Source organism: Quercus lobata, chromosome 4 (genome assembly GCF_001633185.2).
Source record: "Quercus lobata isolate SW786 chromosome 4, ValleyOak3.0 Primary Assembly, whole genome shotgun sequence".
Taxonomy (NCBI): Eukaryota; Viridiplantae; Streptophyta; class Magnoliopsida; order Fagales; family Fagaceae; genus Quercus; species Quercus lobata.
In genome coordinates, this window is record NC_044907.1 from 859,092 (window position 1) to 1,003,270 (window position 144,179).

The window sequence follows — 144,179 nt, forward strand, 5'->3', positions numbered from 1 at the left end:
TCTTCTCTAGCATTCCAGATCTCACAATACAGCCCAATTGCATCTGCCAAGCCTCACCAACTTCTTTTGGCAAATCCCCAAAACTTCCCAAGCTTCAAAACACTCTCGACACTCTGAATAGGTGTGGGTCGTGTTTGGGTTTAAATCTCCTCTCAAGGTATGACAATGGGAGAGAGACGGAGAAGAAGCTACAATGATTTCTCTCTAAAGGATGAGTAGCTCTCTCTCTAAAGGTGTGTGTTGTATTGTAGAAACTTATCTAGGGTTTTCTCTCTAAATAGTCTCTTTTACTTTTGTGGATAACGATGGTATATATGGTATAGGTGATGGGTTAGAAAGTCACATTTAAAATCCTCCAGGTAGAGAGTATCGAGGGTAACTCTTGAGATGGCTTGTCTCGTGAAGTACTCGCGAAATACAGCCTAGCACTTAACTCTTGAGCTTCCAGCATATGCTTCTCATGTGCCCTTTTCGCGGGAACCTTTCTCGTGAACTTCTTGTGAGCTAGTCACAAAATTGCACTAATCTTCATTTCATGCTCGATTCTTCATCAATTTAATACTAAATCCAATACAATAAAATCCCACAAAATACAAGGAAATAATTTAATGCACTTACAACACTTTTTGTTATGGAATAAAGCCAACATAAAACATAGCTATAAATCACAATTTTACATTTAATTTTACTTAATGGATAAAGTCTATAAATCACAATTTTACATTTATTTTATAAGAAAAGTCAAATAAATACACAAGCTATGATTGGTGCACCATAAAGTCGAACACAAAAAGTAGGACAAATAATTTGTATTCTCATATGTGCATATTAAAGAATTTTGAGAAACTCTGTCTCATGGTGAATCACAGAGATATCTTTCATTTACTTAAATAGAAAAATATTACAAGATGTATTTACCCATATAGATGGGATATGTGCAACAAAACTAATGTAAATGTACAGGAATCCATATTAGGAAAGACTAAAGACAATGGGAGAAGATCATGTCTATCTTTGTTGGGCATGTTTGAATTTATTTGAAAGTGTACCAACTTTACTCTAAAGAGGATATTAAGGAGACATGTGGGTGTAAGCGCCCACGATGAGCGATTTCCTCATGGGAAGTACGCTTCTCTTGAATCACTTTTTTGGAGTAGATTTTGTTGATTAGGAAAAGGGACATGGAGCCTTTTTATAGTATTCAATGAGAAGGGGCGGAGCCCTACCTAAGTGATGTGGGATTAGTTTTGCCACATTTTCCATACAAACTTGTCTACATATCTCTTTTAAAACCCTAGTATGTACACATGCTTGTGGCTACGTACACATGCTCAAGGCTACTTACACAACAACTAAAGAGTTTCTTTTCCTATAACAATTTTCCTTCTTCCAAAAACATCCTTTAACTAAAGAGTTTCTTTGGCCAGGCCCTAGACCAGTCCTAGACCTACCTAGTATCATCTTCATTGGGGAACGAGGGTTCAAGTCTTAAGGGGTTTAAAATGAGTTGTCTACAGTTGCCCCTTTTTTATTTATGAGCTTCACTAACGAAATCAAGAAAAAAGAGACAAGCAATTTTTTTTCAACATGCAGCTCAGGCCTAACCCATGCACATGGCAAACAACATGCACACATGGGGTGGGGTGCAACTCCAAAAGTTGCATGGGATTTGTATTTCTGAAGTCTCATGGGTGCTTCTTGGGAAACGAGTAGCGACAGGCTCATTATCCAAGAGCCTGTTTTGCCAATTGTCAAGCAAAAGCCAAGTGACTCATTATCCTAGAGTCACCAAAGAAGAAAAACTAATATGGCCAATGGCCTCAATCATTAATCAAACAAACAAGGTGCTTTTACGATCTAGAAATGGAACATATTTGTAGTGTCAATCTATGGCTCTTGCCTCAAACTTCTCTGAGTGGCTTTGGCCTTTAGGTGGCTCATGCCTTTGTCTCAATCTCTTCTGTTCTAGATGGCCTTCGTCTTTATCTCAATCTCTTCTATTATGGGGTTTCCAAAAGTCTTGATCCAAGGGGGTTGAAGAACAACGATAAACACATTCTAGGTTCATCTATGCATATGCGGTCTCATACATGCATACGCATGTTTGGGGTTGCAGACACAGTTTTAAACCTTCATGAATTCAATGCTTTTCTTTCACTTCGGTTTTCCAAATACGATTTTCCAAATAAGGCCATTCCACCTTTCACGGGTAAGGGTTTTATAACTTCTATCCAAGTTTGGTACGACTATCTGGATACTAGTGGACGCTTTTGTCTAGAGGTGGTAGGACACTACCCACACCTTTCACATTGCTAGTAGGGAGATGTCCATGAATCTCTACGAGTTTGAAGTCACATGGCCCCGCTTTCCATCTTGGGGACGCATTTAGGAGGGCTCTTACAGTGGAGCTACTGGGTTGTGCTTATCCAAATGAGATTGTTTGGTATTACCTCCTTTCTAGGGACTTTGCTTCTCATTCTCAAGTAACTCCTGAGGATGGAGCTCAGATAGCTAAAGCTTTCTTGCTTCACGTGGTAAGGGCCATGCTTTTTGCCAATGCTGGTCAGACAGTCCCTTTCCAATAGCTGGATAGAGATTAACCCATCAAATTTTAAAGCCATATTGGACATGCCTTCACCTAAGAGTGAGAAAGAAATAAGAGGATTTTTAGGTCAGCTACAATACATCAGCCAATTCATAACCAAGCTCACCTCTACTTGTGAGCCCATCTTCAAGCTTTTAAGAAAGAATGAACCCCTGCATGGAATGATGAGTGTAAAAAAGCCTTCAAGCTCATTAAAGAATACCTTCTCCATCCACCTATCCCAATACTCCTGAAGAATGGAAAGCCACTACTCCTTTATCTCTCAATCATAGAAGATGCGGTTGGAAATATGAGAGAGTCGTTTATTACCTAAGCAAGAGATTCCATGATTATGACGCTAGATACACACCTATAGAAAATTCATCCTTTACTCTTGCGTAGGCCTTGTAGAAACTAAGACACATCATTCTACCATTCCAAATATGGATAGTAGCTAGAATGGACCCATTGAAGTATCAGTTTGAGAAGCCTGCCTTAAGTGGAAGGTTATCAAGGTGGTTGATCCTCTTGTCAGAATTCGACTTGAAGTATATGTTTAGAAAAACCATCAAATGAAGCACCGTGTTAGAATTTTGTGTTAAGAACCACATAGAAGGAAAAAATGGTAAAGAGGATTTCCCAGATAAGGATATTTTGGACATTAAACTAGAGGCATGGAAGATGTATTTTGATGGAGCTGTGAACCAATATGGAAATGGGATAGGAGTACTTTTGATCACCCCTGATGGATCCCATATACCTTTGGCCGTCAAGTTGAACATCGAGAAAACCAACAACATGGTAGAATAGAGGCTTGTGTTATCGTAATGGAAGCTCTTCAAGAGTTAGGAGTAAAAGAGGCAAAGGTCTTTGGAGATTCAACTTTGGTCATAGTCTAAGCGCGGAAATTGTGGAAAGTGAAGGGAGAACACTTGAAACCTTATCAGCAATACTTAGAGGATTTGACCAAAACCTTTGATAAGATCAAATACACCATCATTCCTAGAACTCAGAATTAGTTTGCGAATGCTACTTTAGCCTCCTTGATTGAAATACCCAAGGGAGTATGGACACGACCTTTAGAGATCGAACAAAGTTATGAGTTGGTACACAAAGGGAAGGTGAAGTCTTCAGTCTTAACTACACAAGAAGAAAGAGTTCCATGGTATTATGACATCATGAGATTCCTGAAATTGGGAATATACCCTAATGGTGCCGATAAAAGGGAATGTCATTTGATTAGGATGATGGCAATGTAGTAAATCCTATGTGGAGGTCAGCTTTATAGGAGGTCCTATGATGGTGTACACCTTCGTTTCTTGAAGAATGAAGAAACCAAAAGAGTCATGGAAGAAGTCCATCAAGGAGTTTATGGTCCTCACATGAATTGGAGAATATTAACAAAGAAGATCCTAAGGTCTAGATACTATTGGAAAACGATGGAAACCGATTGTGTGAACTTCGTGAAGAGTTGCCACAACTACCAAACACATGCAAATTTGAACCATGTACCACCTAGTGAGCTATACAATGTGACCTCTCCATGGCCTTTCTCAGTATAGGGCATAGATGTGATTGGAAGGATAGCCCCTAAGGCCTCGAATGGACACGAATACATTCTAATGGCAATTGACTATTTCACTAAGTGGGTAAAGGCAACCTCCTACTAAGTATTGAAAGCCAAGCATATGGCTCGATTCATAAAGAACAACATAATCCATCGGTTTGAGATACCACAAAAGATCATCTTAAACAATGGTTCCCACTTTGAGGGGGAGGTTTGAAAGATAATGGAGTTGTATAATATTAAGCATCACAAGTCTTCACCATACCAACCGCAAACTAATGGAGCCATAGAAGCAGCCAACAAGAACGTCAAGAATATCCTAGCCAAAATGGTAGTGAAATACAAGGATTGGGCTAAAAGCTTTCGTTTACCTTATGGGGTTACAGAAATTCTATCCGTGCATCAACTGGGGCAACCCCCTACTTTTCAGTATATGGGAGTGAAGAGGTATTTCCTATTGAGATGGAGATACAATCTTTAAAGGTGCTAGTAGAAAACAAGGTCCTAGAAGAAGACTGGATGAGAGAAAGATGTGTATAGCTGGCTTTGATAGATGAAAAGAAAACTAAAGCACAATACCATGCAAAGGGTTATCAAAAGAGGATTGCTGGAGCATTTAACAAGAAAGTGAAACCTAGGAACCTTAAGGAAGGGGATCTAGTCCTAAAGGTGCTTAAAGACGAGACCTTCGATCCAAGAGAAAAGATGAAGCCAAGATAGTCTGGGCCTTTTTTTATCAAGAAGATTATGTCAGGAAATGCTACAAGGATCACAAATTTGGATGGAGGAGAGATGCTTCGCCCCATCAACCTGAATAGACTCAGAAAGTATAACATTTGGAAAAGAAAAGGAAAAAGCCTACTAGGTTGAAAACCCAAAAGGGCGGCCTGAGCAAAAGTCCCGCTAGGTTGAAAACCCAAAAGGGTAGGCAAAAGATAGAGGAAAAGACCATGGGTATGGAGAAAATTCTCACAAGGACGTCATGGGAAATAAGTTACATGGTAAAGAAAAAAGAAAAAGAAAAGGAAAAATAAAGACAATAAGCGAAGATAAATGGTTGATTCTCTTATTGCTCAAATCAAAAAAATACTAAATTGTTTCCATAAGGGATTTGGAACATTCCAATATTTTATTGAATTCAAAAATAAAAGACATGAGAATCATAAAGTGCAGACAAGTAAAATTTAGGGCATATCAAGGTAGTCAATCAGTCCTTTTTCTTTTGTTGGACTTCTTGTAAGCTTTCTAGTCCCTATGAACCCACCTTATGTCAGCAATTAGCCAAGCCTTGTACCATGAAGTTGGATGAAGAAATCGAGGACAGCGGATGTCCTTAGTATTCTCCACAACCAAGTCTCACAAATTCTATCTAAGATCCTCTCAGTAAATGCCAAGGTATGGAAGGAACAATCATCACTAAAAGCTCCTTGGCGGTCGCCAAACTACCTTGCAATGCAACATGTAGAGTATTAAGAGCAACGACAAAACCCAACCAAAGGAACATAGTTATCCTTAAAGCTACAGTTGACCATGCCCGTGATGCGCCACCATTCCACCACCCATTGGACACCTAAAGGAGAGAGACGATTCAGAAGTTCAATGAACTCAGCAGGATCCATGTCTCCATTTGTGAGCTTGCGATCACAATAATGCATTGGCAGATATTGATTAGGAGAAATAATGGAAGGATGAAGTAACTGGAGCCTCTCATATAGCCATATCAAAGGGAGAGAAAAAGAGAGCATGAGCATTGAGTGGAAAAAGGAGAGATAAAAAGGAAAAAAAAAAAGAGAAATACTAAAGACAATATAAGGAGCTTCAATAAGTTGAAAACCGAAAGGCAATCCATGCGAAAATTAGAGGAATCCTGCTAGGCCAAAAACCTAGGCAAAAATTAAGGATTATACCTGAAGGAGGAGAGGACTCCCTACAAAGAATGTTGCTTCCTCCCTATGGACCACATCTAAATCATTGAGGGTTTCAACAAAGATAAGCATGATTAGTCTTCCCCTCCCTAGATTGTTGACCACCGAAAGAATCCTTGAGTCCACATGAGGTGTCTCATGCACCAAGAAATACCTTGCAAGAATACATAGACAATAGGCATTGAGATAATAAGAGCACTCCACCCCAACCAAAGGGACATTTTGTTGAGAAAAATACTTGAAGAACATTTGAACATTCAACTTATCAAGTGTGCACCATCTTTTGGCCATAGCTAGAGGAACCCCTAAAAGTTGATGAGCCATGTCAGAAAGATCTTCTTAAGGAGTGGAAGTGATAATAGAACCAAGGTTGGGCTCACCCATGATAGCACCAAACTCTTCAAGGGTGGGGTATAATTCCACACCATTGAATTGGAAGACATACCAAATAGGGATCCAAAGCTTAGTAGCAACACGAAGAAAAGGCTCATTCACCTTAATTTGATATAAGAAGAAACGCAAGAGAGACCAAAAGGAATGAGAGATTCAGCCATTAGGGGACTTTACTGAGTGTTTCCTGAGTTTAGAACACATTTTATGAAGGTTTGAAGGCCTTCTTCAACTATTTTATACTAAAGAAAGCTGACTAGGGTTTTTTCTGTTTGGCAGCATGCGCACGCATGGTCAAAGTTGCGTACACATGGTCAACACCAGCGTATGTAAGCTCGCGTATGCTCACCCAAGAAGCCATATAGATTCGAATTCCTTTTCCTATTTTGGGTTATGGTTCCTCCACCAAGGTTTCTCTCGTGATTCCTATGACCTAGAGGATTATTCAAGGCATACCCAAACTCAGATTTTCAAGCATAAATGAAAGGAGAAAAGCAAGACAATTCCTATGAGTTGTAAAATAAGTACATGTACTAGATAAAAGCAGAAATGTAAAAAAATGTTCTTAAATACAACATTATGTCTCAAATAAGAAATAAAGTGCAGAAATATATGCTAATAAAAGAAAAATAAATATGTTAAGTGTCTATCTATCTATATGTCTGAACTGCAAGATCACCAGTAACGCCTCTTCCTCGACTAGTAGCCGGGAGTAGTCTCTGAACCACCATTATCATCATCATCATCATCATCATCATCATCATCCGAGTGGGCAAACCCTCTAGGACCATAGATATGCCTGGAATACTCAGTCAACTCTAGCTTGAGGTTCCCGACAAGTCAAACAAGTTCCTCATGCTCCTCTACAACAAGCTAAATTTGAAAAGAAGACAATGTTAAAACAAGTGTTGAGAGATACCAAAAAAAGAAAAAGAAAAAACAAGGATGAAAGAGAGCTCACCGCTTGTGTACCCTCTGGAAAAGGGTAGCCCATGACATTTTTGTTACATACCACAAGATGCTTCCAAGCAAAGCCATCAGGGCCATAAGTATAAACTGACTAGGGAAGATGAGGGGGGTCAACAAGGCCACCAACAATAGGACTAGCCTAACATGAGCATCACACTTGAGTATTATCGTGTACAAGAAAATACAAAAAGAAAGGAAAGGACAAGAAAAGGATGCATACCTCCAAAATGAGAGAAGGCATGAGACAGGTCTCACTGAACTCATCATAGCCCATCTCATCTGTGAGATGCTCGATGTGGGAAATGCCACTCCTCCACAGCTAGTACTCAGCATCAGTCATGGAAAGTGGGACAAGAATGAACTATGAAGGATCCATCGAAACCCGCAGCGCATCCTCACCCACTAACTGGTAGCATACCCTCTCCGCCAAGTAGAGGACCCTCAAACCAGCACCTTCTAGAGGCTGGGTGATCCCGAAATCGATGATGGCAGCTGCCTCCAAGTTTGGGTCCGCAACAAAAGGAAGACCCGTCCATCGACTCCAAATGACCTGTCATAGTACATAGGGTTAGAAGAATGTTAACACCCCATTTTGCAATCCACATTTAACCTCACATGGAGGGTAAAAGGGTAATTTCACCTTGAAAATATGCCTCTTAATTTTGGTCATTAGATCCTTAATCTCATTTCACCAAAATGATCTTAATGTTATAACGATCAAATCGACTGGTCATAAGCCCTAACCGGACTACCAGATTGAAAGTTATCATCAAATCAAGTTTTAATGGCTAAGATGCACTATCACAAATTGAGTCCGACTATATGTGATTATGAACAATTGATTTCAATTGGTTATAAGTATAATCAATTTGAGATTGATGATGTGCCATAATTTGATTGGTTAGGACTACATTTTATGGTAGGGTTGCACATACCTAATTAACTAGATAGTTAAACATTAATCATTCAATGAGTAATTTGTGCAATTATCTTTTAATTAGGGTAAATTTGGAACTAATTAGATCTGAAATAGGAGTGATTGGAGCCTATTAGTGCTAATTGGAAACTAATTTGGGACCTATTAATGCTAGTTGTACTGAAATTGTTTTCTAACAAATGACCTCTGCTCACAATTTCATTGATATCTCTTAAAATATTTTGAATCTATGAATAAAATTAATTTTCCTAGAAACTAGACATCTGGGGCTTCAATTTGAGCACAAGAATGAGAAAATTCTGATCATAATTAAGCAAGATATGATTTTTTGAAGTTGGCTCTATAGATTGTTATAGTAATTACGGGAAAACCGAATTTTGCTTGCTCCTCACTCCCACCAATCTCTACATTTAATTCACCAGATTTCCCCAAATGCTAAAATGAGGTCTAGGTTCATGATTCTTTTTCAACCCTCATTAAATAGCCTTCCATTCATATTTCCTCAACCACTACTATATAAACCCCCCCTCTCCATTCTAAGACACACAAAAACCTCCTATCTTCTCCTCTCTTGAGTTCTAGGAAGTTGAGTAGTCTTGTCATATCTTGATTTTCCTGAGACTCAAGGTATTGAGTAAGACTCACTCTTCCTCTCCTAACTCTTCTTTTCCTCCACCCTTAGGACCTCCCTCAAGAGTCTCCTCCTCCACCATATGGATCTTGCATGAAGGTATAATCTATTTCCCTAATAGTTTTTTGTATTGCCATGATGAGAGTTTAAGATTAAAGTATGATAATAATTATTTAAATTCCCTTGAATATGTTTGAATGTTCTTAATTGTTCTTATATGTTCTTGGTTGTTCATCACATGTTCATGCATAATACTAGTTTCGATCTTAAATCCACATCAAAAACATGAAAAATATATTTGTTTAATAATTATTTTAAATCCTTGAAACTAGGATATCACCATCCACACACATTCACTAGAATTTATTTTTCAATCCAAATGCAATGCTTAATAAATTGAATTAGGGTTTATCACATACACACACTTTAAATTCAACATGCAAATTAATTGATAACATATTGGATGATGTGATATGAATGTTGGCCACCATAGTCTAGAAGACTGGTTTCACCGGGTAAGGTAGGTGCCTAACACCTTCCCACCTTGTAACATAGCCTCCGAACTTAAATCAAGGGTTGATAGACCAAGTAAATTCAATTGAAAATTAATAAAATGAGGAATTTTTCAATTTTGGTTTCCTTATTTATCCCAATAATTAAATAAGTGGCGAATTCATTGTAAAACCCTTAATCTAAAGGGGAAAATATAACTAGTCGAACCTCCATTTTGAGAGGCAATAACACAACTCCACCCATTCACATGGGTTTGGCCCAACATCATAAAAAACGGGCTGAGGGCGCAGTCTCTCACAAAGAAAAGTCCTAAGAAACATGCAAGGAGAACTAACGAGAAAAAGTGAACTTCAATTTACCTCATCAAAAGAAAGTCCATCGAAATGAGCCCTAACTGAGGAAAAGCTCTTTAGGTCAACATCCGCTCCATGAGCAATGAGTCTATATGTCATAGCCCAGCGTTGAAAAGAGGAAACATAGTGTAAGATGACAATTTGCAAGATGATAGTTTGCAAGAAAAGTAGGTACAATTTGCAAGGTATAGATATGAATGTAGTTTGCAAGATAATAGTTTGCAAGGTACAGATATGAATACAGCTTGCATGAGCATGAGGTATAATTTTGTTAAGCCTAGATGACATATAAATAAACACAACTGCAAGAGTAGGAAATACATGTTTGTTAGAAGCTACAAGAGAAAAGGGAAGAAAGGACTAACCTCAAGGAGCTTTCAAGGCCCCACTAGTTGACGCAAGGTCCCTCAACTGAGTATATCCAAGGAGAAGTAAAGGTAGGCAAGGCAAGCCTAACCCCAGTTGGCCTCCCAAGCCTCCCTAAAGTCGCGAAAAAGGGCCAACCACCTTAAAGACACCATTTGCCCTTCATTGGTGAAGAGATATGCCTCTAGCATGTACAATAGAAATGCCTAATAGAAATGCCCTAGCCATCTAAGCACAATCCTTGGGCGTCACCTATGGGAAAGGTCTGTAATCTGTCTCAATGTCGAAATAGCGGATCGTATTCGTCATGTACCTCCTCCTGAGTAGGTCTATGCCTAACTGTATACCCAACTTGCCCTCCAAAGTAATAAGTGGCCTGTCACATCAAAGGCCAGTCATTCGATGGAAGTCATAGGGGGTCACTGTCATCTCCGTGTCAGTAATGTGGAAGGTGTGGGTAGTGTCCCACCACCTCTCAGCCAAAGACTGCACCAAAATGGCACTAGCATGGCTCTCCAGCAATAGATGGATAACAGGCTCGAAGCCTACTACACGTATGAAGGCCTTTGTGTCATCGGTTAAAACCCTATACCACGAAGCAATGTGGATGGAAAAACAAGTGAAAAAAGAGATAACATAATCAGATAAGGGTTTCTGAGTGCCAACATGCACACGCAAGCCCGCGTATGCATACATTGGGACTCTACATGTGTACGCAGGTTGGATCATACATCCGTGTGAACAAAAGAACACGGACGCATATGCATGAACACAACCCACATACACAGGAGGAAGTATGCGTACGCATGAATACAAGCTACATATGTATGCCCGATACATGCGCACACATGAACACAGACAAAAAGTGTTCTTCGATAGCTTCGGTCATATTTTGATCAAAACTCATTCTAAACATGCTCCTACCCCTCCTAAGGTATCAAGTTTTCATCTAAACCCATCTCACAGCAAAACCCAAGCATTTACATGTCCAAAAAAATAAATTAAAGTAGAAGATTAGAGCAAAACTTGAAAAATAAGAAAAGTTTGAAAAACTTACCAATATGGCCCTTGCACTCTCTGAAAGATGATCATGTGGCCTGTGAGTCAGTGGAGGGGACTCATTTAACCTTATAGCCCCATTCCAGCAAGTGAGGTTGAACACATCACTAGAAATCATGTAGGAGGTTTTCTTGGACTTGGGTGCCATTGAAGAAGATGAGAGAGTTTGAGAGAGAAAGTGAGTTTCAGATTGTGAGAGAGGTGAGGAAATGAGAGCGAGGTAGAGAGTATTTGTAGGGAGGAAATGTGGAAGTTGAGGAGGTAGGTAGAAAATGAAAGGGTGAAGAATATAAAGAAGAATGAGAAGAAAAAGAAATGTTTGGTAACCATTGGGAAAATATGAAGAGGCGGGAAGGCACCTGATGGCTAAACTACATATAGTTTAAGCCTCCCCACTAAACTACGTGTAGTTTAGTTTAAAAAAAAAATATATATATATATATATATATATTCCAAATATTCCCAGTAGGTAACCAGAAGGTAGTAAGTACAAAGAAGAATTCAAAAATGCATCCAAAAATGCATCCAAAAGTGGGTAAGTTGTATAGGGATATGGTAGCTTCCATGTAACTACACCCATCCCCTATCTCCTCTTTTCCTTTGTAATATCATACATTCCATATATGAAATGGTTCTTTTTACTTGTTGTCTCTTTAATATCTTGCTTTAAACTCCTAGTTCTTTATTTGTGTTGTTGTTTGTATTTATCACTCTATTTCCTTATTCATATTTTATTTGTGGGTGATTTTTTATTATTGTGGGTTTTCTAGATGGGTATTGAACCTTCACCTAGACATTATGTGAGAAGTACCCTTGGGGGAAGAAGTCTCATCTCTTCTAGGAATCTAGGAACATTTTTGTCGTTCCGTTTACCTTATAGTTTATTTATTTACATTATTATATATTGCTACTCATTTACATTTATGTTCATCTCCATCCCTTTCATTTATTTGTTACCCATTTACATTTATGTTCATTCACATCCCCTTTATTTATTTGTTATCCCATTTACATTTATGCTCATCCCCATCCCCTTTATTTATTTGTTATCCCATTTACATTTATGCTCATCCCCATCCCCTTTATTTACTTGTTATCCCATTTATATTTATGCTCATCCCCATCCCATTATTTATTTGTTATCCCATTTATATTTATGCTCATCCCCATCCCTTTATTTATTTGTTATCCCATTTACATCTATGTTCATCCCCATTCCCTTTATTTATTGTTCTTTATTTCTATTGTTCTATATATATATATATATATATATATATGTATGTATGTATGTATGTATGTATGTATGTATGTTATGCTATATATTGCTCTCTCATCACTTAAAAAGATTTTCTATCTATTCCTACATAGGCTTTAAACCTTGTTTAAAGCACAATATGGGTATGTTGCCTTAAAAAATGGTTGATGGTTTTGAACTCCCATTTCTTCTTTGGCAAAAGACCTATAATAAGGCTTGAATGAGATTATAGCTTATTTAGGAGAAATCCTTAAAAAAAAACATCTAATTTTTCCAATAAACCTTTACTTTTCTTACCATTAAAATTTCAAGTTGTCATTTAAATTTCAAATTATTTACTTTTCTTGTCATTTAAATTCCTATAAATTTACTTTTCCTTATCATTTAAATTCCAAGCAACTTTATTTCCTTTCCTTTACTTTATTTACTTTCTTGTAATTTCATTTATAGCACTTGTTTATTTTTGTTGCTCTTTATCCTATCTCAAATACACTGTTGCTATAAATTAATAGCTTGGGTAAATAAATCTCTAAAGCATGTCTATCCAAAAGAAAATGATTTTTCATAAACTTTACTCTATTTCAAAGAATTGTTTTCAAAAAAAAAAAAACTCTTTTATTTTTTCTTTTTTCTTTTCTCTTTTTTAACTTTTCCTTCCCTTTTCTTTTAAAAATATTTTTCCTTTTTTTTCAAAAAACCTGAAAATAAATAAATAAATAAATAAAATCTTTCTTCTTTCAAGGAAAAAAAAATGATTTTCTTTTACCACATTGGAAATTCTTTTTTTTTTTTAAGGTAATAAAAAAAATCTTTTGAATAAGCAAAGTTTCTAAAGGGGGAAATTCTTTCTAAAAAATCATGGGATTTTTTGGGACCCAAACCTTTTGAAATAAAAAACCCCTGAAACTTTTATTTACTCAACTTCTTTTTAGTTCAAAAAAATGTTTTCCTTATAAAAGTGTTTTCAATATAAACTTCCTTTTACTAAAAAAGATCATGGGATTTTCTTTCTTTTTTTAATCTTTTCTCCTTCTCAAAGATAAAAATCCATGAAAACGTTTCTTTAATTTAACTTCTTTTCAAACAAAAAAATATTTTCCTCCAACCTTATTTCCGAAATCTCCTCTTTCTTTACAAGCAAAAATAAATTTCGAAACAAAACTTCTTTCTTTAAAATCTTATCATTAAAATAAAAATCATGGGATTCTTTTTAAAAGCTAAATACTCCTTTAAAAACCCCATGAAATTTCTTTTCTATCGACTTTTTTCCCAAAATTCCCTTCCCTTTTTTTTTCTTAGAATAAATATTTTTTACAAAATGGTTTTCAAAATAAATTTTAAAATGAAATTTTCTGGTACCCTTTTTTATTATTAAAAAAACAAAATTGGCATTTCCTTTCACTAAATAAATTCCTCTCATAAACCTTTTTAAATAAATAATAAAAACTTGTTTTCCTATTTTTAAATTTTGCTCATTCAAAGGAGATTCCTCTTTTCAAAAAAAAAAAAAATTATGGAAATAGTTTTTATTTTAAAGCTTTTTCTCTTTTGTCAAAATCTTTCCCCCTCAAAAATATGTTTTTTCCCAAAACTTTCTTTTCTGAAAAAAAAAAAAAATTAATGTCTTCAAAAGTAAAGAAAAACTCTTTTTACAAAATGTGCAAACTTTTCAAAGAAAAATCCTTTTCAAAAAAATTCATGCATTTCCTTTTTAGTATTGCCATTTAAAACTTTTTCTTAGGATTGTATCTTTAGAGATTTGTGCCTATGGTTCAATCTCATTGAGCCCATAGGCACCAATCAAGCTTACATAGTCCCTCTTCTTCTTGGCACTAATGTCTTTCTATTATGTTCTTTTTTTGCATGATAAAATAAGGAAATGTGGTGGATGACAACAAGGTGTTATTCTTTCATATGCTAGCTATATAATAAATAAATATTCACATGCTATTGTATATATTATTCTCGTTACATGGTAAATGTTTCTCACATGCTAAATATATGTACCTCACATGTTTTGCTTGTAAATAAATTCTTGAGATAAATATTCATGTGCTATGTTATAAATGAATACTCACATGTATATTTCTATGTATTGTTTGTACAAAACCCTTTCTCCCTCAAAAAATAAAAAAATAAAAAACAAAATGCCAAGTATTTTATTTCTTCACTAAAAATGATAACGTTAGAAATAAATTAAAATGAGGTACTATCCATTAGATAGACGGTATGGAATGCCTAACACCTTCCCCACATGTAATCAAATTTCCAGGTCCAAAATCTTTGGTTCAAGATTTTTGGTTTACCTTAATTAATAAACCCCTAAAATTGGTTTAGTTAATCAGGTAACTTAAAATGAATTAGGCAAATAAATAACCAATCACACCTAACACAAAACCACCAGTCAGTGGCGGCTCCTAAAATAAAAATAAGAAAAAATGGACTCACATACACAACCTAGAAACACATGCACATAAAAAGTCACGTCACTAAGAACCCAATGTGCGATACACCCAAAAACCAGATTTTTGAGATCGTCCACATATAGAAAAAATTGAAACTTTATATTTAAAAAGTTTTATTTAATAATAAATAAACCGAGAAATAAGAATTTCAAACATACACAGTTACAACTAAAACTAGAACAATATAATGCATTAGGACTTGAGCTTGAACCATATCTATAACATTTATTACTATAAATTTTTTTGGGTAACAAAAATTACATATGATACAATCATAAGTGAGACCAAAAATTAGAAGTATTCGACGAAGTAATTAAATTGAAATATTGCACTACCTTCCAGATAAGGATTCTGAGCATCTGTTGGTCACCACCATAGTCGGAAATAGGGCTGAGGGATCCAACCAACACAAGTTCCTTGTTAGTTTGAAAAAATCCTGAGCAGAGCATATTGTAGCAACAGGTTATTATTTGGAGAAGTCTGCAGGCATTATAAAAGACTCATTTCAAAATCCAGTAAAAAGAAACAATAAATAGGCTGGTGCTAGCGGGGAAGTCAAAAACTAAAACTCGTACATTACTCGAAAAAGTGAAGATTATAATGTTGTAATCTTCATATAGTTCATAGTGGACCTGTTTCTCCACACAGATAATTTTGTAAAAATGAAAATTATTAGTAATTCAATGTTTTACATGCACCTAAAAGAAAAGGTGATGATGAAATTAAATAATATATATACCTTCCATCCAGCTACAATGGTACTTAGATCTGAAGCAAATATAGTACCTTGGAGTAAGACTTGAGACGAGCTGAGCTCGTTAGGTTCCTGGACATGGGGTTCCAAAGGTTCATGGTTGCCTTAGCTCCACGATACTTATTATCTTCTCTCACAAAAATATTTGCATGCTAGAAACTCCACCAAAAAATAAAGGTTGTGAGTGTCGACTTGAGTCCTTAATTAGTAGTATATATCATTGAGCTTAAACCTATTACTGGTTAAAAATTAAGCTGAACCTCATGGGAACTTTTACTGGTGGCATCAGGGTGGTTACTCCTTCCATAAGTTGCTGCAGAGCTTGCCTTTAATGTTACACTGCTATTGGGCATGCTGAGATCATAATAATAGTACATGGGAGTAGTCATGGAGACACCACAACCCACAAAAGTGAATGATTCTAAGACTAATGCTAAAAATACTATATAGAACACAAGCTTTGCTTACCCCCCAAAGACCCCGTAAAAAGTCAAACATTGTAATGAAAAAAGAGAAAGCTAAAAAGAAGACCAAAAAGGTAGGAATATATAAAATTAAGAAGCATGTTAATTAATAACCTTGATGGATTTAACAGCAGGCATGTTTCTGAACTTATAGTTTTTGTTTCTTATTAGTGATTCTAATTCCAGCTGCTGCCATTGGTATGAGAAAGCATAAGCACAAGGTCATCTTTACTACCCTCGACCACCTCCTCCTGCTGACACAAGGCGGAGCCATGAGTGACTAATACTCAAACAGAGTGGTGGGTTTGTGGTGTACAAAGATGTAATGGCTAGCTTTTGTCGTCCCTTTTACAATACTTAAACCTGCATTTGGTCGTCCTCTTTGAACCGTTCCACGTGCTTTTTATCTATCTATCTCTCTCTCTCTCTCTCTCTCTCTCTCTCTCTCTCTCTATATATATATATATATATATATATACACCACCCTATTTTTGGCCTTGCTTGATTTCATATTGACTACTGCCATTCATTTGTTTCTTTGTCATTTTGTAGGATTGGTTAAAATTCGACAGTAATAAACTACTTAAACAACATTGTTCGTCCTCTTTGAACCGTTCAACATTTCAAATTTTTAGGAAATTGGATAGTTCAAGTTTTGCTTATACTAGAGAACTAATTGCTAACCTGTGCGATGCATGGGAATATATAGCTATTAGATGAGTTTCCAAAAAAAAACAAAACTTTATTTTTGAGTTGTAGAAAGTAAAAATGCACAAAATTTAAAAAAAAAATGATATTGAAAGAAATAACACAAAATTTTATTAATTAGGCAGAGGAAAGGTTTTTTACGGCCTCTTTGTTTGAGTTTTATCTTTTAAAGGACAACAACTGCCCTGTAGCAAGTTTGGTCACCAAATAGCATTTTAGCTTCAAGCAACTTGTGTTTTAAGTAACTTTAAATACATTGTTTTCAGCAATGGTCTTATACTGTGTGTGTATTGTTTAACAAATGGTAGTAGAATAAGAGAAGAGAGAGGAATATATTAATCCAAACTCTAAGTTCAGCTTTAAGGGGCAGCGCTATGTCTGATTCAGTGACCACCCTGAACTTGGGAATTTTTTTTTATACCTTAAAAATGAATTTTAAATTAGGCAAAAATGCAAAACTAACCCTCTAACTTTCACTTTTTTTTTTTTTTTTTCATTTCAGTCCTCTAACCTTCAGTTTTGTCAATTCAGTCCTCTAACTTTTAATTTTTGTCAATGTAGGGCTTTGAAACGACGTCGTTTTGCATTTTATTTTTTTATTTTTAATTCAGAATTAAAAGAAAATCTGAAAAATCTGAAAAGAAAAAAAAAATGAAGGGGAACAAAGAAGACCCAAATCCCTAAACCATCACCAATTCAGAAATCATAGCCTTGCAATAGTTGGTACGTGAACTCAGTGTAACTCATTCCTTGCTCTGATTCCAACCGCTTTTTCACGCTCTCCTTCATCATCATAGTCCCAACCCTAGCGTACTTCCCCACATCTTTCAAAAAATCCAATAGCTTGACCTCCTTCCACCAATCATAGTTGTTGAGGATGACAGAGTTCTCGTAGAGGATTTTGGCGATGGTGGACTGAATGCCGAGGGTGTTGCGGCAAGGGACTTACTGGAGGGGTCGCCGACGCAAGCGGTGGCGCCACCGACGAGGGCGACGGGCTGGTGGCCGAAGCGGTGGAACCAGGAGAGGATGATGAGGCCGAGGAGGTTGTCGAGGTGGAGAGATTGAGCGGTGGGGTCGAAACCGCAATAAACTTTGAGAGCTCAGGGGAGTCGTTCCCCTTAATGTGTGTTTTTTTTTTCTTTTTCTTTTTTCTTTTTTTCAGATTTTTCTTATTTTCTTTTAATTTCGAATTAAAAAAAAATGCAAAACGGCATTGTTTCAATGGGTCTAACGACAACCACTAACAGAAATGTAACGGAGCCTTACATTGACAAAAATTGAAAGTTAGATGACTGAATTAACAAAACTGAAAGTTAGAGGACTGAAATGAAAAAATGTGAAAGTTAGAAGGTCAATTTTGCATTTTTGCCTTTAAATTAATATGGGTTGTTGACCACCTAAAAAAAAACTGACCACCCTAAAAAAAACTTGAACATTCTAAATAAAAATTTGAGCCCATTAAAAATAAAATTTGACCTCTCCAAAATTTTGTCCATTAAAAATTGAACTAAAAAATTGCGAAAAATGTAATATTCACAACATTTTCACAACAAATCCTAATTAGTAGGTTGTTATCGGTGAACAAAAAAACAATTTCAGTGATATGTAAATTAGAACCAATAACAATTAATTGCCAACTAGGATTTGTAGTGAAAATTTTGTAGAAATAACATTTCTCAACTATTGTCCAAACAAATAAATTAACCAAAAGTCCAAATCAAATGTTTAATTGAGATATTTTAAATTTTTTTCTCAAAAGACATATTTTTAAATTGCTATATATGTGTGTGTGTGTGTGTATTGAAAAAGATGTAACTGATAGCATTAATAATGAAGCTATCATACAGCAATTTCAAACTTCATGTATTTGAGATTTTTTTTTTTTTTTAATGTCAATATATTCAAGTTTTATTTTTATTAAATTTTGTTTAATTTAAGTTTCTTAATGACCACTCTGAAAAAAATTCTTAGAGCTACCACTATCGACTTTAAATTTATCTTTTAACTTATTTTGGTAAGAAACTATATAAAATAAAAAATAAAATAAATAAAAAGGTCAAATTTAGATATGCCAGATGGGTCCTATGAGATAAATAAGTCATAATCATGTAGCTAAAACAATATCTCATACAAAGCAACTTGATAGGAGGCAAGTTACCGACATACTACCGAAACTCAAAATCCCATTTCAAACCACAATTCTTTAATTTAGGCATGGAACCAAAGACCAAAACAAATTGTGTTTCTTCATTCTTTTCTCAAGAATGAGCGAGGATAGAAAGTGCAGAAAACTAAGAATTAATTTCGAGATGCAAAATATATGATAATGACTTTGTTATATTTAATATGGCATTTTTTTTTTGTCATCATGCTAGTTTTCCATATTGTGAACCTATGCATTTTTAATTTTTTGGGAAGAAATCTATATATCTATATATATAATAATAGGTGAAGCTGAGAGAAACTTAAATTAGAATTCCAAATTAGAGTTCTAATTTTGTGCCACATGTCTTAAATTATTTATTCTAAAGACTTTTATTTCTTAATTTTAAAATCAAATGTGGGACCACATCATAAATATTCATCCAAATGAGTTATTAAGTACAAAAACCAAAAATCTAGAATAAATGAATCATCAAAAATAAAAATAAAAGTTGTAGGGGCACGATTTGGAGCCCAAGCCCAAAATGTATGAAGTCTTGGTCTAATAAGCCCAATACAATGAATTTGTAGAATATGAGCAACGGCTAATGTTGAATTAAAAGACAATCAAACACAAATAAGAGACATTGGTGTCAATGGATTTTTAGTCCGAGGAGGCCAAAGTTAATGTATACTGATCACAGTTGAATATTAAGATAGTTTAGTATGCTACAATGTTCTCTCTCTGTTTTTCACCACTCCCCTCTAATGGGGGTTCTTCCACATTATATAGCTCCTTTCTGATCATCTAGACCCGACACTTGTTGATCATCTGGATCCCCACTTGAGTACCCATCCCATCAGACACACCTTTCAGCCTTTTGTGAGTTGTGGTAGCTAAGGCAGCACTGTTCAGAAGTACTCTCCACATTAATGCGGCTAGAAGAGTAGCTGCAGTGCACTTAATGCGGTGGTAGTAGTTTTTCCTTAGATATTTTGAGTTTCCTTCCCTCTTACATGTTTATGGGGCGCATTTCAATTGCTAGAATACATACTTGGACTGCATTTGTCGTGTCCGAGGAGGAATTCCTCCTTGGATCTCCTTCCCTTCATCTCCCACTGATGAGAGTTTTATTGGGAGTCATTTAATAATTATCTCCTCCTCGGACTTGTTAGTGTCCTCGGACAAGGCCCAAGGCCCAATACATTATTTTGAGCCCTAGTCCCTACAATAGCCCCTCAAAATTCCGATTTTTCCCTCCCATCTGAGGAGAAAAAGTGGGGTTTTGATTTTTAAGAGATAAGATCAACTGATTTTTGATTCACACGTGTGGGAGTACGGTTTTCTATGCTTCATGATTGTTTCTAACGCTTTGTAGTCTACAAGGCGCTATTAATTACTCCAGGCGGTTTTGTGTCCCCCACATCCAATGGCGAAGCACAGATCCAATGACTGACGTTTCTCCTAGTATTTTGAGCGAGAGTACTCCTTTCCATCTTCTCCTTCTATATAAAGCCTTGAAGGAACCCCCTTTGCCTTTCTTTTTTACGAATCTTCAAGAACTTCAGAGAACTCCAGCGCCCAGTCTTCATAAAAAGAACCAAACTCTTGAGTTTCCGTCATCATTTCCTATAAGAATTTTTCTTTTGAAAAAATCTCTGAAAGTTTCAGAGGTTGTCGTATTAGTACCCGTAAGTTCTCATTTCTTTATATTACCTTTTTTTCCTCTCGGCCTTTCTCCTCGGCCTCTCAATTTATCTAGATGGATAGATTCAAGCGTTTAGTAAACACACCAGCCGGTATGGAGGGCTTTCGAGCTAGGTACCGTATTCCACAGGGGGTGGTTTTAGAATATTGCCCCACGGACTGAGTACTGACCGATAGAGATGTGGGCCAAGTCGTCATTCCCATGATCACTTTCATAAAGGGAGGAATGACGCTTCCTATGGGTAGGATAACCCGAGACTACTTGATTAACCATAGGTTGACCCCTTACCAATGCGCTCCCAACCTATTTAAGGTCTTGGACTGCGTAGATGCCCTAAACGAGCAGATGGGCTTAGGGCTCACGTGGCACAATGTGGTTCACATGTATGAGTGCCACGAGCTTACCAACGTGGGTTACTACCTTAAATCCCAGTCCGAGGTCGTTAGGCTAATATCCTGTCTCCCCAAGTCCAATAAGGGTATAAAAGATGACTACCTGATTGCCTCAGGGGAATGGAGCGACAATCTTCATTGTCCAACTTGAGCGGGAGATCCAAGTGTGGTACCTTTAGGATCAGTCCCTTTGGAAGGGGACTTAACCTTTTAGCTTTATTCTTTTTACTTGGCACTTCATCTTCTTTTGGTAGAAAATATCCTTTTGGCGATCTGACCATAATTTCTTTCTTGGCTGTTTTGCAGATAAGGCCCATGTTGCTTCGCAGCTCAGCCATACCAACGTTCAGGCCCTTAATTACCTTCTGAGGTCGGAGATCTTTGTAAGCAAGGATGGATAACTGTGAGCCGCTCATCTGATCTTGGATTACGAGCCTCTGTCGCGTATCTTTCAGGACATAGGCCAATCGATAAGAGCCAGGAGTTCAAGGTTAGCTCAGATCGACGTCTCTAAGCCAGGATTTTTGGCTCGAAGGGAACTTCCCCCTGTTACCTTGCCAGTTCCACAAAACCTTCCACCAGCTACATAGCCACCTCCACAAGACCATCCCGAAGTAGTAGCATTTATTGAAGAGGAGATTGCTTCATCTCACCTTTCATTAGAGGAGGAGATAGACGAGTTCTACTTTGAAGAAAAAAATCCAAAAGCTCCTTTGATTAACCCCTCAGATGCCAAGGGTGAGTTAGATAGAAACTCCGGCATTCGCACTCCTTTTCTTGTGATCGCCTGCCTGGATAACTCCTACGACGAAGAGGAAGGTAATATGGCCTTAAATAAAGGCAATAAGAGCCTAAGGGAGCTCATGGCTGCCAGGGGAAAGGGGTCAACCTTGAAGGCACCCACTAAGTCTCAAGCTCCCTCCAACCTTCCTCCTGCTCCTCCACAAGTCCCTACCGACCTCGACCTAAAGCTAACCCTGACTTGAAGAAGAAAAGGCCAGCCGAGTCACTCGAGGAAGGCGAAGTGGGTCCTTGGCAAGGGACAAAACATTAAAAGGTGGTCCAGGAGCCTCAGGACAAGAGGGCCCAGTTTGTGGACAGCCGTGAGGAGCAGGATAGAGCTGAAGTGCGCATGGCACAGCGTACTTGGAGCCCTCGACTCGAGGTGGATGGGGCACCAATTCCTTGGAATGCCTCTGTCCGAGAATATTAGAGGGGCCGAGCAAGATACATTGCTAAAGCCCTGGAGCAACCCATACTCCTTCCTAGGGACATGGACTCTTATAGGCATTTCTCGCAAAATGAACTCTTCCTGTCCCTGAAGAGGGACCTTGTGATGGTAAGGCAACTTATCCCTTTACACACATAAATGCTAAATCATATTTTGTTCTAACTCATGTTGTTTTGTGATCTTTGGGTAGATTACTCAACAAGTTTTTGTGGTCGAGGAGTGGTATCGTGACGCTCACAAGTGGGCTGATGCTGAAGCCCTCTCTCGTGCTGAGATAAAGAAAACACTAGGGGCTATCAAGTAGGAATAATACGAGCTAACTGAGAAGCTGAAAGAGGCACAATCAGTTCGTCTGAGCGCCGAGGCTGGCTTGAAAACTGTGGAGAAACAAGTTAAGGATCAGCGCCAGAAGTTACACGTGACTGAGATTAATCAAGCCACTGAGAAACAAACTGTCTTAGATCTCAAAGCTGCGTTGCAGAAGGCCAAGGAGGAAACCCAGCTGGCCAAGGAAGCAGCCGAGGCCGAGAAGAGAGCTGCATACCAACTTGGCGTGGAGGAGACGCAAGTAAGGCTTGCCGAGGAGCTATCAAAGGTATGCAAGGACTACTGTAGTGTTACATGGGACAAGGCCCTCAACGTTGCGGGTGTCCCTGCAGACTCTGTTTGGAGGCTGCCTGAAAGCGTCTTCTACCCCCCAGAGATTTGGGAGGTCCCTGCTGATGCCCCAGAATCCTCCAAGCAACCTACGGCTATCCCAGATGCTATCCCGTTAGCTGAAACTACAAAGGGGTCTAGCCAAGCTACCGACCAAGGCCAGGGAGCCAAAGGGGAGAAGGGCAAAGGCAAGGGCAAAGGGAAAAACCTCTGTGCCAAATCAAAGGATGCCACCAAGGAGAAGGTTGCAGAGGCCGAGGACCATGGAGTTGACCCCCAAGCCAAGGATGTTCCTCCTTCTCAGCCAGGCCAAAATGAAGACCCTCCTGCTGAAGCTTAGCCCCTAGGGTTTCTCTAGTAGAAGTGTATTTTTGTTTTTGTTTTAAAGACATCACGTCCGAGCGTAATGTACTATCTTTATTACTTAATAAGAATGCTCTTCCTTTCATCCTTTGTCCTTTTGCCTGATGTTATTTGAATTTTATTGCGTAGCTCTGAATTAATGTAACTGTGTCTTCAATTAAAGTTTACAATAATATTTTGTTTGCCAATATGACTATGTGTCAAGGGTAAAGTTGTGAAGTGAATCTTAGGTAATGAAGACTGACATGCACAGAATTATTTCATGCGTAAAAGAACGAAAAGGGGTAAACAGTCTGTATATCGCACATAAGTATAGGTTTAAATTTGCCTTGGGTTTGTTTTGGCTTCAAGTCCTGTTTAAAAATCTACATATATGCATTTTAAGATTACAGAATGCATAGTTTCATCCTTATATGTGGTTCGAAAGACCTGACCCATTTTAAGATCCATTTAACTTGTTTAACACCTGAATAGATGTCATAAGTTATTAATTTCCCCTAAGCCTGTGGTCCGAGGAACCATGCAAGACTTAGGTTCTGTTTAACATTTGTATAGATGCCACAAGTTATTAATTTCCCCTAAACCTATGGTCCGAGGAGCCATGCACGACTCAGGTCCTGTTTAACACTTGAATGGATGTCCTAAGTTATTAATTTTCCCTAAGCCTGTGGTCCGAGGAGCCATGCAGGACTTAGGTTCTGTTTAGCACTTGAATAGATGCCGTAAGTTATTCATTTCTCCTAAGCCTGTGGTCTGAGGAGCCATGCAGGACTTAGGTTCTGTTTAACACTTAGATGGTAGTGAACCGCATGACACACAATTACAATAAATCAGAGTGCAAACAAAACTGCTTTTATTAATAATAATATCTTCTTAGGTTATTTACATTCCATGGGCGGAGTACAGCTTTCTCATCTAAGTCTTCCAAATGATATGCACCTATTCCTGCTACCAAAGTGATGCGATATGGACCTTCCCAGTTGGGCCCCAGCTTTCCCCAAGACGGGTTCTTGGCATTACCCAAAACTTTTCTCAACACCAAGTCTCCTGGCACTAGTGGTCGTAGTTTTACATTGGCATCATACCCCTGCTTGAGTTTCTGGTGGTCATAGGCTAGTTAAATCATTGCCTTTTCTCTTTTTTCTTCAATTAAATCCAAACTCTTTCCTAGCAGTTCGTCGTTATTGCTTGGAGTGAAGGTGCTTGTTCTTAGCGTTGGGAAGCTAATCTCTAGAGGGAGGACAACCTCGGCCCCATAAGTCATGGAAAAGGGAGTCTCTCCTATTGACTGACGTGGTGTAGTCTGATACGTCCACAGGACGTGTGGCAGCTCTTCAACCCATCTTCCCTTCACATCATCCAATCTCTTTTTCAGCCCATTGACTATGACCTTATTAATAGCCTCGGCCTGCCCATTCCCTTGGGGGTAAGCCGGAGTGGAATATAGGTTTGTAATTCCCAGGTCACAATAGTATCTCCTGAAGGCCTTGCTATCAAATTGAATGCTGTTATCCAAGACGAGGGCATGAGGGACTCCAAATCAAGTAACGATGTTCTTCCAGATAAATTTCTTTGCATCCACATCCCTGATGTTGGCCAGGGGCTCAGTTCGACCCATTTGGTAAAATAATCTGTGCCGACCAATAGGTATCTCTTATTTCCTGCCACTTTAGGGAAAGGGCCTACAATATCCAAGCCCCACCGAGCAAACGGCCAAGGACTGGAGAAGGGATTAAGGACCCCTCCCAGTTGGTGGATATTTGGAGCAAACCTCTGGCATTGATCACACTTCTTGGCGTATTCTTGGGCTTCCTTCTGCATACTCGGCCACCAATATCCTTGAGTGATATCTCTGTGGGACAGTGATCTTCCTCCTATGTGACTCTCGCAAATTCCCTCATGCAACTCCTAGAGTAGTAGCTCTGAAGCTTTGGGATGTATACATAGCAGATACAGCCCAAAATAGGAGCGCCTATATAACTTGTGATCCTTGGATAGCTAGAACCGAGGAGCTTTTCTTCGTATTTTCTCGGCTTCTGATTTCTCTTCTGGTAGTATATCATCTTTAAGAAAGCTCACTATAGGATCCATCCAACTTGGACCCACTCTAACTTGATGGATTCAAACCATGTCCTTCTTGACTACATCTGCCCTGTACAAGTCCTCGACAAGGATGATTCGAGGTAAACCCTACTCTGAGGACGTGGCGAGAGTGGCCAATGAATCTACATGCGTGTTTCCACTCCTAGAGATGTGTGTCAAGTTGAAGAATTCAAAATTTGATTGCAAGCGCCTGACCTGACTCAGGGACTCCTGCATTCTCATATCTTTGGCTTCTAGCTTGCCCTTTACTTGGCCCACAACCAATCTAGAGTCCGAGAACACTTCCATTGCTTTTCCCCCCATTTTCTGCACCATGGCCATTCCTTGCAATAAAGCCTCATATTAGGCTTCATTGTTCGTGGCCAAGAACCCTAGTCTCAATGATTTTTCTATGGTAATCTTCTCAGAGGATATTAGAACTAGCCCCACCCCGGGCCCTCTTTGGTTTGCTGCGCCATCAACGTACACTTTCCAGTGTGAGATTCCTTGTGCGGAGATTGTGCCAACCGATTTTCCATCCATGTTTTCCTTCTTTGCTACTGTTTCTATTAGGGGTTCGGCAAATTCGGCTATTAAATCAGTGAGGACCTGGCCCTTAACGGAGGTCCGAGGCATGTATTTGATATCGAAAGCCCCTAGGACCGTGCTCCACATGGCAATTCTTCCCGTGTAATCAGCACTCTGGAGTACAAACTTGAGTGGAAGCTGAGTTAGAACAACGACCGTGTGCGCTTGGAAGTAATGAGGGAGTTTTTGCGTGGCATGCACTACTGCCAAAATTGCCTTCTCCAATGGTAAATAACGCTCCTCGGCCTCATGTAATGATTTACTCACATAGTAAATTGGCTGTTGTATGCCACCATCAATTCGTATCAACACCAAGCTAATAGCATGAGGGGCCACTACGATATAGGCGAACAAAACCTCGTCGGCCTCAGGGCTAGACATGATGGATGGCCGCAATAGGTATTCTTTAAGTTGCTGTAAGGCTAAAGCGCAGTCCTCAGACCACTCGAATCCTTTCCATTTGTTCATCAAGAGGTAAAAAGGTCAGCACCTATCTGCAAATCGGGAAATAAACCGATTCAAGACTGCGATCATTCCAGTGAGTTTCTGGACCTCTTTGGGGTTTTGAGGAGGTTACAGATTGTAAATTTCTTTGATCTGATCTGGGTTCACCTCAATTCCCCTATGAGTCACCATATAGCCCAAAAATTTGCTAGTCCCAACACCAAATGAGAACTTAGAAGCGCTGAGACGCAGTTTGTGTTTCCTTAAGATGTCAAAAATGACTCTGAGGTCTTCCACATGCTCGGACACCACTTTACTCTTTACTACCATGTCGTCTATGTAGACTTCAATACTCTTACCCAATTGTGGTTCAAACATTCTACTCATTATCCTTTGGTAGGTAGACCCTACATTCTTCAAACCAAAGGACATCACTTTATAGTGGTAATTTCCAATAGGAGTCACGAATTCCGTTTTTTCTTGATCACCCGGGGCGAGTGGTATTTGATGATAGCCCTGAAAGGCATCCAAGAAGCTCATTCGAGGATGGCCTACAGTTGCATCCACAAACCGGTCTATCCGAGGCATTGGGAACGGGTCTTTTGGGCACGCCTTGTTCAAGTCTGTGAAATCCACACAAACTCGCCACTTCCCACTCTTCTTCTTTACCACTATAGTTGTGGCCAACCACTCGGGGTAGAAGACCTCTTTGATAGCCCTTGCTTTTTTGAGCTTTGTCACTTCATCCCTAACAGTGTTGGCATGCTCTTTTGACAGGCACCGAGGTGGTTGCTTTTTGGGAATGACGGATGGGTTAACGTTTAGGTGGTGGCAGATGAAGCTCGAATCAACCCCTGGGGCCTCGTAGGCGTACAAGGCAAACACGTCCACGTTTTCTCTAAAAAATCCAATTAGTTCTTCTTTCTCTTAGGGAGGTAATTCTGAGTCGACTTGAAAGAGCTTCTCCGGATCAACACCAACAGTTACCTTTTCTAGATTCGCATTTTACCTCCTCAGCTGACTCATTACCGGGCAATGCCGAGGTGGCTGATTGCTATAAGCCCTTTCTAGTAAAGGTCGAGGGCTCAACACTGGGTTGGCATGAGATGGCAGCCACCATGCACTGTCTGGCCATGGTTTGATTCCCCACAATCTCTTCGACCCGACCTTCCAACGGGTATTTCACCTTCTGGTGAAGTGTAGAAGAGACAGCCCCTAGGGCATGAAGCGAAGGTCTTGCCACAATAGCTGTGTAAGGTGAATAGGCATCGACCACAATGAAATCCACCTCTACCACGTCTGAACTAGTCTATATGGGCAGTCTGATTTGGCCCCTCGGAGTAACGTTCTTCCCCCTCGAAACTTACTAAAGGGGAATCGTTCGCCGTTAGGTCTTCGGGTTTTAAATTCAGCCCCCTGTATAGGTCAGGGTACATTACTTCCATAACACTGCCCTGATTTACCAATACTCTCTTCACATCAAACCCCCCCAATCCTAAGTGTAACTACCAGAGCATTGTCGTGGGATTGGATGGTTCCGATCTTATCTTCGTCCGAGAATCCCAACACAAGCGAGGCTCCTTTCCTGGCCTTTTTGGATTCCCGATCGTTGTCCTCGATGGAGAGCCGAGCCACAGACATTACTCTGGAAGGATAAAAGCTGATCTTTTCCAGAGTAGCAAGGATGACATTTATTGTGCCCATAGGAGGTCTTAAGGATATGTCTCTCTGAGGTTCTTGGTTTGTCTGGCCTGGATGACCACTAGAAGAATGCAGAAGGTGCCTCAGTTTCCCTTTTCAGACCAACTGATCCAAGTGGTTCCAAAGGTTCTTGCAGTCTTCTATAGTATGTCTGTGGTCCTAGTGGTACTAACAATACAGACTCTAATTGTGCTTTGTGGAGTCTTCAGCCATCTTATTCGGCCACTTGAAGAATGGCTCATTCTTGACTTTCTCTAAAACTTGGTGTACCGGTTCTCTGAATACGGCATTAACTGTCTGCATGTTGGTTGATCCTGATTGCCCTGGGAAATCTCTCCTCGGATGGTTATTGTTGTATCGTTTCGACCTGAAATCATTCCTCTTTTGAGGGATGATCTTCTCCTTTCCTTTCCCTTGCAGCTGGTCCTCTTCCACTCTTTTGTATTTGTCAATTTGGTCCATAAGTTGATGAACGCTAGTGACAGGCTTGCCAGTCAAGGATTTCCTCAAGCCGTGCTCGATTGGGACACCGCTTTTAAAAGTGCTAATGGCGACATCGTCAAAGTTACCGTCCATCTCGTTGTACATTTCCCAATATCTGTCCGAGTATGCTTTTAGAGTTTCTCCCTCACGCATGAATAATGACAACAACGAACTCAGAGGTTGAGGAACCCTGCTGTTCGTAATGAAAAGAGAGCCAAAGGCTTGGGTGAGCTGCTTGTAGGAATCTATGGAGTTCGTTTTCAAACTGTTGAACCACCTCATCACTACGGGTCCTAGGCTGGACGGGAAAATCTTGCAGATCAAACCTTCGTTCTAGGAGTGGATGGCCATTCTTTAATTAAACTGGCTCACATGTTCTACGGGGTCCGTTCGACCATTATAAACGATGAACGTAGGTTGATGGAACCGCCGAGGTAGCCTAGCCCCTTTTATCTTGTGCGTGAAGGGTGACTTAAAGAACTGATCCAGAGCCTTATTCATGGCAGCATTACGCAGGCCCTTACTGGATGGGCTCTTGTGTTTCCGTCTATGATGGTGCTCGTCTTCATAAGAGAAGGTCTCACTTGGGAGAGTTCTTGATCTCTACCTATAATTGTCATCCTCTTCATCATTAGAGGATATGTCGGTCTGGAAGGGGACCGCCTCCGCTGTGCATGGCGTAGTCTTTTTTTCAAGTCCTCTATCTCCTGCTGCATTGCTTGGTGGTTGTTTTGTCTCTAGGATATGCGACTGCCCACTTGGGAGGGGCTTTTGCTTGTCTAGGTGACATGCACACTCCCCTCTAGATTCCTTTCATTCTCCTGATTTTGTTCAAGTTCAGGGCCGGGAAAATTACTCTGTCGCTGGGACCCTATGGGTTCTGCCCATTAGGGACCTGCTTGGCATGGGTTTTCCTAGTGTAGACCTGATCCTTCCATGTCTAACTGTTGCACTCACTAACACACAAGTTCTTCCCACAGACAACACCAATTGTAGGGGCACGATTTGGAGCCCAAGCCCAAAATGTATGGAGTTTTGGTCTAATGAGCCCAATACAATGAATTTGTAGAATATGGGTCAAAGAACTAGGTCTTAATGAGTTGGGCAACGGCTAATGTTGAATTAAAAGACAATCAAACACAAATAAGAGACATTGGTGTCAATGGATTTTTAGTCCGAGGAGGCCAAAGTTAATGTATACTGATCACAGTTGGATATTAAGATAGTTTAGTATGTTACAGTGTTTTCTCTCTGTTTTTCACCACCCCCCTCTCATGAGGGTTCTTCCACATTATATAGCTCATTTCTGATCATCTAGACCCTACACTTTTTGATCATCTAGATCTCTACTTGAGTACCCATCCCATCAGACACCCCTTTCAGCCTTTTGTGAGTTGTGGTAGCCAAGGCAGCACTGTTCAGAGGTCCTCTCCACATTAATGTGGCTAGAAAAATAGCTACAGTGCACTTAATGCGGTGGTAGCAGTTTTTCCTTAGATATTTCGAGTTTCCTTCCCTCTCACATGTTCATAGAGCGCATTTCAATTGCTAGAGTACATACTTGGACTGTATTTGTTGTGTCCGATGAGGAATTCCTCCTCGAACCTCCTTCCCTTCATCTCCCACTGATGAGACTTTTACTAGGAGTCATTTAATAGTTATCTCCTCCCCCTCAGACTTGTTAGTGTCCTCGGACAAGGCCCAAGGCCTAATACATTATTTTGGGCCCTAGTTCCTACAAAAGTTCTTTACAATAATTAAAAAATATATATGGACAATTTACATTTTATACATAATAATATCCTTACAAAAATTTTTAAAGAGTTAACAAAATATAAAAATGACTATCAATAATATTTAAATTATATATATAAGAATTATATTATGCATCTTATTGTATATCTTTAAATATATCTGGGATTACAAATTAGAATTCCAAATTAAAGTTCAAATTTTGCGTCATATATCCTAAATTATTTATTCTTAAAGAGTTTTATTTCTTAATTTAAAATCAAATGTGGGACCACATCATAAGTATTCATTCAAGTGAGTTATTAAGTACAATTTAGAATAAATTAATTGTAAAAATAAAATAAAATAAGAGTGCTTCACAATAATTTTTTTTTTTTAAATGGACAATTTACATTTTATACCTAATAATATCCTTACAAAAAATTTTAAAGAATTAAGAAAATGTAAAAATGACTATCAATGGTATTTGAATTATATATATAATAATTATATTATGCATCTTAATGTATGATTTTAAGTGTATCCCCTTGGTGCATCTTATTATATCATGCATACTCTTGGTGCGATGGTTACACCACAAGTACAAGTACTTGTGGGGTGTGGGGGGTAAGGGCCGAGATTCAAGTCTCCAGGAGAGAGTTTCACACACATATACACTTAGATTGGGCTAGAATAGAATTTCTATCTTGTATTTTTTTTTTTTTTTTTAAGTGTATTCATGCGTATGCATGAGGTTACAAGCTAGTTATTTATAATGCGTCCTTTAATAAAATGCAAGATCATTTGTTAAGGACTCTAATCTCATTAGAATCATTAACTAAATTGAAAGCCCTATTTTTTTAAGGATTCCTTACTCTAATGTTATGATAGACATCTTCTATAATGCTACCATCCACTATTTATCAAAGGAAAAAAAAAATGCTTTGTATATGATGTCTCCTCAAATAGAGATATTATTATTAAAATGAAACAGTGGATTGATATCAAATTCTTCTTCAATATGAAAGGTTACTATTCTTCTTCTTCTTCTTCTTCTTCCTCTTCTCTCTCTCTCTCTCTCTCTCTCTCTCTCTCTCTCTCTCTCTCTCTCTCTCTCTCTCTCTGTGGTGAACCTTTGATTTTAATTTACAATTCCTTTTAGCGTTTTAACGCCATGTTCTTTTCCTATCTCTTATTAAACTCGCTTTTTTTAGATTTGCCAATGAAACTTCCAAATTGGGCAACACCAGGAAACACAGTACACACATTGTCAGTACGTGGAGTCCGTAAATAGAGAGTAACTGAGAAAGTTGTAAACAGAGAGTAACTGAGAAAGTTAAAGCAATTCTATCCCTGTCGATTTAGGTTTATGATGGATATAATTTGGAAATTTCATTTAGGGGAGTTGTTCCTTACTTCAAAAATTAGAATTAATTGATTTTTTTTTTTATTAGACATTTTGTCATGTTCAAGTTCTACTTTAGTTGTAATTATAGGGTTGTATGAGGCTATGTAAAATGAGGAAGACATTTGAGGAAATGTATCTAACCTTGAAACTTGCTTTGGCGCTTTGCTGGCCTGAGTTACTGAAAAGAGAAATCGTATTTCTAAATTTTTTCAACAAATGGGAGAAAACTTTTATGGAGAAATTATTTCAAAATTGTGCACAGGAAATAAATTTCAGAGAGAGGGAGAGAAGAGCATATAAATAAGAAAGCAATATTGTTTTATTTATTAATTTTTTGTGGAAAGGAATAAACGAGAATGTTATGTCTCTAGTTTTGCTTATGTTGTATATATAGGTATATACAAAATAGGTTATAATATATTTACCAAAAAGTACCTATTGAAATGTCATAACCCTTAAAAATGGATATACCAAAAGGTTCCTATTGAAATGTCATAACCTTTCATATTGGATATGCCAAAATGTGTCTATTGAAAAATCATAACCTTTCATATTGGATATGTATTGAAGGTTCCTATTGACTGAATATGTGCATATTGAATGAAAATTTGCCTATTGAAGGGTCATAATCCTTTAAGTATAAATAATCTTCATATTCATTTGGTAACTTCTTTTCAATTTCTTCTTTTTCATCTTTCTTAGAAACACAAGAAACTTGTGAGTCTTCTCCAAAATTGCTATTTGTAAAACCCAATAAACTTGGTTGTATTCTTGGAACAAATTTGTAGTAACCCTTTAGCAACTCTTGTGTGGGGGTAAAAATTGTTTAAGGATAACATTCTATTGTGCCTCCAAGTCAATCAAATTTTATGTTTTTCTATAGGATCATTTTATTATTTCATTATATTACTCCTCTAAATTCCCAACAATTTGGGCAATTGATTTTTTTATAAGTCAAATTTTTTTTTGGGTTAAATAGTAAAAAGGTCCCAGAATCAAGCCACACCAACGGTAGCAACAATAATATTGAATGATTTATTTAAACGCCTTACGGATGATTTTCTTCTCAAATTTCTCATTCTCTCCCCTACTAGTTAATGTTTTTTGTTATGTAACACTGCACTTAGCTCATGCATGGGTAGTGAACCAAGTTTGCTGAGTCAACTCAGTGAGTCAACTCGAGACCATCAACAGGATAAGCTTAAAGTGGCATGACTTGCTTGTGACTCCACTCTATAATTTTCTCTTTTATCATCTATCTCTTAGGATTATCTTATCAAATAAACTACCTCATCTAGTGAGGTTTATCACTTAGGATTGTTGGGTTTATCATTTGGTTGTTTGAACTTTGTGATAAGCCATTTGTTATCGTTGTTATCTTTTAGGAACAGAAGTTATCATGTTTTGATGTAAGCCTTTATATATGGCTGAATGAATAAAGAATGGGCATGTAAATTTTAAGCTAAAACATTGTGGAGGTTGGGTTGTCCTTGAAACAAACCCATTGTGTTAAGTAAGTTTACTGTGTGCGTGTGTTGTTCTATTTTCTCGACCACCATAGCACCTCGAGGCAAATGCGGAAGAGGACGTGGTCATGGTGACCATAGCACTTTCCTTCTCAATGACCGTTTTTTGTTTTAATATATACATCTTATGTGAAACGATGAGTAAATACTGAAACTTAATAAGCAAAATGAAAAAACACAACTGTTTGGTGTTTTTTTTTTTTTTGCTGAAACTGTTTGGTGTTTTTAAATGTATACGTAGTATAAATTTATATTGCTACGTGACGCAATAAATAATGGCCAATAAAAAAGTCAAACGTTTCACTTTTATATTATATTAGTCGCTAGCCAATGCAATGCACAAAAATATAGCTACTGGATGAGTTTCAGGAAAAAAAAAAAAAAAAAAAAAAAAAAAAAAAACTATTATTTTTGAGTTGGAGTAGTAAAGCAAAAATGCATGAAATTAAAAATAAATAAATAAAAGATATTGAAAGAAATAACACAAAGTTTTATTAGTTATGCAGAAATCAATGTTGTTTTATTTATTAGTTTTTTTTTAGGAAAGAATAAAAGACAGAATGTTGCATCTCTAGTTTAATTTGTGTTGTATATATAGGTATATACAAGATAGGTTGTAATATATATACCAATATGTGTCTATTGAAAGGTTATAACTCTTCATATTGGATATACAAAATGTGCCTATTGAAAGGTCATAACCCTTTGTATTGGATATATATTAAATGTGCATATTGAACAGAAAGGTCTCTAATGACCAAAAATGTTTCTATTAAATGAAAATGTGCCTATTAAATGAATATGCGTCTATCGACCTAAAATGTGCATATTAAATGAAAATGTGCATATTGAATGATCATAAGCATTTGGGTATAAATAGTGGTTCATATTCATTTGGTAACCTTTTCTCAACTTCTTCTTTTTCATCTTTCTTAAAAACACAAAAAACATATGGGTCTTCTCCAAAATTGCTATTTGTAGAACCTAATAAATTTAATTGTATCATATGAAAAAATTTGTAGTAACCCTTTAGCAACTCTTGTGTGAGTGGAAAATATTGTCTAAGAATAACATTCAATTGTGCCTCCAAGTCAATCAAATTTTCAGTTTGTCTACTGGATCATTTTGTTATTTCATTATATTACTCTTCTAAATTCCCAACAATTTGGACAGTTGATTTTTATGTGAGTCGTTTTTTTTTTTTCTTTTTTTTAAATAGTGAGAAGGTCTAGGAACCATGCCACACCAACAGTAGCAACAATATTACTGAATGATTTCTTTAAACGTCTTACGAATGTTTTTCTTCTCAAATTTCTCATTCTCTTTCCTACGCCTTGCTGATGCTTTTTGTAGGGGTGAAATTTCCAAAATCAGCAAATGGGCCTGGGGACCCACACGAAGCCTAACCCTGACCCAACGGGGAATAGGAGCCCAAGTGACTCCTGGCCCAACCTTGTTGAGCCCGATTTGATCTAAAAGACGTCCGAGGAGGAATGCCTCCTCGGACACACTAATACGGGCCCAATGTGCGTCCCCTCCACAGTGAAGAACCCATCCAGGAGAACATGAGCAGGAGGGTGAGCCTCACACAGCATAGAAGAGGAAAATGTAAGACATCGGGGAACAACCACAACTGCCGCATTAAATGCAAGAAGCTACTTTTTCAGCCGCATTAATGTAGAGAAGACAGGCAAACAGTGTTACATTGGCCAGTGCAACTCACAGAAAGATAGGGAAGATGTCCGATGGGACAGGCACTCAAGTGAAGGTCCAGATGATTAACAAGTGTAAGGTCCTTATCAATTCAAGGAGGCTATATAAGAGAAGGAGATCCCCACGAAGAGAGGATCGGAGAATCAAGAAAAAAGAGAGAGAGAAAGGTGAAGGAACTCTATAGTCTGTAAACAGAGTAAGAGGTGCACTTATATGTCTCCTCGGACCGATATCCTATTAAACGTAAATGGAGTATTTTCACGTTCAACATGTTGCATGGCGCACATCTAACTGACGTTCACTTCGTCTAGTCCTAGCTCTGTAGCCCACTCTATACAAATTCATTTTCTGGGGACTTTTGGGCCAGAACCATTTACTTGCTGGGCCTGAGCCCCAAAAAACCGCCCCTACAATTGGCGCCGTCTGTGGGAAGAACTTGTGTCTCGACAAGTGAAACAGTAAGAGATGGAAGGATTAGGTCCGCGCCAAACCGGATGTGCAGAATCTCAACGGCAGGACAACTTTTTAAATCTCGAGCGAGGGAAGGGCCAAGATAATCAACGAGAGGGCAATGTGAACACCTCTCACACGAGTAGAAGCCGCTCAAAAGGGAAAGATCATGCATCCCATAAGCAGAACGAGCGAAAGGCCCTACAGCAAGAGATTGATGATTTGAAGAGGAAGCTGCGTCGAGCGCAGCGAAAACGCCCTTCGCCCGCCTCGGACACTAGTAGTGATGGGGACGGCGAATACAGGCAAATGTCAAGAACCCGTCCGAGCGAGACTTTTTCCTATGAGGAAGAGCAGCCTCGCAAACGCAGCCACAAAAGCCCGTCTTACCAAGGCCTGGCCAATGATGCCATGAGCAAAGCCTTGGATCGCATCTCCCAGTCGCCGTTCACACGTAGAATAGAGAGGGCAGTGCTTCCTCGGCGGTTCAATCAGCCAACGTTTGCCATATACAATGGTCGGACTGACCCAGTGGAGCATGTAAGCCAATTTAACCAGAGGATGGCCGTCCACTCCAGGGACGAGGCGTTAATGTGTAAGGTGTTTCCATCCAGCTTGGGACCCCTGGCGATGAGATGGTTTGATGCCCTCCCGCCGAATTCCATAGATTCCTTTAAACAGCTGATGCAGACTTTTGGTTCCCGCTTCATCACCAGCACTAGAGTCCCTCGGCCCCTTGACTCCCTCTTATCATTGTCCATGCGGGAAGGAGAAACGCTGAAGGCCTACTCGGACAGATACTGGAAAATGTACAACGAGATAGAAGGAAACTACGATGACATTGCCATTAGTACGTTCAAAAGGGGCCTGCTGACAGAGCATGGCTTAAGAAAGTCCCTCATTGGGAAGCTAGTCACCAGCGTGCGCCAGCTCATGGGCAGAATAGACAAGTACAAAAGGGTCGAGGAGGACCAGCAGATGGGGAAGGGTAAAGCGAAGGTTGTCCCTCAAGAGAGGAGGGGCTTCAGGTTGGACCGCTTTAACAGCAGTAACAGGCCGAGAAGGGACTACGTAGAACAGTCCGGACCTATTGGGGCTCAAGCATTCCATGCTGTGTTCCGAGAGCCGTTGCACAAGATCCTGGAGAAGGTGAAGTGTGAACCCTTTTTTCAGTGGCCGAACAGGATGGCGGGTGACCCCTTAAAACGCAATCAGAATCTGTACTGCGCGTACCACCAGGAGCCGGGTCACACCACCGATGATTGCAGGAATCTGAAAAACTATTTAGATCGTCTTGTCCGAGAAGGGTAGTTGAGGCATCTGTTGCACCGCCCTGAAGGATGGCAGGAACAGTCAAATGTTGAAACCAAACAAGGCACATTGAGGCCACCTATTGGCACAATAAATGTCATTCTTGCTGCACCTGGGAGAACCGATTCCAGCCCTTTCAGAGTAATGTCAGTGGGCAGGTTCCCGACGAAGCCAGACGAAAGGGAATCCAAGAGAGCCAGAGTGAGTGCCACGCCATTAATTGGGTTCACGGAGGAGAACAAACAAGGAACTATTCAACCCCATGAAGATGCCCTAGTCGTGACGCTCAGAATAGGAGGTTATGATGTGAAAAGGGTGTTAGTTGACCAAGGCAGCGCCGTGGAAGTAATGTACCCGGATTTGTATAAGGGGCTGAACTTGAAGCAGGAAGACCTATCGCCATACGATTCACCCCTAGTCAGCTTTGAAGGAAAAATCGTCATCCCGAAAGGCATGATTAGGCTGCCTGTGCAAACAGACTCAGACGTAGTAGAAGTAAACTTCATTGTCGTGGATGCATACTCCCCCTACACAGCTATTGTGGCCCGGCCATGGCTTCATACACTAGGGGCTGTGTCGTCAACCTTGCACCAAAAGGTGAAGTATCCGTCAGGAGGTCAAGTCAAAGAAATAATAGGGAACCAAGGAATGGCCAGACAATGCATGGTGTCGGCAATATCACAACAACCAAATAGCGAACCTTCCACTTCTGTTGAGAACGGCTTATAGCAATCAATGACCTCGATCCCAACTGCGCGTAGTGGAGGACCGGCCATGGAGGTGAGCTGTGAGGAGCTGGAGAAAGTACTCATCGGATCAGACCCTGAGAGGTTTTTTCAGATCGGCTCGGAATTACCAGCACAGGAGAAGTCAGCGCTAATTGATTTTCTTCGGCGGAATGAGGACGTATTCACCTGGGATCCCTATGAAGCCCCCGGGGTTGACTCAGATCTTATATGCCATCACCTTAATGTTAATCTGGCCATAACACCAAAGAAGCAACCTCCTCGGGGCCCGTCAAAAGAACATGCAGACGCTGTGAGAGAAGAGGTCGCAAAATTGAAGAAAGCTGGGGCTATCAAGGAAGTTTTCTACCCCGAATGGTTGGCAAACACAGTCGTGGTAAAGAAGAAGAGCGGGAAATGGCGGGTCTGCGTAGACTTCACGGACTTAAACAAGGCCTACCCGAAGGACCCTTCCCCAATGCCGCGGATAGACCGATTGGTAGATGCGATTGTCGGACACCCCCGAATGAGTTTTTTGGATGCTTTCCAGGGCTACCATCAGATATCCCTGGCTGCCGAAGACCAAGAGAAGACCGCTTTTGTCACCCCAGTTGGCAACTATCATTATAAGGTGATGCCCTTTGGCCTAAAGAATGTCAGGTCGACCTATCAGAGGATGATGACTAGGATGTTTGAACAGTAGATGGGTAAGACTGTTGAAGTGTATATAGATGACATGGTAGTGAAGAGCAAATTGGTGGCCGACCACATCAGAGACCTTGGTGAAGTGTTTCAAATTCTAAGAAAGTACAAGCTACAACTGAACGCATCCAAATGTTCATTTGGGGTGGGATCAGGAAAGTTCTTGGGCTATATGGTGACCCACCGAGGAATAGAAGTTAACCCTGACCAAATAAGAGCCATTCATAGCTTGCAGCCTCCTCGAAATCCCAAAGAGGTCCAGAAGCTTACCGGCATGATAGCTGCTTTAAACCGTTTCATCTCCCGCTCAGCGGACAGATGCAGGCCTTTTTTCCTCCTATTACACAAGTGGAAGGGTTTCGAGTGGACTGAAGAGTGTGCTTTAGCTTTCCAACAGCTCAAGGAATACCTCGCCTAACCACCGATCATGTCCAGTCCTGATGCCGACAAGGTATTATTCGCATACATCGCAGTAGCCTCTCATGCGGTGAGCTTAGTGCTAGTCCGAGAAGACAACGGCACGCAGTGGCCCGTTTATTACGTAAGCAAATCGCTGCAGGAGACAGAGACCCGGTATCTCCCCCTCGAAAAAACTATATTGGCCGTCGTACAAGCCACGCGGAAGCTCCCCCACTATTTTCAGGCACATACAGTAGTTGAGCTAACTCAACTTCCACTGAAATCGGTCCTCCGCAGCGCCGACTACATAGGTAGAATAGCTAAGTGGGGAACAATCCTGGGCGCCTTCGACATTAGATACATGCCTCGCACCGCCATAAAAGGGCAGGTCCTCGCCGATCTAGTAGCTGAATTTGCGGAGCCCACCCTAGAAGGGATGGAAATGTCGGGGTCACCAAGTGCTGATGGGAAACTGGTCAGCACGGTCTCTCAGCATAAGCACAATAGGTGGAGAGCACACATTGATGGTGCAGCAAACCAAAGGGGCTCAAGGGTGGGGCTCGTTCTAGTCTCTCCCGAAGGGATAACCATAGAAAAGTCGTTGAGGCTCGGATTCTCAGCCACGAATAACGAAGCCAAGTATGAGGCATTGTTAGAGGGGATGTAGATGATTCGGAAATTGGGTGGGAAATGCGCAAGCATATTCTCGGATTCGAGACTCATAGTGGGACAAGTAAATGAGGAGTTGGAGGCGAAGGATGAAAGAATGCAAGGGTACCTTGCTCGGGCTAAACACCTGCAGACCCATTTCGGTGACTTCTGTTTATCGCATATACCCAGAAGTGGGAACACCCATGCTGATTCTCTCGCAACACTGGCCACCTCCTCGGCTCAGCCCCTTCCATGGGTTATTTTAGTTGAAGATCTCTGCCGCCTAACAACAGAGGAGGCCAACGATATTCGGATACACAACGTCGGGGCAGGACCTAGCTGGATGGACCCTCTGGTGCTGTTCTTAAAGCACGACACCTTACCGGATGATAAGGTTGAGGCTGACAAAATCAGGAGGAGAGCTTCTCGATTATGGCTGTCCGAGGACTCCAAACTTTACAGACGCTCGTTCTCGGGGTCATACTTGCTGTGTGTGCACCTAGGGGCTACGGAACTCATCCTGGAGGAGTTACATAAAGGGATTTGTGGAAGCCATACGGGGGGCAGGTCCCTCTCCCACAGGGCCATGACGCTGGGTTATTGGTGGCCGAGCATGCATAAAGAGGCTCTGGAATATGTGAAGAAGTGCGACCAATGCCAAAGGTTCGCCCCGAACATACATCAGCCGGGCGGAGAACTTAACCCGTTGTCCAGCCCTTGGCCATTCACACAATGGGGCCTAGACATACTAGGGCCATTCCCCAAAGCGGCTGGGAACAAGAAATTTCTTCTCGTCGGCACTGATTACTTCACAAAGTGGGTCGAAGCTGAGGCGCTGGCAAACTAGGTTCGGGGCCCCGCACACCCTGATCTCGGACAACGGCCTCCAATTTGACAGCAAAGCCTTTAGAGAATACTGCAATAAGCCGGGAATTATCAACCGATACTCCACACTGGCCTACCCGCAGGGTAATGGACAGGCGGAAGCCATCAACAAAACCATAGTGAATGGACTAAAGAAGAGGTTGGACGACACGAAAGGGAGATGGGTTGAAGAGTTAGCCCACGTCTTGTGGACATACCGCACCACGCCTCGCAGGTCCACGGGAGAAACCCCCTTTTCATTGACCTACAAAGCCGAGGCTGTCATCCCACTGGAGATAAACTTCCCAACCCAGAGGACCACTACCTTCAACCCCATTGCTAATAACAACCTTCTAGAAAAAAGCCTGGATCTCCTCGAAGAAAAAAGGGAAAGTGCAATGGTTCACCTAGCTTATTATCAGCAAAAGCTTAAACAGGGCTGCGACGCCAAGGTGAAGTCAAGGCCCTTGACGCCCGGGGATCTAATGCTGAGGAAAGTCCTGGGCACCGCGAAGAACCCTGCATGGGGAAAGCTTGGACCAAACTGGGAGGGCCCATACCGTATCACTTCCGTAGCCGGCATTAGGGCATACTTTTTGGAAGACTTGGACGAACATGTAGTACCACGTCCATGGAATGTAAATAACCTGAAAAGGTACTGTTATTAATGAAAGACACCATACTTGACGCCGTGTTACTGTATAGCAATTCTCACTAAGTGTTAAACAGAACCCAAGTCCTGCATGGCTCCTCGGACCACAGACTTGGGGGAAATTAACCTCGCAACGATTTTCACTAAGTGTTAAACAGAACCCAAGTCCTGCATGGCTCCTCGGACCACAGACTTGGGGGAAATTAACCTCGCAACGATTTTCATTAAGTGTTAAATAGAACCCAAGTCCTGCATGGCTCCTCGGACCACAGACTTGGGGGAAATTAACCTCGCAACGATTTTCATTAAGTGTTAAACAGAACCCAAGTCCTGCATGGCTCCTCGGACCACATACTTGGGGGAAATTAACCTCGCAACGATTTTCATTAAGTGTTAAACAGAACCCAAGTCCTGCATGGCTCCTCGGACCACAGGCTTGGGGGAAATTAACCTCGCAACGATTTTCATTAAGTGTTAAACAGAACCCAAGTCCTGCATGGCTCCTCGGACCAAAGGCTTGGGGGAAATTAACCACGAAGCAATTCTCATTAAGTGTTAAACAGAACCCAAGTCCTGCATGGCTCCTCGAACCACAGACTTGGGGGAAATTAACCTCGCAACGATTTTCATTAAGTGTTAAACAGAACCTAAGTCCTGCATGGCTCCTCGGACCACAGACTTGGGGGAAATTAACCTCGCAACGATTTTCATTAAGCGTTAAACAGAACCCAAGTCCTGCATGGCTCCTCAGACCACAGACTTGGGGGAAATTAACCACGAAGCGATTCTCATTAAGCGTTAAACAGAACTCAAGTCCTGCATGGCTCCTCGGACCACAGACTTGGGGGAAATTAACCTCGCAACGATTTTCATTAAGTGTTAAACAGAACCCAAGTCCTGCATGGCTCCTCGGACCACAGGCTTGGGGGAAATTAACCTCGCAACGATTTTCATTAAGTGTTAAACAGAATCCAAGTCCTGCATGGCTCCTTGGACCAAAGGCTTGGGGGAAATTAACCACGAAGCAATTCTCATTAAGTGTTAAACAGAACTCAAGTCCTGCATGGCTCCTCGAACCACAGACTTGGGGGAAATTAACCTCGCAACGATTTTCATTAAGTGTTAAACAGAACCTAAGTCCTGCATGGCTCCTCGGACCACAGACTTGGGGGAAATTAACCTCGCAACGATTTTCATTAAGCGTTAAACAGAACCCAAGTCCTGCATGGCTCCTCGGACCACAGACTTGGGGGAAATTAACCACGAAGCGATTCTCATTAAGCGTTAAACAGAACCCAAGTCCTGCATGGCTCCTCAGACCACAGACTTGGGGGAAATTAACCACGAAGCAATTCTATCTTAATTATTGACTATCATTCTTTATACATTCATTCATTCACGCTTGGTTTTCAGCAGTTAAGGGCAGAATAAACATCCATTTATGATAAAAACAGAAGCGAAAGTAAAACAACAAGAAGAAAAGGAAACGACACCTTTCATTAAAATCCCCAAAAGCGATCCTTTTACAATCATTAAACAAAACAAAATATGAAAGGTCTAACAAGAAAGATCCTACACTACTTCCCTAAATCTGATCCCTGAGCAGGCCCAGGTTGGTCGTCTGCTGGCTGTGGCCCTGGAACAGTCTCCTTAGCCTGTGCAACAACCTCCCTGATTGAAAGACTGTCCTCGGGCAACTTGCCCTTCACGGCCGGCTGCACATCCTCAACTTTAGGCGTAGTGGAGTTCGAGGCTAAAGCTTTCGTGGGGAGAGGCACTTCAGTCGCGACCTCGTCGGGGATCTCACGAAAGTCCTCAGGGAAAAAGATGTTCTCAGTTTTCCTAAGATCGGAATCCGCTGGGATTGCCACCCGGTCCAAGGCCACACCCCAAGACAGGGTGATGTATTCCCTGCATACAGTAGCCACCTCCTTGGCCAACCTGACCTCAGTGTCCTTGACCCCGCGATCATAAAAGGCTGCCACTACTTTCTCGGCCGCCTCCCTAGCCAGTCAGGCCTCCCCCTTTACCTTTGCAAGCTCGGACTTGAGATTTGAAACCGCCCGCTTCTCCGTCGCGAGATTTTCCTCGGATTAACGGAGCTGTAGGTGCAGATCCTCAGCCTGCTTAGTAGCGTTTTTAAGGTCGGCTTCCGCGCTTGCATGGTTCTTCTTTGCCTCCTTCACCTCATGGCTCAGGCTATCGTTTTCCTTCTTGAGGTCGCCTGTAGTCCTCTCGGCAATACGGCGGGACTGAGCCTCATTATGAAGGTCCTCACGTGCCTTTTTGGCCCACTCCTCAGCAACGAAGATTTACTGAGTGACCTGCACCAGGAAGATAAGAGCTTAATCAAAAGAATGGTGAATAAATGGATGCGTAACAAGAGAACGAGATAGTAAAAGTTTTCGCTTACCATGGCCATGTCCCTCTTCAGCGACATGAAGAGTTCTGGTTGCTGAGTGTCACAGAGCCCCTTCATGTCGCGAGGCAAAAGAAGAGGCTGCTGCAGGGCCTCAGCCAAGAATGACACCTCCCGTCGTTGGGACTCCCACAAGGTTGCAGCCCAAGAAATTGGAGCGCCATCCAGTTCGAGCCACGGCGACCATATCCGTTGTTCTCTCCGAATAGCCGCCTCGTCTCGGTTATCAATAGACTTGGTCCTCTTCTCTTTGGGCTCCTTGGTCTCTTTGTCCTTCTTCTGAGGTTTGGCTTTTTCTCGGCCAACCTCACCCTCCTCCAACTCCCCCACAGGCCTTTTTCGCCTTAAATTGGGCATGGGCTGCAGCGCAAAATCCGATGTGGGAGGAGGAGGAAGAGGAGCCTTGGAGGTCGGCTGCTCTTTTGAGGCATCCTTGGAGGACTGCCCTTTGTTCCTATTGGCAAGGAGGCCCCTGAGGCCAGACCTTTGTCTCAAGTCCATTCCTTCTTCTTCTTCAAGCTCTTGGCTAGTACCAACTTATGTGTTTACTAAACCCAACTCAGGGGCTGCCGAGGCGCAGTCTAGATCTGAATCAGAATCCAAGAGCTCTACTATCCTGGCCGACACCTCTCCCTCCTCGGCAAAGTGGAACTGGTCTATCTGATCCTCCAAAGACGAGTGCGAGGAACCGGCTTTTTCCTCTGGGATAACTACTGTGGGAAAGGCACGCTGAGCAGGCAGCTGAACGGGGGCTAAATCTCTCGAAGCAAGAAAGCCTGGTACGGAGACGTCTATCCGTGCCAATCGCGGACTACCTGCCCTAATTGCTTGGTCGGGCTCCACTAGAGCACGAGTAAGGGGCACGTAGTCCAAAATCAGAGGCGCAGATCGCAACTGCCCGTCGGTACTCACGTAAATCTCAGACCTTAAAAGGAAGTTGAGTGCCTGGACGTTGACCAAACTAAGCCGAGGAGTCGTATGCTGCTTGTCTGCAAGATCCGAAGAGAGGGATATGTTAGTCCGAGGAGGCAAACAAGTAAAGTCAAAATCGAAATAATAAAAGAAAAAGGGGAAAAGATCAAAACTAAGATCCTTTCCAAAGGATCTAACTCTATGGTGCCCCACCTAGTTCTCCTGCCTTGACTGGGCAGTGAAGACCGTCGTGCCACCGTCCGGAGACGATCAAAAGATTGTCCTTTAAGCCTTTGTTGGACTTGGGAAGGCAGGATATCAACCTCACCTCATCGGATCTGGACTTCAAGTAATATGAGTCGCCGAGGCTGTGCAGTTCATATAAATGAACCACGTCACGCCATGTAAGGCTAAGGTTCATCTGATTGTTCAGGACCTCTATGCACCCCAGGATCCATAACATATTTGCGACGCATTGGTGAGGGGCCAACCTATGACCGCGCAAATAATCCCTAGTTATCCTCCCCATAGGGATGGTCATTCCTCCTTCCACAAAGGCTATCACTGGAATGGCGACCTCCCCCATTCTCCTCTTGATTATGACCTCCTCCAGAGGACAATACTCTAGACCTACCTCCGGCGGAATACGGTATTTGGCCCTGAAGCCCTCCATACCGGCCGGGGAATTTACCAATTTGTCAAGTTTACCCATCCCCCTAATCCTAGGTGACGCGAAGATGATTTATTTAAGGAGTAATACCGGAAAAAGGCAAGGGAGAAGGAACGTAAACTTACGGGTGAGGAATTTGCAGGAAATCTTCAAGGGGACGACTGCGAGGGCTTGAATGCTTTAAAAGGGAAAGTGCGAGAGTGCTCTGAGTGCTTGAGTGCTTGTCCAAAAAAGGGAAGAAAATGCTTTTGAAAATCTTATGTATCCAGGAGAAGCCGGACAGACGTCTTCCCGCCTAGGGAAACGGAAATTAGCGTCCAACCGTCGGATCAAAATATATAAAACCGCTAAAAGCAGTAATTAGCGCCGCATGGTTCACCAACCCCCTCCATCATTAATGAGGCACGTGAGGAGCATACCTCCGCACGAGTGAAGGAGGGACCCACAGCAAATAATCCTATGAATGTCAAAATCCCGCCCTTCCTCCTCGGACAAGAAAGAAGGAGCCGGAATTTTGAGGGGCTATTGTAGGGGTGAAATTTCCAAAATCAGCGAATGGGCCTGGGGACCCACACGAAGCCTAACCCTGACCCAACGGGGAATAGGAGCCCAAGTGACTCTTGGCCCAACCCTGTTGAGCCCGGTTTGATCTAAAAGACGTCCGAGGAGGAATGCCTCCTCGGACACACTAATACGGGCCCAATGGCGTCCCCTCCACAGTGAAGAACCCATCCAGGAGAACATGAGCAGGAGGGTGAGCCTCACACAGCATAGAAGAGGAAAATGTAAGACATCGGGGAACAACCACAACTGCCGCATTAAATGCAAGAAGCTACTTTTTCAGCCGCATTAATATGGAGAAGACAGGCAAACAGTGTTACATTGGCCAGTGCAACTCACAGAAAGATAGGGAAGATGTCCGATGGGACAGGCACTCAAGTGAAGGTCCAGATGATTAACAAGTGTAAGGTCCTTATCAATTCAAGGAGGCTATATAAGAGAAGGAGATCCCCACGAAGAGGGGATCGGAGAATCAAGAAAAAAGAGAGAGAGAAAGGTGAAGGAACTCTATAGTCTGTAAACAGAGTAAGAGGTGCACTTATACGTCTCCTCGGACCGATATCCTATTAAATGTAAATGGAGTATTTTCACGTTCAACATGTTGCATGGAGCACATCTAACTGACGTTCACTTCGTCTAGTCCTAGCTTTGTAGCCCACTCTCTACAAATTCATTGTCTAGGGACTTTTGGGCCAGAACCATTTACTTGCTGGGCCTGGGGCCCAAAAAACCGCCCGTACACTTTTCTTTTCAATGACAATTTTTTGTTTTAATATATACATATTATCTAAAATGGTGAGTAGATACTGAAACTTAACGGAAAAAATGAAAAGACACAACTGCTCGGTGTTTTTAAATGAATATGTGGCATAAATTTATATAGACACATGTCACAATAAAGAATGGTCAACAAAAAGTCAAATGTTTCACTTTTTTATTATTATATAGATATAGATATAGATTTGAGATAAATGAGAAATTTGTAATGGTTTAATTTTAGGATAGTAACCCGAAAATTTTGGTAATGTAAAACATATAGGCTAATTTTAAGAGTGAAGAGAACATGAGGGAATATGATTTTTTCAATTTGAAGAATGATAAGATATAAGAATGTAGTGGAAACTGGAAAGTGAGAAGTGATGAGGTTTAAATTTTGTGAAAGAAATTTATCAATTTTTTAAAAGAATTCTTAAATGAAATTTGCTTTTATGGCTTTAAAATTTAATTTAGGAGTAGTTTTAAGGCGTAAATGCACTTTTAGTCCTTATATTTTGACGTTTTTCCATTTTAGTCCCTACATTTTATTTTTTCCACTTTTAGTCCCTAAAACCAATTTACGCTTTCTGTTTTAGTCCTTGAAGCACTATTCTGTCACCAAACTAACGGGAAAACTGACCTGAGCATTAAAATATTATTAAAAAAATTATTTAACATTTTTTAAATGCCAAAATTATAAATAATTAATTAATTACTCAATTTTAATTAAAATAAAAAAAAAAACAAACAAAATTATTTTCTTTCCAACAAAAAAATTTATTTTCTTTTAATTAAAAAGAATTTTTTTTTTCCAAATTTTTTTTTCAGAAGAACATATTCTTTTTTTGATGAACTCAGAAGAACATATTCATGTTCTTTATGTTGTTTCCCGTATATGATTCATATTCTTACCAAACACAAAAAACACAAACTCAAATTTAAACATTACCACAAGATCACAAACACAAACACAAACGCAAAGAACACAATAACAAACATAAACCAATTAAAAAGAGTAATTAAAAATTTTTCTTTTTTTTCTTTTCATTATTTTCGGAAGAACAAAGTTACATGTTCTTCATGTTCTTCGGGAAAGAACATGAAGGTTGCCCAAAAAATTAAACATGCAAAAATTCACATGCAAAAATTCATTCAAAATCCCTTTCCTCCACTGAATCCTCCAACAAATCAAACCCATAAACCCAGAAAAATAATAAATTCCACATGAAAAAAACAAACCCAGAAATTTAAAGTAAACACAGCAGCAACCTGAAACCACCAAACCCAATCAAATCTCATCTGCCCCTCTTTTCATTCTCATCCACTTCTCTTTTTTCTCTCTAGACCATTCCCCTAAATCAAATCTCTCTATCTCTCTCTCTCTCCAAACCCAATCACTCTCTCTCTCTGTGGTGAGACCCAAATTCCCAATTGATCTGCAAATGCCACCTCTGAACAACAAATCGATGATGATGAACACCAGGCCAGGAAGAATCGGCGGCGACTCCGACGAATCGGAGACGCCATCGAACAATCTCTAGGTCAGTAACCTAGCCAGCGACGTTGCGGACTCAGATCTCATGGATCTCTTTGTCCAGTACGGTGCGCTCGATAGTGTCACCTCTTACTCTTCTCACAGCTACGCTTTCGTCTTCTTCAAGCGAATCGAAGTCGCTAAGGCCGCCAAGGATACCTTACAAGATGTCAATCTCCATGGCCACCCTATCAAGAGCGAATCGGACTCCGAGGCAGGGACTAGATCGGGTGGGGCCGAGGTGGAGGAGGAGGAGTCAGGTTTAAAGATCGGGCGCTAGGAGCCAGGGTCAAGCTCGTCCTCGGACTTGTGAGGTGAGTGGGACTCAGAGCCGAACTCGTCCCACTCGGACGAGTCATGGGGAGTGGTGGGATCGGGGGGCGAGTCGTCGGAGGAGGATGAAGTGGCGTCTTTGAGATCGTTTTGAGAGAGAATAAAGACGAAAGGGCGAGCGGTGAGTGAGAGAGGTAGAGAGAGAGTATGAGGTTTTGGTTGCTGGGTTTCTATTCTTTTGCTGGGTTTCATGTTTTGCTGGGTTTCATGTTCTTTGATTCGGTGGGTTTCTATTCTTTCTACAGTAACATTAAATTGAGTAATTAATTATTTTTTTTAATTTTGGTATTTAAAAAATGTCAAATAATTTTTTTAATAATATTTTAATACTCACGTCAGCCACGTCCAGTTTTCCCGTTAGTTTGGTGACGGAATAGTGCTTCAAGGACTAAAACGGAAAGCGTAAATTGGTTTTAGGGACTAAAAGTAGAAAAAATAAAATGTAGGGACTAAAATGGAAAAACGTCAAAATATAAGGGCTAAAAGTACATTTACGCCTAGTTTTAAATATTCTAATCTATTCTATCCAAAAAAAAAAATCTATCAAGATTTAAAAAGACAATTTTGCACAAACAATAGTGTTCCATCATAGTTTAAATCTACTCATAGGCTTTTCTTTTTTTTTTTTAATTGTCAAAATTGTTCAGTTATCCCCATTCAGGTTTGTATGCTTTTCCGTGCAATTTATGAGTTTGCCAACCACCAAAATCGACAAGAGCATGACGAGATCTAGCTAAAAAAAAATGAATATCAATAACCTCTTTTATTTCTATAAAATATATTTTAAAAAAGAAAAAGCAAATCATGGCTTCTAGAGACATAAATAAGTTATAATTTATTAAAAAGTTACCCATACTGATATGGCATGGACAAAGATCGCACAATTAATAGAACTTCAATCATACAAAGGAGTATCAGTTGACTATGGGTCTGTTTGGATTGAACTTATTGTTGCTGAAATTGAAAACTGAAAACACTATAGCAAAATAATTTTTAAATGTGTGAATAGTATCGTGGGACTCATTTTCAATTTTTTTTAACCCGTGAATAGTGCTATACAATGTATGAATAGTGCTCAACAATACTAAACAGTGCGTGAACAGTGACATGTCTCATGAACAGTAACTTTTGTCTCTCCCTTAAACGCGTGAAAGCAAAAAAAAATGGAAAACGCGACGCAAGATTCAACGGAAACGCTGAATCCAAACCCACATTATATCCCCTCTTCCCTATAATATCATATCATATACTGCGCCAATTGGTTGCACCAAATTGCAACAATTCTACCTAAAAAGAACTTTTTCTCTCCTACTTTAATCTTAGAACTCTTTTTATTATCAACCTTTTTTTTCTCCACAATTAAACTCTCATTTTCAATGTTAGAGGATAGTTGATACCACTATATAAGAGGCTTTTCCTGTTTGGGATAGACTTTTCTTTGGTTCAAAAATATACACACACCCTACTTTTAAGCACAAACAAAACTGGAGGACAACCTAGTAAATATACTTTTTGGCAAAAACACTATTTTGAACTTTATATTTTGAGGTTACAATCAATTTGGTCCCTACATTTTAAAAACAGTCAATTTGGTCCCTGTTATTTTCAACTTACAATCAATTTGGTCCTTACCATTAAATCACTAACAACAAATGCCTACGTGGCAAACTATTAACACAGTTGACAAGTCTAATATTAAAAAATTAAATGAAATACTGATGTGTCTTAATTTCAACAACTAACTCAACGCTTAGTTGGCAAACAAAAGCCACGTCAACGTTTAAAAATATTTTTCTTTCATTGTACGAATTTCTTTGCTTTTTTTATTCGGCCTTTAATATTCTTACAATTTTTTTAACCAATCAAATTTTTATTTTTATTTTCTCAATTTTATTTTTCCTTTTACAATTGCTAACCAAACAAAATTTCCTTTCAATTCCCTTCTTGCAATTTCTTGGTAACCGAACACTAATCTAGTCCAAAATCAAACCCAGATTTTCTACAACCAAATCTTCCAACACCACAAATCCACTACAGAGCTCAAATGCCACTATGCCAGCTTGCAAGTGCATGTTAAAAATACCCATTTTACAACTTTGATCACTCAACACAAACAAACCCAAAGTCAAGCCATTGTAGTGTAATGGAGACCCAAAGACATAGACACAATGAGAAAGCTTTGAAAAGCAAACCCACATAGCCATGGAAGTGGAGGGGTCATCAAAGAAGAAGATAGCAATGCGGACTCTGAGCTCAAAAAACATACCCAATCCCTTTAGCTTTTCGAACCTGACCATAGAATGGTTCACCAACCAATCGCCTTCGTATGGCGTGGAGCTCAAAACCCTTATCGAGACCACTGATCTGAGATGTCAGAGAAGTCGTGGTCAATCTGTGTTGAATCTGGGTTTGGAGAAGCTGGGCCTAGTGGATCTGGATTTCGAGTTTTGTGTATATGGGATTTGGCTTCTTCAATCATGAATCAGAGAGAACAAAAGATTAATGAGAGAGAGAGAGATAAGCTTAGAGATGAGATGAAGGAAAATCAAGATAAAAGAAAAATGTATGAAGGAAAAACAGGATAAGCTTAGATGGGATGTGGCCATTGTGGCGTATTCTAATTTCTAAGGAAAGGAATTCATACAATAATGGAAAAAATAAATAAATAAATAAAATAAAATTTAAGCGTTGATGTGGGATTTATTTGCCAACTAAGCGCTGAGTTGGCTGTTGAAATTAAGACACATCAGTATTTCATTTAATTTTTTAATATTAGACATGCCAACTGTGTTAACGGTTTGCCACGTAAGTATTTTCCGTTAGTGATTTAACGGCAGTGACCAAATTAATTGTAAATTGAAAATAACAGGGACCAAATTGAATGTTCTTAAAATATAGGGACCAAATTGATTGTGACCCCAAAATGTAAGGACGAAAATAGTGTTTTTGCCTATACTTTTCACATAAAAAATAAATAAATAAAAAATGGCCAACAAAGCAGTAGCAATCTCATAGTTTCAAACTTAAAATTGGCCAAAAAACCTGATCCTAAAATTCCCACTAACAATCAATTACTTCGTTGGCCAACAACAACTGTATGGCTCTGCACTTCTACCCTTTACTTTTACTGAGAGCGAGAATGACTTTCCAAGGAAGACGAAGAATCAAAACTGAACGCAAAAGACCACTGCTTGAATTAGAACCTCCCCTTTTTTACAGTTTGATTATATTAAGTTTTGGATCATATTCTATTACTAAACTAAATTCAAATAATTTATCTAGCACCCTGGGAGTTTATGAATACAGCAAACAAGCAAATATTTTTGATTTTATGAGTTCATTATATGCTGTACTTATGTCAGCGGAGAATAACATGAGTTTATTGTAAAAAAAAAGTTACTGCAAAATTTCCCCAATGGAAAATAAAATAAATAAAATAATTTAATACCACACGACATTGTGTAGAAACATTAAAGTTTAATTTTTAGTATACAAATTCTAAATCTAATTATTTTACTATTTATAAAAGTAAGGCAAAAACACAAAACTGACCCTCTAACTTTCAGTTTTTTTTATTTCAGTCCTCTAACTTTCGGTTTTGTCATTTCAGTCCTCTAACTTTTAATTTTTGTCAATTTGATACTCCGTTAAACTCTAGTTATGTCTTACCATTAATTGAGCCAAAACGACGGTCGTTTTGGCTTTTTTTTAAATAAATTTTAGAATTTAAAAAAAAATAAAATAAAATAAAAAACTGAGGGTTAATAGTCTCCGAGACAATGAACAATCGGAGCAAGAGGAAGAGAACCAATTCTAAATGAGAAAAAGGAGAGGAAAGCACGGAAGAAAGCGTCGAAGATGAAGAGGACGAAGAATACTCCACCGTCATCATCGACGACAACAACCATTGCTGGCCGGCGAGATCCTCAAGGCACTAGAAAGTTGCCGATGAAATGATTGGCATCTCTATCCCGAGAAAAGCTCGCTCCTGTAAAAATCTAAATCTCCCTAACACCTCATCGTTTTGTGATTGTAGGTACAAAGAAGAGGAAAATGGAGGGTGAGAAAAGTTCGAGTACGGTTGAGAACAGTGAAATCGAAAGTGAACAGCTTGAAAAGACTGAAACTTCTTCTTCACCAAAAGAGTGTGTGTCATTGGAATCACAGCAAGAGGTGGACGTTGCAATAACAATGATAATGGAGGAGGAGGATCTGAAACCGTCGGATAAAGAAGCCGGAATCGAAGATTGTGTGTCACCAAGGAAGGAATCAGCTACTCCTTGTGGTGGTGATGAAATGAATCCTGTTGAGTATGTTCAAGATTCCACAAAAGGGTAAGCCATCGGAATTGACCCTCAGTTTTTTTTTTTTTTTTAATATTTAATTTTCTCTAAATTCCAAAATTTATTATAAAAAAAAAAAGCCAAAACAACGTCGTTTTTGCACAATTAACGACAAGACATAATTGGAGTTTAACGGAGTACCAAGTTGACAACAATTGAAAGTTAGAGGACTGAAATGACAAAACTGAAAATTAGAGGACTGAAATGACAAAACTGAAAGTTAGAGGACTAAAATGAAAAAAACTGAAAGTTAGATGGTCAGCTTTGCATTTTTGCCTAAAATTAATCAACTAACTATCAAATTAGTAGAAAAGAGAAGGTTAAGGTCGATCCAGAGCTTTTATATATATATATATATAGGACTTGGTGCTCAATAAAACACGTATACTGTATTATTAAAATTGCTAGTATAATATACGAGTGTCACAACTCACAAGCTGGTTCTGCCCTGCTCCTCCTGACTCTTATATTATTAAAATAGCTAGTATAAGCAACAGTAATGATGATTAATGATACTAGACATAAGCAAATAATTATTATTAAGAAAAAAAAAAACTGACAAGTAATAGAGAAAGCTTGGTTGGAAAGCCATGTTACCCTAGTGTTAGCTTTTTTTTTTTTAATTGTTTCCATGGTCCCATGACAGGGTACCTTTTTCCCATGTGAACGGCCATTGGCTAAATTCCGGCACCGGCTTCAGCCGTCCAATAAAAGGAAATTCCAATTCTACTTCATAACTTTCTCCCCCACTAGTCCATTCTCCACCGCCCCTCCAGAATAAGGGAATAAAAAAGGCCCACAAGGCCACATCAGGGTTTGGTGGGTGGTGGGAAGAGGTATTCAAAAAGCCGAGGTAGGGAAATGTTGGGTCCCTAATTTAATTATAGACTATAGTATGCATTTGCCATTTCTTCTATTATGTGTCCCTCCCACTGAGTTTTAAGATGAGAATCACTAGAATAGCCTTAGATCTAACTGAAAATGCACCCCCCATATACACACATATCTAAAATTTATTTCCTATTATTGGTGTTGGATTTGGAGCCTCTTACTCCAACTCTCTCTACCTTAGGCCTCTCGGAAACACAAAACCAAAAGTGCTCGACATGGGGCCTTCTAACATTCAATGAGACTTTGTTTTTAGTCGTGTTTGTACAACCAGCTAAAGCTAATAATAATAACTAGCCATCTTTAATCCCACTCCTTGATTTAATACAAAGTAAAGTAATGACCATTCAAAAGAAGATAACTCTTTTTATTTTTATGTGCCAAAATTTTAATCAAAATAATGCTGCTACTTAAAAACTCCTATGCACAACACCGTGATATGGGCAAAATTGGTACAGCCATTTTGGTGTTGATGCATACAATAAGCAAAGCCACAGCAAAGCGATTGATGCATACAATAAGCATTTATTTACTCACTGTACCAGGCCAGCTCCAAAGCCTCTTTCTTCTTCGTATGGCTTAAGCAATGGATTGTAGGTACACAGACCAGTACACAACTGACCCAGCTACTAATAGTATATATTTCAATGATACAGTTTAATGGTTCTGAGGGCTTCTCTAAGTGCCAAGTCAGCATCCTATGTGGAATGAGCAGAAAAGTTGACAGCTTGACAAGGATTGAGTAAGGGAGAGAGGGAGGGAGGTGAGGTGTAGCTGGCTACTCTGCCTTTTGCATTTTTGAGTTACACCACTGGCATTTCCTCTGCTTTTGAATTCCTTTTTAACATTCTTTTCTACTTTCAGGTGTTGTAATATCATTCCTTAAAGAACAACACCATCATCCTCCAAAACGCTCTCTCTCTCTCTCTCTCTCTCTCTCTCTCTCTCTCTCTTACACACACTCATCCTCTTATGTTCACTCTCCTGAATTTTGATGATAATATAGACTTTTAGCAATGGTAAGCTTCCTGATCATGGTTTTCCTTCAGTTTTAATTTACTGACCTTTTTCCCTACAAGATGTTAGTTAACTTTTCTTGTTCTTATATGGACGGTGATCCAGGGAAGCCCAGTGAACATCATTGTTGGCTCACATGTGTGGGCAGAGGATCCTGAGGATGCATGGGTCGATGGTGACGTCCAAGAAATCAATGGCAGAGATGCCACAATTATTGCCACTAACGGCAAAACTGTATGCTTCTGCCACCTCCCATATTTCTGGAATTCGTAAAACCCCTTCATTTATTTATTTCTTTATTCACTTTTATCATCTAGCAGGACAGATTTTTGTCCATCCTTTCATACTCTTCATGTTAATATAACATGCACTTTCAAACCGTATACATAACCTCATAGGGCTCCTCTGTAGGCACTTTGTATAACTTTACTGGAAATGACAACAAAGCTTATTGGATCCTCTATAGACTAGTTAGGATTAGTCATATGTATTTTACTAATAGTGAAAAAGTAAGAAAAAATTAACTCCAGGAGACGAACTTTTAAATAAAAACATAAAAGGTAGAAGATCTATAAAACAACCCATCACCACATAAATTTTTGGTAGTAAGGTTTATTGTAAAGCATGCATGATTTAAGAAAAAATGAAACAGGATTTCAATAAGAACCGATGAGCCTCAAACAAGTATTCCTGTTGCAATGGAGAAAACTCAAAGAAAGGGGTCGTTAGGCACAAATTTGTTTTCTCAACTTAAAACATAATTTATAATTTAGTTGGACTGTCAAGATGACTATTTAACTTAAAAATCCATCTGCCACTAAAATTTTATTTGGGAGAATCAATGAGGATTTCTGTAGATGATGATAGGTCTTATGAAGTTTAAATTATTGACATCTAAACAGCCTTGCATGATTTTCCTTTTTGGGTAAATTATACACGCACCAAGTGGATCTTGAACTCATGATCTCACCCTCCATCAAGCACTTGCAAGGCAAGGAGGTGCCAATTGAGCCAGAGCTCATTGGCCAAACAGGCTTGCATGATATATAAACTAAACATTGGCATTTGCCTCAATTTCAGATAATTGCAGACATTTCTAGTATATATCCAAAAGACACAGAAGCACCACCAGCAGGGGTCGATGACATGACCAAGTTAGCTTACCTCCATGAACCAGGAGTCCTATATAACCTTGCCTGTCGATTTTCCCTCAATGAAATATATGTGAGTAACTACCACCTACCCAACACCACTGCAGTGAAGTTATTTTGTAATGAAAGATATAAGAAATCTGACAAGTAACGATGAAATAAACAGACTTACACTGGGAACATTCTAATTGCGGTGAATCCTTTTCGGAGACTGCCACACTTGTATGACATCCACATGATGGAGCAGTATAAGGGAGCTGCCTTTGGAGAGCTAAGTCCACACCTTTTTGCCGTTGCAGACACTTGTTACAGGTATATAAACAGTGTACAAACTGGCTTTGGCTCAACCAGAGTATTGTTCTTATCTTCAAAGAAGTAGAATTGACTCATTAATTTCAAATATCAGGGCAATGATAAATGAACAGGGAAGCCAATCCATTTTGGTAAGTGGAGAGAGCGGAGCTGGTAAAACAGAGACAACAAAAATGCTCATGAGATACCTTGCGTTCATGGGGGGCAGATCTGTTACAGATGGAAGAACAGTAGAACAACAGGTTTTGGAGGTGAGTTTGAACTTCTGTTTGTAAATTAACTATTTCCAATTGATAATTAAACAGTAATTTTTCCACATCTTCAGTCCAACCCAGTCCTGGAAGCATTTGGCAATGCCAAAACTGTGAAAAACAATAATTCAAGGTGATATACTTTCGCATTCTTTCTTTTATTACAGAGACTTTTTTCAGAACTTTTTTAGAATAATTTTCTTTCTGGTTTAACTTACAATAATCTGTGGTTTTTCCAGTCGTTTTGGTAAATTTGTTGAGATTCAATTTGATAAGCACGGAAAGATATCTGGTGCTGCAATTCGTACATATCTTCTTGAGAGGTCACGTGTGTGCCAAGCCTCTGATCCAGAGAGAAACTATCATTGTTTCTACATGCTCTGTGCAGCACCACCAGAGGTGACCTCCGTACATTTTCCTACTCAGCAACCAAGTCAGGCATAACAAACATTTAGCTGAACTATATTGTCACCTTACAGGATGTTAAGAAATTCAAGCTGGGGGACCCAAGAACATTCCATTATCTTAATCAATCAAATTGTTATGAAGTAGCAAATGTAGATGATGCGAGAGAATATTTGGAGACGAGAAATGCCATGGATATTGTGGGGATCAGCCCAGATGAGCAGGTGTTGAGCCTTTCAATGTTAATAAATAGAAGATTTCCTTTGTCCATTAATAAAATTAACAGAGATGGTGCTATCTGTAGGATGCTATATTCCGTGTGGTGGCTGCAATTCTACATCTTGGAAACATTGACTTCATAAAAGGGAATGAAGTTGATTCTTCGAAACTGAAAGATGAGAAATCAAAATTCCATCTTCAAACTGCCGCAGAGCTCCTCATGTTAGAACTCTGATCTATTTGGACCACCTTAAAAAAAAAAATATATATATATATATATATATATATATCTACATTCTAATGATGCCTCTCCATGGCCTCCTGTATACTTCTTCAGGTCTGACGCGAAGATGCTAGAAGACTCACTCTGTAAGCGTGTCATAGTGACTCCCGATGGTAACATTACAAAACCACTGGACCCAGGCCAAGCTGCCCTAAGTCGTGATGCCTTGGCAAAGACTGTATACTCCAGATTGTTTGATTGGTAAGCAAACTAGACTCAACTCCTTTAATTAATCTGTCAATAGCAATTATCATGACTGTCTCAGAACCAAAACCAATTTGATTTCTAATTTGTTCAGAAAAAAATTTTATTTGACTGGACAAGGACCGAATTAAATTGAGTAAATTCTTGAACTATGGCAGGATTGTGGATAATATAAACAGTTCAATTGGCCAAGATCCCAATGCAGTAAGCTTAATTGGAGTCCTAGATATTTATGGCTTTGAAAGCTTCAAGATCAACAGGTACATAATAAACAGAAAAACATTATTACAATCTACAGAAAGATATATTGAACATTACTTTTGGTAGTTTTGAGCAGCTATGTATCAACCTCACAAATGAGAAGTTGCAACAACATTTTAATCAGGTTAGAATGACATTATAGGTACAGTTTGAGCATCATTATACTGAAGTAATTTTATACTAACAAGCATCTTTCTTAACAGCACGTATTCAAGATGGAGCAAGAAGAGTACACAAAAGAGGAAATAAATTGGAGTTACGTAGAATTCGTAGACAACCAGGATGTTTTGGATCTTATTGAGAAGGTACCAACTCACAAAGAACATTGTATGTCCAACTTACACAATTTATATCTATTATATGGAACATGAAATATTGATTATATATCCTTACAGAAACCCGGGGGTATAATTGCTCTTCTTGATGAAGCCTGGTACGCATTTTTTCTACATGCAAATGAATATCTGTATCTAGAAACAGATGAAAATCACCTACTTATGAGTTATGAAGTAATTAAGCAGGTTCTAAACCTTGCACCAATGGCACATGCTACCTTAGGTAAAAGGAGACATTATCTCCTCCTGACACCAAAAATAGAAGAACTAATAAAACATTGAAAAACAAAGAAAATAAGAGATAGAGATAATGCATCAATATTGAAAACAAGGATACAGACAAGTTCACTTCTGCTGCAGTATGTTTCCCAAGGCAACCCATGAGACATTTGCACAAAAGATGTATCAGACATATAAAGGACACAAGCGCTTCAGCAAGCCAAAACTTGCCCGAACAGACTTCACAATCAACCATTATGCAGGAGATGTAAGAGAATTTTTCATTTCCACAACCATCCAGCTAAAGACAATAAAATTTGGTTTCTCATTTTAAAGCCTCATGCTCTACAGGTCACATACCAAGCAGACCAATTTCTTGATAAAAACAAGGATTATGTTGTAGCAGAACACCAAGCACTACTAGATGCATCCAAGTGCCCATTCGTCGCTAACCTTTTCCCTCCGCTACCTGATGAGACATCAAAGCAATCTAAATTCTCTTCCATTGGTACCCGCTTCAAGGTAAGCCTTTTTCCATAGTAGCATTATCAGATCTTGTAAACCCTGAGACCCTGACTTACTCTTGACTCAAACTTCAACAACCAGCAACAACTACAAGCTTTGATGGAGACACTGAACACAACAGAACCACATTACATCAGATGTGTAAAGCCCAACACAGTTTTGAAGCCTGGAATCTTTGAAAACTTTAATGTCTTAAACCAGTTAAGATGCGGGGTAACTAAAATTCCACTTCTACCCCACAGAATAAATCGCATTTCCCAGAAACTATCATATGTTGCACTGGTTGATAATGTTCCTTCAAATGATATTGTTGCAGGGTGTATTAGAGGCTATTAGGATAAGTTGTGCTGGGTATCCAACAAAAAGATCATTTGATGAGTTCCTTGACCGTTTTGGAATGCTAGCTCCAGATGTTCTTGATGGGTATAAACTTCTAAATTTAGAAAGTAAAATATTTATCTTCTGATTTTGTTTCACATCTTTATTCTATAGAATAGGAAGGAAGCCAGGACCTCAAGGTTGAAGGCTACAGTTTCCCTATTAAGCTGCATGCTCTAATTAACAAATACATACCTTAGCAAATACTCACATGCAATCAGGCAGATATTTTGGATATAAATACCATTGATATAATTTCATTTTAGATGAATTTAGCAAAAATGATTTTGACTTTGTAGTTTCAACTTTGATAATCCACTGCTTTCTTCTATGCAGATCCGACGAAAAATCAGCCTGTATTGCCATCTGTGACAGAATGGGCTTGAAGGGCTATCAGGTCACTCTACACTTGGACCTACCTATATGACATGGCAATAGTTAGGATCATTGTGCACAAATTTCTCAAGAAAATTTTCATTATGTATTCTGATAGTTGCCTCCCTCATCCTGTATTTCAGATTGGGAAAACAAAGGTGTTTCTTAGAGCTGGGCAGATGGCTGAATTAGACGCGCGGAGAACTGAAGTCTTGGCTAATGCGGCCAGACGCATCCAAAGGCAAATTCGAACACATCTGACCAGAAAAGACTTCATCACCCTGCGATGGGCTACTATTAATGTACAGAAACTTTGGAGAGGTTATACTCTTTTTCCTATGTTATTCCATGTTGCATCATAGCACATAAATCAGAAAGTGTCTGTTAGAACTACCAAACCAGATTAATTCACCCTCCTATAATAGACAAAATGTAGGCTGCTTCATTTAGTAGTGTGTAATTAGGTATTTGGGTTAGATTTCTCAACCCCTCAACCCATATCTCTTTTTTCTCTTGTACTCCATCATCAGGTTGGTGGATTGGATTTCAGTTTGAACCTATAGAAAGGTCTTGATTACTTTGTTGTCATGCCTGAACTAGATATACAGTGTTGGCCCTCTTCCAGGAAATTTAAACTTTAGGCTATTTCAATAACCTGACTATCACCATTTCAGAGCCCTTTTCACCTTTGGTTGTTTGAGCTTGATATACATTTCTGGTTTAAGCTTTTGAAAAAATTGATTCCTAATCTATTTTGAGAAACTACCAACTTTGACAGTTATTGCTGGAAATAAATGTAAATGTGACAGTTTCTCTTGCCTCTTCCATATGCAGCACAAATAGCACGTAAGCTGTATGAACAGATGAGAAAGGTAGCTGCTTCAATCCGCATACAAAAACATGTTCGTGCTCACACTGCAAGAAAATTTTACACAAAATTACTAGCATCAGCAATTGTTATTCAAACTGGGTTACGAGCAATGGCAGCTCGAAATGAATACAGATACAAAAGAAGAACAAAGGCTGCAACCATCATCCAGGTAACTCCTCTGGCTGGGATAAATCACTAAAACATAAAATGCAGGGCTGCATAGAGAAAATGTTAAGATTGGAAATTATATTGCATCTAAAAAATTCATAATCAAGGATATTGTTGGAACAAGAAATGAAATTTAATATTTGATGATACTTAGAAATGCACCTTCATTGATTGGATGTCTTCATTTAAGAAAGTTTTTTAGAATTACAGAAATAACAAAGGAAAAAATTTCAAGATTCGAACGAATAAAAGCAATTGTGAAAATAATGATTCATACAAACTAGATTCAGATCCCTCTATTACATGCAACAACAACAACAACAAAGCCTTAATCCCAAAACTTTGGAGTCGACTAAAGATCCTCAAAAGACTAACTGATTGGACACATGTTTTTTTATCTCCCCTTCTATCCTATCCCAAACAATACTCTTTGTTACTCCCTTCCATGTCCTTTTTACTACTTCTATTACATGCATGATAAATTTTGTCATTTGTCACATAATATAGATGGATTATAATTCAAGCCATCTGAGAAAGGTTTATATTCCAACATTGAATCATTCATCAATCAACAACCTTGGAGTAATATTATTGATTATGCTATTACTCATTCTTCTGACAGACTCAATGGAGAAGATTTCAAGCTCTTTCTGCTTATAAACAGCAGAAGAAGGCAAATCTAACACTTCAATGTCTTTGGAGAGCAAGGGTTGCAAGGAAGGAGCTTAGAAAGCTTAGGATGGTGAGCTTTACTTCTCATATAAGCATATCCTGGCACTTCTCTCCAATTCTTGGCTTGATTTATTCTCTAAGACTAGATTTATCTAAATTATGTGCATAGTAAAAATAAGAAACTCTCTGATGCAGGCTGCAAGAGAAACAGGGGCACTTAAGGAGGCTAAGGACAAGTTGGAGAAGCGTGTTGAAGAGCTAACATGGCGACTAGAATTTGAAAAACACTTAAGGGTATATTCTCCATCAACTACAAATATGTGAATAGGTTGGCGCAAGTCCAATTACACAAAGTCGAAAAGTATATCATTAAAGCAATGTGAATAGATTTTGACTTACTACCATCCTTTGTAGCTAGGCAATACCTCTTCCCCATTTTTATAGCTTACTACCACCATTTGATGAAAAAGGAAAAAACAAAAAAAATAAAAAATAAAAAACAAATGACATTTGATTTAAAGCATATGCTAACTAGTTACATATCCTGATGCAGGATCTTTTAGAAATCAGCACTATACTAGGTCTATTAATGAGTTTTGAGTAAGGATTGATTTTTTTTTTTTTTTTTTGATAAGTGAGTAAGGATTAATGTTAAAGAGTATTAGGTTAGAAAAGAATGACAATTGATGGCTGTTTTGGAGCGGAAACAGAGGATAAACAGAAAATAAAATAAATAAAACACTAGGCAATCACACCTAGGCCTTCCTAAGCAATCACAGCTAGTAGGAGAAGGTAATCACACCCTCAAAACTTAAATAAGCTGCTGAGATTTATCAATCAATCACCATTCAAATAACATTGAATACAATAAAGCCTTTATATAGAGGCCATTGTTAATCCCCTCCTAGAAGTATTTGGACTCTAAATAACATATTCTTAGAATGACTAGGAATAATAATAACAAACAAAAGAAGGATGTAATAGCTCCTAAACCAAATAAGAGGAGGACTCAAAACATAAACTAAGACTCATGGGCCTCTAGGACATCCCATTCCATAAAATATGGAAATTACCAAATTGCCCTTATTCTAGTAAACTTAATTGAAACTACTCTAAAGCTTCCCAACCTAAAACACTCAATGCTAAGACTCAATAATAACTAAAATAACCTATTAAAGGTGTCAAGAAAGTCCGACATCAAAACTAGACCACAAATCTTGATTCTTTTGGTATTTAATCTTCTTTTCCCTTGAACTCTTTCTTGTCTGCATCTTATCCACAGTTCTAGCTGGGGAGACTCAGCCATTTTTAACACGTCTTTGAATTGTAGTTTCAATTTAAGTCATCTAGATTTGGTTTAACAAAACCCTGAACCACTTCTCTGAACACATTTAAATTGTATCACATTTTCTAAGTTTCTGTCACCACATTCAGTCTAATCAATTCTACAGCAGTCCAGATCAATTGGAACATGTCAATTTGATGCTGAGTCCATAAATGAATTGGTCCACTATAGGTTCATCAGAAAACAATGTTTTGCAGATTGATCTTGAAGAGGCTAAAGGACAAGAAATTGCAAAGTTACAAAATGCTTTACATGAAATGCAAGGGCAACTGGATGAAGCCCATGCTGCAATCATTCGCGAGAAAGAAGCAGCAAAGCTAGCCATTGAAGAAGCTCCACCAGTCATTAAAGAGGTTCCAGTTGTGGACAACACCAAGCTGGAGTTACTAAGAAATCACAATGAGCAACTGGAGGTAACTTCCAAAAACTCTCTTTTAGCATTATCAGCAACAAATAACTTAAGATCTACATAGTCACGTAAGTATTGGACCATGACAAAGGATAAAATATTCAGGAAAATCTGAATATAAATATATAAGAAGAGAAAATATTAATTTGCTCACTTTATGTACGAAGATATGCCTGAAGTTGGCTTGATATCTCTTTTTTCAAAGTAATACATGAAAACGTAATTAAGTATAGTGAAAGAAAAGTTATCTCTCTAACATAATCTATTAACAGAAATAAAACTCCCTTAATAGTTAAAGAAAAGGAAAAAGAATTTCCAACTGTCAAAAGCCCTTGTGCGTGATATCCCCACAGAAGGTAACATCTGTTTTTACGCAGCTATATGTGGATAGTGCACCATGGATGAGAAAACTAAAAGTGAATGTAAAACCTTTAGATAAAAATCGTCAAACACAAAAGTTTTAGAGAATGGGAGAAGGATGAGTCCCACCACCCATAAAGATACCAATGCATTTGTGAGTGAGCATACATCTGTATAAATTCATGGACAAATTTTGCAGTTAACAAATATGGTGACAGGAGACTTACATAAATGTGTGTAGGGTGAGCTAGGAGAGCTGAAGAAAAAGTTTGAGGAATTTGAGGAGAAGTATTCCAAAGCTGAAAAAGAGAGCAAAACAAGGCTAAAAGAGGCAGAAGAAGCACAGCTAAAAGCAACGTTACTTCAAGAGACTATTGAAAGGTAGTCAACTAAGAATTGGTCATGACATCTCTATCATCAAAATCTAGGGTTTACTAACTTGTATTTATAATTTCAGATTAGAATTGAACTTATCAAACCTTGAATCTGAGAATCAGGTTCTACGCCAACAGGCTTTGGTAGCATCACCAAAGGAGGACATCTCTGAAGAACTGAGAATGTAAGAGCAAGCAATTTTTTTTTTCTTGGGCCCTCCTTCACGGGGGAGGGGCATGAGTGGGGTTCTTAAGAAATTTGATAACCTTTTTACTATTTTGTCATGAGTAAACATCAGAAACTTTAGGAAAATCTGAACAATTGATCTCTCAAGAAGATCAAAACTACAATGTTTGTCAAGTGAGAAAAGGAAAATGCCAGATATGAGCTCATTTTATTTTGTAGAAATCGGTAAACTTAAATTAGAAAATTGTGATTGACATATTTCTCTTTATCACTACGCAAGGTGATGACAACAAGGGGACAAACATATATAAATCTAGTTCAGGGACAGCTAATACCTTTGTTGAATATATATTTATACAATATATAAATAACAACTAGACCATGGACATTTAGACATATCATCAAAACATTTATTTTTAAACCACAGCTTTTCTTGAATGTGGCTCCTTATCAAGTGAATTCACCAAGGGAATGATTTCATTTAAGTGATGTTAGAATATTCATGTATGAGATGTGAGGTTGTTAAGTGGTCAAGTCCCACATCAGACTATAGTGACAAGAGTAAATAGTTAACATAACATTGTTCGTGCCTAACGTACTAACTTAATCATTTGGGTTAAGGCGGTGTTCCAACATGTTGTATTAAGCCCTTAGAAAGAGGCTCCCTAAGGTATTAATGTTCAACTCTCACAAACCCAAGATCTTAACAAGTAATAAATACAGCCAATAGTGCAGTAGAAGTTACTCCATGACATAAACCAACTACAAGATTTTATCTACAGTTCCACTTTGTCAAAATGTGTTGTTTAGGCCACTAGCTCAGCTCACAATGAGCTTTAGGAACATACTCAACATAGCACATTTCTGAAAGTTTTACTTTTGGTCCAGCCTCAAGAGTAAGATTGCAAGTTTGGAGTCAGAGAATGAATTGCTTCAAAACCAGGCAGTTGTGAAGCAGATAGCTACACCTGAGAGGCCACTGCCACAAGTCAAGGTACAATACCTTTTCTTTTCTTTTTTTGTGGGGGGGAGGGCGGGTGTTAAAGAGGGTGCTTCCATTTTTCCTTTTTTGGTAAAGTTACTTCACTGCCAACCCCAAAAAAATTGGCACTAAGGCTTGGTTGTTTTCGTGAAATTACTTCATTATTTGACACTATCCTTCGATAATGGTGCAGTGTTTGGACAATGGACATCAAAAAGACGAAGAACTTCAAACAACAAAGGTATCATGAACTTTCTTGGATAATAGATCATTAATGAATATACATTTCCAATATGATGAGTTTATTCCTTTTTTTCAGGAATCAGAGCCTATTGCCCCCCTCCTAACTAGACAAAGATCACTCACAGACAGGCAGCAGGTATGTCATTGAAAGCTGAAATTATAAGCAGACACTGCAAATGTGGAAGTCTAAAAACTTATTTTAGTTTGGGTGGTCACTAATGAGTAAATTCATATTTATATCATTTGAACAGGAAAATCATGATGTACTACTCAAATATCTCATAGAAGATAAACGATTTGATAAGAATAGACCTATCGCAGCCTGTATTGTCTATAAAGCACTTCTCCAGTGGAGATCCTTTGAAGCTGAGAAGACAAATATATTTGATAGGATTATTCAAACAATTCGTTCATCCATAGAGGTAGCATACTTCTTTTTTTTATAAATAAAAATAATTTAAGTAAAAATATTACAAATTCGCTGGGGCCAGGGATGGAACCTGAGATCTCAAACCTTTTATAAAGCTTATACTGAAATGCATGCTTTCAGCATTTTAATTTATGATAAAGTGATCAACTTAATTTGACAGGTGTAATTAATTTTTCTATGTTATATCCTTGAAGGGTCAGGACAACATTGCTGATTTGGCATATTGGCTTTCAACAACTTCTACCCTTCTGTTTCTTTTACAAAGTACACTCAAGGCAAGCAATACAACCAGTTCAGCTTCTCATCGTAACCGAAACTCCCCAACCACCTTATTTGGCAGAATGGCACAAGTAAGTTTCCACAAGTGAATTCTTTTATACATCAAAGCTCGTGTGAACATTTACAATTCTAAATATGGTAATCTCAGGGTTTTCGTCCATCTTCATTGGGCACGGGAATTTCAAGCGGCTACAGTGGAATGGAGGGAAAACCGAATGAACAATTGAAAGTGGAAGCTAAGTACCCAGCCCTACTATTTAAACAACATCTAACTGCATGTGTTGAGAAAATATATGGGATGATCCGTGACAATTTGAAGAAAGAGATCAGCCAGTTCCTTAACTTGTGCATTCAGGTAAGCATCTTATGTAGGCAAAAAATTTAGATGACAACAAATCAACATGCAAAACTAAACTCTTAATTATCATAAACAGGCACCTAGATCATCACGGGTTAGATCAATAAGAGGGTCATCTAAAAGTATCCATTCAAATATAGTTGCAAAGCAACAAGCATCAAACATACATTGGCAGAGCATTGTTAATAAGCTTGATCATACCTTGGGTTTAATGTCTGGGAACCACGTAAGCATAATCCACTCTTCCACCGGTTCTTTTTCTGGTTTTTCCAATTTAGCAGATTCATCTGATTTTTGAGATCTTCAGGTACCTTCAATGATCACAAAAAAGATCTTTAGTCAGGTCTTTTCATTCATCAATGTACAGCTCCTTAATAGGTGAGTAGAGTTTCAATTCCAATCTATACAAGAGAAGTTTCAGAAAGGGATTGAATTCAGTTTAAAACCACTCATCAAAGTACCAAATTTATGGTCTGGCAGTCTATTGCTTCGTCGTGAGTGCTGCTCATTTAGCAATGGAGAATATCTAAAGGCAGGTTTGCAGGAATTGGAACATTGGTGTCTCAAAACAACGGATCAGGTAATGAAAATTGTTTGCACTTTTTGCCAAGACTGAAGAGCAGAGGAGGAGAACGTTATACAATTTTGTTGTTTTTACAGTTTGCCGGATCGTCCTGGGATGAACTCCAACACATAAGGCAAGCTGTCGGGTTTCTGGTAGATTTTCTTGAACCCGGATGACTTAGCCAATAAAGCTATTTAAAGCTAAAGATTTAGAATTATTTAAATATGCTTAAATTTTGCAGGTGTTACATCAGAAAGCTCAGAAATCATTGGATGAGATCACAAATGAACTCTGCCCGGTAACAGACTTAGTGCTACAATGAAAAGCATCTTGAATTTCTTTTAAATTCCCTTTGATAACCATTTCAGTCAGGATCTATTGATATGAAAATAAATAAAGATAACACTCTAATTGCAGTAATACTACTGCATGGATTAGTAGGATATTTTCATTAAAAACCAAAACAAGAAAAGGCTTAAAAGTGTATATCTAATCCATTATTTTTTAATCAGATTTCTCAGCTATCCAATAGAGGATAAAATTAAATTCTCAACTAGTGACAACACCTAGCTAATGGCTTTTCTTGCCTTTCCTATTCTCCATAGATATTGAGCATTCCACAAATATATCGCATTGGAACTATGTTCTGGGATGACAAATATGGAACCCATGGATTACCTCCAGATGTAAGTACTCTTGCAAATTTTGTTATACTAAGATAAATTTTATAATTCTAACATCATTTGAAATCATATGCTCTCTCTCACGAGTTTCATTGCTACGTACTAAGTATGTGGTTAGGAGACTTCAGATTACTTTGGATTATTTCCTTGCAGTCCTTAACTTAAGAACAAGAGACAAGCATATTAGTATTGATGCCAAATTGGGATCTTGGTTTTTAATTGTGTGCAACAATAATGGAAAATCTCAGGTAATTGGCAAAATGAGAATGATGATGGCAGAAGATTCAATTAATATGCCCAATAATTCTTTCTTGCTCGATGTTGATTCCAGGTAATAATTTACTTTTACAAATTCTCTCCTACCCATTTTAATTCCAAAAAAAAAAAAATGCTGATGGCATTGCTTGCAAAAATTTCAGCATACCGTTCTCAATGGAAGAGATGTTCCGATCCTTGAGTGACATCAGCCTCTCTGACATGGATCCACCACCCATTCTCCGACAAAGATCTGATTTCCATTTCCTGTTACAACAAACGGATTAGAGTTAGCACATGGATGTATTTAAACATGATGGTGTAATTACATGCGCATTCTTGCTTTTGCTTTGCCCATTTGCCTATTTGTAATTAGTTGCTTTTGCTTTTGTGGGGTGGGAGAGGAGAGAGTGATTGAGCGTTCAGGAATGTAATTTTTATTTATTATCTGTGTTTTTTTTTTTTGTTCATATTGTGGCAATTGGAGTGAATTTTTTAACAGAGAATGAAGTGGTGAATTTGTATATTAAAGAGAAATGAGAAGGAAAATCTTATAAAGTATCTGCTTTGTATCAACTGACTTTTTTCAATGTATTTGGAAAATTCTAGGGGTTGATCAAGGATTGCTCACGGCTGTCATCATCCGCTTAATACAGCTGTGTAGAGTGGAACCATGCACCACAAAAGCCCAAACCTTCACGTGACTTTCCTAAACAAGTAGCAAATACATATTGTTGATTTGAACAAAGTACACTAGTACTATTGTTGTTTTAACGTAATCCAATCTCAATTATAGAATTGAGTGGACTGAAAAACAGCACACACCAACACATATACACCATCTCTATTTCATTCATTTCATATGCCCTTTTCCCTGTCACATTTTGAAATCCTAAGTCAAGAGTTTTGATGCTGAGTATCAGAATCTGCGTGTGCTCTTGAAGCTGATCATGAGAGGAATGCAGACAGCAGACCTGAATATGTACAACCTCATAAACAAAAGAGGCACTTATGTACAATCCCACCTGCAAGAACCGTGTTTCACAGTTAGTGTTGGAAAGTTTGCATTTCCGGTTGGTTTTTGAAGCCATATTGGAATATGCAAATGAAATGAGTCCTTGAGCCACATCTTATTCTTTTTTAATAAGTAATAATACTGATTCAAAAAAATAAAATCAACAAGTACACATGAAGTATACTAGCTGAAGGTCACAAGAGTTCTAAAATTAAAATGAATGATAAAATCAAATAAATTTGAAAAAGAAAACTTCCCTGAAGCTACCATCCACTCAAGCAAGGTCTTCAAAAAATTTGATTTTTAATTCTAAAGTTTTCTGCTCAAATCCTTCAAAGCTCCTTGCATTTCTTTCCCTCCAAATGCACCACATTAAACATTGAGGGATGGGTTTCCATATTTCACAGCTCCAATGATGCCAAAATGACCTTGCCAACATGCTAGAAGATCAACCTTTCTAGGCATCACCCACTCCACCCCAAAAAGAGCAAAAGCCAAATCCCATAAATCTATAGCATTAGGGCAATGCAACAATAAGTGGTCTACTATCTCCTTGTCCCTCTTGCACATACAACAGCAGCTCACCAAAATAATGTTTCGCTTCCTCAGGTTCTCCACTGTAAGGATATTCCCCAAAGGAAAAACGCCACCTTATTGGGGACAAGCGGTTTCCAAATGCTCTTCCACGGGAAACTGTCAGAAACTAAATGAGCTAATACTCTATAATAAGATCGAACCTAAGTCCTCAAGCCACATCTTAACAAGTTATGTACTTAATAATCATGGATGCTACTCACTGTTCAGTCGGGAATACATAAATTCTCTCTCTCTCTCTCTCTCTCTCTCTCTCTCTCGTCAGACCTCCCGCCACCTGATATATAAAACATGTACTTCTACTTCACCTGTTTTACTTTCTTGGGACATCATTTGAGCTGCTCAATATAAACTGAGAAACTGCAAATAAATAAAAGAAGTTGCTTATCACAAGCAACATTCTTCAAAGTTATTAAAACAACAATGATTATTCCATAGAATGGCACTCATAATCATTTCCTAATAATCATCCCAGAACTCCCAAAGTCCAGTGCAAAAGGCACATCATTATTTGCTTGAGCTACCCAAGGATTGAACAACATTGTAGTTGACAGTCCAGGTGCAAGCCACAGGCTTTGTCTTCCAATTTTGTTTTAATATCTCCCACCCTCTCCCAAATCAACTTCAATACTTGTATCTTTCATCAGTAGTTCTTTGGGATCTCTATTTCCAGAATGTATTTTGCTTCATCATTACCATTCCTTGTCTTTAGGCCAATCCCACAAAGACCAAAAATGGCAATGACTTAAACAGCTGCTGTTAAACAGTCCAACAAACATTTCAGGAAATTCTTTGAACTTCTTCTTTTATCTCAAAATTCAATGTTATGTCCACAAGAATCTCTTGGCACTAAATAAGCACTGATGGAAGCAATGGCCGCGTGGCAATGAGAGAGAGTTTTCTGCTTCTTATTCTAACTTGCCTACCTCACCTAAGAAAGCAGCATAAAATGAGAAGGATCCTACCAAGATAGAAATAAAGTGAAGAAATGTTGAGATCAAATAGAATACCTGAAAGCCGCTTGGAGCAGAAAATAGGGACTTCTTTTAATTTCAACTCCAACTGTCCAAAATGATGTTTATGAACCCATCTTTGGTCTATTTCTCTGCCTCACACATCAGGTCTTACATGAAAATAACACTAAAATGATGGTTTCATCCATTCAACATGAAGACAAATCAATTCTGAAAAGCCAATTTTATAGTTCTGCAAATTAACAAATCTACTATTTATTGTGATTACAAAGATGTATATTGCATTTCCATAATGGAAAACAAGAAAGCCCAAAAGGATTGTCTCTGTTATTAAACAAAGGAATTCATGATTAATTATGACCAAAAATAAAAATAAAAATGACTAAATCCTCAACCAAAAGAAAAGAATTTCCACTGTTAGAAACAAATTTTATGGTCAAAATGCAATTTATCTACTGCTCAACATGCTTCAGAATAGAAATGCACAAGCCAGATATTTTCCTTCTTAAAATTGCAAAACTTTTACACCTTTGACTTCATAAAACTTTTAGAGAAATTCCTTAAGCTCTCCATTACAGTTTGAATTTGCTCAGAAATCGCAGCATAGAGACATCTCTGTGCTGCCTCATCCATTCCATGAGGGGAAGTCGTGGGCCATCCTACAGGCGGAAGTGACAAATTACGAGACAGAGATATTGCCGTCTGCCTCATTTTCGGTAGGTCAAATTCTATCGGCTCACCAACAAATATGTTAATGTTCTTATTACATAGTGGAAAAGGAGGCCTTCTACCACACAAAAATTTCTCAGGCATCACCTGGATAATAGGAGCAAATGAGAAGTTGGCCAAAACAAATAATTGGGACATTAGCAAATCAAATGAAATCATCTTCGCATAGATTTATCATTTATGACAACAGATTCAAAAAAAAATAAAAATTTCAAATGCCAAAAGTTGTGTGCTACAATTACATAAACCAGTCCAAAAACAAAAACTCACAAACCAAGGGACTGTTTTACCAGCCACCCAATCTAACTAACTGGACCAAATTAAGTAATGGAACTTGAAAAATATACATAAATTGAAGAGCAGTAACTCATGAGAAAAAAGGGGGGGAAATACTATGAAAACTACCTCTTCAAAGCCATGATGGAAAATTGGCAAAACTATTGGGGTTACAGGGGCACGAGCAATGAGACTAGCAGTTCCCCATTTTAATCGTCTTATTGGTGCATCTTCTTGGGACACTTTTCCCTCAGGAAATGTATGCAGCTGACCAACAGGAAAAATAAAATATTCAAATTCGCACCCAGAAGAAAAAAAAATAAAATAAAAGGATTATTTTGAATCAAAGCGCAAGTCAATAAAGTTACCAAAAAAAAATGTCCACCAAAAAATTTGGTATCTATGATAACTTAAGCTCAATGTGTAACACAGCACCAATTTGATAAGGTAAGCCACAAATGATAAGCTATTAATGAGTCTCCTAAGAGGGCCCCATCGAGTCATTGGACAACTCATCAAACCAGGCAACTACTCTTATGATAATATCATAAAAGCAATTGATTCACTTTGGCTAGTGCTCAATGATCTGAACTAAAGCAATCATTAACCATAATCAAAGTTGCATGAACATTGAGCATGGAGATGAAACATAAGAGATTGAATGAAAGGATCTGGACACGCACACACACAGCCAGAGTAAAACTGCAAAAGAACCTGAACATAAAATATAGGTATGCTTTTTTTCCAATTAATATATATGAAGTAAAACTGGCACAATGTGAAGTAAAATGAATACCCATTCTCCATCAGCTAAGCGCTCAAGAGCTTCATTCATGTGTTCTTGATAAATTCCACCACCCCTAATTATAGGTATGCATTTTCCTGCACAAGAATTGATCTAATTTATTTGATTGAGAGGAAAAGTCAGTGAAAATTATAATTGTCCTTCTTAGGAGCTTTTTTTTTTTTTTTTTTTTTGAACTTAAGCTTGAGCAAGTCTAATATATGAGCAAGTGAAGTTGAAATATGCCTATATAAATATGATTGAGTTGCAAGAAGGTACATGTAAATTAGAAAAGGGAGAGAGAGAGAGAGAGATACCAAGTCGGAAGAAGTAGGAATAAAAGGGATTCTTAAAGCAAATGTCGTCAGCAGCAAGAACCCATCGAGCCAAATTAGGGTGGCAGGTGGGGAAGCCCTTGAAACCCCACATAAGAGGATCGTCCAAACTGGGTGTTGTTAGCGTAGTAAAAGTGAGAGTTTGGTTGTTAATTATAAATAAATATATAAATAATGAGGAGAGGAGAGGAGAGGAGAGGAAAAGAAACGAACGTTGACATGTGATTGCTAACAGTGAGGAGAGGAAGAGCAGGAGGTCTGGAGCGAACAAGACGAATGAGAGTATGAGCATTGTGAACGGAGGTAGTGTTGAAAATAGTGGCCACTATCTTTGCGAAACCTCCTACTCCCATCAACACTACCTTTCTTGGTATTCCTCCCAAGTGTTTCGCCCGCCCTGCCCACTCCATTTTCCCACCCAATCCCATCCCCACTCTTCACTCTTCACTCCTTCTACTCCTCAATTGCTGTTTTGCTTTTTTAGGAAACAAACAAGCAAACGCCTTCACTCACTCCGCCTCCACTTCTTTTACTTATTCTGCCACGCCGGCCCCAACACACCAAATCATTATATTATTGCTGTTTCAAATAATCAATTATTAAAATTATTTTTCTTTTTTTGGGATGTAATTAATAAATGTAATTTGGCAACCATTTCAACTAGAATAACTCGTGTCATGATATTAATGAGATTCTCGATTTTCTCCCTTCATACATTTGATATGAAATAATCAAATACTAGAAAAGATTTAAATACTTTTATTTATTTATTAAATAATAATAATAATAAATGTAAAATCATTTATTGTTATACCATAATAAATACATATAATAGGATTCAGTTAGTTCAATTGATAAAGTCTTTAATGGTTGAATAAGAAATCTAAAATTCAATCCCTACACCAAAATCTAATTAGTTTTTTGGTCTTATAATAAAGAACTATCGTAAAAAACAGACATCATTGGTTGAAAATCTCTCAAAAAATAATAATAATAATAAATGCATACATAATAGATCCAAACTTCCATGACACAAATCTTTTTTCTTAAAAAACACACCGCAATTGGGTTAGCTCCATCGCTCATTAATTTTTTTCCAATTAGGGCCAATCCCCTTGGCAATATCATGTTTGAATGGTTTCACTTTACCCAACTTGAGTCTTTTTTCTTCTTAGTCTAGCCCGGGGGCCTTTTTCTTAACCTCTCCAAAAAAAGTATGCAACATGAGCTCGCATGTTTTTATTATATTTCATACAACGATAAACTCATTGCATGTTGAAAGATGATGAGTGTGATGCAAATGAGCTTGTGTAAAAGTTCATTTCTGTATTAAGTAGTATACTTTTATTGGTGCGAAGTAAAACCGAGCTATCACTTGATAGGCTACAAAGAATAGAATAGGATTGCTTAGCAAAACTGTTTAATTATTAACAAATTGAATGAAGCATCTACACAACTTACAAATATGATGACTTATAACTCTTTGGTAAAGAAGCCATAACACTCCATCAGAGATGTAAGTTTTGTACGTACTCAAAGGAGGAGGGCAACAACAGATTTCCTCCACTTAAATCCAATCCTTAACAATGGAAACACCATTGTGCTTTTATGAATAGCCAAGCACATTAAGAGGACCCAACACATTTGCCAGCCTATCTCCTTATAAAACAGACAGAAGATTGCTCAAATTGTGATCCATGCCTAACACATGAATTGGCAAACATATTTATTCAAAAATGAAGAAACCTAAAACATTTCATTAATTCACAACTATATTACGCAATTCCAAAAGAAACCTTGATTCAGTTTAATCTATTTCCTTGGGGAAAATACTATATCATCTCAGCCTTCTCCTTCTAGCCGCACGTGAAACTCCATCGTCCAAACCTGAAACTCTTGGGGCACCTGATCTTGTTCTGGAAGATGAAGGAGACGGTGGTAATACTAAATTAACTTCAATAGCATTATCCATTGTGTGGTTTTCCAAGTGTACGACAGGATCATCAAAACCACTCCCCCTGAAAGATGAAGCAGAAGGGTAAACAGTGTAATTGATTTCAGCAGCAATATCTGGAGTCTGGCTTTCCAGTTGTACAACAGCAGAATCACTTGAGAACATATCTCCATTATCAACACTTGGAGACTGATCATGGCTTGCTCTTGTATGACGACCATGAATATATGTCTCAAGGTCCTCAACTAATCTTTGAGCAGAATCCATTGCAGTATTTAATGCAGTTGAAAGTGAAGAAAATGATGCAGCCCCTTGCAATAATAATCTTGAAACTTGAAGGGAACGATGGTGCTGGTTGCTCTCAGTCTGGGAAGTTTGATTCTGATTAACTGGGGAATTGACTCTTTCATGCACAATGTGTGGACCATCAGAATCTAGTGTCCTAGCTCGCTCTCCCATTACACCAACAATGCTGTGAATTCTTTCCTCAATAGGAGAAGATACTCTTCTACTCCTTAGCTGCTGCCTCACACTGTCAATCCTATTTGCACGGGGCCGAGGAGGAACCTTGAATCCAGTCTCTTTTAACTCTGACTTGCAGGTGCTATCACTACTTCCACTGCCATATATTGGAAGGATGCTTGTATCTGTTACCTCTCCCCTACATACAGGACATTCCTTTACATTTAAATCAACATATGACAGCTTAAAGAAGCATGGCCAACAAAACAAGTGACCACAACAGGTCAAAACAGGATCTCTTGCCATTTCAAAGCAAATATTACAATCGTAAAAACCCCCACTACCACTTGCTGCCTTCTTTTCATCAGAATCAATTCCCAGTGCCTTAGCTATCAAATACGTGCTCCCAGGTCTACTAGTTTTGGCTTTGCCAGCAGTATTACCAAGCTCTGCAGGAGGACGCCTGGTTACAGTTTGAACAATAGCTTCTGTGAAGTTATCTGGTTGAGGGTGAGATTGAGCTTGTCGCCATCTCTGACGCTGCCTAGCTCTAGAGGTGACTGCTTCGAGCTGTCTGATACGCTCTTCAATGCGTATGTGGGCAGTTTCTAGTTCATCGACTATAGAATCGAATCTTACTTCTGAAACGTGAGGCTGGTCAAAAGGTTCTTGGTTCAAATCAAGAATGATTACATCTTCCCTCATGTTGCTCCCCATAAAATAATAATAATAATAAAATTTAGAAGTATAGCAACAACACAAATCAATATGCTCACTCCTTTTGGTTAAAATTCAGAGTATTTAGACATCCAAGATAATTGCAACCGTGATCCTTCCCTGCCAATACAATAGTCTTCATTCATGAGATGAGAATAAGCTTCCTCAAACCAAGAGAAAATTATATGAAGGCTTATTCTTCAATAACTTTACTGAATCTATCAGAAATATAACAGGTAAGGGTTAGCAGAGTGAAAGTTGTGTGGTTTACTGGGGTTTAATTTCTGAAACATCTAATACCCAGATAATAATAAAAAATTGTTCAGGAAACAAACAAACAGGTAATAGGGTTTAGGGGAAGCAGGATAAAGACTAAAGAGTGAATTAAAAATCATTCATGGACAGAAAGATAGAGAGGTACCAGAATCAAAGTTGCAGAAGAAGAATTGATCGGAGGAGGTAGTGATCCACCACGATAGAACACAAGTAACGGGATCGTACCCATCTTCTTCTTCTTCTTCTTCTTCGTTGGTAGGGAAAGGAGAGGAGCCAAAGCCAAACTATCTAGGAGATGATGATGATGATGATGATAAGTGTCCTCCCGCTCCACTCTGCGTGGGTGGACAACCACAATTGATTCTCCTATGTAAATGTAATTTCCCTAAATTAGGATTACAAATACAATCCATCCTTTTTTTTTTCTTTTTCTTTTTTATATTAGTTTCTCTCAATCACTTTGATCTCCCTTAAAAGGTTTTTATTACTTCTCTTAAAACGATGTTGTTTCATATTTTTTTACATTAAAAAACCTTTTTTTTTAAATGGGATTAAAAAAAAATTAGACATTTTTAATTAAATTATTTATACCCAAAAAATGATAATTTTATAACTTAGTGAACTAAATTGTCAATTGATCAAAAAAAAAAAAATGTTAAACTTTTAAATTTAACGGACTTAAATGATAATTGATCAAAGTTATAAGGTATATTCTATGTTGTACTCCTCATTTTATTAAAATAACTAATTCGTTTTATATATTTTTTCCCACACCCCCCTCCCCCTCCCCCTCCCCCTAACCACCACAGGTATTAGCCACCCACAACCATTAGCATTGCCCTCATCCCACAATAGGGGTCCAACGTGGTAAATCGGTGACCCAACAATGCCAATCAACCCACAATAGCAACTTTACAAGGTGATAACAACCCTACATCACCTCATCTCATGTGGGATATTGTAGTGTCACTTGCGTATTTAGTTTGAAATTCCAACTGTAACTTTGAAAGCAAAATTTTCCTTAGCAATAATAAGACACAAAATGTTTCATAACTTATTATGATGATAAGTTGTGATTGGTAAAACGTCATTTTTATTAACCTATTATGACATTACGTCTATCATACACCAATTACAATATGCTACCACAATAGTTGTGTGAACAATATGAAATTGTTAGTGTGACTAAACTTTTTAAAGCTTCATGTGCCATGTCACCAACTTGTAGCAAATCGATTTAAGAACATTTTGAGGGTCTTATAAATAAATAAATAAAAAAGAACTATATAAACAGAAATTTTACTACCTCTTTGCGTTTGAGGCAAAGAGAAATACAAATCCTCATCCATCATCCATCCCATCCCATCTCATAAGATAAATACATGATTGTTTATGCTTACTGGCAAATAATCATCATAAAAAGCAAACATAAATTTTGGACGACATTTTAGATTTATTTTCAAAATTAATCACTTCAGAGGCTAGAGGCTACAACATATATAGTCCTATAATTATTCATTTCTAGCAGCTCATACCCCCCTATGCTATAATAAATCGAGTGGAAAGTACTTAGTCGCAATTGATTCCAAAGCTTCATTTGTTTGCATCTTAACTTCAAGCTTCTATCATCAAGTCTGTCTAATTGCCACATGCTATGATCACGTCAACTTTATTCTCACAATGGTTAACTTACTCATTCACAATGACAAAACAAGAGCAAACAACAAACTGGGTAAAATTCATGTGTGTAAATCTTAAAAGCTAGAATAATCTTGATAACTATCTGTCCCATTTATTCCACCAGAATTGTCTGTGGATCCCCAAAATATACCACCCTCGCTATCACTACCATCGCCTCCAGAAGTATTCATAACACCATTGCTGCCACCGCCGCCACCACTTGGAAGTCCTTGCACCAATGTCTAGCCTAAACTCTCTGAAATTCCTTTAATTGCCTGGTTCAGCATACCATTTCTCTGCCTACTTCCAATAGGCCCAACAGATCCATAGGAACCCTGGTGGGCATAGTTCACATGATTTTGCACAGGAGACCTTGTTTGAAACTGAGGACCAGCTCTTGGAGCCATATAGTTTTGCATGAGAGGTCCTGTTTGAGATTGATTTCCAAGAACCTGATAATGATCACTAGCTGGAACTACGCGGTTTTGGGTTAGAGGAGGTCTTGGATTTTCTGTAGCACAGCCCAAATGAGCATTAAAATCACACAAGCTACATCGGTAGCGCCACTGTTTGAGCCCCAGCTGCTCCATGCATATATCGCATGAGAAGCTTTTGTTATCATCAGGAGATGAGAATGTGAGATTGAGCTGTTGATAGTGGGATTGGTGACTAAGCATTAATGGCATGGAAGCACAAGTAGTATGGAGATCGATGTTGCACAATCCACAATGGTAGGAAAAGCTATTACCTTCATTCCCACATGCAACACAGTTGAATAATCCTTCTGGGTATAAAGGTTTTGGGAGCAGAGAAAGGATATGCTTTTGGTCAAATGGGTGAGTAATTTGCTGAGGCAATTGCGAACATGAGATATGGAGGAAGTAGCTGCAGAATGTGCAACAGTAAATCGATCCAGAGGATCCGAGTTTGCAGCCTGAACACAAGGCTAAGTTTAGGGTCTGTTGTGGCAGATGGTTGGAGAGCTGTAATGGATGTTGGTGGCTGAAATGGTGAATTTCAGGTTCAGGTTGGCCATTCATTATACCCATGTAGCTCACTTATTCCCCTACCACTTTCTCTTTCCGATCTCTCAGAATTGGTTTGTGCAATTGAAGTATTAAACTCATATAGTGCAAACCAAGCTTATAATGTTGAGTCTAGCGAGCCAAGTCAACCAATAATGTGATAGACAGAGTCAATGTCAACTTCTATTATTGGCAATGAGGGTGTTGAATTTGCCAATCAACTTCTGAGCTGGCTGGAATGGAAGTTTGATAGTTAATTGTAGGTGGCTAATTATTAAAGGCATCTATAGTGGCAATTTGGGGGGATATTGTAGTATATAGTAGTACAAAAATATATATTATAAATACAATATATATGCAATTAGATGCAGACTTCATGAGTCACAAGAAATCAAAATGAATTTGTTTAGGCAGCCCAGTATAAGTTACTCTAGATTCACATTGTAGATAGATGATATCCTAACTATATCTTCTTGTAATACCAATATGCCATATAGGCGTTGCCTGTGCTATGCTAAAGCTTAAAAAAATTCCAAGTCAATGTCAGCAACACGCAATACATTTAAGGGCACAAAAGCTTGTACTCAAGTAATCATCTCTTCAAGTTCAATGACATTGTCACTTGTCAGCATCTTCATCTCTTCAACTAGTTAATCATGATAAAAGGTATGATCTTATTGTTACCAAAATGACCTTGTGAATTGTGATTGTGAACGGCCGGCACTCAGTCATATGTGCCATGAAGTGCTATGCTGTAAGATCATTCTTACAACTGAATAGACTTAGCTGTTTTAACAAGGTGCAAAAAGAACATTCATAAAGGACCGGAGAGAAAGGTCAAACAATTCAGAACATCAGGTATATAACCAACCACTTGACTGGAAACACGTTGCATATCAAGGCAATATTAGGATAATTTTGAACTACAAAGGCGTGGTATTGTAGACAAAGTTTAATCATTGGGGAATATAACACATTTATTATCACAAAACTGAGCTTCCACTTGCTTATCAGCTTTTCCACAACCCGTGTAAATAAATGCATGAACTGATATATTAGAATACCATCCATGGAGACCGAGGAAAGAAGATAGTAAAGCAATTCAGCTGTTGTAAAAGTAGGAGTGCTGATACCCAATCTACAAAAGATCTAAAAGTTGAATCCTAACATTTAGGGTGGGTTTGGATACCGCTTATTTTGTTAAAAACTGAAAATTAAAAACAATAAAAAAGTTACTGTTCATGTGTGGGTTACATTTCATTTGCCTTAATGCACTATTCATGTCCCATGAACAGTGCAAGAGGCGCTGGTCAGCCAAAAAAACTAAAAAGAAGAAACGCAAAACATGGACGTGGACGTGGGATCCAAACGTTCACTTACTGTTGTTACTCTTCTATTGAATCACATCAGCTTAACATTTCGGTCCAATTCGGTCCATTCATTCCACTTCAGTCAATTCGGTCAATTTCAGTCCATTTGGTCTATTTGGTCCACTTCTCTCTCTCTCTCTCTCTCTCTCTACTTTATGTTGATGAAGTTTTATATTTTTAATATCTCTACTTTTAATTGATACATTATGATTTTGTGTTTTTTGAGTTCCTCATCACAAGTCTTCTCTCTCTCCCTTTTATAACTTTATTTTGATTTTTATTTGAATTAATCTTATTTTGGAAGTGAAAATTTTAGCTTATATCAAAACAAAATTTATATGCCTATATATTTGAATGGGCTTATCAATTATTTGAGTAATATCAATTGTAATTATGTGATAAGTTTTGATTATCATGATAATCTCCTTAAGAGAATGAAAATTTTGAAACTTAAAAATTTTAGTAGAACCAAAATAAATTAGGAAAATATAATGCACAATTACAATAGTTAGAAGAATATGGACCACTTCACAAAAGAATAACATCAATCAAAAACACCAAAAATAATAAAATTATATATTTGTAAAAATAAAAAAATATAAATAACTTCTAAAATTATTTAATTTTTAGGGAGAACAAATTATCTACAATAAAATTTAAAGAATAAATTATACATTATACCAGATTTCAAAATAATAATTATATATTCTCACACATTGTGTGAGTATGCAACTAGTCTATATATATATATATATATATATATATATACTATAAAACCAAAACTTTTGACTTTTTGTTGACTTCATACTATGTTGCCACGTCAGTTTTGCTAGCTCCACAATTTTCCAAATTAGTATTTTTTTTTCTCAATTAAGTTTTATTTTTAAAAAAGAAACACGATTGGCCTCTTTCACAGAAAGAAAAGGAGAACACGCACATTATTCCTAACACAAAAGCCCTAGAACGCCTAAATTTTTTCATGATGACCATAAAGAGCTTCTATGCTAGAGCCTATCCTACGCCTTGCTTTTTCTTGCATCCTCAACTCCTGCTTAACCAGGTAGAGACTTTTCATTCTACCACACAACTGTTGAGTTTTTTGTGGGTTTGTGCATGGTGGTGGTGGTCTTGTAATTGTGGAATTATATTGTTTTTTATTCTTATTTATTGAGATTTAATCTTCAAGATGATTCATGATTTACTTTGTTGTAGATGGATGTGTTAATGTACATGGTGGTGGTGGTGGTGGTGGTATATAGTAATTGTGGGGTTATATCATTTATTTATTTTTTTTTTTTTTTGGGATTTTTATCTTCAAGATGATTTACGATTTACACTTATTTGATTTCTGGGATTAATTCTTTAATTTTTTAGGATTTTTGAAGTTCATGAACTATATCGTTTTAACAATATTAAACATGTACTTTGGTATTAACTAGGATTTTTACATTCATGTATTAGCTAGCGTGAGATGAAAAGGGAAATACAAAAGAAAACCGTAGGGAGAGAAGGAAGGAAAAATATTAATAAAATATTTGGTATTAGCCTTTAGTTACTTAATTACCATTTAGTATTTGCTTTGTTAGGGTCATATTTTCTATATAATTGGCTAATCATTTGACAAAACGCATTTTACTTGTATTTTATAATAACAAAACTTTATTACCGATTTGTTGTAGGAAATGACCTTTAGAATAGCATTCCCACTCAAGATTAATTGTGGAATGTGGCTTTTAGAAAGATTTCCAAAAAAAATTATATGAAACAAAGAGAAGTAGAAAGAAAAATAGACACAAACACACCAAAGAGAGAACACGAAGGATTTATGTGATTCGGCTTTCAACCTACATCCATGGGTGGTGACAAGAAGAAATTTCACTAAAAGATTTAGAGAATACAACATGGTATAGATGCACTCTTACAAAACCCAAATCTCAATACCCAAAATTATTCTCACACATCGTATACAAAAATCTCTTTCAAATATACAGTATGGGGCTAAATACAAAGTTGGGATTGTACCTAAAACAAAGAAAAGATATCTCTTCTCTGGAATTGTTGCATTGCCTCCTCTACAAAACCCCTTTCGAAGAGGTATTTCAATTTCACATTTTTTCGGCATCACACTTTTGGCCAAAGAGTAAGTAAGTTTGTAAATAAATTGATAAGATATCAAAATATTATATGAAACTAGATGATATCTCACGCGATGTGCAGACTACTTTACAATTTCATTTGAAATAATTTTTATGTATATTAAAATCTACATATAATACTTAATACTTATTTTGTTGTATAATATTTATGTTTGCCCACAATATTGTTAAATACTTTGCACTTGATTTTTTTTTAATTCATAATTTATTTTAAAAAATTGTATAACATTGTAAGATTATAATATATTATAATATTTACCGTTAAAAGTAGATTTTATTTTTCAAACTGATTAAATGATTTTGAAATCTACAAATAAGAATTCAAAATATAAAATATTTTTATATCCTAAAATTACATAAATTTAAGCAATCTACCAAACACTTTGTCAATCACTCTATTCTCACAACCAAATATGGAGACCTTGATCATAAACACCCAATTAATTATCTCAATGGAATTAAGGAAATCATTTGTAAGTATCAACATAAAGAAAACCTGATTAAACAAAGAGAAATTTGCAAAAAATATTTTTAGATATCAAAATTCAATTGACTTTAGTTGGACTTTTGTATCCTTTAAAAAAAAAAGCAAAAATACTTTTAAGTCACCATGGATTTTTTTTTTTTTTTTTTTTTTTTACCACTATGGCTATATACAAAGAAACTTACAAATTATGAATTCTAACACAAAATTTATTATAAAAAAAAATAAATAAATAAAAAAAGCTAACTTCATAAATAATCAATTAAAATGTTTCTTTTTCTTTAGTTCTAAAATAAAATATAATTATAACTTTCCCAAACCAAAATCTCAAACACCCAAAGACTCCAAGTGAATCATAACCTTCACAAAATCTACAATGTCTGACTTCAACATCAAAACTGTAAGCTACCGTCATTAAATAAAAAACGCAAGCCCCCTTCCTTGGTCATAGCCTACTCATACGGGTTACAATCAAATGATACTACAACGTTGGAGTTATGTAGGCGTCATTGAAAGGTTAAAGCTAAATGACATCATTTTTTTTTCTTAAGTGTATTTGAGATAGGATGATATGAAAGGCTATGGACATGTATATATAAAGGAGTAAAAGTGAAAATGATGAATGGAAATGCAAAGAGTTTTTGTGTGTGTGAGAGATGGAAGGTCTTGAAACATTGAACCAAATGAAATAAATAGTAATTTTAAAACATTGAATACAAAATGTAACAAGAATTAGTCTTGAAAATATTTAGTATTCTCAAAAGAAAAAACAGTAGGTAAATCCCACATTGGAAAATAAGTGTGAGTTAAAAAGGTTTAAAGTCTATACTTTATATTCAAGAGTTAAGCCCTTTTGGATATATACTACTGTAAGTTTCTTTAATATCTTCTCCCCTTTTTCCATGTAAGTGTTAAAAATATTTAATATTCTCAAAAAAAAAAAAAAAAACTATTGAACCAAATAAAGAGTCTCCACTTTTAAATTTGTTCTTATCTCTAATATAGCATAAGAGTATCTCAATTCTCTTTATAGAGTGTGCCACATGGCAGAACCTCATGCTCTCTTGAATGAGGTCTCTGCTTTTATATATACTAGTGTTTAACCCGCGCAATGCGCGGGATCATTTGAAATCTCATAAGTAGAAGAGAAATTATTATCACTATACATTCTAAAGACTCTCAGTCATCACAACCCAGGAGAAAAAAAATTAAAAAATGAAAAATGAAAAATTGTAACATTCAATTTCAATTTTGCTAGCAACAAAACTGTGCCTACTCACCAAAAATGACTCTACACAGCATTTTTTACATATACAATAATCTAATGAGCTTATGTAGATAGTCGAACACACATCACTTAAAATAATGGTCAGCTTAGCGAGTAAATCTACTTTGTATTCAAATCTCAAAACATCATACTTCTCACTCTATTTATTTTAATCATTTGATCATGCTGTTAAAAATGACAGCAAATCAAGTGTCAAAGTGAAAATATAATAAAATTGTACAATAGAAATACAACTTCACATTTTGAACTTTGGTGGTATTTACTTAGGAGCCTGACAAATTACATTGAAATAAAACAGACATGCCTTTTCACTATACAAATAACCCAACCCAAAAGCTTAAATCAAAACTAACTTATATTTCTTAGTTCATAACCAAATCAAAGGGAAAAAAAAAAACTGTAACATTCAATTTCAACTGAAGTAAATGCTACTTGTGGAGGTAATAGACTCCCTTGAGATTCTAAAATGGCAGATTTTAATTGAATCAGCGCAGGTGAAACAAACTGGGCACCATCAACTGGTGTTGAAGACCTAGATGGATGCATTTTGTCAGCAGCAAAACGGTACCTATTCACATTTTGTCAGCATCATTTACATACACTTTCATAATGTTTTCCTTTATTTTAACTCAATAAGAAACTTTGGAAGTGTACTACCTTACATATGCCTAAAGCAAATTTGAGAAAAGCCAAGCTGGATGGATATTCTGTAAATCTCTAAAGCTACTATCTTTCAAGTTGAAAACATGAGTTTCATTTTGATCATTGAAGAAAATGCAATTTCTTTTATACGTAGTAAACTTTTCAGCAAAAATCGATAAACAACAATCATTACCCTCCTCCTTTCTTTATTAAGGTATCTATCTACAACATAGGTCAATATAGCTGGTGCTTTTCTTCATTCACCTTTCTTAATCTATGATCAATATATATCAGGAGCTTTAACATAAATATACACTCACATATTAGAAGCTTGTGTTTGAACCAAAAGAAAATACTTAAAAAGCACTAATACAGATTAATATGTAAAAGAAAATTCTCCATCTTTTCATTGTGATCACTAACACCTATCAGCTTTTAAATATGGTTCAATGTTCTTTGATAAGTATCTATTTCGATTTTTCTTTCACCAGTGGAGGCAAAAATGAAGCCAACTTCAATGACAAATTGAATAAATTTTATCATATTAGTATGGAATTGAAAAGAGTAGGAGTCAAAATGATAAGAATGATAAAAGTATCATGCACATTGTGTGGGTTATAAGCTAGTTATATATAAGAGCCGGAGTTAATAATTGGAAATTTTAGATTATACACACATCCAAGTTATGGAATTCATGAAGCTTTTCACCCATTATTATGTAATCTTCTATTCATACAATAAATGAATAAAATTAAAGCATCTATAAGCACTCAATCCAAAACACAAAGACATACACAATAAAAACAAATAAATTAAGAAAATAAACAAATCTAACCACAACAACATTTAAGAAAACCTGCCAATAAATTAAGTTTATCAGCCTGAGAAAATTAAAAGAAACAAAGTCTAATAGAACAATTTTGAAATATATGAGAAATTATTATTAAAGCAAAAGGAAAGCATAAGATGCTCCAAAAAAATAAAACAAAAACAAAATAAGCATTCTAGTAAATCAAAGATATATACCAATAAAAAAATAATAGTTAAAATAAATATCAAGAAGAAAAACAACAAAGGCAAAGCTTTGATTTAGTAATCCTTTAGCATGCAGCCATCAACAGAACATAATCAGTTCAAGAAACTAAACAAAACAGAGCTAAAGAAATTGGGAAAAAAAAGAAGGAAATTAGGGAAAAATGTAGCCTAACCTTAAGGTTGTGTTTGGATGGGTGGAATATAGGGAGGATGGAAAATATAAGAGGGAAAATGGGGTGGAAAACTCAGTTTTCCACTGTTTGGGAATGGGAAGAAAATAGAGGGAGTGGAAAACTAGGGAGAAAATTTTCTCCCTGGGCCCACAAATTTTTTCCTCCCAAATTGGGAGGAAAAGCAAGGGGGGAAAAACTGCACTAAGGTAGTTTTACGGTAATGCCCTCCCTTCCCTTTTTCCTTTTTTTTTTTTTTCTTTTCACGTGACCTGGAAACGTTCTTCTTCTTCCCTCTTTTTTTTTTTTTTTTTTGAGACCTGAAACGTTCTTCCTTTTTTTTTTTTTTTTTTTTGTGACCTGAACGTTCTCCTTTTTTTTTTTTTTTTCTTTTTTCTTTTTTTCACGTGACCTGAACATTTTTTTTTTCATGTGACCTGAATTTTTTTTTTTTTTTTTTTTGTCAAATATGACCTGATCTAATTTTTACATTATAATAAGAAAAATAATAATATAAATTTATATATGTGATGTGATAAATTTAACATTATGTAATAAGTATACATAAATTTATTTCTTACATATTATACAACAAGGGTATAATAGTCAATTTATATAAATTACATTTTTCATCCTTCCCTTTTTCTCTCCAACCAAACAAAAGAGTTTTCCACCCTCCCACTTTTCCACCCCTCCAACCAAACATACAAGAGGGAAAACTAAATATTTTCCATCCTCTCACTTTTCTATCCTTCCACAATTTTCCATCCTCCCACTTTTCCACTCCTCCATCCAAACGGACCCTAAATCTTGATTCAGTAATGCAACAAAACAGTATTTACTCATCAATATAAAATCAGCCCACTACCTTCTTTTTATCTTTTCATTAAGTTGCAAAGCAAAATTTTAAATAAAAACTCAAAAACTAACACTAAAGGCTGGATGCACGCACATATGAAGAATTATGTGAACATGAAGTACTTTATGAATCATATACTTATTCAGAGCAGCCCAAACAGAAAAACCTACAAACATTGAAAAAAATTAAATGCTAAGAAATCAACCATTATTGAACGGCGAACATATTTTTTCCTACACATATTCAAGGACTAAACCCCATGATGCCACTCCCCCAAAAAAAAAAGGATTACAATAAATCAAAAAGAAAGCATCAAAATAAAGTGTATAACACATCAAGTAACAAAATGCTGACCTTGGATATAGGTGCTACAGAAAAGAAGCGAAACAGAATGGGTGTCAAATTAACAATTGGAAGGAGGGAGAGGTTTTATTTGGCCGTTTTTTCTTTTACCAACTACCTATCCCTATGAATGCAGAACAAATAATGACTTAGATTGTCTCTGATGACATTGTGCACCTTTGTTTAGTATTATCTATAATTTTCAATTTCAAAGAAGGTAGTAAATAATCAAAGAATATAATAATTCCAATTTGGAAAAGATTATAATATTAATAAAGTAGGAAAAACTAAAATTATAATCTGAGGCCAAAACATTGAAAGAGACAGAATAAACATCCGGATTTTAATTCAAATTCGAATAACAAAAAGCAGTAGTAAAGATGTAAATTAAGTAGAAGAGAGAATTGGCTAAAGAAATCAATTTGTAAAGACAGAAGTTGGCTAAAACATGCAAATCAAAGCCAATTGAAACAGGAATAGAGTAAATGAACAAAATGATTTATAACTGTATTTGAAATTTTAGATATCAAAGAAGGAATGGGTTTTTCATTTTCTAGTAGAGAAAACAGTAAAAAAGAAATGGGTTTTTCATTTTCTGCTAGAGAAAACAGTAAAAAGAGAGGAGAGGCAGCAATTCAAAGAGCTTGAAAAGTCATTAATTAAACAAACGAACGTTCAGAAGCACAGAGATTAAAAAAGTGATAGGGATCTATATAGGATGCATTTGTGATTTGGTTCTGTCAAGTTTGAAAAGCTTTCACTATTATGCATTTTTGAATGCAAATCATGCCGTAAGAATTAATATTCACAACAAAACATCTAAAGAAAGAGAATGAACATCTGAATTTAAGTTCATATCCGAACACAGAAAATTGATACGTACCTTTCGTCGGTCTGTTGTTAGTTCCGATTCGGTTAGTCACGGAGTTGCGCCAAACTCTACCTCCGTATCTCAAATCCCTAAATTGATAGCAAAGAGTAAGAGATTAAACCAATTCTAACCCGTCTATTTACATAAATTAAACAAAACTACTCCTAACCAAAAAACCTAAATCATAACCAATCTAACCAAAATACCTGAATCATAGATAATGCCCAAATGGATCTCTAAAAAAAAAACCCCACTATCTAAAATTAAAAACAGAACATATGGGCTTTGTGCATGTATAAATATATATTAATTTTTTTTATTAAAAACGGTTTAAGCAAAATAAACAAAAGGCTTGCAACTAAAAAAACCTAGCGACACAGAGAGGGAAGGAGAAAGTGCCCGATCGAAAGTTTAGATTCACCCACAATTCCACCTCTCCGGTGCAAATCCATATACACACAGATCAAAATAGCGTGTTTCAAACCAACAAACATATGAAGAAAGAAAATCCAATAGGAAACGAAAAAAAGAAAGAAGAGAAACCTTTAATCGCACGATTCTCCGCTGGATCGCAGTTTCTAATTTTTTTTTTCTTCCGTTTCTTTGCATCACAATATGGCTTGATTGTCTAAGTCTGGCATGGGATGGCATGGCCGGCCATACGAATCTTCACTAGATCGCAAGTTTTTCCCTTCCTCTGTGCCGCAGTATCGGTAGGCATTTTCTTTTAGAGAGAGAAAATGTCCAGTGGAGTCTGATGACAAAAGATGGCTAGGGTTTTTTTAATTGCAACGTGTTTTTTATTTTATTTTGGGTTTTTTATTTTTTAATATACCAAAAAAACAGTCAAACGGTGTTGTAGCTTTTAAAACAATACTAGCCTCTGAGCACGTGCTCACGCGCAAGCTCAGAGGCTCTTCTATTTTTTGGGTAAGGATTAATTTAGAGCATTTATTATAATTTGGGATTATTACATTTTTCAATCACAAAAAAAAAAAAAAAAAAAAAAAACCTAGGGGTGTGATGAGTGTCATGTGTGGAGAAATAATTTTCCAATCACACTCCTAGATTTTTTTGTGATGAAAAATTATTGTGATTGGAAAATTATTTCTCCACACATGACACACCCCCGGTTTTTTTTTTTTTTTTTGTGATTGAAAAATGTAATAATCCCAAATTATAATAAATGCTTTAAATTAATCCTTACCCAAAAAATAAAAGAGCCTCTGAGCACGCGCTCTAGTATTCCGTAATTATTATCCATTTTTGCCCAAAAAAAAAAAATTATGCAGTAATCAACGTATTATTGATTGGGAGATAATGCAATAATTTAGTATTAACCTTTAGGGGGAGGAAAAAAAAGATCCTCTAAATAAATCTCATAAATAGTTCATATATTGAAAATGCATAATAAAACTGTAACAATAAGACTACTTACAAAATACATGTGATGACCTTGCCAAAAGCAATTATGATAAAACTGTAAAATAATGCACTACATCTGAAACATGGAATAAGTGAACTTATTAATATTATGATGACTACGGTGGAGAAGTTGGTGGAGCAATGCTATTTGTTTCACATTCTAATTGCTTTCCAGCAGCATTTGCCATGAACCTATGATACAAAATGTGTTAGTTTGTGTTATTAATAGAGACTTTAAAACGTACATAATAATGATAAGCACTATAAATATCATGCATAAACTTGTAAAATGAAATATTTGAACTGACCTTGTGATGATATTGCATAGCTCCATGTATGTGAAATGGTCTACTTCAGCTTGGGACTTGAAGAACTATCATTTAATTACCAAAATTAATTTAAAAACTATATAATTTTTTTTTTAAAGTAGACGTGGCAATGTTTTGTACCTGCTTTATTATCGCATCGTCCTTGACTCTCATTTTCTGTTTGTCTTTACTGTTTTTGGTGTTGAAGATTGCATCGTCCTTGATTTTTTTTGTTCGTATCTTTTTTTGCTCTTTGATGTTGGAAACCACATTGTCCTTGATTTTCATTCTCCGTTTGTCTCTGTTGGCATGAGTGTTAGAGATCACATCGTCCTTCATTTTTCCTTTGTCTTTATTCTTATGGATGTTGGAAACTTCATTGCTCTTGACAGCGATTTGTTATTTGTCTTTGTTCTTGGTCCTTCAAAATGAAGGAAAAAAAATGTTTGTATATTAAAATTATCAATTAGTTATTTTCCTATTTTAAAAAATAGCATAACAAACCTTTCCAATTCTTGTGACTCTAAAACTCGTTTCACTTCTCTCCAAAGCTCTTTCTTGTCAGCTCGAACAGTGAATCCCCAACCAGGTGAATAAATTTGCAATTTTCGAACCTAACCCATTCGCAACATGACATTTTTAATATTAATTTTGATAAAACAATAGAAATGATGCTGATTAAAGATATCATTAGAAAGAAATATACCTTGTTATCAATGGCCTCCATGTTCGATATTGATTGATCATCCTTCCACTTCTCCCAATGAGCAGTAGGAACAGCATGCACTCCATTATTTAGCATAGTGGACTCAATCCTCACATTTGAGTTAGGCATTCTTCCTGTTACCAATTAATTGTATACATAAAAAACTTCAAAGAGTGAAATATTAAAATGAAGATAGTATAACCATTAAAATTTGTAAATTATTAAAATAAATCTATATATAAGACAGTTCTTTTCAATTGTTAATTAATATCTATGATGAAGGGAACAAAACATCTTTATACACAATATTTCTTGTGTGAACACCTTCCTCCTCAAGTATTCTGCCTTTTTGCACCAATAGTTTTGTGGTGGATTGGGAGACTCCCCTTGACAATGCCACATATAATTGGCCATGACTAAAAACATGATCAGGAAGATAAATTCCAACAGTTGGAATTGTCTGACCTTGCACTTTGTTTATTGTAAGTGCAAAGCTTAAACGTACAGGAAATTGTCGTCTGATCATTACAAATGGCAGGTGTACATTTTCTGTTGTCTTCAAAGGGATTCTTGGCAAAAAAATGCGTGTACCCACATATTGTCCAGTCAAAATTTCAGCATCAATTACGTTGTTAAAACATCCACGGCATATCAATCTTGTACCATTACATAATCCGGCTTTTGGATCTATATTGCGCAACAACATAATTGGAGCACCCTTTTTTAGCCTTAATATATGTGGTGGTAAACCCCCTGGAGATATAGAATTTAGGAATTCTTGTTGATATAGATGTTGTGTATCTCCTTCAACCTCATCAAAAGAATGTAATGTAAACTCATCTCCTGGAAACTGAGAAATTATCTTTGCATTAAGTTGTTCAACATCATCATTTATAGGTGTTAGCAAAGCTCTATCAACCATATACCTTGCATCATTGACATGGTCTTGTAAATTTGGAAAAACTTGATTAATCAAGTTGTATATAGAATGCTAACCCTCCCATTGCATTGCCATTGAAGGGGGTAGTTTAATCAAATCATCAATTATATATGGTTCATTCCCATCACCAATGTGTTGTACGTACTCAGCAAACTCTTCATCATTGCTAGACCTCATATTCTGCTTCAAATGTAACACTTTGACATCTTTCCATAACGGGGACTTGACTATGCATGCATCAATCATTTCTGCCTTTGTACCCTTTGGAACAACCGGAAGTACTTGACGAAAATCTCCACCCAAAATTAGCACCTTCCCACCAAAAGGTAAATTTACTTCCATAATATCTCTAAATGTTCTATCTAAAGATTCGAGTGCACGTCGATTTACCATTGGGGCTTCATCCCAAATTATTATCGTGGCACGTCTAATAAGCTCAGCTAAGTCTGATTGTTTACTTATTGAGCAAGTAGATGAAACATCTAGAGTTAAAGGAATCTTAAACCTGGAATGCGCTGTTCTTCCACCAGGGAGTAATGTTGCTGCTATGCCAGATGTAGCTGTGGCAATTGCAATGTGACCAGCTTTTCTCAAGGCTGCCAATATTGTGCGATACAAAAATGTTTTCCCAGTTCCCCCTGGCCCATCGACGAAGAATATCATGCTTTCGTTACGATCAATAACTGTCATGATTGTCTCATATGCAAGTCTCTGGTCGTTATTCAACTTCTCAATTAAAGTGAATTCTTCATCTATATTAGGAATAGTTAGCTCATCTTGTATGAGTCTTGATATAGTTGAATCATTGTCACATTCTCCAGTTAAAATCGGCAAATCATACTCTGTAATATGCTTTCCATGTTGCAAGAGTAATGCCTCTAAATCATTGAGAAGTTTATTTGTACGATGTGTCTCTGTTATAACAGATGTTGATGGGTAATCTTCTATCATATATGGATAGAACTCATTCCACAATTCTCTTACTCCAATTGGTAAACAAAATATCAATATTGTTGCGAACAATCTTCTTAAAGCTGACGGCATTCGAATGTCTCTTGCCTCAAGTAGACATTGTCGTATGCTGTTATCATTCTCTAGTAAACTCCTATGTTCAGCTGCTTGTTTAAAAGTTGGATAGGTTATCCCATTCATAGTCAATAAATCGTCAAATCCTGTTGGCCCCTTGACATGATTAAGAAGAACACGCAAATTGAACTTCTCTCCATCAAATGGTGAAACAGTATATACCCTGCCCACTACTTTTTTATGAGATCTTCTTTGTGTCCATGTTTTGTTTTTATAATCCCAACAATAATGCTCAGGGAACTCTCTATATAGATAATTTCGTGCATCATGATCAATTGTATTCATATAAAAAAATTCAGTGAGCATTGTCTTTTTACTTCGCTCCAAAACATTAGCAATTGGTTCATGTGGTCTAAAATGTACCTGTTGTCTATCTGGAAGATGAATTTGCAAACGAAAAACGGCAGGGTACATTCGATACATAGGGAAAGAAAATATCTTCCAACATGCCTCTGAAGCACATACCCATCTTGCATCAACATACTGTTGGACCTCATCATAATTTGGGCCTGGTCTAACTTCCATAGAGACACGATCTGGGCCTTTATACACATATTTGTATAAGTACTTTACACTCTTGATACTGCAACATATTTCAACATTAATATGACAATTATATTTTAGCAGTAACCAAGGATTATATGGAACAACCCAAGTATTGTCTACCATAATCCTACAATGATCATTCAATGGCACGGGATTATTAGTATCATATTGTTTGTAAACAGGATATGAGTCATTGCCTTGGTAGGTTTCTGGCGAGAAAGGCTTTGGGTATCCTTTTTTACATCGCCCATTTTTCATACATGGTGATCTTGGATTTTGTACTCCGCAAGGACCATGTATCATATGTTTCAGTACAGCTTTATGTAACTGAGGTTGTTCCTCCTTACACGGTATTTCTGCTTTAACAACTCGATCGTAATCCTCTGGATTATGCAATTTATCATCTTCATCGAGAATTATAAGCATGTGTGCATGTGGTAAACCCCTTTTTTGGAACTCAAAGACTTGCACATATACAATAACTCTTCCGAGAACCCCTTTAACCACAATATCATCTTTCAATTCTTCAAATTTTGATTTGAAAACTCTTGCAAGCAAGTCTGGACGATCTTGTGCGGTTTGTGCGGGTAAAAGCTCATTTTGGATTTCTTCCCATCCTGGATTATACGTCATTGTGATGAATAAATCTGGTTTCCCAAACTTTTGAACCAATGACATTGCATCTTGAAATCATTGGATCATATCGCGTGGGCTTCCCACAAATGATGAAGGTAGAATGGTTCTATGTCCAACATTTCCTAAATATAAGGTGAAAAAATTGGGTCATTAATAAATATTCCTACCAATTTGCCATTAATAAGATAATGTAAATTTCAAGTGTAAAATTTACATTACCAGTATCACTCTCTCCTTCATGGAAAGCATCTTGTAGGCCTTGGTACAGATCTGCCCTAATAGAATCTTGATTGTGCTCAAACCACCTAAGCTTGTGTGTTTCAATTTTTACATAATTATCAACAACATACTATTGTGAAAGGCGTCCTCCATACCAAATCATTGATAGAGCATCGTCGCAAATCTTGGACATTAGTAAAAATAAATGTAGGTTCAATTATTTTATAGTGTAAGCGGCATTTTGAAGTAAAAAAAATTGAAAATAATAAAACTGTTACCTGAAAGATGAATGCATAATACTCACGACATGACACTTTATTTCTATTAGTGTCGCGTGTATTGATATCCCATCCATATGTTCCAAATGGGAAAAGTATTGGGTACTGCAATGGATCATAATATCCTGCTGTATCTTGAACATTGATCAAATTACCACCAAATGTTTGAACCAAAATTTCTCTACCACTTAAATGACCAGCTTCTTCTCCTCCTACAATAATAGCTGCCACTTGGGAAGCACTGGGAAGGCAATATTGAGGTTGGTTTAAAGGTTGTTCTTTAATCAGAAGTTTACATTAATGTAAATTTGGACTTCGAGATAGTTGACGAAATTTCTCCACAAATGGGTTATGCATGTCTAAGATCCTTTGAATAAGTTGCACAATATCTTCATGAGCTTCTACAGATTGAGACATTCTGCGTTGTATTTCAAGACCAGTGTCGTAGATATATAATTGTAGATGCCGTACACTTAGAGGTGTATGTGGTAAAAGACTACCAATTCTATGATAGATGGCACCTTGGGCTCGAAATGTATATATTCCTCGACTATTGAAGGTCATGGTTTCATCTACGTGTACTCCCATTGAGGTAAATGCAAACATGTTGTTGTAAAACCGTATATATTGCCTGAAATGTCTGCCTCGTGGTGTTTGCTCACAAATGAGCTCCCTAAATTCAGGACAAATTGGTATGTTGGGTAAGGATATTTTTCCATCCTTGCAACACATCGAGGATGTCTCTCGATGGAACAAACGGGCATTACAAAAGTAACATGTCTTTGGTTGTGGTAGTTGGTATCTAATGGTCTGTATACCTTCTTTATAATCCTTTGCACAATTGTATCTGCCTCGCATACAATTTATTACATTTGCAGTACCATCAAACATGTTGTCAACACCTAATTTTTATTTTGAGGAAAAAATTAGTAATAAAGAGTGTTATGATAGTTGTGAAAGAAAAATATTAAAATATTAAAATATTAATAATGTTTCAAATATGCAGCTTATTAACAAATAATAAAATTGATAATGATAAACATGTAAATTGAAATTAAAATGGTGAGATTGAGTAACAAACCTTGTTCTCTGTAGCCATCCCCGTGATTTTGACAATTTATATTTTCAACTGCTTCTGTTCTTTCTACACCTGCAATGTAATTATAGAAAATGCTCAATTGGTGTTATTATATATAAAAAATAATGATGAAATGTTTATAGAAGGATATAAACATGAAATTGAGGATAAAAATGGTGACATTGAGTAACGAACCTTGTTCTCTATAGGCATCCCCTTGGTTTTGCTCAACTATATTTTCAACTCCTTCAATTCTTTCTGTAACTGCAATGTATTTATATAAAATGCTCAATTGGTGTAATTATATATAAAAAAATATGGTTAAAGCTTTATCAATATATTATATAAGACTTACCAGTAGTAACATTAGAATTTATATGACTTGATCCAGCCTCAAAGTCATTCGCCATTATAGTTGGATAGGTTGGAGGGAGACCTAAATTTAATATTATAAACATTGACTTAGTATCTTTGTATACATTGACATACAATTAACATGCCAGAGATTACGGATTTTATCAAAATAATAAGATTCCAATCAATGAAGAATGTTTAAACAGCTTAAACTATAATCTCACCACTGACTTCTTGCATAGCCCTATGCTCAACTGGCATATTGCGTGCCAAGTTACGGATATGGGTAAGCCGACGACTTCGTCCATCCTCGTGATTAGGTGGTATTAGTGATGGGTTTGTTGATGTTGAATTAGAATGTACAACATCTTCTTCATTTAAATTTGTTGGGCCTCCCACTAAAATGTGATCACCACCTAAAGTTTGTTGCCTTTGTCTTGAGTAATTAGCACGACGTCTTGCCAATCGAATATTTCTGCTTTCATTGTCTTCTCGTTGTCTTCTCAAGCGAGCATAATATCTCCATTGTTCTCGACGACGTTCTATGTCATCGGTATTCACCGCCGATGTATTTTGCGAACTCATTTCTACATAAAATTAAATTAAATTTATGGTGGTCGTTGCGCATACATACACAATAATCAATAGATTTTTCCTTGTCACAAACAGGGTGTTTTAAAACCTCATTAAAGTGAACTAATTTTGAACAAATTAATCACATGTAAGAATTGTAATAATATGTGTGATTGTAATAAATTTTTAGTAAAATAGGAGAAATAAGTTACACTTCTTAAAATTATTAAATTATTATTTTAGGTTATGATTTGTTAGATCAATATGATGAAAATATAATTCAGAAAATGTTTAATTTATTTCAAAAAATCATTTATTTATAGTTAAAATTAGATTAAATTTTTCGTACTCATTTCACACACTTTAAAAAAAAAATCATGCCATTTTGGTTAATTTGGATGAGAAAATAATGTGTCTGTTTGTAACTTTATGTGTCTGTGTGTAAGTGTAAGAGAGAGAAGAAGTGGCTTAGTGAGTTTAGAAGTTGAGAGTTGTGGAGGTGATGATTTAAAGGATTTGAATGTACATTTAATTTCTTACTTTACCGGATATAAATATAATATCAAACAAATATACAAAGAGGCGTTGAAGTTTGAAAAGAAAAATATTGTTGTTTTACGTTAAAACTTTTTTAATCTCTTCTTTACTAAAGTTCCCTTAATTATCCGTAAAAAAAATACCCTTAATTACGTGGGACATACTGATAGATGGCTAACGTGTAAGAGTTAATTTAGAACATTTATTATAATTTTGGATTATTACATTTTCCAATCACAAAAAAAAAAAAAAAAAGTCTAGGGTGTGATGAAAAATTATTTCACTACACATAATACTCATCAATGGCCTACATGTTCAATATTGCTTGATCATGCACTCCATTATTTAAATAGTACCTTTTCCATGTACTATTTAAAAAAATCGCACTTTAAATTTAGACCAAAGCATTAAACTAAGTGTATTCTCCTCTCTTAACTTAATCTTTAATTTATTTTTTGAAGTAAATAATACGTTATTCGGTAATGAAAAATATAATCATTTTTACTGTTTTCTCTTTTTCGAAAATTCAAAGTATTTACATCTTGTACTTTGTTTTTTTTTTTTTAATATATATATATATATATACATCTATCCATGAACTATTTTAAAAATCCTACTTTTTAGCATCTCATGTTTTCCTTTTTTTTTTTTTTTTTAATCTCTTCCATATTTTGGAAAAAAAAGACTCCTACAATAAAACTACTACTATAATTTCGCCTTCCATATCCTTATATTTAGGCACTAACATAATTGATTTTGAAAGAAAATAAAATGCTAAATTTTAGGGAAAAAAATTTTAAATCTAATATTCCATTCTTGTAAAGTCTCTCACGTTCTCTCTCTCTATCTATGTACTATTTTAAAAATTTCCACTTTCTATCCCACATTAAACATCTGAAGTTTTCCTTTTTTTTTTTTAATACCTTGTTGGTGTTGTTGATGTTGTTGTTTTTTTTTTTTTTTTTTTTTTTTTTTTTTTTTTTTTAATTTTATATATGACAGTTATCATTTCTTGTCATGTACTATTGCTCAAAATCGCACTTTAAATTTAGACCAAAGCATTAAACTAAGTATATACTCCTCTCTTAATTTAATCTTTAATTTACTTTTTGAAATAAATAATACGTTTTTTTTAATGAAAAATGAAATCGTTTTTATTGTTTTCTCATTTTCGAAAATTCAAAGTATTTACATCTTGTACTTTGTCTTTTTTTTTTTTAATATATATATACACACATCTATCCATTTACTATTTTAAAAATCCTACTTTTTAGCATCTCATGTTTTCCTTTTTTATTTTTTTAATCTCTTCCATATTTTGGAAAAAAAAGACTCCTAAAATAAAACTACTACTATAATTTCTCCTTCCATATCCTTATATTTAGGCACTAACATAATTGATTTTGAAAGAAAATAAAATGCTAAATTTTAGGGAAAAAAATTTTAAATCTAATATTACATTCTTTTAAAGTCTCTCACGTTCTCTCTCTCTCTATCTATGTGCTATTTAAAAAATTTCCACTTTCTATCCCACGTTAAACATCTCAAGTTTTCATTTTTTTTTTTTTTTTTTTTTTTTTTTTGGTGTTGTTGATGGTGTTGTTGTTTTTTTTTTTTTTTTTTTTTTTTTTTCAAATTTTATGTATGACAGTTATCATTTTTTGTCTATTCGTAAAATGTAGTATTTTTAATCCTAAAATTTAGTCATTTACTACACATCCATAACATAAGTAAATAAAAGCTTAATTTGAAAATTTTATGGCAAGAGATACACGTTAATTGTATACAAAAGAAATATAGTTTCTATTACAAAAGAAATTTTTTTACAACAGTTTCTTAGATAACAACCACTTTATGTGAGGTTTAATACATATAATAATTCTTGTAAAGTCTCTCACCCGAACTTATCTAATATTCCATTCCAATGACTCTTCAATGCAATCCAAAAAGTTTGTGCGTACGTGAACCTGAGAGAGATAAAAGAATTAGGGTTAAACCAAGTATTTAAAAAAAAAAAAAAACTTTAATTAACCAACCAACGTTTGAATGTATATGTTGTTAAAGATAATAGTTTAAGTTTGTTAGAGTTTGTGTTTGAAATATTTGAATTCAAATAGAAATAGAAAATTCTTCTCCCAAAAAAAAGAAAAAAAAAGAAATAGAATAAAGCAAACATTTGAATAAAATAGTAGTTATCCGAAAATGTTAGTAGTGATAATCATCAATACCACGTTTTCGGATAATCATAAATGTATTTTTTTTTTATGGTTATAATTTTTTTTAACAAAAAATTATCTACCACGTTTTTATTTTGAAAAAAAAAAATCCCACTTTTTGTAAAAAAAAAAAAAAAAAAAATCTTAACACGTTTGAATTCCACTCCCACATTTTACTCCTAAAAAATTGTTTGCATTCCACTCTCCCATGTTTTACTCCTAAGAAACTGCTTTACTATCAAATTTAAAATTTACAACTTCTCTTTAATAACATGCACGTTGGTATTGACGATTTTTTCTTTTTTCTTGAACCCACCTGATGACCAAATGCATGTGGGCCCATAAATTTGAGATGGATAACCCTTTTTTATTTTTATTTTTTTTTGAGATGTAGACAACTTTAATTGGATAATTTAGATATACATAAAAGTTACACAAATTAAAAAAAAAAAAAAAAAATTCATTCTAAATTAAAAAATTTAGTAGCTGTTTAGTAGTGATAGACGTGTAGATGATTGTGGTTAACCTTTTGATAAAGTTGGATGTATTTAGTGCAAATGCAGTTAGAAATAGATAATTGTAGTTAACCTCTTGATAAAATGAAAAACCTTTTTTTTTTTTTTTTAAGAAATAATAAAATTAAAAACCTAATAAGAGAGTGATGGACATTGTTGACCTTATTTTTTTTTAAAAAAACTCACTATCTATTCATGAGGTGATCATGGTTATAATTTCTTAAAATGTAAACAAAGGTTATTAAAAGAGGTAAGGGAAGTCATACTGTTTAACTGTTGGAGAATGATTTTGAATATTTCTTTTGTAGCATAAGACAGCCCTGTCTTTAGATCACAATACCTACAACATGAAATGACAATTCATTAAGAAGTACAATGGTGGAGTATATGAAGGAACCATTTATTTCAAAATTACATTTTAAAATAAAGAAGAAGGGTAAAAAAAAAAAAAAGAATTAACGTGATACATATAAGGAAAAAAAAAAAGGTAGAACTTAAAGAAAGTCAATCATAAACAAAAGAAAAGAAAACAAAGAGGAACTTGCAAAAGATAGAACCTGAAAATTTGTTGAAGCCTCTGACAGTAAATATCTTTAATATGAAGAAAAAGAGAAGATGATGTAGAGCTAAACTAAATGTCTTTAATTTGAAGAAGAATGAGAGAGAGAAAGTGAGATAGAAACTGTAAAGCGTACGTGAGTTTGTGGTTTTAAAGTGTAGGAGTTTTAATTTACATATCTATCCTCGGTAGTTGAAAACTTGTAAGTGGGTATGATGAGGGTATCTTAGGCATGAAAAATGTGGAATCCAAACAGGGGAAGCCCCTTAAATAGTAGTATAGATAATGTATCACTTTTTAAAGTGGAACGTGTTTGAATTTTAGATAGGCAGTTATCCTATTTGTCAGCACGGCCTTAGTTGTAGGATTCCACTTTCTCTCAGCTTCTACTATTATATATAGTATATGATATGATATGGATTTATTGAAAGTATAAATAGCCTATTTCAATTATTGACACTAAAAAGTTGGTAAATCTGATTTTTAGAAGTTCATAAACAAAAACTATTATATCTAATTAACTCAAATAATAAAGTTGCAACTATAATTTAGTTGTAAGTTATTAGAATAGATTTTTGAAGGGGTAAAAAAATTCGTTGTACTGTTCGCTATATGTGTAAGGAAAGAATAAGCGAATAAAGTAGCTTGTGAACAAGTTCGAGTTACCATATTTTCATCTCTTACCCTATTTTAGGTAACCAATTACCAATGCTCTAGGTCTTAGCTTAGCTAAAGGCTATTTTTAAGGTAAAAACTCTTTAACAAAATGTCAAACCTTCAAAAGTCTTGTAGTTCAATCGGTTGACATCTCATGGTGTTTGAATGAAGAAACACAATCTTCAAATTCCCCATCTCCCAACTACCAAATTATCTCCCCCCACCCCCCCCCCCCCCCAAAAAAAAAAAAGAGAAAAGAAAACAAAAAACAAAAAACAAAAACACAAACAAAACAAAATGCAAACAGATGACAAATTTTGCTAAAAAGCTTTTACATCTCCATAAAGCTCTTCAACTCTCCCTTAATGCAATGCTAGACACACATATTACCAAATAAGGATTTAAATTTGACTAGAAAATCTTAATAATATCTAAAATCGAGGAAATAAAACCACATTCTAGAAAATTCTAGAAATTACAAAACTCAAAATAAGAAGCTTCCTGTGAATGGTACTGAAAAAGACATGCAATGCAAGCTGCTTACATTGTCAACTTTAAGCTGATTGCAAGGCCCAATAACCGTAAACGAGTAGCTAGCACAACTTACAAATTGATAATTTTCTATCTTCTCAAGTTTCTAATAAAAAGGGTCATTGATTTACATGATCACATCTCCCAATCAAGTGGGACATGTTATACAAACACATCAATGAAATGGCTTTTCCATATCATGTGCAAGGGTGAAATTAACACTGAAGAGTAAGAGATATATTAAATTAATGGAACTGTTGTTGGGAATGCATTTACTCTTTGTTGTTGGCAGAGCGCTCCTTCTTCTTTCCACCAAGAATACGGGAAATTTGTAAACCTCTGCTGAATGCTTGATTGAAGAGCATTCGTGTTTGGAATTCGGACACAAATGGAAACCAAGCCAAGAATGCAACTGGGGTGAACAGAAGCAAGCCCATGATTATTTCATATCCACGAGCAAGCGCCTTGATTGATCCCCAAAATCCACTATGTTCAATCAGTGGCTTACTAGCTTGTGCAATCTAAAATAATAAAGAAAAAGCAGGAAGAAAAGAAGCAAATATTAGGTTTGATAAATACAAATAACAACAATTGAAGCCCACATCTGCATAGACCTTGGAAAAAATGGAAGGTAAAGACCAAAAGAGAGTAAATAAAATAACATATGGAAGGACTACTATGATAGTAAGATGTTTTACTGACCTGGAGCATTCCCCATCCCGTTGGCATGAAAGCAAGAATGCACACTATGATGTCCCGAAGCGTCATATGAGGAACTGCTATTAAGGTAATGAAAACAGCAAGGAATGTCAGGGCAATTAGACCCTTGATCAATCGAAACACAAGCTGGAAGTCTGCACTTAATCGTCGCCTTCCAACTGACACAATCTGCAAAAGGTTCAATAAAAATATTATGATATAATTTAATTTAAAACTTGTTGCTGTCATGATGTGATATCAAGGGATAGAGTTTCCTATGAGATTATTCTCAAACAAGAGAAAATAATGAGTCTGAAGGCTTGTGCTACATACCTTCATCAACAACAATACTACAACGATCACAATCCATGAGACTCCATAAACCTGTTAACCAGATCAAATTAATTAGAATTATTGTAGCCACCCAGTTTATTAACATTTCTTAATGTTGAAGAAAAACACAGCATATACCAGAAAGCTTTTGCTCTTTGTAATGTTCAAATGATATACAAGCCCATATTGATAGATGAAAAAGCGCAATGATAACAATATCTCAACAATAATACCACGCTTCCCAGAATATCGGAGATGATCATGTTCCTTTTCCCACCAAGATTCCCAACTTTTTTCTGGAAGTACACCTATCCCTCCACGGTTGCTTATCCATTTATTCCAATCTGTCCAGTCATCAACAATCTTTTGCCACTCAAAGCCTGATGGATTGAAGAGGAAAGGAGCAAAAAGCCATGCCCCCACCATGAACCATATTGAAAAAGTGATCAAGACATATGAAACTCCGCCTCCATATGATTGGCCAAATATTTGGTACACAATAAGCAGAATCATCAATTCAATGCCCTTAACAAAATGGCTGCGAGAATACAGCCTGTAGTTCTCAGCAAACTTAGCATGGACCACTACAAAACCTCGACCTGTACCTCTGTATCGTGCACCCCCATGAAGCAATGTCCTTCCATAATAGTGAGTCTTCGTTCCCAAAGAAAATGTGAAGAAGACAGGGGCCAACTGTAATTGCATTAATATGAAATCAGTTAATGCAGTACGGAAGCCTCTTTCTAAACCAATTTCCATCATCATAGGCAAGGACATCAGAAATCCAATTTGCACAATAGATTGAGAAGCTAGAGCTACTTGAAGAGGCTTATTGTCTCGAATAGCAGGTTCAGTGCTCAGCCCTTTTTCAAGTCCACTGACAACAAGATAAAGGCGGCCATAGAGAAACACATAGACTGTGAGCACAGTCAGCTGTCAAAACCAGAAATAGAGTAATGATTCACATAACTATATGGGACCATACAATATATATAGGAAAATAAGTAATATTTCATACATACCAAGGTACTGAAATAGAAACCAACGGTGGTGAAATAACATGACATCATTCGGAAGAAATCAAATCTGTGACCAAGCCGATATATGTCACGACTCAATGTCTGCTCACCATTCCCATTAGCGATCTTGGCCTCAAACATTGAGATCTGTTGAAGGCCGACATCCCTCCCCTTACCAACTTGTATATATTCATGATGAGTAACATTGCCTTCGCGTAATGTAGAATTGAAACCTGCATACCATGGAGAGATGTAAACAAATGGGCCAATCCAAACTCACATACTCATTTAGTCTATACGAAACAAGCTCTCCAGATAGACAATACCAGCAAATATGTCCTCGCTTAAATTGATGACTTTGGAAGCTTTGCTGACACCCCCTCTAGGAAGGTGGAACAGTCTATCAAAAACATCTGGATGACCATAGTGGAACCGAACTCTGAATGAGCAGCAGAAAATTACAGATTCAGTGCATCAGACTTGAGCATTAAATAACCAAAGGATACATCAAGTGGGAAAAATGAAACTGGAAAAAAAATGTAAAGTTTGGGTGGAGAAACTTCATTGATATTATAGCTTCATAAAAGAATGCAAGCTTAAGAAGGTAACTGGCCATAGTATAGTTTCAAACATTACATTTCATAGTTTGGAATAATCTGTTAGTTGTAGCTTGTCACTTGTATCAGGCTTAAGAATCCCAAAAGGACATGGGGTAAGATTTGGGTGCAAAATCTTCAAACACCACTGAATATTTTAACACAACTAAGAGGAAATGGTTCAAACTTTGAAAAGCCCAGTAGTATCAATTTTTTTATAGGGGAGATAGCCATTGGCCAACAAAAGAGAGAATTTTGAAGCCAAACATTTGAAATTTGGTCATATAGTATAGAAACATTCAAATTGTGTGTTGTGAATCCTCTGTAATTTCAATAATTTAAATAAAAGAAGAAAAAATAATTCATCTTCAAAGGATTTAATCTTAGTGCTGAATTAAAAATTGAAAAAAAATTTTTTTTGAAGCTTCACATAATTTTTCTAGCATTCTCATTTTTTGATGCTGGTACGATGGCAAGTTCCCTCTGTCCAAATGATGTGTCAAGGGTTCTAGTCTAGGGATCAACTTTTCTTAAAATGGGTGTAAGGCAACCTACCAATCACCTTTCCCAAATTTGCAAAAGCAGGAGCCTTATGACTTGAGTTAGGTGGAGCCAAGATTTGAGTTCAAAGGGGGAAAAATTTATAAGCAACGCACATGGGCGCACACACAAAAAATAACATTAATATGTTTGCTATACTATTATTTCTATTAGGGATATATTTACATTTGAATAATTTTTTTAATTAAAAATTCCATTTACAATTCTCATAAAAGATTTTAGTAGTTGGATACTCAAGTACAAATCATATTGTGGGAGAGGATTTTGTTTCACGCCCCGCAAGCTGTTTGTCCTCTTTGGGGAGCCAAGCCCGCAAGGTTTTGTTCTCAGTACCAAGTATGGGGTTTGGGATTTTTGGGGTGCTTTGACCCTGTGACACTCTAGTCCCACATCAGCAAGAGATGCGCCCCACTCATGGTTTATAAGCCCTTTGAGCGACCATGAGTGTACCACTACCACACATATGTAGTAGTGGTACACTCATGGTCGCTCCAAGGGCTTATAAACCATGAGTGGGGCGCATTTCTTGTTGATATGGGACTAGGATGTCACAGGGTCAAAACACCCCAAAAATCCCAAATCCGCTTTGGGGCAAGGGTGGGATTGGCTTGGCCATGTCTGACACCGCATGATACCCGCACGGTTTTGTTACCCTCAAGGGGCACGCCTCTACCACTACTACATAGATTTTGTTCCACGCCTCGCAAGCTGTTTGTCCTCTTTGGAGAGCCAAGCCCGCAAGGTTTTGTTCTCAGTACCAAGTGTGGTGTTTGGGATTTTTGGGGTGCTTTGACACATATGAATATGATATTTTAGTGAACAAATTGTAATATTTTAAAAACAAAATTGTGAACTTATAAACACTTGAAAATTCAAAGTTTAAAATGAAAACAATATTGAGCTCTAGAATTTATTATATAATTATCTTTACATTTTTTGCTTACGCAAATAAAAGAAGAATAAATTATTGCACTAGAAATTTATTTTTCTTTTATCATTTTTATCACTTCAAAAGCAATAATAATGTTCTTTTTCAATCTTTTCAATTAAAACTTGTGCTTCTTTACTTATTCATTTTTTTAATGTTTGTCTTTCTTTTTTATATTTTGAGCTTTAAAAAACATTGATAGATTATGAATGATTTTATTTTTCTTTTATATTTAGTGAATTTTTCATATAAAAAAAATAGTAGTCTAAAGATAATTTCACAAATGAAAAAAAATATGTAAAAGCAAATTCATACAAACAGGATAAAAAAATAAATGAAATACAAAAATTAAGATGGGACCAGCAACGTGAAGGGGAGGGAACAAGTTGATAAAAGGACAACCAAAAAAAAAAAAAAAAAAACCTTGAAACTCACAAAAAAATTATTACTCTTTGAGCTCTATTTCCTCATAATCTTGTTATTTGGTGTAGGCATATTGATTGGAGGTACCAAACTCACTAGGTAATATGATAAACAAGTAAACCTCTTAGTAAATTTTGGGCAGGCCAGGGGGGCAATTACCCCACCCCCCCCCTGGCTCCACCCCTAGTGAGTATGTACATTTTTCTCATTTTCGATGCCATAAAAATATATGTCATTGAAAAATCTACTATCTACACCTATATTTTAAATACCAGACCAGACCGGCCAGTGCAACCAGGAACCGGACACCAATCTGGTCCCATTATCATTAAAAACCGAAATAGAAGAAAAACCGAGAAAAATCGAAAACCGTTGGTTCAACAGGAAAAATCGGAAACTGCTATGGTTAAACCGGTTCTTGAATCTGAAGAAGAATAAGAAGAAAAACTAGAATAAAATGGAACAAACTTCTTAGATTTGCACTAAAGTAAAATTGGGGAAATTTTCAGATTTGTGGTGAAAATAAAATAAAAGAAATACTTCTATTGGATGATATGTATAAGAAATCTATGCTTTGAGCTTTGACTAGAATAAAATGTAAAGAAAGACCATCTAAAACTTATCTTGAGAAAGAGAAAGACTTGAGATTTGAGAGGGAGCAGCTGAGACGAAGTTTACTGCATTATCGAAAAAGTGTTGAAAGAAAATTGAGGAGTAAAATTTAAAAAGGAGTTTGAATCTGATTTGAGGCCTTGAGGTTGAGGGTAGGTGGTAATGTGTGGTTATAGATTTAAGGGAAATTAAAAAAAAAAAACCAAAAAAAAAGAAGAAGAAGAAAACAAGAGCAAACGTGTGAGTGAGTGTGACAATTGCTATGGAAGTATGCTATGAAAGTAAGAAAGGTAATGAATGACTTGTCTAGTCATTCTGACCTTTTGAACTTTGGTTTTTGGTTTTTTTTTTAATAAATAGTTAAAAGTTGAAAGTTAAATATCAAACTATTATTTATATAATTCGACAAAAAAAAAATATTATTTATAATATATATATGTGGAACTTAAATAGCAAATTATACTTTTTCAACAATTATTAATTAGGAAAAAAAATGAAGAATAAAGAAAATCTTTTATTTTTTAAATATTTTCTTAATATAATTTATGAAAACTAAAAGTTCACATAAAATTTATTTAAATATTTTAAATTAAATTATTTATGACATCATCGGTTCGACCATTAGTTCGACCCTAATCAAACCATAAAATTGATAACCAGTCCCTTTACCGATTCTTTGACCATACCGGTTTTTAAAACCATAATCTACACTTGATTACTCATTTTGCAGTTCATGCCTACCAATATTAACTTGACAAAATAGACAGGATCAGAAAACCCTGCTCAACTCACAAATGGCACAGAGATGGAAGTTTTCTGGAACCTCAATTGCTGCACAAATATGAAACTTCCATTTTTTTGGAGGCCCATTGGGCCTATAAGATACTCAAATGAGAGGTAGCTCTCTTCCATCCCTTAAACCCCATAACTATGGTGTAGGCCGGATTTTGTCCTATGCCTCTTATACATAAGCAAGAGACTTTACTATCTAAGATTTTCTTGAAGCATTATACTTGAAGATATTTTAAGTACATATGCACACATCATTATGTATGTGTGTGTGCATATATATATGTAGAGAGAGAGAGATCTTACTTTAGAGGGTTAGCTAACAATCGCTGCCCAATAGTTACAAAACTATTCTCCTGATTTGACATAAACCATGCCAGAGATGAAACACTGCACTAACAACAAAATCATGATGAACCACACAAAAATCAGACAAATGTAGTCTTATTTATCAGCAGCACTACAAACAAAATACAGTTTAAGATTAGCAATGCCAATAAAAGTACCTGCCAGTGAAAATATGCTCCCGAAGTCCAAGGATGGTTGGAAATCTCACGCCACCATGTTTTTTAAGAAATTCTTGCAGCAAATTCCTCATTTTGAAGGCTTCTTCCATATAATTATCCTGTTGAAAGTTTACTTAATAATCTGGCTTTTGCCTAAGAAACTATTTCCCCAAAATTTCTAAGTGTGCACACATACATAGACCCACATACAAAAAAACCATATATGTTTTCCTATGGTACCTGATTCATATCTATTGTTTGCAAGCCTTCCCCACGTGTAAAAATAATGGCATGATTTTGATTTTCTGGCTTACCCTCACCCAATATCGCAGGCCCAGGAAGCTTTATCCGATAAATAACCTGCAGTAGAATATCCAAACAATCACTTGTGAAGCATTACACCCAGTTGGGAGAAGTTACATGACAATGCTTGGCATATGATGCCTATGGTTGGATTCAAATGAACAATCATAAAATCTTTACAACCCTAAGAACTGCAAAATGAAAGGATAAAAACCAGAATGTCTAAATTTTTGTTTAATCATCTGTCAATCATCAAAATCTCTTAAAACCAGACCAAAAGTATATGCATCACTTGTGAATATAGGAAGCTGTGCCAGAAAAACACAAAGTCTGTCTAAAAGTATCATCAATGTTTAATTTCTTGAGTCATCTGACCCAGTTTCCAGGATAATATAAGACTTGTACCTGGTCCAAATTTTGAACTGGCTCAGAAGAATCAATTTGCTTTGTTGGTGGGGCAGCCTTTACAAGAGCTGAATAATAGACCTTCTGAACTGTGTTTTTGGAATTATCTTTACGAGGTGCTTCAACTTCATCAATGTAAGCTACCCGAAGAGATGGGTACCTAAGAGAAGGAAAAAGGAGGATATATAACTAACAGTCTCTTAGAGAAACAAAAATATGAGAAGAATTGAATTTGGGAGAAATACTTCGCCATAAGCTTCAAAATGTCTTTGGCACGAGAATGACCAGACCGTTTGTCAATGCCATACTGCTGGCATGACACCACATATGCAAACTTCAAATCTGCTATTGCTTGACATTGTGCCCATAATGACCTTTCACTCTTGGGGTTCTTCTCACTCTCTAATTCAGCAGCCTTGTAGCCCTTCATGAGGTCTGAATAAAAGCAATTAACATTTATAAAAATAAGATGGTGCACCATGTATAATAGATGATAAAATTACAAGTTGACAACCAAACTTTCCAGAATCACCTCCATCCTTTGCCATATCCAAAAAGGCCTGAAGTTCCAAAGCTTTCCGGTAATACATCATGCCTCGAACTTAATTGTTGAGAGTAGGGTGATGATGCATGCAGAGAATAGTCATTATCAAATAAAGGCAAAAGAATGCATCTTCATGAGAGAGAGAGAGAACTTATACCGGTTCTGGTCAATGTCTGGCCTCTATAGGATGCCCATAAACGTAGTTCTTCTTCCAGGTCTTCCTTTTCTCTGAGTTCTTCTTCATTTTTACACTTGACCCGTTCTAGAAAGTTTTTCCATTCATCTGTAGAAATGACAATTTTATGGAAGAGCATATAAGTTTTTCTAACGGAAATGATAGTCAAAGAGAGAAGAAGTAGTTCAAAAAGAGGAGGAAAACCTGGAAAGATCTTTTGCAAATAAAAAAGTATGGAAACTCCATCTTCTTCAATTAGGTTTTCTAGGTCATTTATGGAGAAAAGCACATCCTCTGCATAGTAAGGAGTTAGGACACTACAAAAGAAAAAACAAATGTCAGGTATTATATGCTGAAAATAAGATCTATTGTGAAAGAGATACCTGCTAAAACAACAACAACAACAACAACAAACCTTAATCCCTCCATTATGTTCTATTTAAAGTCATATTCTTTGTTATTTTCTTAATTGATAAGTCCCTTTTTATTACTTCTACTAATGTTAATTTAGGTCTTCCTCTACCTTTTTTAATTCCCTCAACTTGGACCAACTCACTCTTTTTATAAAGCTTCCGTTCCATGTACTCTGTTTTAGTCCTAGTTAATTGAAAGCCTTAAGATTCTAGAGCATCTTGCTAAATTTTTAACTTGGCATCAACTCCACTTATAGTTCCATCCACAAAAACTATATTATTTGCAAAAAGGATTCACCAAGGGACTTCCTCTTGAATCGATTTAGTGAGGTTATCCATCACAAGTGCAAAGAGATATGGACTTAATGATGATCCTTGATGCAAACCTATAGGGATAGGAAACTCACTTGTGATTCCTCCACTTATTCTCACACTAGTTACAACTCCTTTATAAGTATCCTTAATCAACTTAATACAAGATTATATCTCTCCATTATACGTCTAACCGATATTGTTGTTTTGTGTCTTGACCTATGTTCAAAGATAGATAATTTTCACAGTGAAGTATTTTAAACAAAGAGAAAAAGGCGAAACTGGTTTTCATATCTGGACTTAAAGTAAGAATTGATTCTGACTCATTAACCCAAGGGGCTACAACTCATGTATACAAGGAAAACTGCAATATTTTTTGTCAGAAAAGTTCAATGATTCGAGAGCTTACGAGAAAGAAAGCATATTTCGAACTTTGGGTGCAGGAGGCATGTCCATAAACAATGAATTGGAGAAGAAAGAAATACGCCTTCTAGCTTCCAAGTTGGATGGCACATCCATGGCAGACTCCTTTACGGTAAGCAATAGATGAAGCCTTTTAATCTGTCTAGACAATAATGGAGTTATGCAAGAGCAGAACATGGAAGCAGTGCCAAAGTTGATAATTAAAAGAAAATTTTCTAGTTTATACAATATTTTTAATTTACATGCACTCAATTATCTAAAATAAGAGAACAAGAACAAAGTTAATATTTTTTTGCAATGCTGCAACATGTATTATATCATTTTATACATAACAAGGATTTATCTATTAGTTATCTTTGTTTCAAATAAAATTTAATTTGGAGAATTGTAATATTATGAAATTAGAGTAATTACCCACATATAAAATAGCATTCATGAATGTTAGGGTAGATTAATGAACCCTAAGCACACTTCCCCAAGTTAAATGGAGTAATGAAGCAAAATAGTATAACTGTATAACTTCATTCCAACAAAGAATATAAAGTAGGGTTGATATATTAATGAATGCAATGACCCCTTTAGCCCTCCCCTAAGCCATTGGTGGAATTATGTAGGCAAGGACTAGCTCATTGATTTTCTGATTGTGTATTGGTATTCAATGGTAAAGTCACTCATGGTAACTTTCATGTGTTGAGCTACACTTCTAACACTAAAAATATAACTTACTTTTTCCTTCCAAGCTTCTGTTTCTTGTTTAACAGGAAATCCAAGTTCCCCAAAAAATTGATATTGTTGATCAAGGGGTTTCATTCCCTCCTCATCTTTTCCATAATAGGCACCATGACTTGACTCTGCCAAACTACATAAAAAAAAATAACTAAAGGATAATAATAATATTAGCACATTAATCCACTTGAAGGGGATAGTTGCACCCAAATAATTTACCTGTTAACCTCTTCTTCCAGTATGTCTCTGGTCACAATTTCTAGCATGTTGAGCAAGACAATTACAACTTGATCCTTGTCCTCCTTTTTATTCTCTAACTGTGGTAAGTATTTAGAATCCAGTTATGATTTATTGTTAACTTTGTTTCACAAGAAAAATGTGAAGGTCATCGGGAAAAACAATTACCAAATATTTAATAAGCATAATAAATTGTTCGTAGAGGCTAGGGAGGGCACTCATATTCAATTCCTCTATCAAATCTTCTTTTTCTATATGATAGTCAACCTTTGAGAAAATTTCATTTATAATCCTGGACAGAGCAAACCATCAAAGAAACAGTACAATACATCAGCACAGATGAAATTATATTCCTTGAGCTTTTGATTAGATATATATCAGTCAGTCGCAAACTCACTCTTTTTCACGTTTTCCAAGAACCAAAGAGTTTATTATTTTTTTAAATGAAGCATAGCACTCACAAACTGCGGAAGTCATGTAATTATCTCTTTTTAATCTCTTTTTCAACTCACTGGCTTTTCCCTTGCTGTCTTTAGCCATATGCAATGCTACTGGAATCTACACAGCAAGTAAAAGTTTAATACAGTTACAGGTTTTAGTGAAGCTATTCAAATAAAATTAACTCATAAGTAGATTAACCTTGCCAGCAAGTAAAAATGGAGGCCATTGGGTAAGATCCAGACCACTCGCCCAGTATGGAACAAGCAAAAGGTCCATTTCCCTGCAAATTTTACATCTAAGGTATTAATTCCCAAGGCCCCCCCCCCCAAAAAAGAAGAAGAAGAAGCAAGAGTAACACTTAAGGTTCACCCCAAGAATCAAGGAAAACATATCCCAATGCTGGATCATCATTTTTACCCGTTAGTTATTAGATCCTCGTCTCTAAAACTAGTGATTATACTGTTCCACAACTGAGCAAACTGTGCTGCATTCTTCCCATTATTAGATGGGATCTGAAACAACCAAGGAACTTATTAAAACTCAGAAAAAAAATGCCTTGTAGGCATCAAAAGAAACAGGTTCTGAATTGGGTTAACTGGTTATCAATTATGGCTGCTAATAATAAAAAATAGTAATCAAACCTCATCAAATTTTCGAGAGAAAGTGGCCTTCAGCCCCTTCTTCTTGGTTTTCTCATTCTTTTCCACTGGAATTAAGCGGGCATTAAAAGCACCTGGCAGTGACTCAAATCGAGACCTCAGCATTACCAATGTTCGAATCTGAGAAACCAAAGATTAGGTTGTGTTCAAGACACTTATTAAACGTATAGAATTCATGATTCTGTATATGTCTACATCAGGACATACAATTCCTTGGCAGAAAGTCAGGAGTAAAGGTCAAATCATGCTTGAAAATATATAAACATCAAATTATATATGTGTGTGTTGATAATTTGATAATTGTAACAACAGGGGAGGGGGGATTTGAACCCTAGTTCTCCTACTAAAGGAAAGCAAGTTATGCCACTAAGCTACAAGGCTCTTGGCAATATATATATATATATATATATATATATATATATTCTCATGATCTTTTCAAATTCTCTCTTTTTATCTATTGTGAACACCACACTACTGAAACCCTCAAGATGTTTCTCTGTTCAAGTACCAACAATCAATGGGTCAGCTGTGTCTGAACATACTGCATGTGCAAACTTTCAATACATTTCTTTCTTTTAACTTCATCTACCAGTAATAATATACATCAAGTTTTCCTCTTGAAAGAAAAATACAGAATAGATTCTATCGATGTTTTTGGTGAGTGTATGGCATTCAACTATACTTTAAACCATTTTCCCCATTATAACATCAAAGTCTTGGATCTAAGAATACAGTTTACCAAGAATGTTGAGATAGCAAAAGCTTTGATACCAATTTGTTTTGAGTGTAATCAATTAGGTTTATGTGAAATAAAAAAAATGAAACAATCAAACACACAAGAAAGATGGAATTTACATGGTTTGCTCTTTAGGCCTATATCGAGGAAAAAGTTTTACTAGGAAAATTTGGAGATTACAAGAGTGGCACACTAGACTCTTACAAAACCCAAACTAAAAATACACCCAATGAGCTCTCTCTCAAAAAACATACAGCAGCAAAAAATCTTCGTTGTGCCATTCATGCACCCTTTTGAAATTCAAGCCACATAATAACAAAGAACAAAAGAAGGAGCTCCACCAACCTCTCCAAGACGGCGAAATGCACCATATAGACCCCCAAATATAGTGGAGAAGATGGCATACCAAATCTGAGTATCCATAAAGTAGACCTGAAAAAGTTGCTTTTATTAGAAACTTTATTTGCATTGTTTATTTATCAAAAAAAAAAAAAAAATCATATTAAAATGAATACAGCTAAAGATTATGGAACAGATAGACACCTGAACAAACATAACTTACAATAATTATAGGAGCCCAAAGTGCAATCACGACACCAATGTTGTTCTTGGCTGCAAACAGCAACTTATGACATTACAAACCATGTCCACAATGTAAATTTAAAATATTCTTCCAACTCAAGCTATTACCTTGAGGGAAGAACTCGTGCCACTGAAATACTTTCACGTGAACCTTCATTATAAGTTTTGTTGGACCCACAAGAGGCCTAATCTGCGAAGAAGAAAATTTTCAGATGGCTTTAACCAGTACTTGATCCCAGAAGTCTTGACATTTTCCAACCTTCTCCAACTAGCAACAATTCTTATAACGAATATATTGAGCAACACTTTTCATTACAAAATTAATTGCATCAGGTGAAATCATTTTTAAGATTCAAAGTATCAAAATGCACAAGTTAAATTTATAGAAATATATTTATATCTATAGATCTAACCTAAACAATATGCTTAAATCAATTGACTACATAATTTGTGCAGTCAGTTAAACCTATTCAGTCAAATGTTCATGGTTTTACTATATTAGATTCTATCCAACTTAGGATTATTGTAATACATGGTAGCGACATGAGGAAAGATGAGTGAAATACCTCTACGTAGTAACTGAATGCTAATTTTGATACTATCAGGAGAACCCAAAACATAGTGTACCTAGAAGTTAGAAAAAGTAGAAGATAATCAGCAAGAGAATCAATGAATCGCATTCAAGCCATGCTGACCCAAAAAATCAAACTCTGTTCTCTTACTTGATAAGAGAAATTGAGCTCTCATGCATTGCCCTTCCGACATAGAGCCGAGGCTGCCAGATATCAAAAGGTTGAAAAAAAAAAAAAAAAAAAAAGATGGTAGAGAAATGAAAATAAATCAAACAGCAAGCTAAAAATGAGTTTCACATATCATATCCATAGGCATGTAAAATGTAATGTTCTTGCAGAAATAGAAATTATCACTGTAAAAGTGTTTTTGTAAAAGTTTAAAACATGCATCTACATACCTGAGACCACCACATCATGAGCATCACAACCTTATAGTTTGATCCTTCAAGAAATCGGCGAATGAATGGGAACAGAAACAACACTGTGCAGAGCATGTTTGGAGATAAGTAAATGAGGACTGCCAAAATGAACAAAGATGGTGAACTTGGACTGTTGCCAAACCAACTCCTAATGGTCTGTGCAAACCCCGGAGGATTTTTCCAACTATAGGCATAAGCTACTGGTAAAACTATGACCCATGCTGCAGCAGAAATAGCCTTCAAAATATATCTTAGCTTGACATATATTGACATGCTCTGCCTTGCTTTCCAGCCCAGGACTATATCAACAACAGCTGCAAATGTTCCAAAATAATAATAACAATAGCAGTAACACTAAAAAAAAATTCAAATCAGAACTATCTTATAAAGCAGGAGATTGTCATATTGATAATTGAATGTAAAGACGTATGTGGAGGACTAGGAAGCACTGACGCGGCTGGGAGGGTGCCACACTGGAGTCTGACGTGGCCCGATGCGGGGTGCGGCCATCGACGCGGCTGCCTGCACGTCGGTGCCGCGTCTGAGTTTTTTTTTTTTTTTTTTTTTTTTTTTTGAGATTCGCACCGACTCGGCTTTGATTCGCACCAATTCAGCCAGAATCAGATTGTATCAGCCAAATCGGATCGTATCGACCGGCGGTCGAAAAAGGCCGAAATCGGCCTTGAATCATGCCGGAACAGCTAAAATCGGCTTTGAATGAGACCCAAACATCCTAAATCTGTCCTTCCTCAATTTTATTCTGAATATTTGTTGCTTCTTTTGTGTTTTCTCTTTTGTTTTGTGTTTTGTTTTGTTTTGTGTTTCTTGCCTTCTTCTTTCTTTGTTTTGTGAACCAAGGCCATAGTAAAGTGTTTTTTAAGAATATTTTAATAGTAAAAATATATAGAAAATATAAGTAAAAATATTTTTAATAATTTTTTAATCGCTGTACCCGCACCCTACTTTTTCAAAAATTGCCAAGTCCCACACCCCGCACCCGAATCCGGAAACGAACCTGTGCTTCATAGGTGGAGGATATGGTAGGCTTCTTAAGAAAATGCCATTAATTTTGCAAAACTAAAATATGCTTAGGCAACAAAAATAAAAATAAAAAACCTAAACAGGTTTTAACAGAAAAAGAAGGAAGACTTAAAAAGACTAAGACCATGCAAATATTGAAGAGAACTTATGGTTGTTAGGGACTTTTCACCTCATTCTTAGTTAAGTCTTGTGTTCTTGTTGGCTAATTCTGTGTCAAAATTTGGTTGTAATTTTCATTCAATTACATTGTAATTTGTTTTGAGTGGGTTGTATTTGGGGTAGTTCTAGTGCTAAAAATTGGAGTTGCTGAAAGAGGAATTTCGGTTGATTGTGTTAGGGTTATATTTTCTATGTAATTGACTAACTCTTTGACAAAATACACTTTACTTGTAATTGGGTAGATCTAAGTTGAGTTTAATATATCAAGGAGTATATTGTTCAAACATATCAAGTGGTATTGTTAAAAACATGAAGATTGATCCAAAAAAAAAATGAAGAAAAGTTGTCTCATTAAGTCTCGACAAATGCTAATATTGAAGATTAATGGAGAAACTTGATCTATCAAGATCTATGATTTCAAAATTTCCAGATCTAAAATTTGGTCCATGATGACTAATTTGATTAAGGTTTCTTTTCTCACAACCCTAGTCATATATAAAGCTTATTTTAAAAGTCATCACACACGAAAACAGAGACTTAGGACTCATATACTCTATGTGAAGCAACTGTGTTTATACACCATGTTAGACTTATGGTTAAGTGATTAAATTCACCATTTCTTAAGAGCTTAAACTTTTGGGACAATCGGTAATTTAACATGGTATCAGAGCAGAAGATCCTGAGTACGATCCCTGGCTTTACTCTATCTCCCATTTAAAATGTTAAATTCCCACTTGTTGAGCCCCTACTTATTAAGAGGAAGTTTAGACCCACAAGTGAGGGGGAGTGTTAGACTTATGGTTAAGTGATTAAATTCACCATTTCCTAAGAGTTTAAACTTTTAGGACAATCGGTAACAACTTGATTATTGATTGGTGGATTCTTGGAAGTGGTGACCTTAAATTCACCCAGTGGGGTTTTTACCTTGCAAGAAGTTTTCCCCATTTATTAACAAATCACCGTGTCAATTTAATTTCTACTGTATTTAGTTTATTTGATGATTTATTGGTGCCTCCACAATTTGCATGTAATTTGACCTAATTAATCAACTTGGGTAATTGAATTAATTAACCGGGGTAAATCTATTTTAACCCAACGAACTGAAATTGCACTTCGGTCCTCCAACCTGACACATGGCTTGCATTTGAAAATTAGTTGAGATGGATTTCACCTGAGTTTTGCCTAACTCTTGCAGGACTGACATTATCAGAACTTGAGAGAATTCAATTTTTACCCTCTCTATAAACCTCATTTCCCACAAAAGTAAACCCTAATTCCCATAAAAAAATTTATAGAAACCCAGCAAATTATGAGAGCCAAACACTTAGCCTTTCCCTCAAATCCTTGAAAGGAGATTAAATCCATCATGCCCATCACTACCTTTGAGCTGTGAGAGCTGATTGCAGCCTTGGGAATCAGAGGAACACTACCATTTCAACCATGGTGGCTTGAAGATGCAATTGGTGCTTGGTTGTGGATTTGGAGACTAAGGCTCCGTTTGGGAGTTCATAAGGGAATGGAATGGAATGGAACGGAATGAAATGAAATGATCATAAGGGAATGGAAATGAATGAAATGGAATGGAATGTATTTAAGTAAAGCGAAAAGAATGGAATGGAATGGAATGGAATTAAGTCTCCTTGATTGGATGTTTTAAAATAAAGGAATGGAAAGGAATGAAAATAAATGGAATGTAAGTAACCTTGTTTGGAAGCAACATGGAGGGAATGGAATGGAATCACTTTATGACAATATTACTATTAGACCCCTATTTTAAAATAAAGAATTGAATATATAGGGGTATTTTGGAAGTTTTAATAAAAAAATCATTAAATCTAATTTCATTCCCACCCATTTCTCCCAATTTCGGAGGGGAATGAAAATTTGAAGTTTTAAGGGAATAAAGAGGAATGGGTGTTCCCTCATACCCATTCCCTCCCACTTAAACTCCCAAATAAGGGAATAAATTTTTCATTTCCTCCATTAAAACTCCAAAACAAGGGAATGGAAAAATATTCTAAAATAATTCTTTTTATTCATTTTCATTCCATTTCATTCCCTCCTCCCAAATGAGCCCTAAGTTAGAGAAAGGAGTAGGTGAAGTTGGTTGCAACCAGGAGCTTGGAGAGCTCAAGCACTAGACTTGAGGGTTTTGAGTGTCAATTTGTACTGCAACTGTCTATACTAAGTGGATCATTTCGGCGGCTAGCCATAAAAAGGTTTTTCTACTGAATTCCTCTTCAATAACAAATCCAGTGTTATCTTTGGTTTACTTCTGTTATTTCCTATGATTTGTTCATTTAATTTTCTTAATGTTCTTATTTGGCAATTGTTGGTAGCTATGCTTATATCAATGGGTTAATCATATATTCATGAAACTAGCGGTCTAAATAATTACCTAGGTTGCATTAGGTAATTTCTCATTCTTCCATAAGACATTGTTATGATATTTACGTGTGAGTAGCATGGTTGGTTAAGCAGTAAAGTTCCATGTTGAATATTAATTAAAAGAGTGAGTGGTTAATATAAAATAGTTAAGCTCATACCCGTAAGCTTAAGACTTCTAGGCTAAGTGGCGTCCCTATATGTTATAATAACTACTCAATTGGACTTTTCTCAGGGTGTTATCTCCCCAAAAAGTAGTATCAAAAGCCAATGGTTTGAGGGCAAGTGTTTGTTTGTGGATCCCACCAAGTAGAATGAGGAAAACTCTTATGCTTCCACCCATGTTTGAATAAAGGGTTCTACTAGGTGCATGTTGGTGACTCCCAAAGTTGTGCAAGGAAAACTCCCATTTTTGCCCCAATCATGGTCAAGTAAAGGGCACACTATTGGTGATGATGACATATGAAACTTGGATTGCTAAAAAAAGGCTTTCATTCAAGGGGAAGACTAACTAAAGTGCCATAAGTGACTTGGTAGCTAGAAGACCTACACGTGAAGGGGGACTGTTGTTGTGACATTCATATGTGACTAGTGTGATTGGTTAAGGAGTGAAGTTTCACATTGAATATAAATGAGAAGAGTGAGTGGTTAATATAACATAGCTAGGCTTATACCCACAGGCTTAAGTCTTTTAGGTTAAGTGGTATCCCTACACGTTATATTTAATTACTCTATTGGAGATTCCCCAAGGTGTTATCTCCCTAATAGACACATTCTGATATTTTAGTTAATCTTGTAATCGAGGTGCTCGAATTCACTAACTCTATTTTGGGCCCCAATAAAATACATCCTCTTCTTCTTCCCTTTTAAAGTTAGGTGTATAGTTAATGATTTTGACATCTTGGTGGAGAAGTACATTCTTGTTGGTGCATTGTATTAATTCTTAGCACATTTTACTTCCTTGAGTAGATTATTTTTAAGTTTCGTACATAGTTAATGATTTTGACATCTTGGTGGAGAAGTAAACTCTTGTTGGTGCATTGTATTAATTCTTGCCACATGCTACTTCCTTGAGTAGATTAGTGGGTCATTGTTATCGATCATTTAACTCTGCCTGTGTCTATGCTTAGTGTCATATATTTTGTTTACAGCTAGTCACAAGTCTAGAGAAAGGTGGAAAGTTACGGTGGAAAGTTACGGTAGGTTGACAGTCAGTGTAAATTTTAGTCAATCTATTACTATTATGAATTGTGGCAAAATGTAATTGATGTCATCATGCCTAAGAAGTAGAAGAAGAGAGAGAAAAAATAAATTATTTTTCTTTTCCTCAATTTAACAGAACTCCCAAACAGTTTTATTAATTCATATGGAGCTGATGTTCCTTCTAGATAATTGATTTGGACATAGACAGGTCTATTTGTTCACAGTTCGATATGGGTGTCATACATGGTAAATCCCAAAAATCAAGACATGTAGAGATGGCATGTATGTTACTGAACATATATTTGAGATATTTATTTGACTGCTTGCATGCCAAAAAACTATATATAATGCAGCACTTAAATAAGGAAACTTTTTTTTTAACAATCTTATAATTCTAGATGTATTCAAAAACGGTATTTTTTTGGTTTGGACATGGGTGTCGTTTGGAAGTGTTTGACAATCCTATTTCAGATTAAAGAACCCATAAATCATAGATTATCAAATTGGCCCACAACCCTAGCTTTCCATGACCCCTAGATGCAATTCCAATGAAAAAATATCTGCTAGGTTTTTAGTGTTGGCTGCTTCCTATGACAACGTGTGTCAAACGTTTTTGAATTGGTTGTATTTTGGCTTAGCATAAAAAGTCCGTCAAGAGCTTCTGTTGAAAGAATTGAAGAACAAATCTTTCATATTTTGCTCAAGCGTGACTAAGTTCATTCAAGAAAAATGAATCTCACACGAGCGAAATGAAGACTCACTCAAGCAAGAAAATAATGCAATCCAAGTCAAGCAAAATCATCAGGACATGCAATCCAAGTTTTGCTAGTAGAAGGATTTATGCTTAACTTTTACCCTAATTTGTGCACCTATATAAACCACTTAATGCATGAAGTTTTTTAAAAAGAGAAGGGCTTTCATTCCATAGCAATATAGAGGAAACCTAGATCCTTTCTCTCCTTGTGCTAAACTGAAAAATACATAGATTTTACCTTCTCATCTTGTGATGAGAAAGAGAGTTTTTGTGAGACATTTTGAAATCATAGTGATCATTTCTAGTGAGTTCATTGTAGCAAATCTACAAGAAGTTCATTGGAGTGCTAGAACTAGAAGTTCTGGTTCATGTGATTGTGACATTCGTCAAGAAGATTCTTGTAGAAGGATTTTAGAGGTCCTATGATTACAGCCGTAAGAAGGCAAGCGGTGCATTTGCAGAGGTTACATGGAGACTCTAGGACTAAAAAGGTTTTGTGAGTGTAGACTAATATAACTGTTCCTTTATAGTGGATTTTCTAATGGGATTATATTCTTCAAGTGGTTTTTCCATAAATTAGAAATGCTCTTTATTGGTTTCCCACTTTGTTACTAAATCTTTGTGTGCACTTTACTACTGTATATATTTATTGCTTTAGATTTGACATGCTGTAAATGTGATTGTCAATCTGCTTATGCATAGAATCCGTAATCAACTTGTTCATTCAATCAACAATTCCACCATTCAGTTAACTAAGGGTTAAGATGGAGTTTTTCAATATCAGTTAAAAATTTCAGATCAGAGCAGTTGTGGCTTGTTTTCCAAAAGAATCACCACACCAATCTGGTGAACTTCCAGATAAATACGAAAACGAAGTGGAAATTTTCAAATAAAAACATTTAATCATACTCTCTAAGGCTGAAGAACAGAGATCAAGCATGAGTAGGAGAGAAGGAATCAGTAGAAAGAAAAATATAGTTTTATCCACATGCATGAGATTCAAAATAAATAATGCACCAACAGAACCCGTTCAACTGGTTTTCTACCTTGTACAAGCTTCAATAATGCGGCAGTTATGAAGATACTCAACACCTTCCTGAAAACATCACCCTCAAATATGGAACTTAATTTCCCTGACCCATTCGAAGCAAGGATGATCATTGCCTAAATTAGACAGTGTATTAGAACATTGTTCATAATATTAGGCAGGAATAAAATGCATGAAACACAATGATAAGAAAAGTAGAAAGAGGATTACCTGTAAACACAAAATATAAAAGCTCCACATTCTATCAAAACTTCTAAAGATATGCCAAACTGAGCGTATTTCAACAAAATTAGTTTTCCCAATCCATCGATCCCCAGTATAAGGTTTCTCATCCTGAATATCAACAATTTCCAACATTAGAAATGCAATATATTTAGTCGAAATCAGGTTGACAGATTTAGAAGTGTTATTTCTATAATGTAATAGATTAAAAATAAAAATAAAAACCTTGCAAATTATAGTTGTTAAAAACCCTACATCGTCAACTCCAACAATTGGGTTTTAAATTCTACAACAGAAGATGAACAGGATTTACAAGCTAGAGTATTGACAACATGGTCAACTGAGTTGATATTTTATGTATATATATATATACATATACATACACCAAATATAATTTTAAGCAATGTCATACCACTTAATTACTTGTTATTGGATTAATACATTGAAAATCCAACAGTTGGTTTACATGGTCTCTATATTCTTAACATGCATGCCAAATTGTATATCAATTGGATGTTATTTACCATTCAATCCATAAATTCATCTTTTATACATAATTGTAAAATAAAAAACTTGAAATCTAAACATTTGATTTGATTGATGACACAGTTATAGATCTTTAATAATTTTGAAAATTTTCAAGCATGGAGGGTATGCGAAGAAAATGTAATCCAGCAAAGGATTTGTTAAAATTCAATTCCAATAAAAAAGATATTAAATAGTGTAATATTGCTTAGAATTATACTAGATATTACTTGAACCCAACTGATGGAGGAAAAAATGGTGAAAAGAAAAGATGTTTTAGAAAGCTAAGTTGCTTAGAGAAAAAAAAAGAATGAACTATCTATTTAAGAGACACACTCTTGAAATAATACCTCATAGGTAAATTTCTTGAATTCAAATTCAACTAGTTACAATGAGAGCAACCTTGCTTATTTATAGATACATAAGCAGGCTGCTGATTGGCTAAAAAGTTAGTTACAAGAATTTACTATATGGCTGCCATGTGATTGGCCAAAGCTTAACAAACATCTCCACTAACTAATAGGTTATTGTACGTACAACTAACAACCTATCAACTAACTAACTTTCTGTTACAAGTGAAAGGATCTACTTATCATACAACATAAGCACTAGTAAACAATTATCTTTAAAAATGAACTGCATCACCAACCCATATATATAAGTCCCAGAGTGATAGGTGTCAGCTATATGAATCCCAAAATTAAAAGAATGTTGTTAATTAAGTAAACTCCATCAATAAGAATGAGAAACTAAGTGGACTAGTGGCATATTGCATAAAAGATCTATATCATTGACTATGACAATTACGATAATGCAGGCATTTAGGAAGACAAAGAACAGAATATAAATGTATAGATGCAAAAACAGCAACATATAGCCGGAAAAGCTATAGCTGTTGAGTCTAACTATGTTAGTACTACTTGTAGTTTTAAGTCATTACTGCTCTCAGGAAGGGATCAATGTTTCCATATTTGAACTCCTGTACCTGAATTATGTATCCACACATACACACAGGAAAGGATATTTCAGTTACTTCAGAGCCTTAATCCAGAGAATAAGGGCTCATGTGCAGGTTCTCTTAAAGATCCTCACCCAATTTTGTATCAGGTTATGCAGCCTTGAGGATGAAGAGAGTGGAGTATCTGCTAAAGCACATCCTACATAACTAGCATTCCTTATTCTTTACAAGTTATCAAGAAGCACAAACAGTGGAGGTAACCATGTAGGAGATTAGAAGCTGTGTCTAGCTTTTGGGAATAACACTAAGGTAAAATCTGAACATTGTGAGTGTCTAAATCAGAGTAAGAAGACTTGAAACCATGTGGAGGTAACCACGTAGGCCATTACTACCGTTATCCTCCTAAAGAAAATACCATACCCCACAACCTGGTAAAACCCTTCCTTTCTCTATTCTTATTGGTTCAGTCATTATATTTCAAATCCTTTCTTCTTTGTCTCCTTTAATATAGTCGTATTGTTGTTAGTTTTTGGTGGTTTACTACAGCTAAGATTCATTGCAAAAATTTCTTATTTACAAGTTAAAAAAAAAGAAAAATCATTCTGTGCATGGTTTTTTCAAAGGTAGCTCTATTTACCTTATAGTGTTCCTGCTCTCTGTATAATTAGTTTGAAAGGACTGATTGGACAAATTCAGCTGTGGCTTTTACTTAAGTTCCTGAAATAGTTGCTAGCTTTCTCTTGATCTAAATAGTTCCTCAACTTAAACACTGGTTATAATTTACTCACTTCTGTTTCCTGGCCGTAAGTCGTTGATTGGTTGAACTCCAGTTCAAAACTTGTTCAGGATTTATTCTCGTAAGGCTCTCCTATCCCACTTAAGCTTTATGGCAAAGCCTAGGACTGCAAGTGTTTTTTTTTTTTTGGCTCTTGTCTAACCTATTTCATTATATCTTTCACCCAAACCCTGGGTTTTGGCTTTCTTTTCTTGGATTCAATTTTCTTCTCCATTCTCTTCTAGTCCATTTATTACAGTAACCTAGCCTTATTTTTTGTTACATCGGGCTCTTCCCTATTTACCCCAACCTCATATTTCTCTTCTCTAACTCTTCCTCACCTAAGCAGTATATCTGTACATGTAAGTAATGGACATAAATAATGTAAGCTGCACCCACATGTAAGAGGCAAATATTATAAATATAGCTAGAAGCATGAGACAGATTGTATGTCTCCGCCTTGAATTATCTTTTTCTTGGACTCCTCAAGACACAACTTTTACATTTCTTGTATAAATATAGCTGAAAATAGAGCAGAAAAATTCTTTGTATCATCAAGGGACAATATTTCATTAATGTACAATGAAATAAGTCAAGATTCAAAAAAAAAAAAAAATCATTAATAAAAGAAATAATTTAGATTCATATGTTGCAAAGAAAGATTAATAAGTCCAGAAAACTAACAAACAAGCAACATATAACCCAAAATTACAACGTACATCCTTTTTGTCAACTCGATGCTGTTCCGGAGGTTGGCAAAAGAAATCAGCATCAGCACGCATAGGCCAACCCAGCCGAAAACAATCAACTGACCTACAATTCACGCCAACATAACTTTTAATATACTACATTCTGTACATACGAAACTCATATAAACAAAGAAACACATAGTACCAGAAATATTCATTTAAATCATCATAATTTCTCCACTGAGAATGCTTTGCTTTTCCTTCTTTGCTTCTTTTAGCTTCCTGTAAATCACAAAACAAATGGTAAGACAAAGCAGTCATATATCAATATAATAACATGCATTTTTATAGACCCAAAAGAATGTGCAGAAGCAACACCTTTGCTATCGTCTCATATATGGGAGTTACCACCTTCTTTAGAAAAGACTCATCGTCACCACCATAGGCTGGCTTTACAGGCTCACCAGTCATTGGACTGATACTTCCAGCCAGCATCCCATACAACTCAAACGCCATCTATAAAGATTGGAGTACAACAACTGAATAATTATACTTAAAATCAATAAAAGAATTAATTATACTCAATGATCAATGATAGTAACCATTTCAATGTTAGCATAAATAAATTTGAAACATATGTGTTTAAGAACCTGAAAATTCAGAGCAAGTCTATTAAAAATTGTTCTGAGTATCTATAATTTATCTTTTTTGGTCTGAGACCCAAACTTCCGCAACTTAACTACAGAAATTTTTATCAAGTGTAAAGCACAATGTATCAAACGTGGTAATGGCCAGAATGTACTACAAAAAACTTTATGGAAATTATAATCAACGTTTTAGAAAATTTACAACAGTAGAATTAGTACAATGATATCAGTGCATAATTTAAGCCTTCCAAACTCTAATGACTAGACACTTGACAATATCACATAACTTGAAAAAGCTGTTAAAGGCTTATTTATGGAATTATTATTTTAAAAGAAAAGCCTTTATCTATGCCTCCTAAACAAGGGGGGAAAGAGAAAAAATTGGAGATGATCAGTACATACTCATCAAAATGTTTAGACTGAACGAGGTAGATATTGCTTACTGATTAATACATTTATTATTAAGTCTGTAGATTGCAAATTTAAACTACCTATGAAGTCTATGAGAATATCAAAAACCAAGCACATGAAAGCCTATGATGGCACCTCTATCACATTGTATAAAGTAATTTAAAAACACCACCAAGTCAGTGAGTTGACTTGCATATTCTTGCAGCCCATTCAACCCCTCATATATCTTCCAAAGTTCCAAACCTCTCCTACCAATAGATCATAAAGCTGCAAATAGCAACAAAACATGCAGTCCTCGACACCATAAGCTAGGCATTTCCAACTACTCAATATGGCACATCAAAAGGCAAATGAAAAAACAAATTATGCATTTTCTTTCAGTTATAATCTCTCATTAATATCTGATAAAGAATTATTAAAAGTAAATTTTTTATTGTATTTTGGCTCCTTCAACTGTCATGCCAACATCCTCACACTTGAATTAATTCTCATAAGTATCTAAATCTCTCATACATCTCCTTACGATTTAGTGCCCTAAAGAAATGGGAAAGAAAAATTATTCTTTTTTCTCTTGTTGCAATTTCATGTACAATTTGAACTGTACATACATGATGATAAATATAGCAAAGGCATTCCGGCATGAATCTCAAGTTTGCAGCTTCTCCCCATATAAGAAGATATAAACCCATGTACAGTAATTTTCGCTGCTGCACTTCCTGTTGAATTGTTGGTAACCTGCCAATTAAAAAAACCATAAAGTAAGAGCATGAAAGAGAATAGACAATACACGAACTGTGAAAAATAAGGTGCTTTTAAGTACCAACTACAGCAGATGGAAGCAGCAGTGTAGCACTGTTGCACACAACAGTATATCTAATCCACTTGGCAATTAAACAAAAACATATTTTAGAAATAGATAAATAAAAAATAGGAAGCCTCACCAAAGGCTACTTTTGCGATCCAAATAATTGCACCACCTTTTGTAGTTTTTAAAAAGTTTCTTCATCACTTCTGTCAGAGCACGATCATCCAACTAAAGTGGCAAAAAGTAGTGTATGTTATGGCAATTTAAAGACTTGCTCAGAAAGTAAAAATAAAATCCCGAGCAATCTAAGAAAAATAAGACCTTGGGTTGCTGATCAGGCTTTGGGAATTGTCTTATGTGCACATTTGCAAGCAACAGAATCAAGTGCTCCCTTTGATTCTCAACATTATCCTTCTGTATATTAATAAATGGAAAGTATCATGCTGGTTAAACTTGAGAAACCAAGAAATGGACAACAAACAATTTGGCAAGTCACCTGAAAACCAAACATAGCCTGAAGCCAGTCTAGAATGTCTTCATTTACTTTCTTCTGGTGGCCCTTTGGCCATGGCAAACCCCTGGTGTTACGAAGTGAAGAAACACTAGCTTGAATCTGCAAAATAAATAATTTCAAAATCAAAAAGTGCGCAAGAACTAAGGAAAATCAACTATTCCACACCAGAAAACTGGAACAAACCTCAGGAAAACTCATAATAGCCTGATTTTCACTATCTGGATCAAGAGGAAGAATATTATAAGGCTTATATAACTGTTTCTTCTCCTCGACCTTAGTGTGAGCTTGCAAAATCTACAATAGAAATCAAAAGGAAAATACTATCCAATTACCACAACAAAAGAGAAAAAAGAAAATAATTACCATATCCACATATAAATATGCAACCACAGCACATTAAGGTTCTTGGACAAAAAATGTATTCTTTTTAGCAAATCCCAATAACTTGATATCATTCAGAAGTAAGATGTAAAATGCATTCAGTTTCACCTCATCAGACATTTCAACAGCTTCAGTCTGATTTACAGCCCTCAAAACCTCAAATAGGACAGAAGCAGTTTGATATGCTTTTGTAAGTTGGGCACTGAGTCAGGAACGTGAACTTAATATCAAATAAATATAATGCACTAGAGCCAACCATCAAGCAAGTAATCAACTAGACATCAATTCTCTCAGAGAACCAACCGGTCATGTTTATCAGAAGCATCCTGCAAAGCCTGAATATACTTTTTGTAGTAATCCCGATAAAATCTCTGCATTTCTCGAGCATCACTCTTCGCCCTTCCTGCCAATGTCATTTCATTTTCCTGAAAATAAAATAAGAGTGAATAAATATTTCTTCATAGAGACCCTTGATTAGAAATTGTAGGGAATTAAAGCCAAAATGTAATGACATCTTGAAACATTATGGACTATTTTTTAAGGTAGAGCAAATTAGTTTTACTTCAAAAGGAAGAAAAATGAAAAATGAAAAAAGAAAAAAAAAAAGGAGAAAGCAGATAGAAGGCACCAAACATTTATATCATTTAAAGTCAGCCATCACACAAAAGCAATATCTGAGATCAAAAATACCAAATCACCATTGAGACTATTAAGCAGGTAAAAGATGAGTTTGAAATGTTCTCTGGTTTGACAGCCAATGCTGGTTAGAGAAGGTGTTTTCTGAGCTAAGTGCTGATCGGAACTTAGGGTCAGAAACTCCATGTCCTCCTTTGTTTCTTGATTCAGTTGAGTTCTAACTTGGTCCTAGCAGTTTGAGGGAGGTGGAAGAGTAGAATAACACAGCTGCAGTTATGAGACAAATATGGAATCTCTTTGCTCAGGCATGCTCTATCATGGTTGCTTGGGTAAAGCTTTATATTTTTAGAGCAATAAGCATTTGGGCAGTTAAGAGTCTCACAAGAGAGCACATGGGGATGGAAGAGGATCCTCGGCTTGAGAAACACAGCAAGAACTTTTATGAAATTCTCAGTGGGACAAGGAGATACTATCTTCCTTTGTCATGATTTTTGGCATCCTGATGGACCATCAAATTCTAAATTTTTTCCTCTGTTTTTTCTCTTCTTTTTTCAATGAAGTTTATTATTTATCAAAAACATATATATTCTAAATATGACCATATAGCTCTCTGTGGCATGGCAAACACAATGACAGGAAAAAAATTTTAACTTCAAGATGATAAATGGTGTTGCCGTGTTGGCCCCTAGCTAGATCTGAGGACTCACTGTCTATTCAGCCCAGACTACATGAAGTTGTTTTGAGTACCACAGTCTCAATTTCTTAGCTTCCTTCAAAGGATGCTAAACACTAATGTACTGCAACTTGGAAGTACTTAGAACAAGATTTCCCTTTGTTTCTTGGTGGAAGTTGGCATGGTTTACAAAAGCTATTCCAAATCATTCCTTTATAAACAAACTTGCAATCAGGAATAAGCTGTCAACCAGGGATCAAACAGGTTAATTGGAGTATACAGGAGACATTCTCTGCACTTATTGCAGGAATGAACTGGAAAGCAGCTGTCACCTACTTTCTGAGTGATCATTTCACTAAGCAAGTTTGGCAGACTTTATTGACCGAGTGTTTGATGAAGATAGTGAGACAAGTTTGGCAGACCATTGTGAATGCTGTTAGGTTGATACTTGCTGCAAGCACAAAAATGAAGAATTGCATTCTGAAACAAGCAAAAAAGTGAGTAATTCCATTCCGAACAGGGTTCTCCATAGTATGTGGCATATTCCCTTTTTATTTTTCTGTATGCAGTTTTTTTTTTTTTACTTCTAGTATGTTTGTACTGTGCTGACAGTTTCTCCTCTAATGTTTCTCCATTCAGTTGAATGAAACTACTAATTCACTAAAAAAATGCAAATCATGACAGGTATATGACTTTTCTTTATTTAAATTGTTACACCTTTGATCATGATCCTTCTAGAATAATATTTCTTTCTAGAGAAGAAAAAGTAGATTTAATGGGCAAGTGATTTTAAAGCTTACCCTTTCTAGACGTTGAAGAAGTGCAGTTTTAAATTGACGAACACCACGTCCACTAGATGTAGGATCCAGTCTGTGAGCTTTTTCGAAGGCATAAAACCGACCTAATTCCAGCATTGACATAAATATGCATTTGAGTTCAGATACATATCAGAGTTCAGAAAGCATCCCATTGTATTCATTACAAGATATACACCATGTTAAATTCTGACATAATATAACATATAAAAGAGACAAAACCAAATGCTGTGATTTATTAGTTAGGATGAACAATAGAAGCAATGAAGAAAAGAATTTCTTAGCAATTGAACAGAAAACTCATATGATATTGATTATAGAAAAAACCAAATAAATGGTATAAGTGTGAATTTTTGTTGCATCATCCATGAATGTAGGCATAAATTTGGCAGAACCATGTTAAAATTTTATGTCTTATATGAATGTTTTTATTTCTTGTTTTTCTGAATTCACTTTTGCTAATCCAAATTCCAACATAAGTTCTGCCTCCTGAAAACAATGGAAGACCCGATATTTACCTCATATACAGCTAACTGATCAAAGCAAGTTTTTTCTTTTCTTTATTTGGATACAGATCAAAGCAAGTATAAATCTACATAGTTTAAAATATGTTAAATCCACTGACTTCTTAATTCTAGTGGATCAAAGAGGATACTTAATCAGGTGTAGATACATACACAAAGCATACAAGCATATATACAACTCAAATCATATAAAATAAAACTGCAACTTACAGAGATAAGCAACTCTTCGGTTGCTAGACTCGACTTCATTAGCCACACGAAGAATTGGAGCAATCTCGACCAAGGAAGAAGGCACCACCTCACTATCCAAGATTGGCTCTCCTAAATTTCCGGCAGTCTGAGTCCGCAAAATCCGCCTAGGCGGTGGCTGATCAGACCCCCTTCTACTTGACATCTCTAGACCCCAACAAATATCAACTCAAGCCACCTTGTTTACCTGCCAAAACCAATCAAGTAAAATAGACAAACTCCCATCAGTTTGAATCCAAATTATAGGTCTGCCACAATTTCACTATATATAAAAGTATAAGCCCCTGAAATTCAAAAAAAAAAACTTCACCCAACTGATACATAACTCAATATTTGACTCCCTTTTTTCCCCCCAAATTCAAGATATTAAAAAACATCAAAAGGCAGAAGAGGCAAAAACTGTGTATCTAGTTACCTACTATTCTTTTGGTTCACTTCCTTAGTATCAAACAAAGTTTAATACTAACAGTATTTTTTCTTTTCTTTTCCTTTCCTTTCTTTTTTTGGTTATTTCTGTAATAAAGAAGTACAGAAACAAAAGAAATAATGGAGTGTTTCCAAATCCCAATGTGAAGCATACCTCAACTAAGCCATTATATGTACCTCTCAAAATGGTTGAAGCATTTGTTCAATTACTCAGGCACAGATATACACAGAGAACTGTGTCTTAGACAGAAAACCAAAGAAGCAAAAGAGAAAATCTTCAAATTTGAAGAAGTGGGTTTCGAAGAAAAATAGTAACAGAAGTAAAATGAAGTTGAAGAAGGAAGAGTGTCCCAGCTGCAGAGGACTTTTAAGCTTTAAGTCAACAAAAAAAAATATATAGCTTTAAACATGCAAACAGTACTTATTGATATTAATAACAAAAAAAAAAATGGTACAGCATAAAAAAAGAGAGAGAGTGGAAACTTACATAGAAAAACTAACAGAGTTCTAGAGAGAGAGAGAGAGAGAGAGAGAGAGGTTGGTGAGTGAATTAAGCGGCTAAGAAGGAAGAAGGGGAGTGAGGTACGCAGAATCAGAAGCGGAAGCAAATATTATTACAAGTCAAAAGTCAAATTGCTCTGTTTGTTTCTTGGGTTTTAATTAATAGTCCAATCACAAGATGCCAAGTCATTTAGAAGTTTCTTTTCGGGTTTCTTCTCAGCTTGGCAACATGCTGTGATTGGTCCAATCGGTTGCACGCAATCTACAAGTGGCAACCAAACCATCCATACATATGGATTAACAAGTGGCAACACGTAGAAGGGCATGTGCACATAATCATTGCATATATTGGATCCGTTTGGATTAAACTTATTGTTGCTGAAAATTGAAAACTGAAAACACTATATCAAAATAATTTTTAAATATATGAATAGTATTGTGGGACCCGTGAACAGTAAATGAACCGTTCATAAACAGTGTTTTTTTGTTCTGCATAGTAAACTCATGTGATTTTACTGTTCACGTTCTGCATAGTAAAATCATGTGATTTTACTGTTCACGGGCAGGAAAAAAAAAAAAAAAAACTGAACTGTTCACGCAAAACGCAAGACGTGTAACTGTTTGACCCTACTATTGCAAGATCTTAAGCACAACATCATTCACATGAATCACATCCCATTTTGTAAAGTATTTTTTATCCTAAATAGCATCTTTAATTTTTTTTTTTTTTTTTTTCACATTAGCTGTCCATTTTTGCAATATATCATACATCTTACTCTATTTTGCAATATATTTTATTCAAAATATTCTAAAATAATATTCTAAAATAATAATGTAGCATTTTACAAAAATTTGAATAATAATAATAATAATAAGCTAGATATAAGAACGATTTTATGTCATTTTATGTACAGTACTATCCATATTTTTTCTTTCAATGGCTTTTGAAAAGCAAGATGTAAATACTCTAAAACACCACCTCCCTTCTATGGTATTTATAATATTTTTAAGATACGATATAGCATATAGCCGTTGTTATGGATTGATGAGTGTGACAAAATTAGTATCATGTGTGACTATTTTACTGTTAGTACAAGATGAATAAAAACGAAAAAAGAAGCATGGGTTATCATATGATGTGGCGAAACTTACCATTAGGTTTAACATAGACACTATCTTATTTGACCTATCATAATTTAATGAGAAAAAATGAAGTAAAAATAAAAAATGAAAACACTATAAAGTTTTGATAAATACAATAAATTTGAACTTATGAAATTTACTTCATGATGATTGATGACTCAATACATCAATTGACTTTTGGTAATTGGTGTAGATGAGATTTGAACTAAAGTTCTTTATTTGACGACATGGTACTTCATGAGTTAAATTATTTGGAACTTACGAAAACTATGAAGTTAATGTTTAAGAAGATTGCGAGTTACTACTTCACCTTTTCTTAAAAGTTACCATAAATTTTTAGTAGAGTTCATGATGTACCTTTGTATAAAATGGGAGCTACGAAGAGATAAAGAACAATCCACTGTCATTTGTATTTTTCTATTACTAATAGATGTGCTACACACACAAAGATATCATAGAATCTTTTTCAATAGTTTTAAGTTTTCACACTTTAATCTTGGTTTGATATACCTTTTTTAAAATGTGATTTTTGCAAAATTTGGGATAAAACTGCTTTTCCAAAAGATTTTTTTTTTTTTTTTTAAAAATCTTAAAACGCTTTTTAAATTAAAAACACTTATAGCTTTACAAATCTATATACCACACCCTTTCATATTATCCCCTTCTCCCATTTTTTATAATAATAATTGTGGGGGAGGATTTGTTCCAAGCCAGCAAGCAATTTGTCCGCTTTGGTCACGTCGCTTGCAAAGAACAAAGCCGTGTAGGTCCTTTGGCCCCAAAGCGGACAAACTGCTTGTGAGCTTGGAACAAATCTAGTACACTCTTGCCTTCAATTAAGACTTATAAGGCATGAGTGGGGCGCATCTTTCTTCGATGTGGGAGCAAGCCTAAAAAATTGCTCACGTCGCTTGCAAAGAACAAAGCCGTGCAGGTCCTTCGGCCTCAAAGCGAACAAATTGCTTGCGGGCTTGGAACAAATCTTCCTCCACAATAATAATTGAAGAATTTGAAAAATTAGGAGTTGGTAGGACTTTTATTTTATTTTATTTTTTTGGAGAAAGTTTCAACCTATGGCGTTCGCTCCTGATGATAGCTCTTTATTATCAGACCAAGACACCAATCAATTTTTGGTGTAGGCGGGGATTGAACCCCATATCTTTTATACAACCATCAAAAACTTTACCAGTTGAGCTAACTGAAACCCACAATAGGACTTTAGAGTATAAGCAAAGCTAGGTTAATATTTTAGTTTGAGTAAATTGCAAAGTACATCCTTGAAGTTTGGAGTTGCTTGAATTTTACACCCTGATGTTTGAAAAAATGGATTTTACAACCTAAAATTTAGTTCTGTTATCAAAACCTCACCCTCAGTTTGTTTTAACTGTTAAGTTAGAGCATTAGCATTATGCTAATGCTCTATCTAAGGCCTTTTTGGCATTTCATAGTTCAAAAACCTTTGCATCAAAAAATGGTATACCTCACTATTGCAAATTTTTTTGCAATAGTGCTACAGTACAATTCTAAACTTAGAATTGTACTGTAGCACTATGGTAAAAAATATATATATATTTTATTCCACCTCTTTTCCGTTGGAATCAAATCCTTAGTTGAAAAAAAGTGATGATATGAAAGAAATAATAAAAAAAGATTAAAAAATAATATTTTAATGAAAAAGTAAAATAATAGAGTTTTTGGATGTAGGGTGTATTGTAAAATGGTATGGTATAATTGATAAAGTAGCTTTTTCGAATGGTAAAATAGGATAGAGTAGCATTCTTCAATGCTGATGCTCTAAGAAGGTGGAGTGCTAATGTGTATTGGTTTTGCCAAATCAACCTCCCAAAACACCTTCGCCCAAACTTAAAACACAAAACCATCTACAACACGACCTATTACCAGAAATCAAAAACTCATTCCAAAATAACTTCCAGGGTAGATCCTTGTGGCATAAAGAAAAAAAAAAATCACTTCCTTTTAATTTGATCTCCAAATAAATTCAAAACTACATCATTACTGATCTGTCTTCACTCAATAGGGCATCCTATGATTATACAACTCGATGGAAGCAAAGACACAGAGACAGTCTTTAAAATTCGTGTCTAATAAAATTTCATCCATCTTAGTGGAGCAGACTGCCATTGACAAGATACAAATGACTCGTGGCATAAGTAGAGGAGATGTCACTGCATGGGGAAACATGATTGAGGCTATCAGTATAAACTGGTGCGTGTGGAGTCCTGGTGGCACGTGAGGTGTGTGGGACGATTCAACATGGCTATTGCCTATTGACGACTTAAGTGGGCACTCCCAAAATCCAAAATCCACAATCAAACTTGCTAAAAACCCACAAACAAAGTGCAGTGACTAAAATACAAAAACCTACTCCAAATAAACCTGCTGAAACCCAAACCTCTTTGTTTCATCACACACAAAACCTTTCCATCTTGTTCGTTCTAGGTTGTCGGCAATGGTAAGAGATTTGCTTCAACTCGATGGCGGTGGCTCGACGGTGACAAAAACCCCCCAACAAATCCAAATCCAATAATGGAAAGAAAAAAGCACAAGAGAAAGAAAGCAAAGAGAAACTCGTCGTTGCCACCGCCGCGGAGCTTGATGGGCTCACGAAAGGTTCGTATGCAGGGGCGTACCTATGTGTAAGGGTGGGGGGCCTCCCCCAAATTTAGAAAAAATATATAATTATTTTAATATTTTCAAATTTTAGTCTACAAAAATAAGAGTCCCCCAATATTTGATTTAGTCCAAAATGATGTTCTTAAAAAAAAAAAAATTGTTCTAATAGTTATAGAGATATAACATTATTTTTCGCAATTTTATTTTTTATTATAAAATGTGCTCTTATATTTGTTAAATATTTGACAAAGTTTGACACCAAACATATTTGAATCTATATTTTTTTCAACTTGTTGTGTGGCAATTAATAAATCATTGACTCATTAAAAAAATATTGTCACTAAAACTATACATGAAATGTCTTTTTAGTTGCCACATAATGGATTAGAGAAAGATAGCTTCAAATGTGTTTGAAGCTTAACTTCTTATTCCAAGTTTTGGATCATTCATGTTTTTGAAAATTTTATTAGTTCAATTGAAATATTTTTTACTTACTTTAGTATAAAATTTGATAATTTGTATAAAAAATGAAACTTTTTAAGAATTTCACTATAAAAATGGTAAAAATATTTTATAAAAGATCGCCATCAAACATAATTGTGATTGAAAATACTAAGGTTTTTTTTTTTTTTTGAGTGTGTATATATATAACTTATCAAATAAAAAAGTGTGTATATAATAAAAAAACATGTGTATATATGTGTGTGTGAGGGATTGTCTTGGACAAAATTGGCTTCTGCCCTTTTCATGTAAAATAAATAGCATTCTATCTCATTTCCCAAACTAATTAGGGAAATGCCCATTTTTTGAAACTCGACTTTCTCAAAATCGAGTTAAGTCCTATAGTGATGTTTTTAAGGACCTATAGTGGCATTTTTTAACTCAAGCTCCATGAAATCGAGTTATAGGTAAAAACCTTGCATATAACTCAAGTTGATGGAGCTCGAGTTACAAAACGCCACTATAAGTTCTTAAAACGCCACTATAGGGCTCCATAATTTTTTTTTTAACTCGATTTTGAGAAAATCAAGTTTTAAAAGAGGGGCATTTCCCTAATTAGTTTGAGAAAGGGGGTAGAATGCTATTTATTTTGCCCAAAAAGGGCAAAGGCCAATTTTGTCCGGACTGTTTTGATAAATATATTAGTGTTGTAACTTGGCCCTCTCAAACAAAAATTCTTGGCTCTGCCCTCGTTCGTATGCTGAGTTCATGGGGGTTTTGATTTGGGAATTGGGTTGCTGTGATGGGAAACGGTGTTACATAAGTGACACAGTGTTGTTTTGTAGTGCTGATTTGGCAAAGAAAAAAACACGTTAGCACACCACTTGTCACTTAACAGCTCAAACTAACTGACGGTTAGGTTTTGCTAACGGAACCAAACTTCAGGGTGTAAAATCCAAGTAACCCCAAACTTCAGGAGTGTACTTTGCAATTTACCCTTTTAGTTTCAATAAATGAGTCATGACTTCATTTGTTTGGATGGAATTGAGCACAAACAATCACTGCTCCCTAGAAAATTTAATATGACTCTTGGATCATATGAATGGGTGTGACTTTGAGATGGTCTCATATTTTATGGTACTACTGGTTAAGCCAAGTTTTCATCAGTAAGATCTAAGCGCATGGAAGAAGAGTTAATTGAGGTTCTTTTTCATTTCTATTATGAATAAGAATTGAGGCTTCTAGCAAAGGAACAATTATCTTATACTAGTCGCAAACCCGCACAATGCGCGGAAAAATTTGACATCATAGTTTTTTTTTTTTTTTTTTTTTTTTGTGGTGAAGTAAAAAATGAGAATAGTACTAGTGATTTTTTTTTTTTTTTTTAATGAAAAAAAATGGGTAGATGGGGCTACCTAAGTTGGACTTGAGACTTATAAGTATTAGTCACAAACTCATCTCAAAATAATGTGATTACATTCTAATATAGAGTAGTATATATTATGTAGGTAAAGAAGTCTATATCTTGATAGATATATATCCAAGGAAACATGTTGCAATTTGCTTTCAATTATTATATATGGCAAGATATTTTGTAACATGTTATAATATAGTTATGCATCAAAACCCAACACAATAAAAAAAAATAAAAAAATTGGAGAATGTACAATTTTGATTACAACATGAAAATGAATCTTGATTATTTCATATGGAAGCTAACATTATTTTTCATTTTTTGAGAAGTTAATGAGCAATTTATACAAACTTTGTTTATTAAACCAAGCTATAACAATTTATATTTTGATATTCACTAAACTCATATATGAGAATCAACTATTTTATAGAATTTTTTCTCCACAATTTAATAAACCTGAAAACAGAGGAATCTAAATGTGTAGTAAATCTTAGTCAATCAATAAATAACACAAAAGGGGTAGGAGAAAGCAAAATTAGACATGATAGAATTGTTTATACATGCTCATAATTGTGTTTTAATACCATAGAACTAGTTCATTTTGTTGAGCTATTCACAAATTTATACATTTAATACTCTTGTTCTCTACGACTATATATCTAGTTTGATCTCTTCCAGTTCTAGGTGTAGCTTTAGCCCAAATTATAGCATATAAGCCAATGATCATGCAAAATGAACCTAGCTAGCAAGATGAAGCCAAACACAATTTCTAAATTTTAACAAATCAGCCAAGAAAATAGTAAGAGAAGAAAACAAAAGAAAATTTCGAAGAAGAGCATATTTGTTTGTGAAGCACCAAGCCTAAAAAAAAAAGTGCAATATATCCAATTCATATTGTGTTGTCCAATATGATAACAGTTGTTAAATACATTCTATACATTCTAGAAAGAAGGAAGAGATAAAGATAATAACTGATAAACTATCACATGTTAATAATCAATGAAATAAATTATAAATTACACCGCAAGAGTATTGCATTGCTGATTGTAGAATTGCCAATGAAATAATATATGTGTATATATATATATATATATATATATATTTATATATTCAGAACACTTGCTAAAAAGTGTGACATATGTGAAACATAATTTTGTGATAATTTTTTTTTTTTAAATGTAAGAGAATTTGATTAGTAATACCTACATCATCACCCAAAATAACCAAAAACAACTATTTACAAAGAAATGTAAACAAACTAACAACCATTTATCACTTATTGTCCTAAAGAAAAAAAAATTATGGTAGTAATTTTGTGTTTAATAGTTTTGGTTCTTTGAGTAGTGCTAACACAAAAGATTGTTGCCATTATCTTGATACAACCTTCTTAAATTCTAATCAATTCAAGAACTTATAAGAAGTTTATGCAGATGAATATAAGAAAAAAGTACTAAAGAAATATGTATTACACTAAAATATTTAAGGAGTATTATGGATTGAAGAGCAACATGTCATAGCCAAATTGAACTTGGAATAAGAGATAAGTTTAAGCTAAATAAGGTATGATGATTTAATTCATATAGAAAGGTACAAAATCATTGTGCTCTGTCTTAATAAATACAAAGAACATATTGAACTCAGAAAAAAGAGATAATTTTAAGCATTTTTTTCCCCTTGAGAATGAGATAAGTTTAAGCTAACTGAGGTGAGGAATAATAGTGTGCGTGTCTATATATATATATATATATATATATATATTTGGCTAGCATGATTTGAATTAAGTTGTGGAATATTCTAAGAATAAGTTACATCAAGGTATATGCTTCAGTTGAAAGAATTTTTAAATCCAAAGAAATGGATATTAGGTTAACCATGAAAAACATAAAGAAATATTGCATGCATGCCCATAGTCATAAAATGGATGCAATACTTAAATATTGTAAGTGTCCCAAAATTGTTTCCTTGAAAATTACAAATGGTAAGATTTAGAGATTAGATCTTAAAATAAAATTTTAAAAAACCTTTAGTGTGTTTGAATTACCATAATGTTATTTGCATTGTATTTTGTTGAAAATTTAATGAAAAAACCATATAAAGATTAGGTATAATCTCAAATACAAAGAAAAAGAGAAACACATGGTATAATCCCAAATATAAAGAAATAGAGAAACGCCATACCTATAAATCATAATATTTTGTTTCCTCTCCCAAGGAATCCTAAGAAAGAAATTATAAATTAGCATATATTTAGATGAGAATAAAGGATTTTAGCAAGAATTTGTGTAGTATTTAATTTAAAAAATAACAAAGCTATTCAGAAAATAAAATAAACAAATGGGAGGCAAAAGACCATGTACTAAAACAAAATAAGAAATTAGCAAGATGGTAATGTATTTCGATATGATGGAAGTGATTTGATAAATTGTGATCAAGGAAAATAACCATTACTCAAAAGAAGAAGTGGAAAACATTTAAAATGTACCAAAAAAAAAAAACAATAGAGTGAAGATCAAGAGTATTGTAAGCACATTGAAATACTTACCAAATTGAGACGATGACTTTTTGTTGAATTGTTATCTCTGATCGAATAAATCATCTCAATCTTAGTAAAGAAAATCCAAAGTTTCTTGATGGGTGTGTTTTCTTTTATTTTCTTCATGGGTGTGTTTTATACTATTCTTTTTTTTTTTTTTTTTTTTGAGAAACAGGTAAGTCAATTTTATTGGAGTGAATCAGCCTGAAATACATGAATTAAATCTTGTGGAAGTTCTTCTATCCGCACATCTGTATCAGCAGATAAAACTGCTCTCCTAGCAAGGGAGTGGGCTAAATTATTGCCCCCCCTGTAAACATGACAGAAGCTACAGGATGGGAACCAAGAGCTAGCTTTTTTAATATCTTCAATAACATGGCCCCACTGTGTCCTATTCGGTTGAGGATTGTTGATAGCTGTGATGACTTTTAATGAGTCTCCCTCCACTTCCACGTGACCAAGACAGAGCTCCTGGGCAAAGAGCAGAGCTCTCCGAGCAGCCAAGGCTTCGACTAAGTCCACAAAACTAGGGAGTGGAATAATTTGGCTTAGTGCAGCGATAATCATGCCATCCGCATCCCTCACTGCCACTCCCAGTCCCGCATGCGAAGATTCCTCAAAGATAGCACCGTCGAAGTTGAGCTTGTAAGCACCCCGACCCGGCGGCTTCCATTTCCGTCTCAAGCACTGAACGGAAGTCCGAGGTGGCCTGTCATGAACGTCTCGGAATTCCTGCAGAAGTTCCCATGCCCGTCGCACTGTTTCCCCTACTCCCCAAACCGGTTGCTTCTCTCTCAATTTATTCCGTCGAACCCAAACAGACCATGCAACCATTGAAAACAGTGCAGCAACGTTTGGACTTGTCTCTGCCATCACAGATTCGACAAGCGCACCAAAGGTTCTGAAAACTTTTGACCTTAGGAAGCTAAAACTAGGGTCCGAAAGCCAAATGCCTTTGACTCCTTCACACAGCCATAAACAGTGAATGGTGTCTTCATGATGTTCTTTGCAGAGATTACAAATTTTGTCCGGTAGAACATGCCGTGAAAACAGATTCAGTTTGGTGGGCAACGACTCCCTTGAAGCTCTCCACAAAAAATGCTTCACTTTGTTGGGTACTTGCAATTTCCAAATTCTATTCCAAAAAAGCTTACAACCCTCTGCTTCTGATGAACTAGGCAGAGCAGCCCTGCTTTCGGAAGACAACAACTGGTATGCGCTTTTTACCGAATAATTCCCATCAGTGGTGAGTGGCCAAATTAGCATGTCATCCATTGGAAAATGACTCACCGGGTTACTTTGAATATGCTCGGCTTCCCATGGTAAAAAATTTTGCTCAATTAGCTCCTTATTCCATGCTTTAGTACCAGGGATGAAAAGATCATTGACTGTGGACAGAGACGGATTAAGCTTGGGAAATACAATCTTGCCTCCCCCTGTAAAATCCAGCCACCTATGATTCCAAATATCTATGGATGACCCATCCCCTACTCTCCACCGTGCACCTTTGCCAATGACCTCTCTTGCATTTAAAATACTTTTCCATGCAAAAGAACTTCGCTGGTTAAAGTCTGCTTCCAGAATGTTGCCAGATGGGAAATATTTCGGTTTTAACACCTTATACAGCAACGTCTCCCTCTCATGCAAGAGTCTCCATACTTGTTTTCCGAGGAGGGCATCATTAAACTGTCGGAGATCCCAGAATCCCATGCCTCCTAGAGACTTGGGAGAACAAAGAGTATCCCACTTCAACCACTGCATTCTTCTTTTGTTATCTTGGTTGCCCCACCAAAATTTGCGGATCATCGCCTCAATATCTTTTATTAAACCCAAAGGTAGCCGGAATACACTCATCGAGTAAGTGGGAATCGATTGAATCACCGCCTTGATCATGACCTCCTTCCCGGCTTGAGAAAGTAACTTTTCCTTCCAACCTTGCATCTTTGCCCAAATCCTCTCTTTAATTTGATTGAAACATGCCCTTTTTTGTCTACCCACAAATGATGGCAAACCCAGATATTTTTCATAATGTTTGATAGCCGGCACCCCTAACAAGACCTGAATGTCATGTTGAATCTCCTCCGGTGTGTTACGACTAAAAAAGAGAGTGGTTTTAGTCTTATTCACCAATTGACCCGATGCACCCTCATACCAATCAAGTAATTGCTGAATTTTAAGACACTCAGATCTATTAGCCCTGCAAAAAAGGAGGCAATCATTTGCAAAAAAGAGGTGAGTAATCTTAGGGCCCTGACGGCATAAAGATAAACCCCTAATTTCCCCATTATCGGCTGCTTTGTTGAGAAGAGCATTTAGTCCCTCCGCACAAAATAAGAAAAGAAAAGGGGACAGAGGATCACCCTGCCTCAACCCCCTAGAAGGTCGGATGAATCCTTTTGGTTCACCATTTAAGAGTATGGAATAGGTCACGGTGGTAACACATTGCATGATCAAAGCCACCCAGGAATCTTGGAACCCCATTTTCAACATGATTTTTTCAAGAAAACTCCACTCCACTCTGTCATATGCCTTACTCATATCGAGCTTCAAGGCCATAAAACCTTCCTTGCCCGAGCTAGAGGTTTTCATATGATGCAATGACTCAAAAGCAATTAAAATATTATCTGTGATAAGTCTATCAGCTATAAATGCACTTTGTGCTTCAGAGACTATAGAATTTAACAAAGGTTTCAGGCGGTTAGCAATAACTTTGCTGATAATCTTGTAAAGCACATTGCACAAACTGATAGGTCTAAATTCTGAGACACTTTCAGGATTACTCACTTTTGGAATAAGAGTAATGAAAGTATGATTTATAGATTTAAGGAGATTACCAGAGTTTAGACTAGAAAGAACAGCTTCGGACACCTCTGGACCAATATGTTGCCAAAAGGATTGATAAAAGAGAGGAGGCATTCCATCTGGCCCTGGGGCTTTTAAAGGAGCCATTTGCTTAATGGCAGTGTCAATTTCTATCATAGTGTACGGCTTCATCAACTCCACATTCATTTCCTCTATGACTACCCTCTTCACTCCTTCAAGGACACGGTCAAGATCATGGGGCTGTGATTGTGTGAACAATCTAGTGAAAAACTCCACAAAAATACTAGATACAACACCTTCATCATACTGCCAAGTTCCTTCAGAATCCTGTATACCTTTAATGAAGTTTCTTCTTTTCCTTTGGGTAGCCACTCCATGAAAATATTTGGTATTTTTATCTCCCTTTGCCACCCACTGTACTCTAGCTCTCTGTCTCCACATTCTACTCTCTTTGTCCAGCAAGATATTCAGTTCCCTTCTAAGATGGGTCACATTCCCATAATTCCCACCTCTGGCTGCATCCTCTTCCGCTTTCCATAGCAATTCCTTCGTCTTGGCTATTTATCGCTTAACACTGCCAAAGTGATCTTTGCTCCATGACTTGAGCATTCTTTTACATTTCCTGAGCTTCTTGGATACTTTAAACATTGGACTCCCATCTTGTTGAACTTCCCAAGCTCTTAAGACAATGTCCTTACAACCCCTATCTGCCAGCCACATCTCTTCAAATCGGAAAGGACGCCGGAACCAACGTTGTGATTCGCTATTGGGATCAAGAACCAGCTTTATGGGTAGATGATCAGATGAAAAACAATGGAGATGACGAACTGAAGCTGCTGGAAATTTTGCTAGCCAATCGTAGTTAGCTACTCCCCTGTCTAACCGTTCCCATATTAGGTGACCATATCTTCGGCTGTGCCACGTAAACTCAGGTCCAGAGAAACCAAGATCCACCAAACCACAATCGTCTAACACATCCCGGAAAGCTTGCATCTGGTCATGCGCTCTAATTCTGCCTCCTCTCTTCTCTTCCGTCTGGAGTATCTCGTTAAAATCTCCCATACAACACCATGGCAAGTGCGGTTTGGATCGCAACATCCGTAACATACTCCAAGCTTCCTCCCTGTAGTTTGTATTGGGTTCGCCATAGAAACCGGTAAAACGCCAAGCCTCTGCCGTCATTTCGTTCACCACAGCATCTATATGAAATTTTGAGAAACTATCCACCCACACCGTAAATTCCGATTTCCAGAGGAGAGCCAAACCTCCACCTCTACCTTGACTAGGAACGGTAAAAACACCCGCATATTTGATTTTACACCGAATCTTCTCTAACTGTTTTCTTCCAGACCATGTTTCTGACAAGAAAACCATCACGGGATCTTGAGCTCGAATAATTTCTACGAGCTCGTCCTCTGCCAGTGGGTTCCCAAGCCCACGGCAGTTCCAGGCTAGGCAACTCATGGCTCTCGGCGGGGCTGTCCCGCAGCCTCCGCCGTTTGGTCAAAAATGGTGTCCATGGCACAGAACTTTTTCCCCATCACTTCAACTTCAATGTCATCTTCTTCGTCACGAACCTGGCGTTTTCTCTGTAATGGCGTACTCTGCATGGTGTTGTTTTGGATGCCAGCATGGGCTCTTTCAACGACTAATCTTTTCCAACCACGGGGCTTATTTTCACTTGCATGTGGGCTATTCTTTTGAATCAAATCTGCATCACCGTTTGTAGCCAAGCCCACTGGACCCAGCGGAATTAATTGACTTTGGGCCTTTCCAAGGCCCAAGGTAGAGGCAGAAGCATTAGAGTCAGAGTCCACGTTAACGTTATCATATTTTGAAATTTCGGCGTCTAAACCGCGTAACATATCCTCAAAATCCATTACTACCCGAGAATCTCGCCCTGCATTAACTTCAGCCCCTGAGATCACGGAAACTGGATCATCGACGGTTTCCTTTCTAGGAACTACCTGTTCACGGCTTTCCTTCCTCTGATGGCAGTTTCCGGCGTGTTCAAATCTGTTACCAATCACACTATGACTCCCTGTAACTCCACCATTATCTCTGTCGTCCTCCCCTTCTGCAACATCGTTATAATCCTCAACCGCTCCCCCCACCCGAATAGCTGAACATTTTCTAGTATTGAAAAAAGGAGCGCGGAGCCACGCACCAAATTGTCTATCGCTCTCCGACAGAGTTCCATTACTCTTGATCCATAATTCACAGTCCTTGTCGCTGTGAGATAGTCTTCCACACCAATAGCATAAGATCGGCAACCTTTCATATTTGAAACGTATCCAACCAATCTCCCCATCCTCTCTGCGAAGTTTCCGGCCGCGACATAAGGGTTTTGAAGTATCAACCTGGACCCTAATCCTCATGAATGTACTACCATCTTGATTACCCCATTCACGGATGCCCGGTAGAACCTTCCCACAGACCCTACCAATCTCCGCTGCTGCTTCCGGCGTCATATCACAGACCGGTATGTCATGAAGCTGCACCCAGAAGACCGTTTTATTGAACACAAGGTCTTTAACAGCACCATTCTTCTCTAACCTGCACAAAGACACTAGATATTTATCATAACTCCAAGGCTCGCCTAGCAGAACCTTGTCCGCATCAGTTTTTTCAGAGAACACAAAGAGAACAACATGGTTGCCCATGTCTTTAACTTCAAAACCCTTCTTCGTGGACCATAGCTGTTTAAAGGTTCGAGCAACGGCCTCCATATTAAGGGCTCGTCGTGTATAAAACTTGGCGGCAATGACTTTTCCGCCTAGTATTTCTGGTGATTTGCCACTGTACTCATTCCCTTCATATGAAAATTTATTTTGTC

At 36.4% G+C, this 144,179-nt stretch overlaps 6 protein-coding genes and 1 pseudogene across 11 annotated transcripts; 1 reads left to right on the top strand and 6 right to left on the bottom strand.

Annotated features, from left to right (window-relative positions):
• Nucleotides 1–28,435: 28,435 nt before the first annotated feature.
• On the bottom strand, nt 28,436–29,017 carry LOC115988054. The gene has a single exon (XM_031111684.1). The coding sequence runs from the start codon at nt 29,015–29,017 to the stop codon at nt 28,436–28,438; it is 582 nt and encodes a 193-aa protein (XP_030967544.1).
• Nucleotides 29,018–51,780: 22,763 nt separating this feature from the next.
• On the top strand, nt 51,781–67,974 carry LOC115986953 (myosin-12-like). The gene is made up of 42 exons (XM_031110388.1): nt 51,781–52,386; nt 53,940–54,046; nt 54,148–54,302; nt 54,406–54,534; nt 55,381–55,524; nt 55,618–55,763; nt 55,858–56,014; nt 56,089–56,147; nt 56,254–56,413; nt 56,494–56,643; nt 56,724–56,860; nt 56,976–57,122; nt 57,284–57,385; nt 57,453–57,510; nt 57,590–57,691; nt 57,782–57,819; nt 58,082–58,208; nt 58,292–58,462; nt 58,547–58,678; nt 58,782–58,888; nt 59,180–59,240; nt 59,362–59,539; nt 60,053–60,258; nt 60,880–60,999; nt 61,125–61,223; nt 62,472–62,687; nt 63,285–63,424; nt 63,501–63,602; nt 64,493–64,598; nt 64,780–64,827; nt 64,906–64,965; nt 65,081–65,251; nt 65,454–65,609; nt 65,687–65,893; nt 65,973–66,122; nt 66,204–66,274; nt 66,377–66,476; nt 66,557–66,613; nt 66,703–66,759; nt 67,067–67,147; nt 67,393–67,475; nt 67,564–67,974. The coding sequence occupies exons 3-42, from the start codon at nt 54,300–54,302 to the stop codon at nt 67,685–67,687; spliced, it is 4,662 nt and encodes a 1,553-aa protein (XP_030966248.1). The 5' UTR covers nt 51,781–52,386; nt 53,940–54,046; nt 54,148–54,299; the 3' UTR covers nt 67,688–67,974.
• On the bottom strand, nt 67,575–72,587 carry LOC115986955 (N-acylphosphatidylethanolamine synthase). 4 transcript variants are annotated; one of them, XR_004090945.1, is made up of 6 exons: nt 72,320–72,587; nt 72,089–72,216; nt 71,784–71,869; nt 71,117–71,254; nt 68,031–68,424; nt 67,575–67,666 (listed from the first exon to the last, which is right to left on the bottom strand). XR_004090945.1 is itself a non-coding variant. In XM_031110391.1 (5 exons), exons 1-5 carry the CDS (start codon nt 72,532–72,534, stop codon nt 70,505–70,507), a joined length of 861 nt encoding a protein of 286 aa, XP_030966251.1. In that variant the 5' UTR covers nt 72,535–72,579; the 3' UTR covers nt 70,222–70,504. The 4 variants fall into 4 exon arrangements, 1 of the variants encoding a protein (XP_030966251.1); XR_004090944.1 differs by having other exon boundaries at nt 67,581–67,666; nt 67,981–68,424; XR_004090946.1 differs by lacking the exons at nt 67,575–67,666; nt 68,031–68,424 and adding exons at nt 68,431–69,939; nt 70,019–70,113 and having other exon boundaries at nt 72,320–72,582.
• A 926-nt stretch (nt 72,588–73,513) lies between these two features.
• On the bottom strand, nt 73,514–75,923 carry LOC115986954 (breast cancer type 1 susceptibility protein homolog). Of its 2 annotated transcripts, none has more exons than XM_031110389.1 (2): nt 75,661–75,923; nt 73,514–75,359 (listed from the first exon to the last, which is right to left on the bottom strand). In XM_031110389.1, the coding sequence occupies exon 2, from the start codon at nt 75,237–75,239 to the stop codon at nt 73,944–73,946; it is 1,296 nt and encodes a 431-aa protein (XP_030966249.1). In that variant the 5' UTR covers nt 75,240–75,359; nt 75,661–75,923; the 3' UTR covers nt 73,514–73,943. The 2 variants fall into 2 exon arrangements, with proteins under 2 accessions (XP_030966249.1, XP_030966250.1); XM_031110390.1 differs by having other exon boundaries at nt 73,514–75,457.
• A 1,514-nt stretch (nt 75,924–77,437) lies between these two features.
• On the bottom strand, nt 77,438–93,081 carry LOC115988085 (annotated as a pseudogene).
• Nucleotides 93,082–100,545: 7,464 nt separating this feature from the next.
• LOC115986856 (callose synthase 1-like) lies at nt 100,546–130,233 on the bottom strand. 2 transcript variants are annotated; one of them, XM_031110206.1, is made up of 43 exons: nt 130,009–130,232; nt 129,390–129,615; nt 128,641–128,741; nt 126,835–126,956; nt 126,640–126,733; nt 126,334–126,444; nt 126,133–126,249; nt 125,958–126,050; nt 125,773–125,864; nt 125,440–125,566; nt 124,152–124,289; nt 123,979–124,055; nt 123,804–123,897; nt 120,815–120,937; nt 120,603–120,720; nt 113,994–114,328; nt 113,746–113,798; nt 113,590–113,650; nt 113,132–113,213; nt 113,004–113,053; nt 112,787–112,873; nt 111,688–111,825; nt 111,464–111,558; nt 111,245–111,326; nt 111,003–111,163; nt 110,774–110,897; nt 110,588–110,685; nt 110,369–110,501; nt 109,629–109,780; nt 108,699–108,811; nt 108,477–108,602; nt 108,308–108,376; nt 108,021–108,210; nt 107,776–107,935; nt 107,308–107,427; nt 107,068–107,186; nt 106,868–106,951; nt 102,979–103,091; nt 102,656–102,885; nt 101,772–102,566; nt 101,634–101,684; nt 101,304–101,489; nt 100,546–101,122 (listed from the first exon to the last, which is right to left on the bottom strand). In XM_031110206.1, exons 2-43 carry the CDS (start codon nt 129,571–129,573, stop codon nt 100,874–100,876), a joined length of 5,847 nt encoding a protein of 1,948 aa, XP_030966066.1. In that variant the 5' UTR covers nt 129,574–129,615; nt 130,009–130,232; the 3' UTR covers nt 100,546–100,873. The 2 variants fall into 2 exon arrangements, with proteins under 2 accessions (XP_030966066.1, XP_030966065.1); XM_031110205.1 differs by having other exon boundaries at nt 108,477–108,811; nt 130,009–130,233.
• An 11,671-nt stretch (nt 130,234–141,904) lies between these two features.
• On the bottom strand, nt 141,905–142,807 carry LOC115988108. The gene has a single exon (XM_031111747.1). The coding sequence runs from the start codon at nt 142,805–142,807 to the stop codon at nt 141,905–141,907; it is 903 nt and encodes a 300-aa protein (XP_030967607.1).
• Nucleotides 142,808–144,179: the final 1,372 nt, after the last annotated feature.

Excerpts from the sequence above, each read along its gene's own strand:
- LOC115988054 (XM_031111684.1), bottom strand. The coding sequence starts at position 29,017 with ATGAGGTGGTTCAACAGTTTGAAAACGAACTCCATAGATTCCTACAAG.
- LOC115986953 (XM_031110388.1), top strand. Across the intron at positions 56,148-56,253 it reads GTGAAAAACAATAATTCAAG|TCGTTTTGGTAAATTTGTTG; the intron begins GTGATATACTTT and ends TGGTTTTTCCAG. Across the intron at positions 58,889-59,179 it reads GCTCCAGATGTTCTTGATGG|ATCCGACGAAAAATCAGCCT; the intron begins GTATAAACTTCT and ends TCTTCTATGCAG.
- LOC115986955 (XM_031110391.1), bottom strand. The coding sequence starts at position 72,534 with ATGGGATTGGGTGGGAAAATGGAGTGGGCAGGGCGGGCGAAACACTTG. Across the intron at positions 72,217-72,319 it reads GTTAGCAATCACATGTCAAC|TTTGGACGATCCTCTTATGT; the intron begins GTTCGTTTCTTT and ends AACAACACCCAG. Across the intron at positions 71,255-71,783 it reads GCTTAGCTGATGGAGAATGG|CTGCATACATTTCCTGAGGG; the intron begins GTATTCATTTTA and ends CCTGTTGGTCAG.
- LOC115986954 (XM_031110389.1), bottom strand. The coding sequence starts at position 75,239 with ATGGGGAGCAACATGAGGGAAGATGTAATCATTCTTGATTTGAACCAA.
- LOC115986856 (XM_031110205.1), bottom strand. The coding sequence starts at position 129,573 with ATGTCAAGTAGAAGGGGGTCTGATCAGCCACCGCCTAGGCGGATTTTG. Across the intron at positions 113,054-113,131 it reads GCACGAGTTCTTCCCTCAAG|CCAAGAACAACATTGGTGTC; the intron begins GTAATAGCTTGA and ends TGCTGTTTGCAG. Across the intron at positions 102,567-102,655 it reads GTTTCTATTTCAGTACCTTG|CTGACTGTGCTCACAGTCTA; the intron begins GTATGTATGAAA and ends TGGTTTTGACAG.
- LOC115988108 (XM_031111747.1), bottom strand. The coding sequence starts at position 142,807 with ATGAGTTGCCTAGCCTGGAACTGCCGTGGGCTTGGGAACCCACTGGCA.